General features: G+C 44.4%; 2 protein-coding genes and 1 long non-coding RNA gene across 4 annotated transcripts; 2 read left to right on the top strand and 1 right to left on the bottom strand.

The window, feature by feature from the left end:
• Positions 1-88,146: 88,146 nt before the first annotated feature.
• On the top strand, positions 88,147-133,547 carry LOC116946134 (katanin-interacting protein-like). 2 transcript variants are annotated; one of them, XM_032961023.2, is made up of 19 exons: positions 88,147-88,316; positions 91,996-92,634; positions 102,937-103,150; positions 104,498-104,654; positions 105,024-105,378; positions 106,091-106,296; positions 107,946-108,000; positions 108,664-108,859; positions 114,263-114,428; positions 116,808-116,974; positions 117,818-117,882; positions 118,312-118,422; positions 119,251-119,390; positions 123,262-123,363; positions 124,474-124,652; positions 125,339-125,371; positions 125,662-125,744; positions 126,696-126,744; positions 128,500-133,547. In XM_032961023.2, the coding sequence occupies exons 2-19, from the start codon at positions 92,010-92,012 to the stop codon at positions 128,504-128,506; spliced, it is 2,910 nt and encodes a 969-aa protein (XP_032816914.2). In that variant the 5' UTR covers positions 88,147-88,316; positions 91,996-92,009; the 3' UTR covers positions 128,507-133,547. The 2 variants fall into 2 exon arrangements, 1 of the variants encoding a protein (XP_032816914.2); XR_004403441.2 differs by having other exon boundaries at positions 88,148-88,316; positions 126,696-126,836.
• Positions 101,581-116,813, bottom strand: LOC142929177 (uncharacterized). The gene is made up of 3 exons (XR_012945389.1): positions 116,689-116,813; positions 102,909-103,134; positions 101,581-102,133 (listed from the first exon to the last, which is right to left on the bottom strand). It is a non-coding gene; the product is annotated as an uncharacterized LOC142929177 (long non-coding RNA).
• Positions 133,548-133,664: 117 nt separating the features above from the next.
• On the top strand, positions 133,665-143,658 carry LOC116946133 (WAP, Kazal, immunoglobulin, Kunitz and NTR domain-containing protein 1-like). The gene is made up of 2 exons (XM_032961022.2): positions 133,665-140,912; positions 141,527-143,658. The coding sequence occupies exons 1-2, from the start codon at positions 140,715-140,717 to the stop codon at positions 143,066-143,068; spliced, it is 1,740 nt and encodes a 579-aa protein (XP_032816913.1). The 5' UTR covers positions 133,665-140,714; the 3' UTR covers positions 143,069-143,658.
• Positions 143,659-144,179: the final 521 nt, after the last annotated feature.

Below are 144,179 nucleotides of genomic sequence, written 5' to 3'. Positions count from 1 at the left end.
AATTTTCTCATTTTCTTTTCAGACATTTTAGCACCATCACATTTCGTTATGACTTTGTAATCATAACCAGAGGGTCTTATAATGTAAATTAAATCCTGCTGTCGAATAGGGTGAATGTCATTCCATTTCAAGTTTACTTCTTAGGTTACGTACGCAGGTCAATGTGTGGGTATGTTTACAGTTGAAGCCTTCTGTACACATGTCTATAAAGGATGTGTTTACAGAACTAGACCGTCTTCATTTAAATGGGAAATTTATACTAGTAGAAAGGTCAATGTTACAGTAAATAAAAAATACTCACCGACTCCTCATAATAACAATAATAGGAGTTGTATTCCAGTCCATTTGCACTAGAGTATCTTTTAGTGGAATGGACATGGTTTAAATTATATTTCATATGTTAAATTGTTAATATATAAGCCAATGTATATGATAGTGAGTGTTTTCCATCTCAATTTAATGTATTCAGCACAAATTGTAGTTGGCATAGTTATGGAAATGTAAAAAAAAAACCTTGAATAAACTTTGGGGAATATGAACAAAAATACATTCATTTAAGCTACATTACTCCATTAAAATCACAACATTTTCCTGCAGAACCATTACAGAGGTCCCCAGATGCAGTAAACAGGAGTCATTTAAGTGCGAATTCTGGAGGCCCCCTCCCTGAGGTGCAATGAGCCACCCATGTTGCAGACGTCGCGAAAGTAAATAAAAATAAAATTTTGATTTAACGCTTTCGTGACTGCAGTAATTCATATTCTTAGTTTTTTCGGTAAAGTCACGTTGAAGAGAAACAACAAAATAATAAAATATATATTAATCGTTTTTTATATATATTATTATTTTGTTGTTTCTCTTCAACGTGACTTTACCGAAAAAACTAAGAATATAAATAAAAATAGTTAAAGGTGCAAACTCTGCAAGTGCTTGCTCACGTCACTGCTGGTGGAAGGGCCTTCACTCGAGAGAGCCCTTTGAGAGCCCCTTTACACGGCGTTTGGCCTACTCTTCCTCGCTGACCGGACATCTTGAAAGAGGTGGTCGTGCCCACACTTAACCCCACCACATCGGACCTGCCTCTTGACTTAACTGTGGTCTTCTTTGGTTCTTTCGGTAAAGTCACGTAGAATGAGAATAAAATAATATATTGATAAAATAAAATAACACAATAAAATTCTCACGACGTTTCGGCCACAACACAAGCGGCCTTCTCCAGACAGTCTCGTCCCTTCTCCTGATGAAGGCCGCTTGTGTTGTGACCGAAACGTCGTGAGAATTTTATTGTGTTATTTTATTTTATCAATTTATTATTTAATTCTCATTCTACGTGACTTTACCGAAAGAACCAAAGAAGGTGAATCCTTGCAGTCACGAAGCTTTAAATCGAAATTTAACTGTGGTCTTCAAGTTTAAAGTGTATTTTGTTTAACCCGGGGATAACTCAACAGACAAAGACAGTTGCATTTGTAAGTGGCCCGAGTCACTCTTCCGTATTTCATTATACGACTGAGTGGACAGAGGTGGCAGGGGGAGAGTTAAGAACCCTGCCCATTGTTTCAACTGCTGTACCAGGTGATTGAACCGGTCATTGTGAGTCTAGTGTCATAATGATAATTACAGTTTCTACAGCGCCTTTCATTAAATATCGAGGCACGTTACATCATTGACAATGGTGGGAGTGGTTGGGATTAAGCAGTGGCTGAGTTAAAATAGAGAATTCCTTCTGAAAGAGACATTATATTTGGCAGGACTTGAAGATCCCAACCGAACCGGACCTCTCCTACACTTTGCAATCCTACGGTGTTTTTTTTATTGTTTGTTGTTGTAACGTTCTGATCCTGTGCCCCGACTGTACATCTGTGATTAGAGTTCCACAATCCGGTTGCCGTGGAAGCGAAGTCCTGGAGATCGCTGCCCATGGACCTGAGCGTCGTTCTGGGGATGCAGAGGAGGATCCGAGTCCACCGATCTCAGAGTTACTGGAACGAAGGGCCTCAGCGGCAACTCCCCTCGTGTACGCAGGTGCGAGATCATACAGGGACTTGGATGTGAGGAAGAGGAAAGAGGAGGGGTAGGAGGGTGCTTGAATTCAAAACGGAATTGAATTGGCAACCGGTGAAGTGATGCAAGAACGGCGACGATTTTGTTTTGAATGATGAGTTGGGGTTAGGACCCTCGCAGCTGCATTCTCAACGGACTGGAGCCCACCGAGTACCGGACTGGAGTCAACAAGAATACCGGACTGGAGTCAACAAGAGTACCGGACTGGAGTCGACAAGAATACCGGACTGGAGTCAACAAGAGTACCGGACTGGAGTCCACCGAGTACCGGACTGGAGTCCACCGAGTACCGGACTAGAGTCCACCGAGTACCGGACTGGGGTCAACAAGAGTACCGGACTGGAGTAGACAAGAGTACCGGACTGGAGTCGACAAGAATACCGGACTGGAGTCCACCGAGTACCGGACTGGAGTCCACCGAGTACCGGACTGGAGTCGACAAGAATACCGGACTGGAGTCCACCGAGTACCGGACTGGAGTCGACAAGAATACCGGACTGGAGTCCACCGAGTACCGGACTGGAGTCAACCGAGTACCGGACTGGAGTCCACCGAGTACCGGACTGGAGTCCACCGAGTACCGGACTGGAGGCTAAAGAGCGAAAGGCGGTAGTCGGTGCGTGGGACAATAAAACCGTCCGCCGAGTTTTCCAGCGTCAGCGACTTAGAGGATGGGGGGGGGGGTAAGCTGGGCAATGTTTCACGGTGGAATACATCGTGAGCCTGATGACGCTGTTGTGATTGTGCACCTTCGAAAGTCTTTAATGATGGATCGATGACCAACACCGAAATCTCCGCCCTCCTGTGCAGGGCGAGGATTGTTGTTGTTGTGGTCAGTGCAGGACGTGTATTGTTGTTGTTGTTGTGGTCAGTGCAGGGCGTGTATTGTTGTTGTTGTGACCAGTGTAGGGCGTGTATTGTTGTTGTTGTGGTCAGTGTAGGACGTGTATTGTTGTTGTTGTTGTTGTGACCAGTGTAGGACGTGTATTGTTGTTGTTGTTGTGGTCAGTGCAGGACGTGTGTTGTTGTTGTTGTGGTCAGTGCAGGACGTGTATTGTTGTTGTTGTTGTTGTGGTCAGTGCAGGACGTGTATTGTTGTTGTTGTGATCAGTGCAGGACGTGTATTGTTGTTGTTGTGATCAGTGCAGGACGTGTATTGTTGTTGTTGTTGTGATCAGTGCAGGACGTGTATTGTTGTTGTTGTTGTGGTCAGTGTAGGACGTGTATTGTTGTTGTTGTCATTGCAGGGCGTGTATTGTTGTTGTTGTTGTGATCAGTGCAGGACGTGTATTGTTGTTGTTGTTGTGGTCAGTGTAGGACGTGTATTGTTGTTGTTGTCATTGCAGAGCGTGTATTGTTGTTGTTGTCATTGCAGGGCGTGTATTGTTGTTGTTGTTGTGACCAGTGTAGGACGTGTATTGTTGTTGTTGTTGTGGTCAGTGTAGGACGTGTATTGTTGTTGTCATTGCAGGGCGTGTATTGTTGTTGTTGTTGTCAGTGCAGGACGTGTATTGTTGTTGTTGTTGTGATCAGTGCAGGACGTGTATTGTTGTTGTTGTTGTGACCAGTGCAGGACGTGTATTGTTGTTGTTGTTGTCAGTGCAGGACGTGTATTGTTGTTGTTGTGACCAGTGCAGGACGTGTATTGTTGTTGTTGTGGTCAGTGCAGGACGTGTATTGTTGTTGTTGTTGTGGTCAGTGTAGGACGTGTATTGTTGTTGTTGTCATTGCAGGGCGTGTATTGTTGTTGTTGTCATTGCAGGGCGTGTATTGTTGTTGTTGTTGTGACCAGTGTAGGACGTGTATTGTTGTTGTTGTTGTGGTCAGTGTAGGACGTGTATTGTTGTTGTCATTGCAGGGCGTGTATTGTTGTTGTTGTTGTCAGTGCAGGACGTGTATTGTTGTTGTTGTTGTGATCAGTGCAGGACGTGTATTGTTGTTGTTGTTGTGACCAGTGCAGGACGTGTATTGTTGTTGTTGTTGTTGTCAGTGCAGGACGTGTATTGTTGTTGTTGTGACCAGTGCAGGACGTGTATTGTTGTTGTTGTGGTCAGTGCAGGACGTGTATTGTTGTTGTTGTGGTCAGTGCAGGACGTGTATTGTTGTTGTTGTTGTGGTCAGTGCAGGGCGTGTATTGTTGTTGTTGTGGTCAGTGCAGGACGTGTATTGTTGTTGTTGTTGTGACCAGTGCAGGACGTGTATTGTTGTTGTTGTGGTCAGTGCAGGACGTGTATTGTTGTTGTTGTTGTGACCAGTGCAGGACGTGTATTGTTGTTGTTGTTGTTGTGGTCAGTGCAGGGCGTGTATTGTTGTTCTTGTGGTCAGTGCAGGACGTGTATTGTTGTTGTTGTTGTGACCAGTGCAGGACGTGTATTGTTGTTGTTGTGGTCAGTGCAGGACGTGTATTGTTGTTGTTGTGACCAGTGCAGTGCGTGTATTGTTGTTGTTGTTGTTGTGACCAGTGCAGGACGTGTATTGTTGTTGTTGTTGTGGTCAGTGCAGGACGTGTATTGTTGTTGTTGTGACCAGTGCAGGACGTGTATTGTTGTTGTTGTTGTGACCAGTGCAGGGCGTGTATTGTTGTTGTTGTGGTCAGTGCAGGACGTGTATTGTTGTTGTTGTTGTGACCAGTGCAGGACGTGTATTGTTGTTGTTGTGGTCAGTGCAGGACGTGTATTGTTGTTGTTGTGACCAGTGCAGGACGTGTATTGTTGTTGTTGTGGTCAGTGTAGGACGTGTATTGTTGTTGTTGTTGTGACCATCGATCATCGCGACCCAACGGACCCACGCACTGCCAAGTTGGCAGCGAGACCCCCTGAGTGTGACCTCCGCCCTATCCCCGTTCAGCTGGAGGAAGTTCTTGCCGCATCTCAGCTCTGGTAAGTGAATGTGATGATGAGAGGACAGAGGTTTGCATTTCAGTGCATGGAAGTGTGAGTGCCATCAGCAGAACTATTCACTTTTTAGCTATTTTTACTCTACCAGGTACGGTCCACTGAGCTATATAATGTAGCTATTTTTTTTAGGAGCGACTTGGTTATCACAAATGATAGCTACACGAAGTGGCGTAAAGCGTGAGAATGTATCGCAGCCGAATACTCTAAACGCATGTTGTTGTTTTTTTCTAAATGTGGAGGGGAAAACCGAAAGAAAAAGATACAAATCCCCGTAACCACGATGAGAACATGCATATTTCAAATGTACACACATCACGGTCGGGATAGAGCCCACGACCTCCTGTATACCAGGGCGATGTCTTTAACACCTCGCCCAACAGAGAGGGAATCACCAAGCTTTGAATTCCAGTAAATGAAAGTTTGAGTGCCGTTAGCATTACAGTGAAGATTGAGGCCTAATTGGCAGAGGGTGGTTGCTTAGTGGGGTCACGAAGATACAGAGAGGAGGTGGAGCCAGCATGGAGGTCTGAGATACGCCCAAGTGAAACTGCCGGTTGTGGCCTTAGAGCCACAAAGGCTGAGAAAATATTGTTGTTTGAAACATCATTCACAATAGTTTCATATCTTGCCAAAATTAACTATCATTGACTACACATAATAGTATATATCACCTGTGCCAATTCATTAGCTTATGAATCGATTAATCAATGCATTCTCGCATTCATTTTTCTGAGCTTCTGATCGATATAAAGATCACCTTCAACAGAATGAACACTACTCACATTCGACGTATTAATGACATAATATTAGCGTGCTAATTTTGTATTCTTATCACATTACACAACACGGAATGTATTGTTATTTCCCAATCGACGGACACCACTCAGAAGCCATATTTAGGCATTTTTGGAGAATGTTGAGTGTTGTAAAATACTTCATGTTATCTAACACCACCACTTTCATCGTCATCACAATCAACCCACTGCTGGATGACGGCCTCCACAATCCATCCTCGTCTCTCGCGATCCTGCAATATCTACCTAACACTTGTGCAGGGGCTGATTTCATTGCTCCATCTCCTCGGGGGAAGTATTCTTGAACGCGTTCCATTCGTTGGCTCCCACTCCGTCGTTCGGACATCATCCCTTAGAGTGACAAATTGATTTTTCGTCTCGCGACGTGACACCATTTGCACAGTCGGGATAAAAATGGGGAAAATCCTCACGCACAAGTAATGAAAAATATCATCATTGGCATGTCATTATCTTATTAACAGCAATTAGGAATCATCACTTTGTTCCACTACATCCTTTAGTATTAATGTAATATCTATATCATACGACTATTACAAATAATCTATGTCTCGAGTTTCCTGGCTGGCTGCTGGCTGGGATCCTCTGCACCACCCCAACAGTAACTCTATTGTTGCTGTTAGTGGCTAACGTGGGCCGTGGCCACTGCACCTAGCTGGGTGACTGGCTACATGGGAATTTTCCCACGTCACAACTAAGCGTTGAATGCAAACGGTGGAATGCAGGGCAATAATAATAGTAGATAGTGACACCGAAGAGGTGGGAGTCGTGGATATACTGTAGAATACTGACCACACGGTTTATCAAAATTGTTCAAACCCTTCAATATGTGCTCCTATTAATGGAATTATTTCACCAGATTATTCTTTAAATCCTAGAGAATATGAAAAAACTAAAACCAATCACAATGCTTATTATCGTGGCCTTTTAAAAGGTCAAAAGCAAATGTATTTTAGTGCTGCGAGTAAAGGCTTGTGAGAAATAGTATGAACATGGAAGCTGTCTCTTATATTCCATTCCGTGAGTAAACATAACAAAATATGGCCAAAGGTTCCCACGACGAAAAGAAGTGCGGAAATATGACAATGCCAATTGAGATCAGTTGACAACATTAAAAGTTGTGATCTTTGTCAACTAACACACGAATAAATGTATTAACTGACATTTGGCATTTTGGATTGAAAAGATTGCGTGTCCCGCTTATTTAAAAAATACAAATAACCATTTTAACTCGTGTCATGTATGGTGAATATCAGCTAGATATTGGGTAACCAATAGATCTATTTGTAATTATTCTGAGCATCAAAATAAAATAATTGGAAGGAATGTAATTTAAGTCAGTAGAGGGAAGAGCATTTATTGGCATGTCGTGTTTAAAAAAAAAACATTAGCAGAAATTATGTAGCTAACTTCAAGCTGGCAGTTGTGCAGTCACCATGTCATATTTTAACCACGTAAAAGATTTTTGCAAATAATAGTTCGCATGCATGGGGGGATGTAATAGGCTATTGTAATTGGATAAGCTTTTTCTGCTCCTTCCACCAGCTGGATATCTGGCCATCCATTGGCTCTCTCTCTCTGTCTTGTCCCTTCACATTAAGCCCAGAGTCTCAGTGTCCCCCGCTGGTGGGCCGACCCCATCAGCCCACACGTCCGGAGAGACTCCACACACTGAACACCTTGCGAATCTGAGGACACAACAAAGCCTCCCTCAATTTACAGGAGGAACACACGGTGAGACGTCGTGTGGTAAACGTGCTGGCAAAACACGGCGAAACACCATGCGAAAATGTTGTGGTTAAAGCGTACGGTTATTAAAAGATTCATAATAAAGGTTGTTTTGGGTTAGATCGCATAAATATAAATGCGTCGTTAAACCCGCCACCACTCGACATAGGCAATTAATAAGGTTTGTCGCGTAAACAAAACGTGCCAATTCGTTACTGGTACAGAACTCCGGCGAGTTCGAGAGTAAACGCACAACATTTACAATTCGAGTACCGTGGAGTTTGTGCCGATAATTGCACGCAGCATCATCAGGTGACAGCCACAGTTGTGGAGAAATCCTCCTCTTGTTTCGGTCACTGGTTTGAAAAGGGACTGCACATATTTTGCCACGAAACATGTCGTTTTTTAATCAAACAGCAGAGACTAAAGCACACAAAGTGTAAATTGGTGCACGCTTGTTGTTGACATGCACTAACACACGCATTGAAATGCAACGGGCATATTGTAGCGCAATGTGTGTCCTCCATGCGACATCTCGAACACAGCAGTGGGCTTGATCACGGGCACACCGTTGCTTTATCCTTTGAGACTTAAAGTAGCGGTCCTTTCAGTTTTGCCAGACATAACATGCTCTTCGAATGCAAGCCGTGAATTGTTTTAACGCAGGGAACTTTGAGCTGGCAGAGAAATACATTCGCTCCGGCTTTTTGATTGCGTCTCTATCCATCACTGATGGGGGATGAGCCGTCTGGACAAAGAAGCAATAAATCACTCTCTTCAAAACAGGACTTTGACCCGGAGCCCTTCAGAGTCGCGATGTGAACATAGCTTGCTAGGTAATGGATTGGACAGCGTGCCTTCATTTGTCGAGATATGCAGTAAATAGCTGTGAACTGCATGTCATTGCAATTCTGACGTACAAATCAAGTGCTGTGGTGAACAATGATACCGAAAACGCATGCAACACTCATGTTGCTCTGATCCAGGGTAGAAACTATGGATGCAGATAATTTGGGGGCTTGATCTATACATATCCTACCCACTATATATTATGCACTTTAAAATGCCACCTCGACGTGGCATTTTAAATAATTCGTGTGATTAAATGTTTCTTCCAATCTGGTAGCTGAAGAGTGTAAGTTTACTTTTAATTCAAACAATTATAAATAGAACACTGACTGATTAATCCTAAATAGATAAAAACACAAATATGTATAAGTTATTGTGTTGGGTGAGCATCTGCGACAGAAGAGTTTAGACAAAGAAATAGTAAAATGCAGTTATTTGAGGCTAGTTTATTTAACTTTATTCAAATACTAGTGGACAGTCCTTCCTATAGAACGGGGGACTCCACACTTAGAATCTGAATCTGTATTCAGACTTGGAGGAGGAATCTCATGAAACTATGAAGCTATAAAGGGGCAGGTCAGCAAGTTCGATTTAAAAACACACCGTGCAATAAAAGATACAAGAATAAGGTAGAAAAGAGTTAAGCAAAGTCACGAATAGCTGTAGAGACGAATATTAATAAAGCGTGGAAGTACAAATTGCACCGCTGTAGTGCATAAACTGCAAGTGCAGACCTGGGCAAGGCGGCTCACTGATTGGATAAGCAGCGCCATGGCGAATGATCGTGTCAAAGGTCAACGTTCAGACAGTTTGACCTTGTAGTGCGAATACAGGAACTACAAATAATGTTTTCAACCAACACTTGATTCGTTGAAACCGGTTGAGCAGTCTAAGAAGGGTTCTCCTAGGTGATACATACATTCAGATTCGTCAATTATTGGCGAGATGTTAACTACTTCGCCTGGTGTACAGGAGGTTGTGGGTTTGATCCCGACCCTGATGCCTGCTGTATATATGGAGTTTGCGTGTTTCTCTCCCCGTGGTCACGTGGATTTTTCTTCGGGTCCTCCGGTTTCTCGCTCCACATTTAGAACCACGTGCGTTCACAGTATTTGGTTGCTGCTATTAATGTCCACGTGAAAAGCCACTTCGTTGCGCTATCGTTTGTGATAGCCAGGTCGCTTATGAAAAATATACACATAGCTCAGTGGGCCTCACCTGGTAATATACAAAGTTAAGTTTAGTTTAGGATATAGAACACACTGCATTCACATTGTAATAAGGTTGTTTTTCAGACCTGGTGTCATAATTTGTGCAATGATTTGCATACCCATTAACAGGTAAAGAGGACGGCCCTACAATGTGTTCCTCACGCCATTGCTGATGGAAGCGCCTCGATGGAGACAGCTCCAGACAGCCCCCTCTAAAGTCCCGAAGGTATTTGGTCTACTTGACCACGCTGCTAAGACGCGTACACGGTACGTACATTGCAATTTCTGACATTGTTACAATCCATATTCTTGGGTTTTTCGGTAAAAGTCACGTAGGTAGGTTCAAAGAAAATAACACAAAAATAACAAACAAAAAACCTACGACGTCGTCTTCAGGAAGACGACCGCTTGTGTCGCGATCGAAACGTCGTAGCCTTTTGGATTTTTTTTTGTTATTATCTTTGAACCTATCTACGTGACTTTACCGAAAAATCCAAGCATATGAATTCCTGCAGTCACGAAAGCTTTAAGTCACGATGTTACAATCCAGTTAAAGTATACATGAGGTGAATGCATGTAACAAATTCGCGAAAGAACAAAACTGTGAACAGTGAATCTGCAATAAGACACGGTTCAATATTGGCACTCCATATATTGAATGGCATGAACAACACGCTGTAAAACATTACAAAAATCGTTAAGAAACTGTAACATATTTTTTTCCCAAGACTCTAAAGCCAGGAACGTTGTTTCGTTAAAAAACTAAGATCAATCGATTTACTTGTTCATGCAAATACATACGCACTATTTGGGAATGTCTCGAAGCAAATCTATGAATTAACATGAAACATTGAGATGAAGAGTTTTTTTGCAATGGTAGCATAGAGACGTTGTTGGGGTTTTTTTCTTCATTGTGACGCATCACACGCTTCGGTGGCAGAACGAAATCTCTCGTGTGAGTGCAAGGATGATGACTCGAAGTGGGGAAGCCGAAGGAGCAAACGCGAGCGCCACAAGCAATGTCCATGGAGTCTGGCACTCACATCCGGCAAGGCTTATCATGAGAGAAACGGCAACACCAGTGGGACTCACACATTCAGATACGTCCTCCTGGTACAGAACAAAGCAACAACACAGGAGGCTGGTGTAGTTATAGAGTGGAGTGTCTTATCTCGTGCACCTGGCCATACATCTCTTCCCCGACCCGACACTGCGCTCCTCCGTCAGCTCAACTGTCCGGCCATCAGACCTCTGCCCCGACCACCCTCCACCTATCCTCATCCATGCCCATTTACAACTTCCCCCATACTCCACCGCCTCTCATCCACGCTGCACCCGTCAGACACCCTCGCTCACCATCACACTCCACCTTATTCTGCCTTATCTACCTCTGCAGCATCAGCTCCATTCCCAGCCCATGTCCCTTCATCCATTCCATCGCCTTCCTCACTGAACGCCATCGGATTGCATCTCAAAGCACCCTGGAAAGGGCGCTCGATGAATGCGAAAGAGAATAGCCATGAAAACCGTGAAGTGAAGACAGCACGCTGCTCCCTCCGAGGACATCAAATGTCCATCTAAATCCTGTAGAATAAAAAGTACATTCAGTAACACATGGACATAGTAATGTGATACCCATTAAAAGCACATCCCTCTGGCGTATGTTTGGACGTTGACTTTCTTTTGCACCGTACGTAGCCAACCGTGCTAATCAGAGGTGCGATACGCGAGAGTATTCAATTTATCATCACCGTATTATGATTAATCTTGTGTATCCAGGGAGTCGCAATATTTATTTTCAGGAGGGTCTTGCCAAGTTGTTTGTGATTCCCAGATGAGTAATTTGCAGGTAATTTTTCAGCATTGGGATGTTTGGCTAATATCAGGTAGTAGTAATAATAATAATCATCCTAATGACAATTTCCATAGCCCCGTAACATGGCAAGCCATTGCAAGGTCTTGCTTAGAGTGGATATTGTTGTAGCTATGGGAGGAAACCTGAAAAGCCAGGGGAAATCCATGCACAACAGGGGGAGAACGTACAAATGCCTCACAGAAAGGCACCCAAGTCGGGAATCGAACTCGGGACCTTCTTGCGCGGTGAGGCACAAGTGTTATCACTGCACCACATTGCGGCCCAATGTTGTAATTGAAACATGAAGATGAAAGCACAATTATACATTTAGCAGCACAGCATAGGTTTTCACTTTCGTCCTGTATAACTCTCAGAGGTGTTTTCCGGTTGCGCCGTGTGTGTTGCTCAAATTCACTTCCTGGGACTGAAGTCACAGTTCCACAAGAAGATACAACGTCGCGCGCAATATGCCAAACAATAAGCAGCAAGGGACCAAAAAAACACAAAGGAGTTATGAGTACCGAATGTGCGGTGATTATATGCTCTGTTTCGCATGTTTTAAAAATATGACGTAAAAAATATATAATTTCGGAAAGTTGCGGGCAAAACTAAAAAATAACTATATTCTTGGTTCTTTCGGTAAGAAAGAACCAAGAATATGAATCACTGCAGTCACGAAAGCTTTAAATATTTTTTTTTTAAATAACTGTGTACAACTCTTCAATTTCCAGGAAGGAGAATGGATGCTGCATTCATTTTCAGGCAGTCTGCATGACATTACCCGAGTCTCGATGCTTTTGAAGACAGCTCAACATGATTTTTGAGCTCTCCCTGAAGAGCCTCAAGCGTTCCAGGTGATGTGCCTAAAACATCTTTGAAATGTGCAGCATGTTAATGATACGGCAAAAAACTACAGTAGAAATTGTAATTTTCACTCACGTATTTTTTAAGGCACACTTAGCAAAATTACTGGGAAATATCTTGAGAAAATTCAGTACGAATAGCGGTAAACCACTTACAATATTTTAATCTGACATGCAGTGGACGAGGAGGATATGGTGGTCTGACCCATATTTATATATTTGTTTACGTAGTCAACTTTGCTTGGAAAGCATCAACAAGTTTATTTATTTATTTCCTCCATTATTTTCACCACTGAAGCAATGTTCTCGAGCGAGCTGATGCGAGCCAATGTTCACGCTACAAAAGCACTAATGGATGAGGTCATGCTCCCTTTCTCTATCCCCTTTGTCTCTAAGTGCATAGATTAATGGGAATGGCTTGGAGCTCGGGAAGTACTGCTTGTGTGGCTTCTTTTAAACGTGAATACACACGCAAAGAGGTGTCCTGCATAGCCTTCAACAGACTTGTGGGGCAATGGCTGTTGGCGAGCACTTATTAAGGTCTTCACGGTGCACGAAGAGATGGTGGAGACAGCACCACGTATCCATAATACAGCTTTCTTTTGCGTTAAATCGCGTAGATGTAAATGTGTCGTTAAACCCGCCACCACCCGACACAGCCAACTAGTAAGGGTTGTCACGTAAACAGAACGTGGCCAATTCGTCACTAGTACAGCACACCGGTGTGTTGGAGAGAAAATCCACAACATTTACAATCTGAGTACGACGTTTCGCCAGTGATTACAACTAGCTTCATCAGGCGACAGCCAGATCTGCACGTATGTTCCCCTCCGTTTCTCCCAGTGCTGATGTTTATTCACTACACCGAGTATTGATTTATCACTTGTTATTGATGTTAGCCATGGCTGGGGGTAGAACCGGGGTGCCAGGGTTCGAAGCGCAGTGCACCAACCTCTGCACAACAACAACAGCTGCCGTTCGCCACTAAGTGGCGGTGACGTCACCACGGCGCTTGTGCCAGGCTACGTGCACCTTGTGGCCACCTGAAAGTGTTGAAGGCTCGCTGACAGGAGGTCACGGCACAGACCCAGGTGCCATGTGTTGACTGACTGAGATGACTGACAGATGCACAACCTGTGCTCCCTATTGTGCCAACAACATGTCGCATTTTATCTGCCTGGCGCTCCGCTGGTTGTTGTGAGCGTCGCTCCTCTGCCCCCCACTGGTGCTGGAGGGCGACTGCCTCCAACTGGCCAGAAGCGTCCTTCACGAGCTTCCTCCACAGAGGTCGATCTTGACACCGCTGGTACCGGTCATTGGCGAGTCCACTCAGCTTCACATCATCGTGTACCATAGGAGTCCATCTCTTCTCTAGGCCATGCCATGCCTGTTTAGCCCCCTCTATCTGGCCAAACAGAAGCTGCTTGGGCATGTGCTGGCTGGGCATACGGACTACATAACATACTCAGGCAGGTGCTTAGCTTTGGTGGGGCTGATGGGTATGCATCATCTCTGAGTAGCACGCTCCATATTCAGCAACAGCGTCTCCAACTCCTTTTCAGGGTGAGCAGCATTTGCCAGATCATCAGCATACATAACGTGGTTAAACTTGATTCGGTGCTTTCGTGACTGCAGGAATTACGCTTTGGTTTTTTTCGGTTAAGTCACGTAGAAATAAAAAGAATAATAAAATGACATAATAGAATACCACGTTTCGATTGCAACGCAAGCAATCATCATCAGGCATAGAAGAGCTAAATTTAAGAGAGAGAGAGGAAACACAGAACCGCAGATATATATACAGACACCTAAGCAGAGGGAGTTAACACAGAGACACAAAGAGACACAACGCATGGAGCACAGAGAGAGGTAGGGTCTCTGTGCCGAGGCCTTAGCATGTAGGGGAGACAAAGAGAGATGGAGAAGCACATCAAATCGAACAAGATTTAGTAAAATTTGGAAACAATATAATCCAGCACAGAGGGTCGGTCAAAACACAATTTTTGTGTCTACGTGTATGTGTCTTGTCTCTCTCCACAGCCCCTGTGGGCATGCTAATCTGATTTGTTGTCCCCTCCCCCTCACCACGCTGCAGCAGCATGTGCTCCTGTACCTCTACCTGCTCCCTTTATCTCTGTCTCAGCCCCCCCCCCCATCTCCATCTATTTAAGGCTTCGACACAGAAGCATTGTTTCACTGTGTCCCGTGTGTGTGTCTCTCTCTGTGTGTGTCTCTGTGCTAACTCTCTCTGCTTAGATGTCTATATATGTGTCTGCGATCTGTGCTCTATCACTCTTAACCTATAATTTAGCAATCTTTGAAATAACGTAATCAGCCAGCCCATGCGTTGATTGTGTTTTGACCGACCCTCTGTGCTGGATTATATTGTTTCCAAATTTTACTAAATCTTGTTCGATTTGATGTGCTTCTCCATCTCTCTTTGTCTCCCCTACATGCTAAGGCCTCGGCACGGAGACCCTACCTCTCTCTGTGCTCCATGCGTTGTGTCTCTTTGTGTCTCTGTGTTAACTCCCTCTGCTTAGGTGGCTGTATATATCTCTGCGGTTCTGTGTTTCCTCTCTCTCTTAAATTTAGCTCTTCTATGCCTGATGATGATTGCTTGCGTTGCAATCGAAACGTCGTATTCTAATATGTAATTTTATTATTATTTTTTATTTCTACGTGACTTTACCGAAAAAACCAAAGCATAACGTGGTTAGCCAATAGGGTGCCATCCCCTTGACCGCACCCGGGCATCAATCAGCATCCCATTGTATCTTTACATGGAAAGCTTTTCGAACTACGTGATTGAAAAATATGTTAAATAATGTAAGAGCCAGAGGACAACACACAGACACATTTATATTTACGCTATCTCACTCAAAACCCTCTAAAAAAACAAAAAGCCTCTAATATAGATGTGGAGAATCATTCCAAATGAATCAACTTCTTAGATCAAATCTTGACTTAAAGCTTTCGTGACTGCAGGAATTTATATTATTTGGGTCTTTCGGTAAAGCCACGTAGATAAAAAAAATAATAATAACAATATCACGACGTTTCGATCGCAACACAAGCAATCGTCTTCAGGTGAAAAAAAAGAGAGATCAGTCGAATATTTTGTTTTACATATTGTATTTCTAATATGTATTGATAGTGGATTAAAAAAATAATCCATTGTGCGTTATAATTACTGTATTTGGTTTTATGAGCAAATATTTGGTTACTCGGGTACTGGAAGTTTCTAGACGATATTTGAGGACTTCTGGAGTTTATTGTACTCTTGTTCAACTAGGAACGCCTCACTGAGTCGTAATTATATATATATATTTTACGGAGTATATTGCTAAGTTTTTTTGTAATCAAGGTCAATATTGTGATGTGTAATCCAAAATTGAGTTTTGTGATGGGGATTATTCATGATAGGGATGTTTTCTGGCCACTGCCAGTTCGAGTGCATGGGGTTTGTTTGAAGCTACGAGAGCAAGCCAGGGAACCCGGAGCAATCCAATGAAGAAGTGGGAGAGACCATACAAACTTCACACTTAAAAGTGCCAGAGTCAGGATTCGATCCCACGTCATTCTTGCTGTGAGGTACAAGGGTTGTAACTGCAGATTGACCATGGGTTCGTAGTGCTGAAGTTGAAGTTAAGAAAGCCCTTGCAAATAGTTCACCGGATAACCTAGAGAGTCGAATGTGCCATAGGACAGTCACGTCTGTTTTGATTATGATCGGATGCTCGCAAGCTGTCCATGAGTCCTGGGCCACTCTAATTAAGTTTTTTTATTTAATTATCTGAGTCAGACATCTCAGCCTGCACATCACCTTGATGCAGCATCTATTAATTATCGTTCATAAAACATTTCACTCAACTAAATTGTTTTAGTGAGGATGGGTGTCCCAGTGGCTAAAGTTAGATTCCCGGACACAGAAAGTGACATTTAAATGGATTCTGGGACGACCAATCGCTTTCACCAACTCGTATTCACACCATTGTGGTAATCAGAATCAGAATATATATTTATAACTAAAGGAATCCGATGAGCTGTAAAGAAATGTTCTTCTCATAGATGTCCAGCAAGGGACACGGGGTCATGACATTGCATCAACAAACAGTTCGAAACAAGAATAGGAGTGCAAAGTATAGGAAATGTATACAAATCATTTAAAAGAAAGGCCAATTAACCCCAGTACAGACACAGTGTAGGCGAGACTTCATCCAGCGGTGGATTGAAGAACTGTAAATCTAATTGACAACACAGATATGCAACGCTTTCCACTTCTCCAGTTGCCTTCAAGTGTTTTGTATATCCCCCCCCCCCTCCCCAATGAATACATTATAAGAGTTTATAAAGTTAAAATAGCCCTTGGACATGAAATGTCCAGTTTATTTTTTTGAAGGTTTTAAATAGACAGAAAAATGTATTTAACCTTTCATAAGAGGGGTGACATTGGAATGTTTTGTTGATGAAATTCTCCCATCCTGCCCAATGACAATGAGGCATTACAACAAAAAATGTCCACGTAATAAAAAAAAGGACAATAAAGGCCCTACTAACGTCCCAAAAGTAGGTAACAATGAATTGGTAGAGGCAAAGGTGCAGCCCTGCATTTGCCTGCTCCTGCCACTGCTGGTGGAATGACCTCCACTAGCTACCTGCCAATCAACTAACTGTGGTGTACACGTCGTTTATGCTGCTCGGTGGGCAAAGGTGGTGGGATTTAGAACAAATTTTGACCATTGTTTTCACAGCCAAGCCCGGAGGTCGAATCGAACCAGTGACCTTGGATTTGCAAGTCCAGCGTGGTAACCATCACACCCCTGTATCACCCTTCTACGGTATATAGTGTTTGCATAATTGCCTACATTTGAAAATTTCGGAATAAAGTGTCAAATGTTAATAAAGTGTTCCATACAGGTATCATTCATTATTAAACAGTTTGAATTACGTGTTTGAGAACGTTGACAGTATATTCCTTTTATAGTTGAGGTTTTTTTTTTTACGAAAGAGTTTTAGTGCTCTTCAACAGCGGAAAACCAAAGCATTTGAAACAATGAGATCAGGGACGTTGATGAATACTTGGGAGTCACTCACATCTCCATATGATGTGAAAAAGGCGACCAAATTTCTGAGGATCAACTCCATCTTGCCATCAGCCTCGCCCACTTACTCATAGCCACGCCCACCCCAACTACAAGCCTCACAGCGAGTGGCCTCCTCCTACTGGGCCCGCCCACTACTCATGTAGCCCCGCCCACTGTCCAGGTACCCCCGCCCACATCCCAGGTAGCCCCACCCATTGCATAGGTAGCCCCGCCCACTGATCGGGTAGCCCCCGCCTGTTGAATAGGTAGCCCCGCCCATCACTCAAGTAGCCCCGCCAACTGCATCGGAAGTCCCGCCCACTATTCATGTAGCCCCGCCCATCGCAGAGGTAGCCCCGCCCACTGATCGGGTAGCCCCGCCTGTTGAATAGGTAGCCCCGCCCACCTTTCAGGTCGCCCGATTATATGAAGAAAAATAACAAAGCACACGTTAAAATGGGAGTCTGATAAGACAAAAAATATGCCCCCGCCCCCCCCTCCAAAGTTATTGACAGCGACATTCGAATACATTAAACAAAAATTGGTTTGTAGAAATAATGGCAGGAATATTGACTGTGAAAGAAAACGGAGCGATGAGGGATGGCGATGATATGGGGAAGCATTAAACCAGCAGTAGATTGACCATGGATGATGGTGGTGGTGGTGATGATGTCATTCTATTCTCCTTATTTGCCTCTTCCTTATCGTGCTGAGATAGGGGGACCATCTCTTTGCCACAAGGCAAGAATGTTAACGGTGTACATATGAGAGGAGAAGACTCACCTTTAACACTGCAGACAGCCATGCGGAGTACATATTTTGACCCAATTACTATAATGTTATTCCCAATTTTAAATAGGTTAATTAAATATCCATGCAAACCTGGCCAGCAGTGCTGTTGCTAATAGAGTGGAAAATAGGGGGCTTAGTTGTGGATTTATCTTGTCTCTCTAGATAATGGTTTGCAGTTCCAAATGTAATTGGAATTTATACTTCATTTCTACAGGAGTCGCTACACTTCACGTGTTTTTATGCATTAGGATTAAATGCATTTACGTAATAATCTTCGTGTATTTACAGAAACAAATATTTGACCTGCAGTATATTCCTTTAGCGAATAATGCATGAAGCCATATGTCAAATATACGTTGTTGAGACGGCTCATGGTAAATGTATATGAACAATATACCGTATGTACCAGTTTGCCCACGACTTATCCCCAGCATGCCATTGTTACAACGCGTCCCGTGTGGCCTACTGATTTAGGATTCTTTATATTATTTATTATTCTACACACATGATGATAGCGTAGCAGAAAATGCTTCAATTTAAAATGGGAGTTTTTTTATATATATCAGATTTAAACAATTTTATGACAAAAAAATAATGGCTGAGTGCTATTAGTAACAAATACTTTATGTGCTAATTTTTATTTAATATGTAAAGGTGCAGTGATCCAATGACTGTGCTGTAATTGCTCGCTCCACAGCTGTCAGAAAGGCCTCCACGAGAGGGAGCTCTACATAGCCCCCTCTAGACTGTATTTGGCCTACTCCTCCATGCCGCTCAGACATCTGGTAAAATATGAGAGCGTGCACACTTTACCCCACTGCAACACAACCTGCCAATAGACCGTTGTGGAACCCATTTACACTGCTGGGTGGGCGCGTGGATGTGTGGACGAGATTGAAGAGACTTGCACCGCTGGCCGGAGAGAAGTGGCCCAACACCACATTTGCTAACGCACGGTGACTTCTGCTGCTCCTGAGAGAAACCAAGAGCCACAAACCTGGACACGGCGCTAATGCTTCTTAATCGCTGGTTCTGTATGGCTACAATTATTCCTCCCCCTTCTCCAAAATCTACGTCCTCTCCTCCTTAAATATACTCCAATTCGCGCGCCTCCGATTTGCACGGTTGGCTACGTACGGTGCGACAGAAGTTCAACATACGTGGACACTGCTCATGATCGTTACCCCTAGCGGGGAAGCGCAGCGAGCCCGGATGCCAACGATAGATCCATCGTTTTGAAAGCTACTTTATAATTATTGGTTCTTGAATGACAGCACAATTCGTTATATATCTATTTTTAAAATTGCATCATCGTTTCAACTGACTCGCAGCGAGATCAAACTCGCCACACATGGACTGCAAGTTCCGTGTGCTCAGCGTTACACCCCTGCAGGAACCCGTGCTGTCTTTCACAGTTCGCGTTATTGAATTGTAATTGATACCAATATTAAATGTCACGAGAAATAATAACCCACAAAACACTTGAACTTGCCACATACTGCAAAATCCGAGTTAATGGGGAAATAATAGACTCTGTTTAGACAAAAGAAACAATTTACAATTTAATATTTTGTGATATGGCACGATGGTACTGAACTATAAATGGAGTGTGGATTCACCAATATTTTACAGTATATGTCGATGTATTCCTTAACCAAATAGCAACCATTTAAGTCAATTTACTGCATAAACATGAAATTGTGCTCGGCTGTTTTCTCAGCAAAAAAAATCCAACTCTCTTGAGGAGCATCACGGTACCGGACAAATTATAAATGCTAAGCATCAAACAGTATTCCAAAAAAAATTGATTTAAAGCTTTCGTGACTCCAGTGATTCATATTCTTGGTTCTTTCGATAAAGTCACGTAGAAGGGAAACAATAAAATAATAAAAATATAAAACAATAAAATTCTCACGACGTTTCGACTGCAACTGATGATGATTGCTTGTGTTGCAGTCGAAACGTCGTGAGAATTGCATTGTTTTATATTTTTATTATTTTATTGTTTCCCTTCTACGTGACTTTATCGAAAGAACCAAGAATATGAATCCCTGCAGTCACGAAAGCTTTAAATTAAAACATGGGTGTTCATATGTTCCACTACGCCAAAGAGTACTGAATCTGCAACACTAACAATGGTTTATGCTTTCAGGGGTAAGCTTCATTTAAAATTGTATTACTTATCCATAACTGTGCAGATGGATTAATTAAAGGAGATTCATCTGCATATGTCTCATGAATAATGCAAAGGAGATACGTGGCTTATTTGGAAACAAACATGAGAATAAATAATTGTAATTACGTCCATTTAAGTGTTGTCGGTCAAGGGGAAAGACCTGGTCACGTGCTTGAATAGAATGGGTGGGTGACATGAACACCACATTCTCATATGGGATGTATCTATTATCCTTTAGAACATTATAGGGGTCTTTTCCCCTGAAGTTAAATTACGCTTTATACTGTTCATTAATGCGTTCATCTGTTTGCCATCCTCGTCCGTTTGAGACTGTTTTGCACATTCAACATTTATTATTATTATTATATTCCGTGCTTTTGATAGAAAATAAAGTAAAAAAAAGTAACTTGACATTTGAAATCATCGTTTTAATAATATATATTTTTTTAATCGTATCTCAATTTACTTTTCACAACTCTTTTGCCGATCCACTGCTCGATGAAGGTCTGTGCCCCATGCGATGTCAGCCGTGGAAGGTTGTTAGATGACGCCTCGCGCGGATGGAACTGGGGGCGGCAGGGTTGGCTCCTTCTGACATCATTCATCACTGATATTATCCGTGGATGGGAATGAACTCAGACCACCAGGTTCCAAGCTCAATGTGCTACGCTATCAACAATCCCCCTAATAAGAGCAATAATGAAATTCTGTAGTCTTAAATGTGTTTACATTTGCACACTAAATGTACAAGTACCGTCAGTAAAGAACACAGCAGAGACGATTGAAATACATCATAACTACGTCATATTTATTTATTTATCCATCCAGCAAAGGCACTGTGGTAGTTAATTGAAAGCACTGATGCTAATCAAATTAAGAGCACAATAGCTATCAGATGGTAACCTTAACCTCTGGCTAAAGAAGGCAGTTACACCTCTAACCTATGGAAATTACATCAACGGAGTCAGTGGCCTATGCGTTGCTGTAGCGTGGTTACTACCGCAGTTCCATTAAAACGTCTGCGCTATTTTACATTACCTTCAGTTCAGTTCGGTTCAGTGTCAAAAACTCAGCTGTTGCTCCTTTTTCCTCCTGATGACGATCGCTTGTGTTGCGATCGAAACGTCCTAGTTTTTTAATTATTTTTTAACCTATTTACGTGACTTTACCGAAAGACCCAAAGAATATGTATTGATGCAGTCACGAAAGCTTGAGGTCAAGATTTGGACCACAACAATCGTTTGAAACTGAGGCCATTGTCCTGCCAGGGGACATTATTTATTGCTGTTATTTCAGACGTTTCCCTCCCGCCACTTGTTTGGCCTGCTCTCGCGATGTGTGTGCTTGCGAAGGCACGCCGGCAGGTTTCAAGACAATGCACCACGGCGCCTCGCTACAATGTGTCTCTGATGGCCTTATTATTCATCAACGGAGAGCAGAAAATGCCCCGCGATTAATATAGACTGTCGCTTGGCTACGGGGGGGGGGGGTGCCATTTGTAGATAAAAAAACAAAACCCTTTGCAACTGCGCGGTTCTCAATCACGCGTTGATCGATTTAAAATGTTACCTTCATAATGAACGTGCGCATGTGCAAGTTCTGCCGCCGCGATGTACATTCATGTTTAGAAAACGAAACACGATGATGCGCAAAGCAGCACTTAGCCGTTGTGCTTTTTTGCAACAACAACAACAACAACAAAAAAACATCTGCATATCCTGAAAAAGTGCATTGTGGAGTTTTTCGTCTTCGACAGATATTCTGTGAAAATGTGACGGACTGAAAGGCAGAGCGGGGATACAGAGACAGACAACCGTAGACCGGTTCTCTCCACCTTAGTACTCATCAGCACGGTGCAGTCGACAATGCTCACTACTCTAAAGGCCACCTCTAGGAGTGCCCACTTAGACGCTATGGGGCGCATTAGCTTAGACGATGCCAATGAAAATAACATCTCCAAACGACGACACAAAGCTAATCAACATAATAGGAAGACAGTGCAGACCGCAAAAATCACAAGTTTCCACCAACACGCATCAGAGTGTTGTATAAAAAGCCCTCTGTGCATTGCGCAAAAAAACTCATCAGCAAATCTTTTTTATTCGCTCGTTTCTCAATCCGCTTGTCCTGTGAGGTCGAAATACACAAGCGCAGCAGTGACACAGAGAGACACAACGGTGGCCACGTGCAGCTTTACAGACAAACGGTAAGCTGCGGGTGTCTGCTTCGCAGTAAATGTCTCCTCTGGACGCAACGATAAGTTTCCGCTCAGTCGGTAAAAGGCGACTCTTGCCTGAGACGGGAATTTACACGGAGAAGCAGGAACACCGCTGCATGCAACAGAGTAAATAGGTCTCTTGAAGAAAAGCAATTTGCTGTAAAGAGTGTCTTGGGCCCTCGCAGTGTATTAATGCAATATTAAGTCATAAATCAGCTGCCTGGTTGCGGCATCCATCTATGGTGCTCCATGAGCTGACTTAAAATATGCAGCTTCTTCTTCAACTGCCACCCGGCACTTTCCCTCTCAGCCCACCCGCACCACCAAACGCTCGCAACAGAAAGAAAAAAAAATATCAGTTAAACGGGGCTGCCCAAATTCCCAAGGCCTGCATGTATCTCAGCCCGGCGGGTCCCTCTGCATACTGATGAGGCATCATAAAACCACCCAGCTCGCCTGCCTTTGCGTTGCCAGAGCTCCCGTAAAGAGCGTGCCGGACGTATGCTGTATTTACACTGAGCCTGGAAGGTTCCACAAACTAAAAATACAACAACAAAAACCCCCGTTGCATTATTGTCCCTCTTTCCGAGGGTTATTGTGTGCGTGATATGTTTTCTCCACAAGCGACTATAATTTTGGCTTGGCGCGTGCGCATTGATTGCCCTGATGTGATAGCTCCATCCCATGCTGTGGCGCGTGTGCGTCTTATTATTAAGTTGTTTTTTTTTAAATTGACGGTCACGTGGAAACCTACAGAAGAATAACACCCTGACTCTACTTCATAAACCGATGCAATTAAAATTTAATGCAGAATTTTCAAAGAGATCCCTAAATTGCTTCAAGACCAGTTAGTGCATCACGTCACTCTGTGATTGTGTCTGCGATTGTGAGTTGCATTGCTGCTGCTGTGTATCACGTGGGTGTGATGCTATTACTTTGCACCATGCTGGGCATGGTGACATATATACAGAATTTCAGACAAGGGCTGGTTTAAAGGTGATTATCAAGTCCAGGAAGCTCCCCTCTTTTACACTCGGTGGAGTTGCAAATTAATTGATATGCCACGCAGATCACTTCCTGAAGTTCAGACATTAAGAGGTGCACGGGAAAATCTTGGCAGGCACCTTTGCAAAATAAGATTGATTTCTCATGTGAAAGGGTAAGTCACGGAGCATGGTTAGACATTTTTTTTAAGTGTGAGAAGAATGGTAAAGAGAGGATTCATTTTGAGTGTATGGCTCGATAATCTTCCATCGCTCAAATATTATTATTATGAATACCAGGATGAGTGACTTCAACTTCATGGAGGAGATTGACCGACGGATGTAAGTACTGTACATCTTCTGTTTTGCCCCATGTTGGTTACGATTTACGTGGTAAAATGTGATAAAACATTTACAAATGGACTAAGTGCTTCTAAAAATGTAACAAGTCGGTGGCAATTTGAGGGGCGTTGAGGAAAAAAAACCGTTTCGGTTGTGGTTTCCGAAGGAAAGTGTCAAGAGCAGAACAATTCGAGCTGACGTGGAATATTTTTTTTTATTTCACATGGAAAGATCTGGGCGTTTGGTAATGGTCAATAAATGGAGATGCAATTTTATCCATCGCAAATGCTATAGCGATGACATGTACTGCCGCATATAATGAAGCCACGTCCAAATTGAATTCTGTAAAAAAAATGTGTTTAGAAAAAGTGAGCACTCTACAATTACTTTGTCAAATCTTGTTTAGAGTCTTCAATCAACTCATCATTGCTTCTTTTTAGCACCGAGTTGTGGGACCCAATCATATGGCTATTTTGGACGTCATTATGTCAATTATTGCCAGAATGCCTGCCGTTTCACTGGCCAACAGTGAGAATCAGTGTGAGGTATGATGACCAGACAGTCACCATGGCTGATGTGACTTCGGGAGGCAGTCATCCAGCAGTGGATTAACAAAATAGTGCACATTATTGGTATGAATTGAATTGTAACCGAAGGGGACAAGAAGCCTTAAGACCGTCAGAGATGTGACGAGCGATTTTAGGCATTGCTGTTATTCTGGAATGCTGTCTTGGCCACCTTGAACATTGACTTTGATCCGCCGCTGCCACTGATCAGTGTGTGCAAGTGTGGGGCGTAATGGTGACACACTGTGGTAACACTTTGATAATAAAAAAAACCGTTATGATTCTGCAAGTAAACAAGAGGAAAATACGTTAAGTGCTTATTACTGAATAAATAAATTGCAGATGTGTGTTGAAGCACAGTAGAAGCCGATTGCTGTGAGATGAACGTTGGGTTTCAAATATAAATTAAATGCAAGCGCTGGGTAGACATGCTTTACATTGTTATGTTGTTCGTGTTGTTGGTCTTTTTTATCTGATTAAAATAGAAAATGAAAATGATCATAATGTGGATTCAGAGGTAGACACGGTACCGTGGGTAACATGAAAACACTGATAATGCAGAGTTTAGGACAGATAGTCTGGTAGACATAGTTATTGGCATGATACAATTAAATTGGGAAAAGAATTACAGCAATTGAATGTCAGTGAAGGAGAAGGCAGTTAAGATTTAATTTGTTTTTGAAGTGTGTGACATATATAACGTATACCCACACTGCAGGCTACCAAATTTGTAATCACGAAGAAATTGACATTCCATTCGAAATGGGTGAGTTTTAATTTAAATTAATGAGCAAATCATGCCAATTAAATTACCCATATGTGCCTTTAGAAATAATTAAAGCTTTCCTCCTGCTTGAAATTATGTAATGTGCCCTAAAACAGAGGAATGTCGTGGGTAATGATCTCTTTGTCAAGTGAGACTGACAATCCGCGTGCGAAAACGTCCGTCACAAGTGGCATGGTGCCCTTAGGTCAAAAACTCATGGAAACACTGACAGTACCGCAGTGTTACTGGCTTACATGTGCTGTGTTGCCAAGCCAGGTATGGCCTGGCTTATTAAAGGAGCGTATCAGAAAGTACGGTTGGATAAACATCCCACGCTATTTGCAAGCAAAATAACCTGAACAAATAGTAATGCAGTGTAGTCTAAATAAAGACGTGTGTGACATTCCCAATGCTGTGCTGGGCTTTTGCATCAGATGTCATGTAAGATTTAATACCAGATTTGTAATGCTCTACAAACCCAGCCAGGGAGCCACCTCGATCATGGAGCCTCCAATATTATATCCTGTCCATCCCGTTTTATTCAGCCTATAATTTAACACAGCCACCAGAACAACACAGTAAATAAGACGTTGCATCTGGAAAAAAATGATGTGTGTGGAAGTACGTTGAAATAAAATGTAGAACACGATGCAATATTATACAGTCCGCATACTTTAGTACAGTAACGTTCGCTATGCGGATACGCAACTAATTCGCAATAAATACAGCAATGTCAAAATATGCATGCCTACTTGAGAAAACATTGTGTTTTTATTGCACAACGTATTAAATGGTTTTGTTTGAACACGCATCACGGTGTTATAAATACAGAATGCAATTCGTTTGTATAACAGGTTGGTAATATTTTCAGAATGTCTGTGTGCCCCAGGGACTTCCAAGACACAATCTACTTGCAGAATCAATAGTGTATCTTAATGTATAAACATCAACAACCTATCGCAAAATACAGCCAGGGTGTGATTTTATAGGGGAGTATATATGTATTTCCCACTGCACCATTCCCTACATCTAAAATAATTGCGTTCAGTAAAATAATATCGCGACGTGCAAAAATCTAAATATTTCAAGGAATACATTGTCAAAACTATTATATAAACTTCAAATGGCTTTGCCCTTCTCTCACTAATATTAGCAATTATCATGCCTCCCCCTCAAGCTAGTCCGGCTGTTTTTTTTTATTTGGTGGAATTGCACATTCTAACCAAAGTATTCAAACATGTTTGAGACAAGGTAAAACGTAAATTACCATTTAAAAAAAAACAGTTCCTGCACTGAAAAAACAATGTATCCACGCTACTACTGAGTGATGAATAATAATACGTGTTCAGGAGATGGAGCGAGAATGTACAAACATATTTATTTCGAATAAATGTACATTGGAATGGAAAATAACAGCATTGCTTCTGCTACGTTTAAGCCATTAAAGTGTACATCATCACAATGTTTTCTTAAACAGCTCAAATTTAAATGATAAAACAGCATCTAATGAAATACAACTGCACGATATGGTAAATGTGATAGTTTGTACAATTGCATACTTTTCTTGTTTTTCGTGAGTTAACATGAAAACAGGAAAGTTACAAATTTCCCTTGCATAAAACCGTAAACGAGCAGACAATATTGCACAACACATTATTTGTAAAATGACCCTGGTGATGTAATATGAAACAATTAGATCCATAATTAAGATTTTACAAATTTTTGAGAAAATCCAATTAGATGAGGTCAAAAGGAATGCCAGGGAGGGCACTTTAAGTGCAAGCTGATTTGAAGCTTTCGTGACTGCAGGAATCCAATCTCTCTGGTTCTTTCGGTAAAGTCGCCTCATGACGACCGCTTGTGTTGCGATCGAAACGTCGTGATTTGTTTTATTTTATTTCTAACTGCGTGACTTCACCGAAAGAACCAAAGAGTAAGTGCAAGCTGCTTATTCAGAGGCTGGAGAATCAACTCTGAAAGGTCAACAGTAATGCTTGCTGGCATCTGACTTTGCAGCAGACATTGGTCTTAACTACATAAAAAAAAAGTTACTTATACACGAACATTATTATTGTCTGCGAACTACCCATGAATCTTTTTAGGATGAAAGTTCCATACTACTTTTACGTGACCAGATCTTTTTTTTTTATAGAAACATGTTCACACTGTCAATGTCTGCATTATGACATTGTCATTATGACATTGCTATACCACTGAGTATGACTGTAGGGTGTTCAACTGAGTCTCAGACGTACTCTTGAAGGCAACACATTTAACTCCAACACACGGGGTAACTGTCCCGTAACAGAATAACAACCTATGGTGGTGTCCACCAGGCTAACTACACTAATTACAACGTAACTGGTGTACTGTAGTTAGCCAGGTGGTGACCACCACCAGGCTAACTACACTAATTACAACGAAACTAGCTACTACGGACCGGGACCACAGCTCGGGTCCAGGTCCACGTGTTGGAGACTCTGTAGGACGTAGAGGAAGGTTTCTTCATGGTGAACAACAACGCCGGCCCCTCTGGGGGACCTGGCTTCTATCCTCTGCGGCGTGGCCGGCCCCGCCCTTGGCCACGCCCACCTTCCAGAATCCTCGAGCAGGATCTGGACCCTGACCACGTGACTGTCCCTAGCCCCCACTTGGGGCCCCTTTGTAGACTTAACCAGTCACGTGTCCTCTCGGGTCAACCAGAGTGCCATGGCCTTTAGTAACCCCTTTCCTACGGCCTGCACTCACACACCCTGTCCTGTAGGGCTGGTACTGCACGCCAAGTGTGGTGCCATCCAGTGCTGACCGAGCCCCTCTAGTGCCGGTACTACACCCACATGATAGCTGTGTCTGCGATGTCGTTACACCGCACGCCGTGCCCCTCTTGGGCCGGCACTACACAGTGACATCCCGCGATGTCACTTCATTATTATTATTATGCTTCTTTACCAAGAAAAGCGGCAATGAGTCTGAAGACTCTTTTTTAGGAGGGTCTTGCCACGTTTTCATCGTAGTGGGTGATGTTGCCATTTGTAACTTTTCAGCTTTTGAGATGATTGGCCAATATCAGTTATATTGGTTTTTTTGCTATGACAGGACATCTGAGAGCCTGGAGGAATCCCATGCAGAACAGGGAGAGGGAGATAAAACGTCCAGACTCCAGACAGAAAGGCCGTCAAGTTGGGAACCAAACTTCGGCTCTTTTTGTTGTGAGGCACAATTGCCACTGATGTTGTCACCCTGCGTCCCTAGTGGGCAAAACCTCCAGATGATCTGTAACGCGGGTGCCAGGCTCCTCGGCCACACCTGTACATGAGACCCCTCTACTCCAACACTTGAACCCCTGCCACTGTCTACGAGTGTAATCCTGGACCACTCAAGATCCTCCGTGGAATTACTCCCTGTCTACCTATCTCCTCTCATCTCACTCTCGTCTCACTTCTCCTCCCCCTCCACGCACGGGTTCCGTTCGTAAGTCGAGGAACTGCCTGGATCCTAATTGAGTAGAGCGATTGACGATCACAGCAGGCTCATGTTCCCCTTCATTGGCCATACCAAAAAAACGAATCAAGCAGCATGCACGAGTCTCTCTCTCTGCTCTGTTAAGTTAAAGCGCGATGTTGTAATCGCTTCGCAGCAGGTGGTAGGGGCCTGGCCCTGCAGCAGGAAAAGCTTGCTCAGTAACTCACACGTGTTTATCCGGGACCAATACATGGGCCATGTTTAGCTCCGTCGATGTGCCAAGCCGCCTTTGTGACATTTTGCACTTGTACGAATGTAAAACGTTAAATAATATGCAGTTAAGAATACACTTTTACAATTTGCAAGTATTGCTGTGGTTTTTTTTTCTATCTCCTTTTGCTCTGGTGGGGCATAGAGCTGCAATGGCCACCCAATATCTGGCTGCCACTGTTTGCGAATCAAAATATGCAAAGTGGCTGTCTGCTATTTAACACTGCGCGTTATGCAGCAAGATGTTTACTAAAAAAATCACACACACACAATTAACGAGGATGTGGTAAAAAATATAACGTGCAAAATTTTATATATATTGATACATACTGTATGCACTGCGCAAGTCGACTGACATGCAATTGCTATTTGAGTTTAGTGTTGTTGTCCTTCCCCTGGCACCTCCAATTAGCGCGGTTGGCTACGTAACGTGCAAAATAAGTTCAACACACATACACACAACATATGCTTTGGAAGTAGATGTAAAAAAAATTGACACGTTGGCTTTCGCGACCAATAATATTGATCGTAAAGTTTTTTCGGCGTAAGATCGCGTAAGTATAAATGTGTTGTTAACCCACCACCACAGCCAATTAGTAAGGTGTGATGTGAACCAAACGTGCCAATTAGCCCGAATTGTTTGTCAAAATCGCCCGATGATGCCGGATGAAATTACCAGCGAAACGTCACAGTGCTCAAATTGTAAATGTTGTGAGTTAACTCTCTAACACACCAGTGGGCTGAAGTAGTAACTAAATGGCACGTTTTGCCTCCGTGACAAACCTTACTAATTTGCTGCGTCGGGTGGTGGCGGGTTAACAACACATTTATAGTCACGTGATCTAACCCCCCCCCCAACCCCTTTTTTATGAAGATATAAAAAGTGCCAAGACCGTATCATTCACCAAAGAAAAAAATATCCCAATTTAACACGATTGCCTGCAAACGAATGCCGCGAGGGTTTTGCAGAGCAGAACGAGGGGCAGTTTAAAGAGGATCGCCAGTCCCCGGTGCGGCTGGACGTGGCGCGTGCCAGCAGGTGCGGTCAAGCGGCTGGATCCAAGTCCGTGCACTCCCATCGTGAGTGACAAGAGCGAGATTTCCAAATGTAAACTGCCCTGCGGACGGCAACACAACTCTGCACGGTTGAAGTGGTGATATTGTGCAAGAAAAAAAGGATTCAAGTTCGGAGGAATAAAAGCTGGCGCCAAATGTCAAACCCCGTGTGCGGTTCCAGAAATCCATTCACAGGACTACCGTACTGAACCAGGCTACAGTCTACATTATAGACTGCCAGTACGCTCACCGAGGTTAAGAACCAGGTTACAGTCTACATTCTAGACTGCCAGTACACTCACCAAACTTAATAATCAGGCTACAGACTACATTAGTCTTTTTTTTGTTTTTAATTGTTTAATTTTATTATTTTTATTCACTTTAATTTTTTGTTACGATTTTTTCTATCTACGTGACTTTACCGAAAGCACCAAATAATAGTACTACCGTACCCGATTCTGCCATTGAAACACACTTAGTGTAGAGTGTCAAGTGTTAAATCATAATTATTATTCTCAATTATTTAAGCACATCTGCGAATGTGTCATATTTATGCCCGGTGCAACGGTTGTGCATCGTTGTGACATCGTTTGCCAATTCACACGTCACAGCCGTTACCACACTCCCTCGACAATTGGTCTTTCACACATAATGCGATCCTTAACATCGCCATTAACCCAGAATTTATTGTAAATCAATTGCAAACCCTCCCTCCCCCCCTTCGGACTAAAAACAAAAAAGTAACCCTGATTCTAACGAAACAGACCCAGAAGTGAAAATCTACACAATTAAAGGGGGAAATGTCTCCTTAAAATGCAAGAGGTCGATTGCAATTACAGTCCAATCTTTCCTTTCCCGCAGCCTCATTTGTTTTCATTATAGCGCCACCTGTTGAGGCACCTCTCTGGACAATTCGACACCACGTGTAATAATATTAATGTAATTTCAGTAGTTTTAAAGAGGGCAATGCATGCTAATTGCATCTCGCAACGTCATACAATGACGCTGTGCCTATAATCACATTAACGGCCAAATCCTACTCGTAGAAAAATAGAAAGTAAATTAGACCCTCGGGAAATAAAAACGAGCACACCAAGAAATGGCATAAAAAAACATAAAGGTACAAGCAAACAACAATAACAAAAACGTCATCACAAGAGAGGTATAGAAAATTACGTGTGGAATTAGCTGGGATAAAAACCTCTATCATTGAAAACATCTACGCATAATCATAAAGCTTAAGGTAAAGTAAGTATGAATCCCTGCAGTCACGAAAGCTTTAAATCAAAATGTAAAGTAATAGGTTTTGATTTAAAGCTTTCGTGACTGCAGGGATTCATATTCTTGGTTCTTTAGGTAAAGTCACGTAGAAGGGAAACAAAAAATATAATGAAACATGTTCACTCTTACGGTGACTTTCAGACCGCATTCCATTATCTTCCTCTCCCCCCTCCTCTTTTCCGAACATAGATGGACTCGTCCATCTGAACTGCCAAAATCGCTCTCCGTGGTACTAACGTTAAAAAAACGCCTTTTGATGTTTTATTGCGTTGCAGTCGAAACGTCGTGAGGATTTTATTGTTTTATATATATTTATATATTTTTTTATTGTTTCCCTTCCCCGTGACTTTACCGAAAGAGCCAAGAATATGTAAAGTAATAGGTTGAGTGTGTGTCTTGAGAGTTGACAAGCTCAGTGTCTGAGTTACAGACTGTGCACTTTGATGAAATTGGCAAACTCACGACCATGGCTATGGCCTTAGGTTGACACTTGTTCAGATTTTGCCTCACCAGATTTCGGGGTTTGACCCGGACAGCCTGGAAATTGGCATCCATGTGGCGGGTGGCAAGTTATCGATTTTGTACCGAGATCTGGTGCCAGTATTGTGTTGAACTTTATGCATAGGCCTTTGTGTCTCAAGAGACAATTCTTTTTTGCGCCTTACGAAGTCAGCTGTAGGTTTTGCAGCGCCTCGAATGACTTAGTAGGCCGATCCTTGAGTGACAATCCTTGCCGCAGCAATTGCAAGTGAATGCGGTGGCAGCTCCAGAGGCGTTTGTTCCTTTTTCTTTACGTCGCTCCCTCTTGGTCTGCCAAGCGGTGCGTCTTTTCTCCTCGCCTCTCCTGAGGCCTGTCTTCACAGCCTGCTGCCAGCTGAGTCGGTCACCGGCAGTTTTCTCCCAGTCATTTGGCTTGATGTCGCAGCTCTTCATGTCCCGTTTACAGACATCTTTGAAGCACAGGACCGGGCGACCAGTGGCCCGTGTGCCTGATGCCAGCTCGCCGTACAAGACATCCTTGGGTATTCTGCCATCCTGCATGCGGCGCACGTGTCCAAGCCATCTCAGACGCCTATGACTGAGTAGAGAGTACATGCTGGGAATGTTGGCCAAGTTGAGAACTGAGGTGTTGGGAATGTAATCTTGCCATTTGATATCGAGGATGCGCCTGAGACATCGGAGGTGGAATGTGTTTAGTCGATGTTCTTGATGGGCGTATGTTGTCCAGGACTCAGACCCATAGAGGAGGGTGCTAAGGATGCAGGCCCGGTACACTTGTACTTTGGTGTTGAGCGTTAGGGATTTGTTCTCCCACACTATTTTAGTCAACCTGAACATAGCTGTAGACGCCTTCCCATTGCGCTTGTCAATCTCCGTGACAAGGGACAAATTGTAGGTGATGGTAGAACCCAAGTAGGTGAAGTCCTGAACGACTTCCAGGGTGTAGCTGCCAATGTTTATGGAAGGGGTGTCTCTGACATCCTGGCCCATGACATTGGTCTTTATTAGACTGATTGTCAGGCCAAAGTTGTTGCAGGCATTGGCAAGGTGGTCGATGAGTGTCTGCAAACCTTGTTCTGTGTGAGCTGTCAGCGCAGCATCATCAGCAAAAAGGAGTTCTCTAATGAGGACTTTGCAGACTTTGGTTTTGGATCTGAGACGGCCAAGGTTGAAGAGTTTGCCATCAGATCTTGTATGGAGAAAGACTCCCTCTTCTGCTGTCCCAAAGGCATGTGTGAGCATAAGTGAGAAGAAGATGCCAAACAGTGTTGGGGCAAGCACGCACCCCTGCGTTGCACCGCTGAGTATGGGAAATTCCTCTGAGGTGGTGCCGCTGTGCTGTATTGTTCCTTTCATGTTGTCCTGGACAGAGGAGATGACCGTACAGGATAGTGCACAGTTTTGATAGACCTACACTGACTGATAAATGTGTCTTGGTTTTCTCGACAGTGGGATAGGTGGCAACTCTACTCGAAGGCCAAAACTTTGCTAAGAAATATTAGTCGCCACCTAATAACCATTACCGTATTGATGTTTTTTTGTATCGGTACAGTAATGGAGTATGGTGAAACAAACCCCATAAACTAGCATGGCATGATAAGTCCTCATACAGCAGTGGCTTGGCAATGGGTTGCAATTAAAATTATTTTACAGTATATGTCGATGTATTCCTTAACCAAATAGCAAGAATTTAAGTAAATTTACTGCATAAACATGAAATTGTGCTCGGCTGTTTTCTCAGCAAAAAAAATCCAACTCTCTTGAGAAGCATCACGGTACCGGACAAATTATAAATGCTAAGCATCAAACAGTATTCCAAAAAATTTTGATTTAAAGCTTTCGTGACTCCAGTGATTCATATTCTTGGTTCTTTCGGTAAAGTCACGTTGAAGGGAAACAATAAAATAATAAAATATATATGAAACAATAAAATTCTCACGACGTTTCGACTGTAACACAAACAGTCATCATCAGGTGTGAAAACCAACGGCAAGAAACATTTTAAAGAAGTGGCGGTTTGTCGTCCTTCTAAACAAACTGTCAAATCGCTATCCGTGGTGCTAACGTTTAAAAATAAATAAATACAAACCGCCACTTCTTTCAAATGTTTCTTGCCGTTGGTTTTCACACCTGATGATGACTGTTGGTGTTACAGTCGAAATGTCGTGAGAATTTTATTGTTTAATACATGTTTTATTATTTTATTGTTTCCCTTCAACGTGACTTTACCGAAAGAACCAAGAATATAGTATTCCAAAAGGCAAATCGTAAGGCCGGTTTGATCCAGCTGAGCCCAATGGGGGTGCGAGACTCCAGCCACAATAAAACTTGCACGGGATCAGCAATCAATACCTTTTCAAATTACAAGTGTGGCATAGATACCGATCGTTCTGCAACAGGAAGAGCTGCCATTGCGCATCGCATCCAGAAAAAAACAAAGCAAGGAGCAATTCCAAATTGGGGACAATTCACAACCGGGGCACAAGAATGTGCTTTTGTTAAAATACCCTAAGTGAGTTTGTGTAATTATAGTGATGAACTGCATGGCAGGGGTTGTTTTTTTGTTGCATTATATACAGGTACATATTCCATTTCCGCCTTGCTGGGGACTGATGTATACGTGGATATGTGAGAAGGTTGGATATGTGAACATCCATAGAGATTGCAATTTGTCCATGTGCAGTCCTGCACTTGGTGTGGGTGGCTAACGTGGTGAGGTTGGATACGCGACGTTGAGTGGTACATAATAAAGCACCATTTAGTGACAGATGTACGTAACTGAAATTATTATCCCAAATATGTTCAGCTCTGGCAAATAATATTCATGCAAAGAAGCAAGATGTTGTTAGATCCAAATAATGTTTCAGTTTCTTTAGACGATCTAAATGCAACTATCATAGAATTTCTCTTGTCCACCTTTCTATTACCCATACTGACAAATTAATCTGCAGAAAATCCCATTATCCATGCGAGTAGTTTTCCATTATCTGAAAAAACCCGAGATCAAATACGCCCCCTGAGGGACCCTTCTGTGAGCAGTCGGGTGAGCAGGAAATTTCAGGGCTGATTATAATGTACCTTTGTGTTTTTTTCCACGCTTATTTGTGAGTAAGGAGTTGCCTGGAAACGGTCTCCCTGGGAGTGCCACGCTTATCCCATTATCTGCAACTTTGAGCGGATAGAGGGGAGTGACCCGGAGGTGGTGGGGAAAATTTCGTACTGTTATTTTAATTTGTCCACACTTCTTGACACGGATATAAATAGTGAGATGTATGGATATATGCGAAAAAAATTGGATCTGCCCCAAGTGTTGCCTCCATTAGTTGCAGGATAAGAGGGATTTCCATTGCTGGCATAGAATATGGTTCCTATCAATCTTATCACATTTCACAGGGCTCAGTGGATTGGGGCATTTTGCTCCAAGAATGGTGCCAATGGAGATATATTTCATAACCCTCCATGAAGCATGCTATTAGTGATTTTTACAATACAAATAAAGATTATCATTCTGAGTGAACGAGCCTGCTGAAATGTAGGATATCATTAAGAGCAAGTGGAACATGGGCAAAGAGACGTGAAGGGTTTTTTTTTCTATCCCGAGTCTACTAAAGTTAATTATTTCATGTAAGTTCTGCCGGGATTAAATATAACAATTTGTAAATAATGTGGTAATTTTAATGCTGAGAATACATTAGGAATTCAGAAATACGGTATATATCACCGTTATAAATGATAGCTATGATAATAGGTCACACGAGTTGCCATCAATGGCGCCCACATTAAACGTTTTCCAAAAGCGAGCCACGATTCGATCGTGTGCTTTAGATCTAAACCTTCACGTTGGTGGCAAGCGCCACTCTACCCACCCTCCCTTAACGGATATCGCCGCGTGTAATGAAGGTAAAACTGTATTTGTCGTACGCTTCACAGACGCAGTGTGACCATGATTTTTTCCACGAGGTAGGGGCAGTAAATGATTTTCGTGCACCTGAAAAAAAAAGTGGCTCAAATGTGCGTCTTTACATCTGATCAAGTTAAGTGCCGTGGTTATGATAAGTTGTATCCATAATCATAATTTTAATTCGACAGAAAATGACACTAACTGGACCCCATGAGAATAATTCTGACATTACCTCTCATTCTCTGGTGCACTATGGAAATTAAACCTGGCTGGACTTCCCGCATAGCACAGAACCGCATGGATACGTGTCGCTGGCAGCACAGGTCACGCCTCCAAACCCGAGGATCCAGGGTAGCGGGGCCGTGCTTGTCACACTGCGCTACGAACCCACAAACTTGAGTTCGATTCCAGGCCACGGCTATACCATAAGCGGTGACTCACATCGGGAGAGGTTCAAGGTCACAGACCCCCCCCCCCCTCTTTACAAATCCTCACTGACCATCGTGGTCAGATATGGTCAAACAACCCCCTTGGCTGCTGTGGCATGGGAAAGTCTTCATCCAGCAGCGGATTGATCATGCGCTGCCAATTAAGGACTACAGTGTAGAATGATTACGACATGTTGCCAACACGAGCCTGGATATACAAAGCCTGTGGTGGGAGTTTGATTAATCTGCTTCCACACTGCAAAATGCGTGCAATGGTTAGAGTTGCAGGTTCGTTTTGAATTTGAGCTGACATCGTACAAATGCCATTCTTAATTGCCTACAGCCATATTTTATTTCATACAATGAAGTGGTCATATGGTATCTGATATACATATGGTGCGCTTGAAAGCTGAGGGTTTTTTTTCATCTCATATAAACACAAAGTGTACACTGTAGTGTATGCTATAATATAAGGTAAAGGCGCAGCCCCGCAATTGCTTGCACACTCCACTGTTGGCAGGAGGTGCCTCCACTAGAGGGAGCTCACGAAAGCTCCTCCAGAGATGAATTACCGCAAGTCTCCCACACTGGTCTCGGAAGATGTCGGGAGAGGTGGGACCACCCAATACTTTACCGCACCACACGCACGCTGCCCATCGACTGCCCTGTGGTGCAAACATTCACGTTGCCGGGTGGACAGAGACGTGGGAGCATTCTAAGGAAGGTGCCACGATTGCTTCAAGTGCCGTGCCGGGAGGTCGAAACGGTGACCTATGTGAGGACATTAAACACGGCGCCACCACATGAACCATGATACTGTAGTTAATATCATTTTCCTTCAGGAGAGATTTGTGCATGCTGGCATTGCAGCATTCGGATATTAAATTTGGTATAAGGTAGTTATCGCGAAAATTATCGACCGATTATAAAATTCAAGCAAGAAAAGTGAAGAAATGTAGCGAGGATTTTGCACCTCGGCAGCTTTTATCTTTCCAATAAATATATCGATATGATATGATTTGCATTCATTGTGACATGGAATGCTGCATGCAAGGTGACTTAAGATTCCTTCTTTAAGCGTCAGTCACGCTTGAAAAATCACCCCTGAGAAGTTTGAAAATCCTCAAAATTCTCTCCTCATTGTCTCAATGCAAACTTTAATCCCATGCTTTCCCCTCTAACACCATGACAAACCCAGCTGGGGTATTTGGAATCCACAAATGCCATGCATGGCTCATCACTGCAAGCTCCCTCCTACTGTGGTGTAGCACCAAAAAAAAGAACACTCGCCCGCATCCCACATATCCTGAGGGTATCGGACACAGGTTACCACGGGCAGAGTTCATAAGACTCTGGGGTGGCTTCTCTCCCTTTGTGTATTAATTAAGAAGGAGCCTCGTGTGGGGTTGTGACATCACTTGAATAGCAAATATTCTCATTCCTATTCGTGCACCATACAGATAGGCTTGAGTGTACTGGAAAGTCTTCACGTCAACTTTTACGAACGCTGCTGCTGCTCCGCCTGCTGTTGTGGCTAATTGACACGAGAGTGACAACACGAAATAACATTTATTGCAATTTACAAATGACACTTTAAATACAGCTTAATTATTTGATTGAAAACTAACTATGAACTATGTTTTTGTATTTTACCAGGTTAGGCACAAGGGAGCTATGTAGCTCTTTTTCAGAAGTGACCTGGCCACAAATGATAGCTCAACGAAGTGACTTATGATGTATAAATGTATAGCAGCCAAATACTCTAAACGCGTGATGTTGATTCGAAATATAAAGGGAAAACCCGCAGGACTTGGAGAAACATTCACGCAACCACAGGGAAAACATGCAAACTCCAAATATACAGCAGGCGTCAGGGTCGGGATCGAACCCACGACCTCCTGTATACCAAGCGAGGTCGTCAACGTCTCTGGGAATTATTGGAGGTGACAATATGCTGCTTCCCCAGGGTGTTTTTTCCCTCTCTCTGATGGGTGATGGTGGCATGGCAACAGTTGTGGACGGTCAAGACGGTGACAGCGGGTACAGCCGTCAATGGCTACGCACCGCGGTCATCCACGACACGTGGCGTCTAACGGTCGGGATAAGTCGAGCGGCTGCGTGGGTGTGTGACTCAATAAGCGGGGATCGCAAATGGTAGCCTCTTGGCCCCTTACTGTGCATCAGCCTCAAGGCAGCGGAGGCAGCGAGAGCAGCAGCCTTGGGGGCGGGTGGGGGGGGGGGTACCCCCGTGGTGCTTTTCACTCACAAAGTATTTCTGTCACGGCCGTGGGTCTGTCACACGGTGTGTCAAGATTGGGGAGGGCAGGGGGGGAAAGCGCAGCAGCCTCTGGCTGAGTGGCTGCGATGGGTCACGGCCACCGTTGCCCCCTCCCACAAGAAGCAAAATAGCGCAAACCGGACCTTCTACAAACCGGTCCTTCTACAAGCCGGCCCTTCTACAAGCCGGCCCTTGTACAAGCCGGACCTTCTACAAGCCGGCCCTTCCACAAGCCGGCCCTTCCACAAGCCGGACCTTCTACAAGCCGGCCCTTCCACAAACCGGCCCTTCCACAAGCCGGACCTTCTACAAGCCGGCCCTTCCACAAGCCGGACCTTCTACAAGCCTGCCCTTCTACAAGCCGGACCTTCTACAAGCCGGCCCTTCCACAAGCCGGTCCTTCTACAAGCCGAACCTTCCACAAGCCGGACCTTCTACAAGCCGGACCTTCTACAAGCCAGCCGTTGCACAAGCCGGACCTTCCACAAGCCGGCCCTTCCACAAGCCGGACCTTCCACAAGCCGGCCCTTCTTCAAGCCGGACCTTCTACAAGCCGGCCCTTCCACAAGCCGGACCTTCTACAAACCGAACCTTCCACAAGCCGGACCTTCTACAAGCCGTCCCTTGTACAAGCCGGACCTTCCACAAGCCGGCCCTTCTAGAAGCCGACCTTTCTACAAAAAAAATACAACATTTAATGTGCATCAAATATCCTCGTGAATGAATTCCAGACATCCATAGCTTTGCTCGTGGCGGTCGTACAATAGTTGTGTCCCATGCATGCGGCGTCCTTGTTGTTATTTTATTTGACATATGCAATGAGCCACCTTAATAATAGGCATGTTTTACATGGGAAATCTCAATCGTCTGTGGTGTTATGGTCACCGCGCGTTTGACTTGCAATCGGGAGGGCGCCGTTTTGATCTCCCTGCGCGGCACAGTTATTGACTCTGTCCACCCAGCAGCACACAGTGGGCCTCAACCACATCGAGTCGGCAGGTCGCGTGTGGTGGGGCAAAGTGTAGGCACTCCAACCTCTTCCAAGACGTGCTGAGCAGCGTGGAAGAGTAGGCCAAAAATACCCCGAGAGAGGGGCTCTCTAGGGCTCCCTCTTGTGAAGGCCCTGGTACCAGAAGTGGCACGAGAAAATCATTGCCGGGAGGCACCTATACCTGAATAAACATCCGACACTGCTGTATAATACACGCACTTTAAAAAGGAATTAAATTCTGTATAGTTGTAATGTATTCGTGCTAGGATAAGCGGTTACAAAGCTTCCTGATGCAATGATCATCATCATGATGGCGGTGGCTCCCTCGGAGGGAATATTCAGAAGTGAAACTATAATACTGATTTTATATAATGGTGACATTGATCTTCTGAAAAGTGGAATTTGGATGAGTGCTCTGATTCTATGGGGCCGTCCATAAATGACGTCACGCGATTTTGGACAATTTTTGACCCCCCCCTTCCTCCCCCCGTCGTCACACGGCGTCACAAAGAGTCAGACCCCCCCTTAAATATGACGTCACAAAGCTCTGCCCCCCCCCCCCAAACCATATTTCCATTTTTTTTATAAAACATGCTTCAAATCTTCTTTGGTTCTTTCGGTAAAGTCACGTATAATGAGAATAAAATAATAAATTGATAAAATAACAAAATAATATTCTCACGACGTTTCGGCCACAACACAACGGCCTTCATCAGGTGAAGGGGACGAGACTGTCTGGAGGACAGCGCTGGAGTGAGAAAGCCACGCTGAGATCACGACCTTTAAGCTGTGATGGATTCTGGCTTAGTAACCATTGGAAATATGTTTTAAACCATTTCCGTTCTTAATTAATTGTATTTTACGATGACCTTCAGACCACAGCTCTTTCGCTGGCATTGACTCTTAATACCTCTCACACCACGGTTAATGGTATGGTTTACAACATGGAGTATAACAGCGCCTCGCAGCTGTCTCTCTCCCCCTCCTCTGTTCCGACCATGGATGAACTCGTCCGTCTGAACGGGACCCGTAGCTATCCGTGTTGCTAAAGTTGAGGGTAAGAATCCACCCATTTTTCGCCATATAGCATTGTGATATATAACGACTTATTGTTGGTAGCTTAGCTGATTGGAGAATATAGAGTTTATTGATAACATTGAGGTAATTTATATTTTAGTATTTGTATTGGTTCACTATATAGTATTCATTATATATTGTATTGTATACCCAGTTACTGTGAATAGCTCAGATGTGTAGGTCATAATTTCAACATAGCCATTTCTGTGAACAGTCACAAGCTAATCACTCAGTTATTTCAATGCTAAATTCGCCTAGTTATTTCAATGGTAAATTATCCTGTTTGATTTGTACTAGTTGCCTCGGTGAATGTATATGCTCTGACTTTAACATAGCTATTTCTGTGACCAGTTACAAGCTAATCACTCAGCTATTTCAATGCTAAATTCTATGCTAATTCCTTTGTCAAGGGGTGCCTCTGCGGATGTGTATACTTTAACTTAGCTATTTTAATGCTAAATTCTATGCTAATTCCTTTGTCAAGGGGTGCCTTTGCGGATGTGTATGCTTTAACTTTAACATAGCCTTTTCTGTGACCAGTCACAAGCTAATCACTCAGCCATTTCAATGCTAAATTATATGCTAATTCCTTTGTCAAGGCGCTTTGTTTCTTCTCACACAGCTTAAAGGTTGCGATCTGAGCGTGGCTTTTTCACTCCAGCGCTGTCCTCCAGACAGTCTTGTCCCCTTCACCTGATGAAGGCCGCTTGTGTTGTGGCCGAAACGTCGTGAGAATATTATTGTGTTATTTTATTTGATCAATTTATTATTTTATTCTCATTCTACGTGACTTTACCGAAAGAACCAAAGAAGATGAATCCTTGCAGTCACGAAAGCTTTAAATCGATGCTTCAAATCGCTTTAAACTATTGTCACTGTAGTGTGTATTTAATGTGGCGCTGCACTCTGATGTTGTAGATGAAAATATTTATTAAAGAGTCTATTTAATTAAGTAGAACGAGTTGTCTATGTTTATTTAAAGTTGCGCATTTTGATGTGACGTCACATTTCTCACCCCCCCTCCCTCCATCGTCACACATCGTCACAAATGTCTGACCCCCCCCCCCTCCCAGGTGCGTGACGTCATTTATGGACGGCCCCTATTCGAAAATTCTAACGCCTGTAGCCAACCTGGGTCTTCACTTATTTTACTTCCCAAAGCGTAAAATAGACACCGTGAATCAGCAACAAATACAATGCACGCACGCACGCACACGTGACCATATTCCTAAAGACAGCGTCCACAAAACTGGTTGCATGCGATATCAATGGTGCTGTTGTAAAGGCACGAGCGGAATAATTCATGATGCGCTCGTATCGCCGAACGATAAACCGTTTCGAGCTGCGCGTTATTCCGTTTTACATATATATCACAGTGCATTCCCATATATTTAGCAGTTAGAGTTGTGGGCACGCTGAGGTCACAGTTCATAAATGTGCTGAAGCATTCACGCGTGTGTGTGTATGTGTGTGTGTGCAACACAATGACACAGATTCCCCATATAGCCCACAGGACTGTTGGGGGAAGTGCTATTATGGAGCAACTACCTAAGGCTAGAAAGACACGTGGCGAGGGCGATGTGGCCAACAGCATGTCCGACCACCTTTGTCTCCGAAGGGGCGATGTTTAAACATCGCACCGGGGACTCACTCGAGGCGCTGGCACGGGCTCTCTTATCAATAGCGACTGGTGTCATTGCCGGGGCTGAGATTCGAACCCAGCACCCCAAGATCATTGCACACTCTGCTCGTTGTGCCACTGCCCTTCTTTACGATGCCATGCGCATTGCGTAAAGTCCCGTGTGTTGATACAACAGGCCGCTGTAGGAAATTATAATCAGTGTATGGGCACTTATATATGACTAGCCTTTTGCCCGTCCAAGGACGGGTGTATTGCAGTAAATCTGAAATTTGCAAGCGAAAATCAGACCGCGACGTGATATTCATGGCATTAACGCGTGTGCAGTTTGTAAGGGCGCAGTGACACAGACTTATTTTATTTAAAGGTTATAATCCCTTGTTCAGCATGACGTCCTTTTAACTTCTGTCTCAACAGCGTTACGGAGATCACGTGACGAGAGGGTTCTGCCTTTGTAGTGAGGGTTGTGAGTTGACGCCGAGGAGGGGGGAGGAGGCGCCTCGCCCCCCCATGTGGAGTGACGTCAGCCGCTAATTATTATGAATGGAGGGGGGGTGTCCATTTGGAAGACGTCACTTGCTCATGATTATTAATGAGGGGGGAGGGTGCTCCATGTGGAGTGACGTCACCTGCTCATGATTATTAATGAGGGGGCTGTTCGATTTTGGAGTGACGTCACCTGCTCATGATTATTAATGAGAGGGGGGGGGTCCATGTGGAGTACGTAACGTGTTCATGATTATTAATGAGGGAGGCTGGTCGACGTAGAGTCACGTCACTTGCGCATGATTATTATTAGTGAGGGGGGGGGGGAAGTACTCCATATTGAGTGACATCACTCACTCATGATTATTAATGAGGAGGGGTGGGGGGGGTCGATTTGGAGGACGTCGCTTGCTCATGAAGAATAATGAGGGGGCTGGTCGATGTGGAGTGACGTCACGAGCGTTAAGGACAGACATTCCTGGGTGATTATAGTAGGTATTAGGGTATCTAATTTGTAAACATTTGCCACGGCTACACCATCTAATTTAAAATGACAGTATTTAAAAAATATTGCAATCACTTTCACTACCGCATAGAATGCAATGCACTAACTACAACGCCAAGACAAAGTTATAACGTATGATTAGGACAAGTACTGTTAGCGAGCACCTATGAAGACCACCACAGCACACGAGGGGGTGGGTGGCCAACACCACGCCCGGCCGCCTTCGTCTCCCCAGTGGTGATGTTTCCACATTGCACCAGGTACTCATTTGCGACTGAGTCAACCTAGGAGAGGCCCAAGACCGGTTCAGATAATCGTCATTGATGTTGGCCGTGAGCGTGAATCGAACACTACCGCCTCCCACTAACTGCTATGCCACACACACACTCACATGCGAGTACACTCAATGAGCACGGAGCGCCTGATTTGGCGCTCACTTGGGACACTGGTAAGTATGCCGCTGTTGGCTTTCTTCCCAACACACGCACTGCACTCGAGACAAACCATGGCCTAATTTGTTGACAAGTCATATAAAGCAGCCAACAGACGAGATGCCATGCCAATGGTGCACCCGTCATTTATATTGTCCAATCGTCCACCTCGTAATTTCGGCGACCCAGGCCATTCTTGCAAACGAGACTGTCCTAGCCTCTTGAATTGTCACGTGGTTTAACAAAATTAATTGAAAATTAATCAGAGCACTGGATCTACTGACCCCTGCTCATCATCATGCATGGACTATCATCAGTCATCGTCGGTCCACTGCTGCATGCGAGTCCTCCCCATGCCACCACAATATGTCACGGTCGTGCGATGTAAAAATCCACCGTACTGACTTCATCGCTCCATCTGCTGGGCAGGCATTCTCTTGAATGCGTTCCATCTCTTGGCTGCCACTCGACCTTCGGGCCATCATCCCATCGAGCGATGTCTCCTGCCCAACCCCACTGGCTTTCCTTCATAATGCCATTAAGCTTGGCCTCTCTATATGCTGTGAGGAAGGGCCTTTGCCAGAAATTTGGCCTATTATGAAAATTTTCTATTTAAAGCAATGTTATTGACAAATGTGTTGAGTTTTTCTTTTGTTATTTATACTTTGTTACCGCCACTGCCAACGCAATATCACCAAAAGCGATATTGGCTGCTGTAAGTTCTCGAATCCAAGCGTTCCCCTTGTTGTCTCTCAACATAATTGCAAGAATGCATCTCTCCATGCTTATTTGTGTACTTTTCAGTGTTTAATGGCTATGTTCCTGACCCACGTGTCATAGCAGGTAGTCCGCAGTGATTAAACAAACTCTATGGTTAACTGCAATTTGACCGAACTCGTGAAATTACCGATAAGTGTTTCACTTTTGTAATTGAATAGTTATTGAATTACAATATTACGTAGCTGTTGTAGTGGTGAAAGATAAATATAGTGAACAGTAAATGACAGTAACTATTCTACAGTCGATTTCTAAATGTACGTATAATGATAAGTATGTTGAAAATATAGAGGGAGTCTACTTGCAGAGATGATGTGATTGCAATCAGACCGCGTGTGAGCTCGACAGATTACTCCATTGCAAGCCCTCGGATGCCTTTAATTCACCGGCGAACAGATCACGGCTGATGATGACAGCATCGTCAGTTTGTTGTTGTTATCCTTTGTAAATGCACTGCGGAATAAAAGGCCATCCCTGCCATGCCTGTCGTGGAGATTGTTTGACCATCGTTCACCAGACTCGTCAGTGTGGGTTGGTGATGATGGGGGAGGGAGGGGGGGGGCAGGGCCAGGTTCAGATATCGCTTGCAGTGGTGGCCACGGAATATGTTGGTGGGGACATGGGAAGCCTGTCGAGACGGGGAGAGAAGAAGAGAAGGCAGTGGGAGAAAGATGGCGAGGTGAGTATACGCGGATTATAATCTTGACTTTTCTCATCTCATCAAGGAGCATACACAATCACGCGAACACTCCGGTGGTCATCCTCTCAGCAGTGGCTTTTGGCTCGCCCTCGAACAAGGACGGTCACCGCATCGCGCACTTTCAGATGCGCTTCTGCGGCCGTCTGGAACGCTCTTCCTTCCGATATTAGAAAACCACTGGGAGCCATGCACTTTTAAATAATCTAGATTGAAAACTCATTACTTTAATAACAGGTTTTTGTGTTTAGTTTGTTGTCCTTCCCCTGCACCTCCCATGAGCACAGCTGGCTACGTACGGTGCGAAAGAAGTTCAATGTACACATATATAGCGCGCAGGTATGTATTGTTCATGTTTGTTTTTGCCTATTTTTATTTTCATGAAGGGGGCCCAGCCCACTGGTCCTGACTGATGTCACCACTGATCACTTGTCACTGGTGTTTTCCCTGGGTAGGAATCAAACCCATATCTCCCGTATTCATCGTGCAGTGTGCGTGAACCACTGGTCCAATGATCTCCCTCTGTATGGTGCTGTTCCAACAAACTTCAGGGATGGCTTTTCCATTGCTGGCAATGGCTCCTTGGGGCCTAGAATGACACAAATAATATTCAACATTTTTGTAATTCCAGCCATATCAGAATAAAGACTGCTCCACCGCATGCTTCAGTTATTTTCTGCATCACAAAACACAGAGGACATTAATGGCAAGAGCCAGTTGGGAACCTCAACAAACCTATTTTCAGTACTGACATAATGATTCAACTTGAAATTATGCAGTAGTTTGTTGTATGGTCTTACAACAAGAAATGTGTCATAAAGTTAAACTTTGTAAAAAAATATATGCAGGAAGCTCCACAAATGGTTTATTTTGGAAAGGGGGAAAAAACGTGGTCATGAATTTTAAGTGCCAGATTTTGCATTCCTCCGTACCCCCCACCCCCCCCTTGCAGGCTCCGCTATTGACCTAAATGAAGCTAAACTGGCATTTAAATTGATAACAAAAATACTACCTTTGACATGCCGAATTTTATCCGGACGAAACGGCGGTGACGAGGAAATTGGATGAGAAAAGTTTTGCAATCTCCATTGCCACGGTGCGCCATTATTCCCCGCACGGAGCTCTCGGGTTCTGCCTCTCAGGACGAGGCCACGGCCACTGCAATTTACGGGGTGGCGCTCTGAGCTGCCACGCCACCTCCGAGGAACTTTCCATCGCCGGGATGAAATCTAAATGAAAATATTTGAGCACTAAGCTCGGAGCCATTTCAAAGTTTCAAGCCATTTATAAAATCACGCGAACTTAGCCATAGCGCCGCTGCTCTCAAATGCAACGTTCAATTTACTTTAGCCAAGGTTATATAGCCGATAAATATGGCTTCTCTTTTTTGTGAAATAAGAAAGGTGTTAACTGATTCAATATTAAAATACCAGAAACCGTGTTGGACGAAAGGGCTTCAAGAATGAATATTTATATTGGCAGAACAGCTATCGAAACTAGCTATTTCAGTGTTTTAATGACATATGTTAAGTTTAAAATAAAACAACATAGTTTACAAAAAGTGAAAAACTAATTAGCATAGAAAGCACACCTATCATGAGCACTAATTGTATTAAATATTGTAATTAATTTGTTGTGACTGACTTTCAATATATTATACTACACGCTCAATCAAATCCATAAACCAGCATAAACTAAAACTATTAATCATTTATATTTTACTAGGCATGGCCTACTGAGCTATGTAGCTCTTTTTCAGAAGCAACCTGGCCACAAATGATAGCTCAACAAAGTGGCTCATTCATATGGAAATTTATATCAGCCAAATGTTCTAAACGCATGTTAATTCTAAATGCGGAGGGAAAATCCGGAGGACCCGGAGAAAAATCAACACGACCACGGGAGAAGATGCAAACTTGCAAACATAGAGCAGGTGTCAGGGTCGGGATTGAACCCACGACCTCCTGTATGCTAAGCGAGAGAGATAACATCTCACCACCGTGGCGAGATGGTGAGAAACCCCACAGACAGAAAAGAGTGCAGGCCAGAAAGCCATATGTTTCATACAGCACACGTAAACGTGTACACAAAGCACTCCGCTTTGTGCAGTGTGAAAAAACCATCAACAGTTCCTCAAGAACTGCATTGTGGTGCTTGTGGCTTAGGTCACCATCAAATAAGTTTGAGGAAAAGTGACTGACAGACAGCGGTGGGACAGAAATAATAATGTAGACAGGTTTTATCCATATTATGGCTCATCAGGGTCACCAATGCTCATTGATGCAAAGTCTACAGCCGCCTTGGTTATAACTGTGAGTGTGATGCTCTAGATCAGTGGTTCTTAACCTGGGTTCGATCGAACCCCAGGGGTTCGGTGAGTCGATCTCAGGGGTTCGGCAGAGCCCCCGCCACGGAGGTCCGGACACACTTGAATTATTGTGTAAATTTGTGATGACACACACGGCCCGCTTGGCCATCACTGGCTGCAGATGATCATGCTACACTGCTTGGCCAATCAGCGCTGCGGGGAATTTAGTGCGTACTCAGTAGTCAACGTGTGACTGTTGTTGTACGTCGTGTGATTTCTTTAATATTTTATCCATACTAACTATGTCGGGCAAAAGAAGAAAGTGGTCGGACGAATATGTACAACATGGATTCTCATGTATCACGGAACGTGATGGGAGTGAGCGTCCTATCTGCATGATTTGCAACGCCAAGTTGAGCAACTCTAGTCTTGCACCGGCAAAACTAAAGGAACACTTCTTGAAGCTGCATGGAGACGGGGAATACAAGAACACAACACTTGCTGAATTCAGGGTGAAGAGAGCCAGATTCGATGAAAGGGCCACTCTGCCTGCTCTTGGATTTGTACCTGTTAACAAACCGATCCTGACAGCATCGTACGAAGTTGCTTACCTGATCGCAAAGCAGGGCAAGCCACACACCATTGGTGAAACACTTGTGAAACCAGCTGCATTAAAGATGGCGAATCTGATACTCGGAACAGTGGCCGAAGGTAAATTATCCCAAATTCCCCTTTCAAATGACACCGTCAGTGACAGAATAGAAGACATGAGTAAAGACATCTTGGCTCAAGTAGTCGCGGATCTGATTTCAAGCCCGGCAAAATTCAGCCTTCAACTCGACGAAACCACAGACGTTTCTGATCTAAGCCAGCTTGCTGTTTTTGTACGCTATGTGAAAGACGACATGATAAAAGAAGAGTTTTTTATTTTGTAAGCCTCTTACAACAACAACGAAGGCAGCCGATGTGAAGAAGCTTGTGGATGACTTCTTCAGAGACAACAATCTTTCATGGGATATGGTTTCTGCAGTTTGTACGGACGGAGCTCCAGTCATGCTGGGAAGAAAGTCTGGTTTTGGTGCGCTAGTAAAGGCCGATGCACCACACATCATTGTGACGCATTGTATTCTGCACAGGCATGCGTTGGCAACAAAAACCTTACCTCCAAAAATGGCAGAAGTATTAAAAACTGTGGTGGAATGTGTGAACTATGTGCGAAAAAGTGCTCTGAGGCACCGCATCTTCAGTGAGCTGTGTAAAGAAATGGGCTCTGAATTTGAGGTACTTCTGCTCCATTCTAATATTCGGTGGTTATCCCGGGGACAGGTGCTGAATCGTGTTTTTGCCATGCGTGTGGAATTAGCCCTGTTTTTGCAAAAGCACCAACACTGCCATGCAGATTGCTTCAAAAATCCTGAGTTCATTCTCATTTTAGCGTACATGGCTGATATATTCGCAGCTCTCAATCATCTCAATCAGCAGATGCAGGGTGGTGGAGTCAATATCATGGAAGCGGAAGAACACCTGAAGGCTTTTCAAAAAAAGCTACCATTATGGAAACGACGAACAGAGAACAATAACTTCGCAAACTTCCCGCTTCTGGACGACTGTGCAAGTAAGATCGAAGATGTGTCTGGAATCGGAGATATTTCTGTATCCACGGAACTGAAGCAAACAATTGCCACGCACTTAGATGAGCTTGCAAAGTCTCTCGACGGATATTTCCCTACAAGAGAGTCATATCCAGCATGGGTGAGACAGCCGTTCACGTTTGCTGTTGAAGCAGCAGATGTCAATGATGAATTCCTCGACGAAATCATTGAAATTCAGCAGAGCCAGGTTCAACAGCAACTCTTCAGAACAACAACGCTCTCAACGTTTTGGTGTCGACAAATGAACAAGTATCCAGTTATTGCTAAGAAAGCCCTGGATTTTTTTATACCATTTGTTACAACATATCTTTGTGAGCAATCCTTTTCGAGGATGCTGGACATAAAAACGAAGAAAAGGAACAGACTTTGCTGTGAAAATGACATGAGAGTGGCACTTGCCAAGGTGAAGCCACGCATATCTGAACTGATCTCTCAAAGGCAACAGCAGAAGTCACATTGATTTCCAGGTATGTAATTTGTTGTGAGTTTATGAATTGTGTTGGTTTTATTCTTTGAACAAGTTAATGTTCATGCACAGCTCATTTTGTGTACCAGTAAAAAACATATCTATGTCTTGAATTTGAAAAAAATCACATTTTATTTTTCACTAAAGAGGGGTTCGGTGAATGCGCATATGAAACTGGTGGGGTTCGGTACCTCCAACAAGGTTAAGAACCACTGCTCTAGATATTATTTCGCGTCATCTGCTTCACAGTGGAAGCAATAGATCTACTGATATAATTTGCAAGAAGAGGCCGTTGTGTGTCGGTATCTGGTTCCAAATTCGCCACGTTCGAAAATTATCTGATATTACTCAAATTCGGACTACACACACACAGAGCAGCAATCATCGGCCCTACAAATGCGGCGTTCCTGATGTCTAGAGTTCTCACCTGGCTAACCAAACTAAACCTGAAACATATTTGATGGTAACCTAGAAACACAATTATAATCAGCAAAAGCTAAGCGTTATTTTTTTCTGCCCATGTCTGTACGTTGTTTGATTCAAACTTAACGTCTCAAATTGTGGTTTCAATAGCCTGAGAGTGAATTTTGAATGGAGGACAATCTATTTTTTTTAAGGATTATTGTACAAAAAATGTATGTTGAGCGAGTGATAGACACGAGCCAAACGTTCTTGTTGTAAAATTATGGTGAAAGGTGAAAGTGCAGCCCTGCAACTGTGTGGCCATCTGGAGAAAAAAAAACGACATTCTGGAACTGACCAAAACTAGGCTCACACGACACTTGCAATAATGCATAACGATCACTTCAAATATCATCGGAGCAGTTCCGCTAATTGTAATGCCGTATTAACATTTGCTTGGAATGTACACTGGAAAGTAGAAAAATCTACAGAACCAACCATTGGCAGGGAATGTATGAAGGACATTTATTCTGAGCAATAGGGAATACGAATAATGATAATCATGTTTCCTTCTACAATCATGCCTGCTTATTGTTTTGTACAAAATTACCATTTGTCACCCAGCTGAATGGCGAATGCTTCAGGTAATGGCTTCTGTAAATACATTGCTTGAAGGGCTATTATAGTGAGGGAAAAAAAGTATTTGATCGCCTGCTGATTTTGTACGTTTGCCCACTGACAAAGAAATGATCAGTCTATAATTTTAATGGTGGGTTTATTTAAACAGTGAGAGACAGAATAACAACAAAAATCCAGAAAAACACATGTCAAAAATGTCATAAATTGATTTGCATTTTAATGAGGGAAATAAGTATTTGACCCCTCTGCAAAACATGACTTAGTACATGGTGGCAAAACACTTGTTCTTCTTTGGTTCTTTCGGTAAAGTCACGTAGAATGAGAATAAAATAATTAAATAAAACGATAAAATTCTCACAACGTTTCGGCCACAACACAAGTGGCCTTCCTCAGGTGAAAGGAACAAACCTGTCGGGACGACAGAGCTACAATGAACGCCGCTAAGATTCATAGCGTCTTTTAAGCTGGGTGAGAGAAGTGAGGCACGTTGACAAAGGGGTTTACATATCAAACAGGAGAATTTAGCATTGAAACAGTTGAGGGATTAGCTTGTGACTTGTCACAGAAATAGCTATGTTAAAGTCAAAGCCTATACATCCACAGAGGCACCTCGTACATGAACGCCAAAGGGGCTGCAACAACTCAACTATCATACAGTAAACCGATGTGAAAAACCTAAGTCTAAACTACATCAATATAATAAATGTACTCAATATATCCTTCAATAAGCAGAGTTATTAACAGCAACTGGGTATACACTACACTATATAATGAATACCATATAGTAAATAGATTAAAAAAAAACTAAAATATAAACTACCTCAATGTTAAATTTTGATTTAAAGCTTTCGTAACTGCAGTAATTCATATTCTTAGTTCTTTCGGTAATTAATGCTGTTGAATCAGAGATTATTTTGTTCGTTTTGGTAACCAGGCTGTTGGTGGGATCTCTTTTTTTAATTGATGAGACCAAACAGTTCTCGTTGAAACCCTCTGCTGCCAGACCACCAAGATTATATGGCCTTCCAAAGATACACAAAGCAGATACACCCCTTCGTCCCATCGTCTCTACTATCAACTCCCCCACCTATAAACTGGCACGTTTTCTTGCTGATATACTGCGACCTTTCACTGGAAAAACCACCTCTGCGGTACTAAATTCTACTCACCTGGTATCGACAATCAAAGGCATTTCTCTGTCCCCAGACGACCTGCTTGTCAGTTTTGATGTGGTGTCCTTGTTCACCAAAGTCCCGGTACCTGACACCATCGCTATCATTGAAGACCTGGTTCATCAAGGACTGCACACTGATGTACCCCCCCCTGGTGAGACATTGCTTAACCAACACATACTTCACCTGGAATGGAACTTTCTACAAACAAACTGAGGGCACCCCAATGGGCTCCCCCCTATCTCCGGTTGTAGCCAACGTATTCATGGCAAAATTTGAAACTGACGCCATCCAGACTGCCACTCTACGCCCGACCTTATGGAAGAGGTACGTGGATGACACCTTTGTCATCTGGCCACATGGCCAGCCTGCTCTAGACCAATTCCGCGACCACATCAATTCCATACACCCAGCCATCATATTTACCATAAAGGTCGAAAAAGATGGCAAACTACCCTTTTTGGATGTCTTAATTAAAAGGAGACATGATGGTTCAATGAGCCACTCTGTCTACAGGAAAGCTACCCATACAGATGCTTACTTGAAACCGGATTCCCACCACCATCCATCCCAGAAGAACTCCCTCATCAAGACTCTATACCATAGAGCCCAATGCATTTCCGACCAGGAACACATTACCAGTGAACTCAAGCACGTACACCAGGCTCTCAGGGCTCATGGTTACTCCGACTACACAATCCGCAAAGCCATCACTCCAGTCATGAAGAAGGATCCTCTTGTGGAGCCACTCAAAACCATCACCTTACCCTACATTGCAGGGGTCACTAAAAAGATCTCCAAAATCCTGAATAAACACAAGATCCAGGTCCGATTCAACACAGTACATAAAATCCGTGATCTAGTTCCATCTGTAAAAGATGCTGTTCCAGACATACAGTACCCGGGCGTTTACAAACTAAGTTGCCTCCGTGGTAGTAGCTACATTGGAGAAGCCAAACGACATATCTCGGACCGCATCCGCGAACATAAAGCAGACTTGAAACACGGTAGAACGAACTCCTCTGCCGTGGCAGATCACTGTTATAATTCAGTGGGCTCACATGACATTGACTTCTCCAAGACGGAGGTTCTTTGCAAACCAACCGGCTACCATGAGAGATTCGTTCATGAGGCCATTCACATATACAAGCACAGAGACAATTTCAACCGAGAAGATGGATTCTGGCTTAGTAACCATTGGAAAGATGTTTAAAACCATTTCCGTTCAAAATTAATTGTATTTTACGATGACCTTCAGACCGCAGCTCTTTCGCTGGCATTGACTCTTAATACCTCTTACACCATGGTTAATGGTATGGTTTACAACATGGCGTATAACAGCGCCTCGCAGCTGTCTCTCTCCCCCTCCTCTGTTCCGACCATGGATGAACTCGTCCGTCTGAACGGGACCCGTAGCTATCCGTGTTGCTAAAGTTTAGGGTAAGAATCCACCCATTTTTCGCCATATAGCATTGTGATATATAACGACTTATTGTTGGTAGCTTAGCTGATTGGAGAATATAGAGTTTATTGATAACATTGAGGTAATTTATATTTTATTTTTTTATTGGTTAACTATATAGTATTCATTATATATTGTATTGTATACCCAGTTACTGTGAATAGCTCAGATGTGTAGGCCATAATTTCAACATAGCCATTTCTGTGAACAGTCACAAGCTAATCACTCAGTTATTTCAATGCTAAATTCGCCTAGTTATTTCAATGCTAAATTCTCCTGTTTGATTTGTACTAGGTGCCTCGGTGAATGTATATGCTCTGACTTTAACATAGCTATTTCTGTGACCAGTTACAAGCTAATCACTCAGCTATTTCAATGCTAAATTCTATGCTAATTCCTTTGTCAAGGGGTGCCTCTGCGGATGTGTATACTTTAACTTAGCTATTTCAATGCTAAATTCTATGCTAATTCCTTTGTCAAGGGGTGCCTTTGCAGATGTGTATGCTTTAACTTTAACATAGCCTTTTCTGTGACCAGTCACAAGCTAATAACTCAGCTATTTCAATGCTAAATTATATGCTAATTCCTTTGTCAAGGAGTGCCTCTGCGGATGTGTATACTTTAACTTAGCTATTTCAATGCTAAATTCTATGCTAATTCCTTTGTCAAGGGGTGCCTTTGCGGATGTGTATGCTTTAACTTTAACATAGCCTTTTCTGTGACCAGTCACAAGCTAATCACTCAGCCATTTCAATGCTAAATTATATGCTAATTCCTTTGTCAAGGCGCTTTGTTTCTTCTCACACAGCTTAAAGGTCGTGATCTCAGCGTGGCTTTCTCACTCCAGTGCTGTCCTCCAGACAGTCTCGTCCCCTTCACCTGATGAAGGCCGCTTGTGTTGTGGCCGAAACGTCGTGAGAATATTATTGTGTTATTTTATTTTATCAATTTATTATTTTATTCTCATTCTACGTGACTTTACCGAAAGAACCAAAGAAGATGAATCCTTGCAGTCACGAAAGCTTTAAATCGAAATTTACCTCAATGTTATCAATAAACTCTATATATTCTCCAATCAGCTGAGCTACCAACAATAAGTCGTTATATATCACGATGCTATATGGGGAAAAAATGGGTGGATTCTTACCCGCCACATCAGCACCACGGACCGCTACGAGCCCCGTTCAGACGGACGAGTCCATCTTGGCCGGAACAGAGGAGAGAAACAGCTGCGAGGCGCTGTTATAATCATGTTATAAACCATACCATTAACCGTGGTGTGAGAAGTATGAAGAGTCAATCCCAGCGAAAGAGCTGCGGTCTGAAGGTCACCATAAAATAAAACACGTAAAATAAAACACTTGTTGGCAATCACAGAGGTCAGACGTTTCTTGTAGTTGGCCACCAGGTTTGCACACATCTCAGGAGGGATTTTGACGCACTCCTCTTTGCAGATCGTCTCCAAGTCATTAATGTTTCGAGGCTGACGTTTGGCAACTCGAACCTTCAGCTCCCTCCACAGATTTTCTATGGGATTAAGGTCTGGAGACTGGCTAGGCCACTCCAGGACCTTAATGTGCTTCTTCTTGAGCCATTCCTTTGTTGCCTTGGCCGTGTGTTTTGGGTCATTGTGATGCTGGAATACCCATCCACGACCCATTTTCAATGCCCTGGCTGAGAGAAGGAGGTTCTCAACCAAGATTTGATGGTACATGGCCCCGTCCATCGTCCCTTTGATGCGGTGAAGTTGTCCTGACCCCTTAGCAGAAAAACACCCCCAAAGCATAATGTTTCCACCTCCATGTTTAACGGTGGGGATGGTATTCTTGGGGTCATAGGCAGCATTCCTCCTCCAAATACGGCGAGTTGAGTTGATGCCAAAGAGCTCCATTTTGATCTCATCTGACCACAAAACTTTCACCCAGTTGTCCTCTGAATCATTCAGATGTTCATTGGCAAACTTCAGACGGGCATGTATATGTGCTTTCTTGAGCAGGGGGACCTTGCGGGTGCTGCAGGATTTCAGTCCTTCACGGCATAGTGTTACCAATTGTTTTCTTGGTGACTATGTTCCCAGCTGCCTTGAGATCATTGACAAGATCCTCCCGTGTAGTTCTGGGCTGATTCCTCACTGTTCTCATGATCATTACAACTTCACGAAGCGAGATTTTGCATGGAGCCCCAGGCCGAGGGAGATTGACAGTTCTTTTGTATTTCTTCCATTTGCGAATAATCGCACCAACTGTTGTCACCTTCTCACCAAGCTGCTTGGCAATGGTCTTGTAGCCCATTCCAGCCTTGTGTAGGTCTACAATCTTGTCCCTGACATCCTTGGAGAGCTCTTTGGTCTTGACCATGGTGGAGAGTTTGGAATCTGATTGATTGATTACTTCTGTGGACAGGTGTCTTTTATACAGGTAACAAGCTGAGATTAGGAGCACTCCCTTTAAGAGTGTGCTCCTAATCTCAGCTCGTTACCTGTAGAAAAGACACCTGGGAGCCACAAATCTTTCTGATTGAGAGGGGGTCAAACACTTATTGCCCTCATTTAAATGCAAATCAATTTGCAACATTTTTGACATGTCTTTTTCTGGATTTTGTGTTGTTATTCTGTCTCTCACTGTTCAAATAAACCTACCATTAAAATTATAGACTGATCATTTCTTTGTCAGTGGGCAAACGTACAAAATCAGCAGGGGATCAAATACTTTTTTTCCCTCACTGTACTCCTTATAAGTTGGGCACAATAGTGCACGCACGTAATCCCAAGATTTGAAGGCGACGGTCGGTGGATCATTTTCATTTGTGATACTGACAAAACCGTTTAGCTGCAATGTGACAGTACACGATGTGGGTTCGTAAACCCATCTGTGCAGACCTGCAAGCATTATTTGTTTTAACAGGTACTCCGGGCTCCTCTGACGTGCAAAGCGGTACTCGTAAATTGTAAATCAACAAACACCTTAAGGCAGAACTCTTTTGAAAAGAAAAACATTATTGAGATTCAGTGCTGGTTTTCTGGGCAGTTACCAATAAATATTACAAATGACTATCCCCAGATTTTCATTGTGGGGCGTGTTTTTTGGCAAACGCAAGTCAGTCACATACAAAACGTGGGATGTGTAACAATACGCAAACTATATAAACGTTAAATTTTGATTTAAAGCTTTCGTGACTGCAGTAATTCATATTCTTAGTTTTTTCGGTAAAGTCACGTTGAAGAGAAACAACAAAATAACAAAATATATATAAAACAATAAAAAATTCTCACGACGTTTCGACCATAACTCAAACGGTCATCATCAGGTGTGTCGGTTTGCATAAATTTATTTTGAAAAACGGCATATTTATTTATATATATAAAAATAACGTTTGCGTCACGCGCAACGATGGCAGTTTGCCAGGACTAGTCCATCTATTTTTTGAAAAGAGGAGGGGGGAGACGAAATTTGTTTTTATGTATGCTGTCTGAAAGGCACTGTAAGCGTGAACAATCAATCAAGAACTGAAATGATTTATCAAATCTTTCCAATGATTGCTAAGATAGAATCCATCTTCTCGGTTGAAATTGTCTCTGTGTTTGTATATGTGGATAGCCTCATGAACGAATCTCTCATGGAAGCCAGATGGCTTACAAAGAACCTCCGTCTTGGAAAAGTCAATGGCATGTGAGCCTACTGAATTAGAACAATGATCTGCTACGGCCGAGGTGTTGGTCCTACCGTGTTTAAGGTCTGCTTTATGTTCACGAATGCGGTCCGAGATATGGCGTTTGGTTTCTCCAATGTAACTACTACCACAGAGGCAACTTAGTTTGTAGACACCAGGGTATTGTATGTCCGGAATCACATCTTTTACAGACGGAACCAGATCACGGATTTTATGTAATGTGTTGAAACGGACCTGGATCTTGTGTTTATTCAAGATTTTGGAGATCTTTTTTGTGATCCCAGCAATGTAGGGTAAAGTGATGGTTTTGAAAGGCTCCTCAAGAGGGTTCTTCTTCATGGTTTGAGTGATAGCTTTGCGGATTGTATAGTCGGAGTAACCATTAGCCCTAAGAGCTTGGTGTACGTGCTTGAGTTCACTGCTTATGTGTTCCTGGTCGGATATGCATTGGGCTCTATGATACAGAGTCTTGATGAGAGAATTCTTCTGTGATGGATGGTGGTGGGAATCCGGTTTCAGATAAGCATCCGTATGGGTAGCTTTCCTGTAGACAGAGTGGCTCATTGAACCATCAGGTCTCTTTTTAATTAGGACATCCAAAAAAGGTATCTTGCCATCTATTTCGACTTCCATGGTAAATCTGATGGCTGGGTGTATGGAATTGATGTGGTCGAAGAATTTGTCTAGAGCAGGCCGGCCATGTGGCCAGATGACAAAAGTGTCATCCACGTACCTCTTCCATAAGGTTGGGCGCAGAGTGGCAGTCTGGATGGCGTCAGTCTCAAATTTCTCCATGAAAATGTTAGCTATAACTGGAGAAAGGGGGGAGCCCATTGGGGTGCCCTCAGTTTGTTTGTAGAAAGTTCCATTCCAAGTGAAGTATGTATTGGTTAAACAGTGTCTCACCAGGGGGGGTACCTCAGTGTTTAGTCCTTGATGAACCAAGTCTTCAATGATTGCAATGGTGTCAGGTACAGGAACCTTGGTGAATAAGGAAACTACATCAAAACTGACAAGCAGGTCGTCTGGGGACAGGGAAATACCCTTGATTGTTGATACCAGGTGAGTAGAATTTTGTACCGCAGAGGTGGTCTTTCCAGTGAAAGGACGCAGGATTTCAGACAAAAAACGAGCTAGTTTGTAGGTGGGGGAGCTGATAGTAGAGACTATGGGACGAAGAGGTGTATCAACTTTATGTATTTTTGGTAAGCCGTATAATCTTGGTGGCCTGGCAGCAGAAGGTTTCAACGAAAACTGTTTAGATTGATCAATTAATGCGGTTGAATCAGAAATTATTTTGTTGGTTTGTGTGACGAGGCTGTTGGTGGGATCTCTTTTTATTTTTGTATAACTACCATCGTCGAGTAATTCTTTAATTTTGTTGTTGTATTCTATTTTATCCATGATAACAGTAGCATTGCCTTTGTCAGCTGAGAGAACTACAATATCATTCCTCTTTTTTAATTTATATAATTCAAAACGCTCATCTTTGCTGAGGTTGCTAGCTGGCATCTTAGCGTTTTTGAGGGTTGCAGCGATTTCAGATCTTGCTACGTCTGCAGCGATGTGACCCAGGCCCCTGAGAGCAACGTCTACTTGGGCAATTATATCATTAACTGGTATGTGTTTAGGTGTGACTGCAAAGTTTAGACCTTTAGCTAAAACGGATTTCAGACCATCGGAAATAGAACTGTTACTGCGATTAATTACGACTTTATTAACGTCTAACTTTTTGGTGTGTGGGTCCGGTCTTTTGTTTAAGAGGAGGTTAAATTTGGAAATCAGGTTTTCCTTACATTTGGTCGACATAGTAGCAGCTGAAGAGGCAGTCATATTGTCTACATGTTCCCAATCCGATGTGGACATTATTGCCGTCAATGATAAGTGTGATTTGTAGAGTGTCTTGTCTAACTGATCTAGTTCTGTGCGTATAAGTCTGATTTTTTCTGAGATAAGAGCTAAGCTAGTTTTGAAAAGAATTCGTTTCGCATTTGAAGAAGTTACAGTAGCAGACACACCTGATGATGACCGTTTGAGTTATGGTCGAAACGTCGTGAGAATTTTTTATTGTTTTATATATATTTTGTTATTTTGTTGTTTCTCTTCAACGTGACTTTACCGAAAAAACTAAGAATATGAATTACTGCAGTCACGAAAGCTTTAAATCAAAATTTAATCGCCTCTACGGGGAGGGTTTTCACATAACTTTAAGATCTTTCAACAAACTCCGGGATAAGAAAGCTCAGCTGATCGAGTCTCTCACCTTCCTGAAGAGATGCCGCGACTCTGGGGTAATACCAATCGCATTTACACTCACCTCTGCTACTGTAACTTCTTCAAATGCGAAACGAATTCTTTTCAAAACTAGCTTAGCTCTTATCTCAGAAAAAATCAGACTTATACGCACAGAACTAGATCAGTTAGACAAGACACTCTACAAATCACACTTATCATTGACGGCAATAATGTCCACATCGGATTGGGAACATGTAGACAATATGACTGCCTCTTCAGCTGCTACTATGTCGACCAAATGTAAGGAAAACCTGATTTCCAAATTTAACCTCCTCTTAAACAAAAGACCGGACCCACACACCAAAAAGTTAGACGTTAATAAAGTCGTAATTAATCGCAGTAACAGTTCTATTTCCGATGGTCTGAAATCCGTTTTAGCTAAAGGTCTAAACTTTGCAGTCACACCTAAACACATACCAGTTAATGATATAATTGCCCAAGTAGACGTTGCTCTCAGGGGCCTGGGTCACATCGCTGCAGACGTAGCAAGATCTGAAATCGCTGCAACCCTCAAAAACGCTAAGATGCCAGCTAGCAACCTCAGCAAAGATGAGCGTTTTGAATTATATAAATTAAAAAAGAGGAATGATATTGTAGTTCTCTCAGCTGACAAAGGCAATGCTACTGTTATCATGGATAAAATAGAATACAACAACAAAATTAAAGAATTACTCGACGATGGTAGTTATACAAAAATAAAAAGAGATCCCACCAACAGCCTCGTCACACAAACCAACAAAATAATTTCTGATTCAACCGCATTAATTGATCAATCTAAACAGTTTTCGTTGAAACCTTCTGCTGCCAGGCCACCAAGATTATACGGCTTACCAAAAATACATAAAGTTGATACACCTCTTCGTCCCATAGTCTCTACTATCAGCTCCCCCACCTACAAACTAGCTCGTTTTTTGTCTGAAATCCTGCGTCCTTTCACTGGAAAGACCACCTCTGCGGTACAAAATTCTACTCACCTGGTATCAACAATCAAGGGTATTTCCCTGTCCCCAGACGACCTGCTTGTCAGTTTTGATGTAGTTTCCTTATTCACCAAGGTTCCTGTACCTGACACCATTGCAATCATTGAAGACTTGGTTCATCAAGGACTAAACACTGAGGTACCCCCCCTGGTGAGACACTGTTTAACCAATACATACTTCACTTGGAATGGAACTTTCTACAAACAAACTGAGGGCACCCCAATGGGCTCCCCCCTTTCTCCAGTTATAGCTAACATTTTCATGGAGAAATTTGAGACTGACGCCATCCAGACTGCCACTCTGCGCCCAACCTTATGGAAGAGGTACGTGGATGACACTTTTGTCATCTGGCCACATGGCCGGCCTGCTCTAGACAAATTCTTCGACCACATCAATTCCATACACCCAGCCATCAGATTTACCATGGAAGTCGAAATAGATGGCAAGATACCTTTTTTGGATGTCCTAATTAAAAAGAGACCTGATGGTTCAATGAGCCACTCTGTCTACAGGAAAGCTACCCATACGGATGCTTATCTGAAACCGGATTCCCACCACCATCCATCACAGAAGAATTCTCTCATCAAGACTCTGTATCATAGAGCCCAATGCATATCCGACCAGGAACACATAAGCAGTGAACTCAAGCACGTACACCAAGCTCTTAGGGCTAATGGTTACTCCGACTATACAATCCGCAAAGCTATCACTCAAACCATGAAGAAGAACCCTCTTGAGGAGCCTTTCAAAACCATCACTTTACCCTACATTGCTGGGATCACAAAAAAGATCTCCAAAATCTTGAATAAACACAAGATCCAGGTCCGTTTCAACACATTACATAAAATCCGTGATCTGGTTCCGTCTGTAAAAGATGTGATTCCGGACATACAATACCCTGGTGTCTACAAACTAAGTTGCCTCTGTGGTAGTAGTTACATTGGAGAAACCAAACGCCATATCTCGGACCGCATTCGTGAACATAAAGCAGACCTTAAACACGGTAGGACCAACACCTCGGCCGTAGCAGATCATTGTTCTAATTCAGTAGGCTCACATGCCATTGACTTTTCCAAGACGGAGGTTCTTTGTAAGCCATCTGGCTTCCATGAGAGATTCGTTCATGAGGCTATCCACATATACAAACACAGAGACAATTTCAACCGAGAAGATGGATTCTATCTTAGCAATCATTGGAAAGATTTGATAAATCATTTCAGTTCTTGATTGATTGTTCACGCTTACAGTGCCTTTCAGACAGCATACATAAAAACAAATTTCGTCTCCCCCCTCCTCTTTTCAAAAAATAGATGGACTAGTCCTGGCAAACTGCCATCGTTGCGCGTGACGCAAACGTTATTTTTATATATATAAATAAATATGCCGTTTTTCAAAATAAATTTATGCAAACCGACACACCTGATGATGACCGTTTGAGTTATGGTCGAAACGTCGTGAGAATTTTTTATTGTTTTATATATATTTTGTTATTTTGTTGTTTCTCTTCAACGTGACTTTACCGAAAAAACTAAGAATATATAAACGTTCCTTATCACTATACTTATGCACTTCTTCAGTCATTTAAAAAAATACATCTTATGAATGTGTGATAAATGGCATTTGACCAACATGGTTTCAATAATGATTATTATCTTCATGAGTTGTTTCAAATATAATTGTTTTTGCTAAACTAAACTTATTTTTTTTACCAGGTAAGGCCCACCTAGCCATACAGCTCTTTTTCAGAAGCGACGTGGCCACAAACGATAGCTCAACGAAGTGGCTTATCGTGTGGAAATGTATAGCATTCTATCAGCTAAATACTCTAAACACAATTTGATTGTCAATATGGAGAGAACAACCGGAGGACCCGGAGAAAAATCCACGCGACCACGGGAAGGGAGAACACGCAAACTGCAAATACACAGCAGGCGTCAGGGTTGGGATCGAACCCATGACATCCTGCACCCTTGGTAGATTTCAAACTCATACAAGAGCAAGCGGGTTTCAGACCCGGCCGATCCTGTACAGGCCAACGACAAAACCTCACACAGCACATCGAAGATGACTGCCAACGGAAGATGATCACCGGTGCAGCGTCTGTTGATCTATCTGCTGCATATGACACCGTTCAACACAGCATCTTGATCCACAAACCGTACCTCATGACTGACGACCTAGACCTTAGCCAGACCATTCGTAGCCTCCTAGAGAACAGACGCTTCTATGTGGAACTAAACGGGCAGAAAAGTAGGTGGCGTTCCCAAACGAACAGCTTACCAGAAGGCAGTGTGGCTCGCCCCACTTTTATTCAATATCTACAACAACAATGAGCCACTTCCTGCTGAATGTCAGCGGTTCATCTCTGCTGACTTCTGTTTCACCACGCAGCATATTAATTTCGAGAACACAGAAAAGATCTTGGAGAGGGCACTGGACGATATGACAATATACTACCGAAATAATCATCTGAAACCCAATCCGAGTAAAACCCAAATCTATGCCTTGCACCTGAGAAACCGTAATGCAGAGCGACACCTGAACGTCACCTGAGGAAACCAGGGCCTTGGACACCGAAGTCACCCGGTGTACCTCGGGGTAACACTGGATTCTATACTCAGCTACAACAAGCACAACTTTAAATACCAAAGCCAAGGTCAACACACGAAACAACAGTCTGCGGAAGCTCGCAAATTCAAAGTGGGGAGCGCCATCCTTTCACTCTACGCACCACCGCCTTGGCACTTTGTTTCTCCGTGGCTGAATATGCATGCTCCACCTGGGGACGCTCAACCCACAGTGAACGTGTCGACACCGCCCTAAATGACGCGTGCAGAATCGTAACAGGGTGCCTGAGAGCCACCCCTGTTCCCTGCCTATCTGGCACTCTCTGGCATAGCGCCCCCTAACATCAGCAGGAGGGTAGCAGGAGACCACGACCGGCAAGTCCGAGAGTGCCACGTCCGTCACGTGGCCATCAGCCAGCACCACCGTCGTCTCTCATCGAGAAACAAATTCTTGTGCTCCACTGTACCACTGACTACATCGCCGGAATCTGTTAGACCATCCCTCTGGCAACAAAAAATTGCGAAAAATCAAGTAACGACACTGCTGAATGGAGCCGGCGATGAATCATCCCCATTGAGGAGCTCACGTGGTGGAGCCTCAACAGACTGAGAGTGGGTTTCATTAAATCATGGAGCTTCTGCTAAACTGAACAATGTGCTTGTCAGGAGAAGCAAACCATGGATAATCACCTGAGATGCCTGCAGCACGTCAATGCACTCCCCAAGATTTGGCAATGCCAACTCCAGAAGCGGTGGTGCATACCAAGTGAGGGAGATAACACAAGTTTGTCACAGTTCGTCAAAAAGGATACTCCACAATTCTCAAAGTTATATGCAACCTGTCAGGGAGCCACCAACGTAAGCTGTAAGAGCGTTTGAATGAAATCACAGGATACGTCTGATACTGTTTAGCCATTCCCTTTAAAACTTTCAACACATTATTTGGTGATGCTGTTGCGTTGGCAATGGTGCAAAATCACAAATAATCATATTTGTTTTTTTGTTAAATAGCGTCGTTCATTCACAATTGGCTCTCATATATTGCCCTTTGCAAAACACCTGGCACACCCACACCAAGGCCAACGCCACTAAAGGCCGTAGTAAAACAGTGCGCTCCATGGAGTGGGGAAGGTGCCCACACCCGCTGTCTAACATTACAGTGTGGGCCGAAAGAGCAGCTCCATAGTGGACCAAGTGTCCAGTATGGGGAGTGAGGTTCGCAGTGAGGGCGGATAGATAGGCCGGAGGCAAGTTTGTTAAAAATGTTGTACACCATCAGTGCAACAAAACTTTCGTCAATAACACTGTGGCCTTAAAAATGAAGAAAAAAACCCGCATAATAGGCAATGCTGATGGCAATGGCCGTTCCTCATAGAACAATTTCCCCGAAACGCTTTGACTGACTGTAGCGCGAATCCAGCTCATACATGCTTCGGGCTATTAAAGAAAGCGTAATAAATATTGAAAGAGTTTTGTTTATTTCATCGACGTTATAAATGTGGCCAGCCACGCATCGATAAAACATACGCGTGCGGATTTTGATTTCAGTAGCTTCCAGCTCAGGATGGAAGCTTTGTAAACGTCTTCAATGTGCTGCGCAGTGGGCTATATGCTGAAGACAAGCGACACATGCAACCGGCGGTAGCAGTGTTTCACCTTGATGCATCTACCCTCTGTATTTACACAAAAGAGCTCTCTAATTTAATCTCACTTCTTTGCTGGCCTCCCTAATTAAATTGTGGAAATGTATGACGACGCCACCAGAGGTTACCTTATTCATCACTTTGGCATTTCATACAAATGTGAAAAATAATGCACTTTGGTTTTGTATGTTACTTGGTGGCCAATGAACATACGTGAAAGTCATAGATCATTCCAAAGCTGCTAACCACAAATGTCCAATTGAATTTTCATTCATTCAATGCATTTGTTGAGTAAAAACTCGCCCCTCACTAAAAAGGGCATTGCTATACTTTACAGAATAAATGAAACGAAGGTAATCCTACCTATAAAATCAAGACAGATATACAAATATCAAAATAACGGGAATTACGCAAGGAACATCTAAAGAGTAAAAAATGAGTCTTGCAGAGTTTTCCTGAACTGTGTGGTGCTCGGAGCCAATCTGAGGGCCGCTGGAAGAGAGTTCCACATCGTCGGCGCCACACTCGAGGAGGCGCTTACCTACTACCGCCTCGTGTAGAATGACGCATTCTAGGTTGAGCTCGCAGGGCCTGGCGTCGCAAGGCGTTTATCTACCAGACGTTTGGGGCGGGGGATGCGACGGGACTGTAGGTACTGTAGGTACTGCGGACCAAGGCCGTTGTGAGCCTTGTAAATGTTGTCTGCATATGTCTTAGATCGTAACTGGGGCAGCAGGGTGGCTTGGTAGAAAAAGTACTTATGCCTCACGGCAAGAAGGAGACGCTGGTTGAGATGCCAGACTTGGGTGCTTTTCAGTGTGGGGTTTGAATGCTATCTCGAAGTTCTGCACGGATTCTATCGGTCTTCTCCTGGTGTATCCCCCTTCCTCTGCCAACCCACCAACCCAACCCCACAGGTGAAATCGACATACAATGTCAATCTCGAATTAGCACAATAAAAATAAAAAATCTCCTACAAATTACTTCCATAGCAATGAGCGCCCTCTACTGGCAGACGAATGCGTACGGGCAACTGCCAACTGCCACTGGGGAGACGCTCTGGGCTCGACCTCGCTGCAAGCATCGCCCCCTACTGGCTGATGGACGTCCATCACCGATCCAGGTGTTGGGTCACCTTTTGCCACACAGGGACAGCTTTCAAGAGGGGAAATGCTCTCTGAGACGTTCCTTTACGTAACAGGGTGCAATATAAATGCACGTGCATTCATTCTAAAGCTAAATATTGTTGTATTTATTAACAAAAAAGAATAGCTGTTTTGTCGAAATGTGTCTTATGTTGTACTACACAATATACATGACAATATGAATGTTCAGCCCTATGGCAAATCTACTGCTGGATGAAGGCCTCACCACACCATATTGTTCACAAAGGTTTTTTTTTTACCATACTTCACCACGCTGGTCATTGCGGGTTGCTGATGCGGGAACCCAGGACCAGTTCAGATATGGCTTGCCACCACTGGCAGCCATGGCTCGGAATCTAACTTCGGTCGCCAGGTTTATAGCGCAGGATGCCGCATTACTTCTGTTTACACGTGAAGTGTAATATATGAACACAGCAGGGTGCCGTGGGGAGGATGTCATAAAGATTCAAATCTTTAATGGGCACGTGCTGGAATATGTTTGATAAGGGTCTAATTTGTAAGCATTTGGCATAAAGGCTACAGGAGCCCACTTGAAATCATCACAATTCACCGGGGATAATATAGAATGTCGATTATAATGTCAATTAAAATTTATATAAAAATGCTATACGTACAGTGTATATTTGGATTGCGAATGGTTATAAGGTCACATATTTAGTTTTTTTTTTTATCCCATTCTTTCAAATATTAAACAGTCATAGCATTTAAAAGAACAAAATAATCACGAAGAAAATATTTAAGGGGAAAATAAACGTTGTTGCATTTATCGCAAGTGAAAATTCCCTAGAAAATCAATAAAACAGAAACATAACTTTTATGCATGCAGTACGCTATATGGCAAACGGTGAAACGTGGAATCATAGTTACAGACAACATTATCATTTGAGACCATTGCATTGCATGGCGTGTTCATGCTAGGTATAACATTTTTGACATGCGTTTTTCTGGATGTTTTTGTTGTTATTCTGTCTCTCACTGTTCAAATAAACCTACCATTAAAATTATAGACTGATAATTTCTTTGTCAGTGGGCAAACGTACAAAATCAGCAGGGGATCAAATACTTTTTTCCCTCACTGAATGTTGCAAAACTATTTAAAATATCTCGATTTAAAGCTTTCGTGACTGCAAGGATTCACCTTCTTTGGTTCTTTCGGTGAAGTCACGTAGAATGAGAATAAAATAATAAAATAAAGCAATGTGGCCGAAACGTCGTGAGAATTGTATTGTTTTATTTTATTAAAATATCTCTTTAAGGCAGTAGTGTTTTCCATCCTCATTATCTCTGTTGTATAAAATGTAATATAGTACTAAGGCAGGGCAGAAGATTTGCATACTGCTTGGCCGTGATGTCTCATTGCCAGTTCATTAGCTTGCAATGGTAAATAACTCAAGTCACTGAAAATCCAATTGTTGTGGCTTGGACGCTCTCAAGCGACATTACGTATGGATTACTTCTAACAGACCGTAGTGTATATTGCAGCACACAACTCAAAATCAAAGAATGTGCATTCGCATATTACAATGTTGCTATTCACTGAGATCGTTTAATTTCAATAATGGATTTAAAATTCCTCAAATATGTTCCATAAAATATCAGTGTTACGTGAATATGATTGCCGGCCAGGAGGGGTCAAATGTGTGGTGCCTTGATTGGCAGTCACAGTTCCCCAGAGGACAATTCCCTGCCAGGCAATGGTTGGAGAGCGATCGGCGCCCACTGGGCTCAAAGGTAAAAGCTAAACAGAAGCTCACCCACTTCAAAGGAGTGTATGCCCCCACATCCCATCACTGATGCACATGCTGTTTCATTCAAAAGATGACTGCTGTGCATGCATTCAATTACCGCGGGGCAATCGACATTTGTCAGGGGATTAGATTATCACTAGTCCCCACTAAAAGCCAGCAGAAGAGGCTTAGTTGGACTAAGCATACCATTCAGAGATCGCTAAGGAAAGTATGGTGAGTAAAACCTCACCAATTAATGGTGCAGCATCCCCAATACATGATGGATGGACCTTTTTAAAATATAAAATGTTATTTTTTTAAGCAAATGTATTTTGATTCCGCTGTTGGTGTCATGCGATAAGATGGAGTAGCTCTGCAGAAATCTCAGAGAGCATTGCGACGTAGTAGGTAGCAACGCTCTCCCACCTACGCTGCATATGAGAGAGCGGTTTGTAACATCACAGTCCGACCCATGTGTATGTATGGATGTTGAACTTCTTTCCCACCGTACATAGCCAACCGTGCTAATCAGAGTTGCGGGGGAAAGACAACAAACTAAACAAAATAAACTATTTAATTCTCAGTGGTGGACTTTAGCCTAATTAAATACAGAAACACATTTTATGCGATTGGTATTTTGCACAATCATTGGTGACTGGACTGAAGCCATCAACTTCCTACACTTGACAGCCCAGTTATTGACAGGCGGCTGCCTGGATTAGAACCCAGCTCTCAGCAGTCCCAGGTCAGTGTTGTTAACCTCTGACCTTACCGGCCACCTCCCGTCAAATTTACCTTTTTAATAAATTGTGGGCTGGATTAAACGTAAACTTAAACGAGCCATAACGTCCCAAGACATTTAAACCCTTGGAGAACGTCGAACGAGGCCCCCCTTGTTCAAAGGCATGACATGTTACATGTTGGCAAGCCAGTCTCTTTCGGGACTCCCTTCAGCAAGTTTGTTAATTACATGTATTCGGTTACTAAAAATGTGCCCCATATACACATAATCGTTCCATACCGCCAACAATAACAAGTACACGATGAGACGTCTCCCTTAGGGGCCGTCCATAAATGACGTCACGCACCTAGGGTGGGGGTGGGGGGTCAGACATTTGTGACGATGTGTGACGAGGGAGGTGGGAGGGTTTGAGAAATGTGACGTCACATCAAAATGCGCAACTTTAAATAAATATAGACAACACGTTCTACTTAATCAAATAGACTTTTTAATAAATGTTTTCTCCTACAACATCAGAGTGCAGCGGCACATTAAATACGCACTACAATGACAATAGTTTAAAGAGATTTGAAGCATGTTTTACATATTTTTTTGGGGGGGGGGAACTTTGTGAAGTCATATTTGAGAGGGGGGGGGTCTGACTTTTTGTGACGCCGTGTGACGAAGGGGGGGGGGGTCAAAAATCGTCAAAAATCGCGTGACGTCATTTATGGACGGCCCCTTAGTCACTACCGACAAAGGGGAAGAAAGTTGTCATGACCAATGAATCTGTTCCTGCACGTACCGTAGTTGCGTGTGTTTCATAAACTGTCATGATCTACTAGAACGTGATTCGAATTCATTTTGCTTATTTACTGGAAGTGTAACAATGTAGCGCAAAATGTCGATTCCAAATCCGTGAGCTCACGTGTAGTCTACGATAGCAGAGTAAATGTGGTATTTTTGACAGCAGTATAGAAGTAAAAATGGGTAAACACCTCATTTAGTAGGTCGCCAGCTCTCGTATGGTGGGGTAAAGTGTGGGTACTCCAACCTTTTCCAACACGTCTTGCCAGCATGGAGTAGCAGGCCAAGTTACCCTCGATGAGGAGCTCTCCAGTACTCCCTCGAGTGGAAACCCTTCTGCGAAGCGGTGGCATGAGCAAGCAATTGCAGTGCTGCACCTTTACCTCAAATTGTATGTAACTGGTTCACGTGAACTCTTCAGCCACTCGTGGGTGTTATATTGCTCACAGTGTAAGAATAATACTCATATCATGGATTATTGAATTGGATCACGACCCTGCATCACAATTCATATGATCTGTGTCATTCATATGACACAGATAGGCGTACAACAATGCCTCCACGTTGTGTATTATGACACGTGTGCAAACACAGAACAATGCAATGACATTCTCCCTTTTGTATAAAGGATTTATTTTTTAACTTATTTTATTGGCATAATTTACAAAAGGAAATGACACAGAAAATGAAATGGACTGCATCAACAATGCGTGAAGAATTGGAAGCATCCTCAAAAGGTATTCAAATGAGCCAGGGTCGTTCATTGTCTGAAAAAAAAACCCCTGATATCTAAAAAGCGAAAATCAATATTAATAGCCGATGCACCTATCAATAAAATCCTGGGGAAAAAAACACGTTTAGCATGGTGTTTCAATGACTTGTTGAGCATCAGAAGATTGAGTCAAATTAAAATTAACAATAATTTATTTTGTGGGTAGGGCCAGAATTTAAAAGATGTGCGCTTTTTATTTTCGCTGATCGAAGAATTTGAGACAAGGGGGGGGGGGGTCCAATGAGCCAGGGGCTGCTGCGCGTATTTATGAACAAAAATCAATGATGTTTTACAAGATCGAGCAGGAGATTGTATCTGAAGCGAATTAAACACTTACACGACATGATTGCATGATCACTCAGTGGTGGAACGAGCAACTTGCAATCATAAGCTTGCAAGTTCAACTCTTAGTTGGGGATTAACTCAGCCTATCATCTCTCCGGGGTTTGTAAAATGAGTACAATTTTGTGGGGAAGTCAACAATGGTTGTATGTATGATTAACTTCTTTCGCACCGTACGTAGCCAACCGTGCTGATCAGAGGTGCGGGGGAAGGACAAGCAACTGAACGTAAAAAGCCCTTATAAAGAAATGAGGTTTGAATCTAGATGACTGAAAAGTGCATAGCTCCAGTGGCTTCCTAATATCGGAAGGAAGAGCGTTCCAGACGGCCGCAGAACGCATCTTAAAGTGCGCGATGCAATGAGCGTCTTTGTTCGATGGCCTGCAGCCAAAAGCCGCTGCCGCTGCAAGGCTGACCGGAGTTTGCGTCATCGTTTATGCTCCGAGACGTAGGTTGTCCTCTGGATCGACTCGCCTCCGCCATAAGAATGTGGAATTTCATCCACTGGCTCAGGACTATAAACTGAAGATGAGCACTGCCTCAATGCTCATTTAACCAAGAGCACTGTAACCTCTATATACCTCAATAAAAACTAAACATTGTTTTAGAACTTCCAAGAACAAAGGTCATGCAAGGTGAGCTCCATGGCTTAGCAAACGATCTTTTAACAAGCCAGAAGTATGCTTCTAATGTTCTCATTAAGAAATATGAAGTGAAGAGACGTCTAATTGGTTATGGAATATGACACGCATACCTCTTTTGCTTGAGCAGCTGTTAAAGGATTCCTACCAATTTGCCTAAGAAAAAAATTTGATCCCATGTACAACTTGCCAATTTGTGTCAAGGTGGCATTGCTTAATGCAATTCACCTATATAATGATATGCGTATTTAAAAATGAGTCGAGACATTATTTCATCACACCCTCAAGTATCTTTTTTTAGAAGTGAATAACCGTTCACATGTTCCGATCACACCTTCGTTTAATGAATTAAAAGCAGCGCAAAAGAAAGCATGTTCCACGCAAAAAATATATGTATTTCCATAATGGTGGAGCGGTGGCACACCAGAGTAGCTTCCCGAGTTACGAACCCAGCAATCTGAGTTTTGAGCTCACAGACAGGGTGAACATGAGTCACAAGATATACAGTGAGGGAAAAAAGTATTTGATCCCCTGCTGATTTTGTACGTTTGCCCACTAACAAAGAATGACCAGTCTATCATTTTAATGGTAGGTTTATTTGAACAGTGAGATACAGAATAACAACGAACAAATCCAGAAAAACGCATGTCAAAAAAATTATAAATTGATTTGCATTTTTATGAGGGAAATAAGTTTTTGACCCCTCTGCAAAACATTACTTAGTACTTGGTGGAAAACCCCTTGTTGGCAATCACAGAGGTCAGACGTTTCTTGTAGTTGGCCACCAGGTTTGAACACATCTCAGGAGGGATTTTGTCCCACTCCTCTTTGCAGATCTTCTCCAAGTTATTAAGGTTTCGAGGCTGACGTTTGGCAACTCGAACCTTCAGCTCCCTTCACATATTTTCTATGGGATTAAGGTCTGGAGACGGGCTAGGCCACTCCAGGACCTTAATGTGCTTCTTCTTGAGCCACTCCTTTGTTGCCTTGGCCGTGTGTTTTGGGTTATTGTCATGGTGGAATACCCATCCACGACCCATTTTCAATGCCCTGGCTGAGGGAAGGAGGTTCTCACCCAAGATTTGACGGTACATGGCCCCGTCCATCGCCCCTTTGATGCGGTGAAGTTGTCCTGACCCCTTAGCAGAAAAACACCCCCAAAGCATAATGTTTCCACCTCCATGTTTGACGGTGGGGATGGTATTCTTGGGGTCATAGGCAGCATTCCTCCTCCAAATGCGGCGAGTTGAGTTCATGCCATAGAGCTCCATTTTGGTCTCATCTCACCACAACACTTTCACCCAGTTGTCCTCTGAATCATTCAGATGTTCATTGGCAAACTTCAGACGGGCATGTATATGTGCTTTCTTGAGCACGGGGACCTTGCGGGCGCTGCAGGATTTCAGTCCTTCACGGCGTAGTGTGTTACCAATTGTTTTCTTGGTGACTATGGTCCCAGCTGCCTTGAGATCATTGACAAGATCCTCCCGTGTAGTTCTGGGCTGATTCCTCACCGTTCTTATAATCATTGCAACTCCACGAGGTGAGATCTTGCATGGAACCCCAGGCCGAGGGAGATTGACAGTTCTTTTGTGTTTCTTCCATTTGCGAATAATCGCACCAACTGTTGTCACCTTCTCACCAAGCTGCTTGGCAATGGTCTTGTAGCCCATTCCAGCCTTGTGTAGGTCTTAAATCTTGTCCCTGACATCCTTGGAGAGCTCTTTGGTCTTGGCCATGGTGGAGAGTTTGGAATCTGATTGATTGATTGCTTCTGTGGACAGGTGGCTTTTATACAGGTAACAAGCTGAGATTAGGAGCACTCCCTTTAAGAGTGTGCTCCTAATCTCAGCTCGTTACCTGTATAAAAGACACCTGGGAGCCAGAAATCTTTCTGAATGAGAGGGGGTCAAATACTTATTTCCCTCATTAAAATGCAAGTCAATTTATAACATTTTTGACATGTGTTTTTCTGGATTTTTTGTTGTTATTCTGTCTCTCACTGTCCAAATAAACCTACCATTAAAATTATAGACTGATCATTTCTTTGTCAGTGGGCAAACGTACAAAATCAGCAGGGGATCAAATACTTTTTTTCCCTCACTGTACTCCTTATAAGTTGGGCACAATAGTGCACGCAAGTAATCCTAAGATTTGAAGGCGACGGTCGGTGGATCATTTTCATTTGTGATACTGACAAAACCGTTTAGCTGCAATGTGACAGTACACGATGTGGGTTCGTAAACCCATCTGTGCAGACCTGCAAGCATTATTTGTTTTAACAGGTACTCCGGGCTCCTCTGACGTGGAAAGCGGTACTCGTAAATTGTAAATCAACAAACACCTTAAGGCAGAACTCTTTTGAAAAGAAAAACATTATTGAGATTCAGTGCTGGTTTTCTGGGCAGTTTACAATAAATATTACAAATAACCATCCCCAGATTTTCATTGTGGGGCGTGTTTTTTGGCAAACGCAAGTCAGTCACATACAAAACGTGGGATGTGTAACAATACGCAAACTATATAAACGTTCCGTATCACTATACTTATGCACTTCTTCATTCATTTAAAAAAAATACATCTCATGAATTGTGATAAATGGCATTTGACCAACATGATTTCAATAATGATTATTATCTTCATGAGTTGTTTCAAATATAATTGTTTTTGCTAAGCTAAACTTATTTTTTTTACCAGGTACGGCCCACTAAGCCATACAGCTCTCTTTCAGAAGCGACGTGGCCACAAACGATAGCTCAACGAAGTGGCTTATCGTGTGGAAATGTATAGCATTCTATCAGCTAAATACTTTTATAGACTGATAATTTCTTTGGCAGTGGGCAAACGTACAAAATCAGCAGGGGATCAAATACTTTTTTCCCTCACTGTATCTGAACCTGCGCTTCACAGTGTGGTGAGGTGGAGTCAAATAACCCCGACGATCAACACGGCCTGGTGAGGTCTTTCATTTGGCAATGGTTTGATAAAATGTCGGTTATATATTTGTATTATTATTGACAAAGCAGATAAATAAATACTGAATACCAAAATACCAAAAGACATTCTCCATCATACTCGACCGTGAATCTTCAGTAGGTAGACATTCAATGTGGCTACGACTCACTTGTCCTGAACCAACGGTTTAATAAGCACCACAATCCATCACTACATCTCGGCTGCTTGTTTCTGGGCCAGGATAACGCCACTTCCGCAGACCGTGAATAGTGAGCCTGCGTGAATAGTGAATATGCATGAATAGTGAACGTGCATGAATAGTGAACGTGCATGAATAGTGAGCCTGCGTGAATAGTGAGCTTGCGTGAATAGTGAGCCTGCAGAATAGTGAGCTTGCAGAATAGTGAGCCTGCAGAATAGTGAGCCTGCAGAATAGTGAACATGCATGACTAGTGAGCTTGCAGATTAGTGAGCCTGCGTGAATAGTGAGCCTGCAGAAAAGTAAGCTCTGTGTGAATAGTGAGCCTGCAGAATAGTGAGCATGCAAAATAGTGAACATGCGTGAATAGTGAGCCTGCAGAATAGTGAGCCTGCAGAATAGTGAGCTTGCAGATTAGTGAGCCTGCTGAATAGTGAGCCTGCAGAATAGTAAGCTCTGTGTGAATAGTGAGCCTGCAGAATAGTGAGCCTGCAGAATAGTGAGCTTTGTGTGAATAGTGAGCCTGCAGAATAGTGAGCCTGCAGAATAGTGAGCCTGCAGAATAGTGAGCCTGCAGAATAGTGAGCCTGCAGAATAGTGAGCTTGCAGAATAGTGAGCCTGTGTGAATAGTGAACATGCGTGAATAGTGAGCCTGCAGAATAGTGAGCCTGCAGAATAGTGAACATGCAGAATAGTGAACATGCGTGAATAGTGAGCCTGCAGAATAGTGAGCCTGCAGAATAGTGAGCCTGCGTGAACAGTGAACATGCATGAATAGTGAGCCTGCGTGAATAGTGAGCCTGCAGAATAGTGAGCCTGCAGAACACCCGGTGGGTCGCTTCAGCGAGGCACAGCCAGAGGCTCTACGGAGGGGGGGGGGGAGGCGATATCCCAACAGCTAAAGCTTTCCGATAAATCGTGGCTTACAATTATAATAAAACAGTTTCAATGTATTTTTCCTACAACATCAATAAAGTGATATCATCCATATCCCCCCCCCACTCCTCTCTCTTCTCCCCACCCCATCGTGGATCCATCACTGGAGAAAGTCACTGGTGGCATGATGTTTCCAAGAAGAATACGCAAAGCTTAGGGCCCCAAATAGCTCAGGTGTCCTCTATTCTAGGCAAACAATTGGGCTGCACAAAATAACATCGAAGATTCACGTCTTCTTTCACTCCATATCCCATGTTCTCCGTCTCTCATCTCACTATATCTCTGTGCTGTCTGCATCACTCATCGAGCATCTGCTCATCTCTGTCTGTCGTCTGCATCTCGTGCATCCCACGACATCTCGATCCTTTCAGCACCTATCATCTTTAGATCTCTAATTCACATCTCATTTCAACTACGTCTCTGTGGTCTACATCTCTCCCGTAATATCCCTAAATTTAGGTTTAAAACTCATTTCTGTAGAACTGTTTGGTGTGATCAGTGTTGTTGTCCTTCCCCCGCACCCCCCATTAGCACGGTTGGCTACGTATGGTACACATACATACATATTGCCCATAGACTCACACTACCCATAGGCTCAACACTGCACCTCCGATTAGCACGGTTGGCTACGTACGGCACGAAAGAAGTTCAACATAAATACATATTGGCCACGCACTTTTTGTTTTTGGTCATCTCACCGGGAGTTTCCAAACTGAAAAAGGGCTAAGGGCCCACAAATTATTATTTCTGTTTCGGGTCCTCCAGTGGCTCAGCACCGCCACTGGGCACACGATGGGGTTTGTGTAACGTGGGACGCTGACTCCAATGGCTGAGTCCAGGGTCAATGCAGCGGTGTCCTCCGTCTCTCCGTGAGTTGCGTGTCCACTCCACCGCTGGCATTGTGGCAAACATCCACCCGTAAATTGACGCTCCGGGTTGCCCTCTTCACCTCGGCGTCGAGGATAAACGCAGCTTTTGTGTGATTGTATGCCTGTGTGCAATGTGCGCGTATTTGTCGTTTGTATCCAACGCAAGTTTTCGAAAAAGGGCAGGCGTAGGTCCTCTGTTTACCCGGTGCAGGGACGTGGACACGCGAATGACGAAAACTTGCTCGCAAGGACAGAGGTGCAAATAGGAATATCTCAGGCGAAGGAGGTAGAATTAAGACGCTAGAACCGGTGAAGGGCAGAAGGAGTGAAGGGAGACCGAGGGTGAGATGGAAGGATGCAGTGGAATGAGAAAGGAGGACAGTGGATGTGAAAAAAAACATCTGAAGAGGGCATGTCAATGATGTGGTGCGCACACACACTTTGTTAATTATGCATGCTGGCATACTTTAATAGAGTTCATAATTTCCCTCCTGATACTATGTCTTATTTAAATAGCACAAACTCACGCGTGGTTCATCTAGGAAGTTGAATTGAAAAATGTCAAGGTAGCTTCATGTCTGCATAATTTGTTAAGAAAATTCTCTCTCGTGTAAATTGAAGGATGCCTTATTTTCACCTGCTGTCTAACTTAGAATTTAGAGTTGAGACTCCCAAGTATCAGGGCCCAGGACTGAAGACCCCTCGGTTGGGCAGGGCAGCGGGAAGCAAGGATCTCTTACAGGCAGCAGGGTCGCGCCTCATGTCGTCGTCTAGAGGTCAGGAGTCCGACCTTGAGTTCAAAGGCGGCAGCAGCAAGCACAGAACGTGCATCACAACATAAACTTTTTGTTCTTTTTCACAATTCGGTTTGGAACGTCTTGAACCCAACATGTTTCGAAGGTGGTGGAACTTTGCCACGCTGTTCTAGATTTGAAGCTTTAGTGACTGCAAGGATCCATACTCTTTGGTTCTATTCGGTAAAGTCACGTAGGTAAAAAATAAAACAACATCGTCGTGATTTTTGTTGTTTTATTTTTTACCTACGTGACTTTGCCACGATGGTTTGCCGGGTCGTGCGTGTGGTCACCCCTTCACACGAACTGCGATCACCCCGTCTCACCATCTCGCCTCCTACGACCGTTCAGATCGGAATCAGAATATTACACTGGAGGAATCCTATGGGCTATAAGGCTCGTTTGACACTTCCTGGGACACCCTCCCACGCCACTAGAGCTACAACACTTCACCTGCGACATCCCATACATTACATCGGTGACAGTTCACCAAACCACGCCGATCAACACTCCTTAGTGAAACTTTCTTCCGACATGCACATCTGACAAGGGCCCACAATTATTTCAGAATATTTAACCGTTGCAATGAAATAATAGGTTAATTTACCATAAGAGGTTTGTGGGTTACATCCCGACAAAGCAATTTAGTAAGGGTTGTCGCGTAAACAAAACGTGTCAATTAGTTCCTAGTTCAGGACACCAGCGTGTTGGAGAGTAAACTCACAACATTTAAAATTTAAGGACACATTTATATTTATGCGATCGAAACCAAAAACCTCTATTATGGGTAATATTGGTCGCGATAGCCTACGTGTTAGATTGGTTAATTTACAATACCATTTTTTTAATACAAAGTACCCAGAAGGAAAAAGGAAGAGAGCTTAAAAAATATTGAAATATTCCTTTCCTGCTCTTGGCAGTAAAAAAAAACCCTTATAAATTGTAATTAACCTGATACTTTGTGTACAGGTTCACTGAAGCAGCAACTAGATTACAAAAACCTACCCAATACCGCGTGTTGTCCGGCAAGACGAATGACATTTCAATCGTGAAGATGGTCCCGGCACGTGGAGCTAAACGTCGGACATCATGCCGAAGAATGCGCAGTGCTCTACAATGACGACGAAACAACAACACCAACACTCTCACCACTCTCACCACTCTCACCACTCTCACCACTCTCACCGCACTCACCACTCTCACGACTGTCACCACCCTCACCGCTCTCACCACTCTCACCACTCTCACCGCACTCACCACTCTCACGACTCTCACCACTCTCACGACTCTCACCACTCTCACGACTCTCACCGCTCTCACCGCTCTCACGACTCTCACGACTCTCACCGCTCTCACCGCTCTCACCGCTCTCACCGCTCTCACGACTCTCACGACTCTCACCGCTCTCACCACTCTCACGACCCTCACCGCTCTCACCGCTCTCACGACTCTCACGACTCTCACCGCTCTCACCACTCTCACGACTCTCACCGCTCTCCCCGCTCTCACGACTCTCACGACTCTCACCGCTCTCACCGCTCTCACCGCTCTCACCGCTCTCACCGCTCTCACGACTCTCACGACTCTCACCGCTCTCACCGCTCTCACCGCTCTCACCGCTCTCACCGCTCTCACGACTCTCACCGCTCTCACCACTCTCACGACCCTCACCGCTCTCACCGCTCTCACGACTCTCACGACTCTCACCACTCTCACGACTCTCACGACCCTCACCGCTCTCACCGCTCTCACGACTCTCACGACTCTCACCGCTCTCACCACTCTCACGACTCTCACCGCTCTCACCGCTCTCACCGCTCTCACCGCTCTCACCGCTCTCACCACTCTCACGACTCTCACCGCTCTCACCACTCTCACGACTCTCACCGCTCTCACCGCTCTCACCGCTCTCACCGCTCTCACCGCTCTCACCGCTCTCACGACTCTCACCGCTCTCACCACTCTCACGACCCTCACCGCTCTCACCACTCTCACGACTCTCACCACTCTCACGACTCTCACCACTCTCACCACTCTCACGACCCTCACCGCTCTCACCGCTCTCACGACCCTCACCGCTCTCACCGCTCTCACCGCTCTCACCACTCTCACGACCCTCACCGCTCTCACCACTCTCACGACTCTCACCGCTCTCACCGCTCTCACGACTCTCACGACTCTCACCGCTCTCACCGCTCTCACCGCTCTCACCGCTCTCACCGCTCTCACCGCTCTCACGACTCTCACGACTCTCACCGCTCTCACCGCTCTCACCGCTCTCACCGCTCTCACCGCTCTCACCGCTCTCACGACTCTCACGACTCTCACCGCTCTCACCGCTCTCACGACTCTCACGACTCTCACCGCTCTCACCGCTCTCACGACTCTCACCGCTCTCACGACTCTCACGACTCTCACGACTCTCACGACTCTCACGACTCTCACCGCTCTCACCGCTCTCACCGCTCTCACGACTCTCACCACTCTCACCACTCTCACCGCTCTCACCACTCTCACCACTCTCACCACTCGCTTGGTCGTATCACACAAAAAGATCCCCCGTATAGCCTTAACTGACTGTAGGGGCAAGTGCTGTTAGCGAGCACCTATGAAGGCCGGAACGGTACACGAGGGGGTGGGTGGCAAGCACCACGCCCGACCGCCTTTGTCTCCCTAGTGGCAATGTTTACACACCGCACCAGGTACTCATTTAATGCTGAGTCGACCTAGGGGAGGCCCGGGACCGGTTCCAGATCATCGTCACTGGGTGTTGGCCTTGAGCGGGAATCGAACCCGGGTCGCCAGGTTCATAGCGCAGCGCGCTAACCGCTACACTATCGCTACACACACAACAGCTCTGTCCAGGTGCTGTAACCTCGTTCTTGCGGTGATGGGTATTGTTGGTGGTTGTCTTTGGCAAGAGAACGCGCAAGCTCCCTTCAAGTTTTGCGCGATGTCTCTGGGCATATTTTGTGGCAGAACTTTCACCAGAACAGAGAGCCCAGGGGATTGGTGTCGGTTTTTAGTGTTATGATGAGCATCGCTATTTGATTTCCCCTTCTCATGGTGAATCCAACCTGTCATGCTTTCATTGTTACCTTAAACTAAACGAAAATTAAAAATTAAGCCTTTTTTATTTTACCAGATAAGGCCCCACTAAGCTATGTAGCTCTTTTTCAGAAGCGACCTGGCCACAAATGATAGCCCAATTAAGTGGCTCATCATGTGGAAATGTATAGCAGCCAGAATACTCTAAACGCGTGACGTTGCTTATAAATGTGGAGACAAAGACCGGAGGACCCAAATAAAAATCCACACGACCACGGGGAGAGAGAGAGAGAGACACGCAAACTCCAAATACACAGCAGGTGTCAGGATCGGGATCGAGCCCACGACCTCCTGTATACCTGGCGAGGTAGTCAACATCTCTCCACCGCCGTCAACGCAACTAATACCGTCGTGCTGGCGAAATGGACGCCGTTAACTCGAATCCAGATACGATGAGTGGAGCGAAATTCCAAAAAAAGGACCCTTTCAAGGGCCAAAAGCCAATCGGATGAGGTGTTCGAGTGGACCAGCCAAAAATCAAAGCACTCGCAAGGCCTAAATGTGAGAGGCATTTAGCCCCTGGAACATCTTGCCATTCGAAATAACGTCAACGCTTAATGCTTCTCCGATCGGTGAATCCTCTGCAACGACGCTCTCATGTTTCTATGGACATTGTCTGTGAGAGTGTCCGTTTTATTTGCAATTTAACTGCAATCATAATTATCAATGTCGGTGTTGTCCTTCAAAGTAAACGCTGAGCCCGTGAAATTGGACTGCAGCATATTTGCATATGCACAAGATGTGTGTGTAATGGTGTTTCTGTTTGAAATAGTGAAGCTATAAGTACGTAGAAAGTGACCTCAATTTTTTAAGGTTTCCTTAAACATAGCACTTGCCATTTGACGAATGTAAATTCATAATTCAATCGAAAGTTTTGGCGTGATGGAAAGTGGCACTTCGTGAAAGCAATGTTTGAGCAATTAGGTTAATAATTAGAAAGACATGTTTGACATATGAATCATGAGAAAATACTGCATTAAGCCCAAACTGACTGTAAATACCAACACACTGGGTCGTCTGTCGCCGTGGGAAATATGATGGAATAGTGAGCATGCTTGTTAATAACATCTATTTTATCATTCTTGTAACATGTAAAAGAGAGTAAAATAGAGAGACGGTCATTTAGAGCGTGTGAGAGTTTAAAGAGAAGGGCCAGGGAGGGAGAGGGTTAGTTTTGAAGGAGGAAATCAAACATTGAAAATATAACGAGCAGTAATAATATTACCCGTAAAATATTCTATTATGTAGTCAAATTTATTTTTTTTGCTACTTTTTTCATTTAATTAAAGAATACAATTTACACTGCTTGGAAACTATATATTATAATAGCAATATTTACTCATGATTCCTATGATTATTATTTCACTCAGTAGACTGCGTTCAGTTCCAGCATCAGATCACTGAGCCAGTTGTAGGTGTGCCACTCATTCTTTTAAGCACCTCCGGATGGGCACGGTTAGCTACGTACGGTGCGAAAGAAGTTCAACATACTTACGCGCGTAAGCGTTGTATTGACAATGATGTTTCGAGGCAATAATTCTCACAACTGTGTCCACTCAACTGCATATTGTTCGATGATTACAAATTCCCACTTGTTCTTAGCACTTGGAGTCACTGTCGTGAAATTAGTAAAGCACACAGAGGCATACTCTTTGGTTCTATTCGGTAAAGTCACGTAGGTAAAAAAATAAAATAACAACAAAAATTATCACGACGTTTCGGCCACAACACAAGTGGCCTTCATCAGGTGAAGGGACCGGACTGTCCAGAGGACAGCGTTGGAGTGAAGACAGCCAAGCCCAGGTCGCGTCCTTTAAGCTGTGTGGGAAGAAAACAAAAACGCCTTGACAAAGGAATTAGCATAACAATGATGTACTGGACCGGCACGGTGGGGGGAAGGGGGGTAGTTACATAATGTTGGTGTGAAGGGAAATAAGCTACCTACGTGACTTTACCGAATAGAACCAAAGAGTATGGATCCTTGCAGTCACGAAAGCTTCAAATCTAGAATCGCACAGTGGCAGCCAGCCCGTTACGACCACAAACACGTGAGGCGCATCGAGTTGTTCAACGTAAGGGGAAAACGTGACCCTCTCTTAAATGTTTGTTTTTTTGTTGGCAAGTTGTAATTATTAAAGGCTCAGCAAATCGTGTTTACCTATACAGTGCAAATGGCCGTAATGACATGGGCCACCACACCCTCTCAGCACTCGCTGGCACGATGGCTACGCCCTCGCCGCCACCCACTTAAGGCAAGTCTGCGATCGTGGCATTATTAGCGGTCGAATGAGCATGTTGTGGTCTGAAACAAGCCGGACGTAAATTGCAACAACAAAAAAAATGCGAAAATTAATCTTGATTGGTTTTTTTTTGTAAACAAAAACGAGCCCCCCCATCATTATGCCAAATCATGGAGGAACGAGAGCCAACATAGCTACATGAATGGGGCCTTTCATCTGATGGAACAACGCCAACAGCACAATTGTAACGCAACATTGGAACAAGGCACGGTAGTAAAGTAAATGAATGCATTCGTAGATGAGAAGTAACCACGCAAATGCGGCTTCGGTAACTGATCTTTCAGAAGACTGATGTAACACAGACCGCCCGCAAACCATATTCCACTGCAGTTGATAAGAGACACGGGGACATACCTACATGAAAGCGAGAGACACACTGCCACTCCACACACAATACAAAACGGCGAACAGTACGGCAATTATTCATTTTACCGCCATGAAATTATTGATCTCATCAGCTTGAATTCACTCATCCTTCCATAACTGTATTGTTGTATTGTCTGGAGGCCTCTTTTCTTCGGTCCCTCGTGTGCCCTTTGAAAAATGTGAATTACTTTATTGGATATTAAAAGCATTCCCTTGCCACTGCCGCCCGATACCTAATTTAAATAAACATATAGCTTAGCTCAAATTGCTCACATTAGCCGCAGAATATATTGAGAGGTTGGGTTCGCCAGGGAAACACTCGGGCACAGAATTGTAAAGCAGTACAGAGGGAATTCATTACAGGAGGCTTATTAAATTTAATTTCATATTGCTTATGCTTTACACGGAAAATGTAGTCTCTAAGTACGTTCCCTTTTGTATAACCCAAATTACTTCGCGTAGATACGGATAGGAAATAATAACAATGACATGAGCGCGTCATCATTAGCCACGATTTATCCACTGCTGGATGAATGCCTCCCAAAGTCGTTGCCACCTCTTTCGCGGTCTTGCAATGTAAAACAATCCATCTTAGCCTGCTTACGCACGAGCCGACTTCGCCGCTCCGTCTCTGCGGTGAACGTGCCCCTCGGGGACATTCCGACCTTTGACCCGCGCCTCCTGACCACAGTGCGGTTAATGCACGCCAGGGATTTGCCCATATGCGCGAGGGTTCGATCACCGCGGCATCGTGAAGATTCACACGTCAAAGCCTTAACGATGTACGTGAGGTGACTGTTCCACTTCAGAGGCGTGGAATAATAGGCGACGCTGTTCAGGTGACATTTTCTGTCGCCAGGTGACATTCGTACACAGGGATGCTCTGACACCCAGCGGATTGGGCAATACAAATATTATCACGTTACTCTGACCCTCACTCTACCCCCCCCTCACCCTGACATCACCCTTGTCCTCGTGCATGACGGAAGCCACGTAAATATACAGACGTCTTTGCGGTGTTAAAAAATATATATCGCGTAGTCGCATGCGGTGTCTCTGTGCTTAGGTTGTTCGGGAGACTGCAGTGGCAGCGGTGCGTCAGCACAAGTCACGCAAACACTGCACACCTTTGTCAATAAAACTGCGGTAAAAACGAAAAAAAATATGTACACTGGGTAGGCAACATTTTGGACAATGGACTTTTGTCACAGCGCACGATGAAATAGGGCCACTGTCTGTAACGTCGCCTGTTATATATTTTGTTCCTTTTAGGGCGGTATTATTGACAAACGTGTTGAGATTTGTATACATTATATTTCGGTCATTAATTCTGCATGCAGATGCTTTAAATAATAAGTGGATATCCCAGTGGGCTTTGCCTGTTGTATCTGTGTACGTGTCCGGGTTATTTCTTTACCTTTCTTATACTTTGCACTCCTATCGTGTTGTTTGTGTACTCTTTGTTCTGGTAACGCCCTTACCCGCCCCGACTGGACATCTGTGACAAAATAGCTTTATAGCTCATCGGATTCCTCCTGCAGTATAAATATTCTGATTAAATTGTAATGTTTCGTAATCACGACAGTGAGCGATGACATTTGAATAACACCGTCGTTTGCGGTTTGACATTGGCAGTTCGAACCATTTTAAAGCAGAATGTTATTGCTCTTGGTACTGTCCATTCTCTCCATGTTCAACTTTACATTTGATTGAGGAATAGTGTTGTTATTTGTGTTACATAGGTCCCAAATTTGTCACAATGATCCTCATTTTATGTACCATTTATTCAACCAACATTTAATGTAACAAAGATTGAATGTGATCAGAAGGGGAATTGCAAACATATCACATTTCTATCATATATATTTTAAAAGCATAACAAAATTATCTTTTCAGATTTACAATATTGCTAAATGCATGCAATGTATTTCACGGTTGCATCTCTTGACCCTTTTAAAGTACGCAAACGGATGATACACCGAGTGTAATCAACAATATTCTATTGAGAGTGGTGATAAAGGGTCTCCTTGCATTCTGATGAGTGGAGATGCGCCTTCGAAGGAAATGAGGCTTTTGAAAGACCCCCAAAGCGAATTGTGCCATCTGTAGATGTTTTATTGCAATTGCTCTTTTAGTTACACACCACGGAAAGCAATTTTTGAAAACACGTTCAACGCAACCAATGCAAAGTAACGTCTGTTACAATGTATGCATTAATACTAAAATAAATGCATTCGTTAAAATCACTCATGCAAAATGTAAAACTACGTTATCTGTGCATTAGCTGCCTCTTGAAATTACCCCCTTGGCAAAGATGAAAAGAGGCATTTCTTCATTTTCCAGTCTCCCTTTCCCTTGTGCTGCTGTGCATGTCGCCGTGCGTGCAACTGTGTCCGGTTGTGTCCCATGCATCTGTCTTTGTCTCTGTATGTCAAACTTGACAGCAATTTTTTTAGTTATGATCCAAGACCACAATCTCTCGGCTGAGATTACTTTTTCAGGTGAAAGGTTAGGAGGTCACGGTCACAATGTTTCCAAAAGCATTCACAGTCGCAGAGTTTATAAGGTTGAGAGAGCAGCATTCACAAAATATGCCTCGAGCGACACAAACTGCCCAAGTTTTTTTGTGTGACAAGGGCCATGTGAAAGCTTAGAGATTCCATTTGGAATGTTTGTAAATGCAGCAACTCAGAAATACGTTTGTAGCTTTCAGGTAAAAAAAACTGCAGTTGTATATTTTACGGGTCACTAGCTTAGATATATGTGTCAAACACAGCTCTGCTCTTGCTTTGTCATTGCGCGTATGTCACGTAACTGTGCAATGTGCGATTACGTTTCTAAAACGTATCACAGTACCCAATACAATTTGTACGCAATGAAAGCACCAAAAATATCTCAAATTATATTTTTTAACGTGAGCGCACACGTTTAAATGTGACAAGTACTGAAAGTACTGAGCAAGCATGACCTAAACGTAGAGTCCAATGTCTTATCCGCCACCTGAAGCCAAACTTCGTTATTAGCATGTCCGAAGATGAACTCGATTTTTCGCTTAATTTAATTTTAAAAATAACAAATTCACGGTATGTGGCGTCTTAACGCTGAAGGGATAATGTTGCAGTGTAATGGTTTACCGCACTGCAATCCGGAGGTCGCCACTTCCATCTCCCGGCATTGAAAGTTGAAACAATGGGGCAAGTCCCTTCAATGCCCCCACTTGCGTCCACCCAATCGTACAAATGGGCACGCCCCAGTAAGGCGATGAGTAGCTTACGTGTGGTGGGGTAAAGAGTGGGGACTGCCGGAGATGTTGTTCGACGTTTTGGTAACCCCCCCTCCCGGCACCCCCTTGGTCTCCGTTGTTGTGGCACCGGCATCGCACTTCCAAGGCATCTGACCAACTTGGAAGAGTAGGCCAAAATACCCTGCGGAGGAACCTTTTCGCTGGCAGTGCAGGCAATCGCAGGGGCTGCATTTTATTTTTACCCTGACCTAAATGCGACCAGGATATGCGACATACCTATTTATACACAAGCAGGACAGATTGAGCAGCGGTTGAACGAGCCATCTCAAGCGACGCAGCACCACGCAGATAGTGACCGCTACGTTTGGGGTGATAGCCTTGATTTGACGACATGTCGAATGTGTGCGAGCAGAGGAAACACAGGAGGGTGACCATTGGGATTGTGGTGGAAGGGCAAAGAAGCGGGAAGGTTTTCATCGGGAAAGTAACTTCACGAACAGCAGAGGAGACAAAGAACGGATCTCGCGGTTAGACAATGGAGAATTATAAACAGGTACAGAGAGAAATAGAGGGCAGACATCTCCTGGCCGCCCAGGACCAGCCTAAGATAGCACACACAGCAAATACCTGGCCTGTCATTTAGATATTATTTGTAAAAAAAAAAATGCATACATTTAAGGAGTTACAAAGGAGAATAATGGCATGTGACATTTTTTTCTGCACTTTTTATAATGTTTGGTTATGGTAAATGTTACAGAATAATCAGTGTTCCATTAAAATAATGAAGAGCAACCATGCATCCGCAACTACACTTGGCTCCTGCAACGTATTCCGAATTGTTCACGTGAAGTAAATCTTTACAAGCGTCGTGCTGCCCCCCACCCACCTCCGTTAAAGACGGACGAGTTCATGCTAACGCAGATGAATAGACACTTTGCAAATTTAGTGCGCTACTATATGCAACTAAGGTTGAAAAGTGTTAAAAAGTAGAGCACTATGTTTCTCGTTTTACTACAAATAGAAACTCGACGTATATCAAAAAGTGTTGCCAGAGTAATTGGGCCCTCTTCTTTGGTTCTTTCGGTAAAGTCACGTAGAATGAGAATAAAATAATAAATGCATATTCGCACATTCTCTCCCCAAATAATAAAGCCAAAAATGCATCGTGTCTTTGCTCGAATGACAAAATGTCTCGCGTTAAACAAGTCGGGCTACAGTCCACAGATGACTTGTAAGATATTTACGAGTGCTTTAACAATATTCTCAAGTATAGTTTTTTTCTCCGACGTGAAAATTACTTCAGTATTTATGATTATGTATAAACATCCGTTGCGATGTAGAGCATTCTCGAGCCACCTATTCAGAACTTAAAAAATGATGCAAAAGCGATCTTGAAAACAGCTGTTTGTATTTTGTTTCAATGATGTAAACGTTCACGTCACTGTAAGCCACAAAAATAAGAATCAACAAGGTCTTTGACGGAACATCTGCGTGGACCAGTGTGAGGAATTCAGCGATGGGGTCTGACGAAATGTGGCGAGCAGAGAGGGCTCCCAGCACATTAAAATCCACCAGCAGAATAAAATCACCACCGTGCGATGCTCATTCAAAAGAGGCTACAGTGGATAAGCCGGATAAGCCGCTGCCTCCCAGCAGCTGTCACGAAGGCCCAACACGCTCCACACGTAGAAGCGCTGAGCTTGACAGATTTCAGGGAAAAGCGCATTAATAACGTTAACTATACATTGACGGCACGCGGTAACTATGTCACGTTAATGTCGTGACAAAAGATGAAACATTTTTACGCGACGATAATCTTTTTTGGATTGTACCCCCTATTATGAGTCAAATTCTTGCATGAAGACGTATATCGGCAATGGCTTATATCTTCGTATTCTAATCGACGTTAAGTATTTCATTCGGTAATAATGTAAGTGTCGCGTTAGCTAAGGAACACACTGTATGCATTTTACGGTTGTATATGTCATAGCTGCGAGCTTACGGCTTTCAATCATAATAAAAGCACTTCGAGAAATTGCTTCCATTGTTCCCGCAATAATTTATGGCCAATTTTGCCCTCCCCCCCCTTTCTCATTACACTTTGGTTGAAAAGGAACCGAAATAATTAATCTCGGCACCTGTCACGCAGATACACTGGCTTCTCAGCGAACGTGTCTCAACAAAGCAGTGCTTGATGTACCACTATTGACATAAGTCATTGCGTACGTGCACATAACGTATATACGTGGCTTGGAAAATTTAATATATTTCAGATGTTTCTTCATACAGTACAGCACAGGTATGTTTGTATATATCGAAAATAACAAAACCCACTTGAAAGAAAAAACAACTCAAGAATAATATTTAAACTAAACTATTTTTTAATTTATTTTACCAGGTAAGGCTCACTGAGCTATACGGTATTTTTTCAGAAGCGACCTGGCCACAAATTGATAGCCCAATGAAGTGGCTTATCACGTAGAAATGTATAGCAGCCAAATGCCCGTAATAACATTACGACATACTTGTTATTATACGCTTGTCTTAGAATCACAGAGCGTTGGTCACCGTTGCTCAAAGTATCAACTAAACTATAAAACTGCCGACTATGTATCTTTCTTTAACCGGGTAAAGACCTCGGTGAGCGCCGCAGCTCATTCTTATCAGAAGTGCCCTGGCTACCACGATTGACAGCTCCACGTGGCGACGATACATAGCGGCAGCCTAGCACCTCACACGCGCGTTCACTAAACGTGGAGGACGGGGAACACCACCTCCACAGCTCTCCCCATCCGACCTTGCGGGCACCTGTACGTGCCCCCTTTTCGTGCCTATATATTACAAAAAAAAATAACCTTAACGTGTGGCAAGTGGCCAAGAGCGCCCGCCCGCCGTGCGAAAGTTGCGCCCGTCGGCGTGGGCGTGTTCCCAGCGAGTCCGCCAGTCGTCATAGTCGTCGTCATAGTCCTCCTCCGCCCCTCGCTCCTCGTCACTCGGGTGGCTCACCGTGTCCCCTGCAGCTGGGGCAGGACTCTCTCTCTCATCTCTCAGTGTGACGGGAGGGTGCGTGGGTGCGGGATTGCGACAGGCAGCCGCAGGAAAGTTGTTTCTTAAAACTTCGCAGGTAAGGTTGTTTGTTGTTTGTTTTGAAAATATATTAAAAACGCCGGCAGATTTGTTAAAAAATATATTTTGTCAAGTGTCGTCAAATACAACTTTTTTTGTGTGAGTTATCGGACAGCGCGTCATACGCGATGTTGTGATTGTGAGTGCGACGCGAATGGGGTGGTGGGCGAGTGTCACATTGCACGACTCACGATGAATGTGGTGAGCTCATCAGAGCGATATCTGTGGCGTGTCACTTGTACAGTGGGTTTGTGTGTGTGTATATTCTGTACATCGGGCGACATTGGCATGAAAAAGTAAATTCTGATTTAACGACCGCTTCAACATAGTGAAACAAATCATCAATGGTAAGTTGTTTATGTAACCGTGCTATTTTATGGGCAGGGTTGGAGAGAAAACCATTCTAATGGTGCGGCCATCAACTTTGCGCCACTGCAGTTGCTTAGAGTGGGGGGACAAAATGCTTTCGTTATTTCCTGTCCAATCGTGTAAAGCAGTTGTGCATGACTTTCTGTTTGCGGGCTGCTCATCCTGCTGTACCGCCCCTGGCGTTGTTGAGCCCCGCCAGTGAAACTTACCAGCGGCATAAAGAGCTTGACACAGCAGGAGTGCGCTGGCACAGACAAGTATCGTGGTGACATTCGACGGCTTAAAGGTGTCGTGCCTGGACCGATCGATGCCAATGTATCTCACGGCGCTGAGCGATTTTAATTATCGTACGTCGAGATGCAACGCCGGTCTTGAAATGGTGGTGGTTTCGCGTCCGCGCTGCTACGAATGAAGTCTTTCGACTTGCCCAGGGGGTGTAAACAGGGATTTTTTTTTTTACGAAAACTACTCTTTATAAAAAGCACCAAGGGACGGTGTTGTCTCGCGTTTCACAGCCACTCCTCCTCCTGCGCTTGAGCAATGGTTGTGATGAACGCGATCGGCATTGTGTCAGAGGTAAACGATGCGTTTTGCCAATGTACAGCTGTGTGACACACTAAAACATTGGACTCTTTAAACGCCATCGTGACCTGAGGGCTGTGAGAACAGACATTCCTTTTTCAATTCTGGTTTTTCAGGTTAATTTTCGAGCTTGCTAAATGTCAACAATGTGGCTATAGAGAGTCTGCCTCTTCTGCCATTTGAGATCTTTTCTGAACAGAAATGTGTCAATTCAATTCTAAGTCGCGTTTAAACAATATACATCAGCAACTAAAATGTTTTAGCATTCGCTTTGTAACAACACTGTCATCATCATCATCATCACTATGTAATCATCATCAGGTATGGTTAATCGACTTCTGGATCATCATCGCTAGGTAATCATCAAGCATGGTCAGTCAACCTCTGGATCGAGGTCTTCCCAAGCCACCCACTCACCTCCCTTTGGGATGCTCTCCATCACTTGGTTCCCCCGCTCCATCGTTATCACGGACCCCCATCGACTATCATCATCATCATTATCGCTTCCAGCTGGCCAAGCCAACTTTCTCTTCAACAGTTTAACACGTAGGCTTTCGCGACCAATATTCATAATAAAGGTTTTTGGGTTAGATCGCGTTATTTATGAATGTGTCGTAACCCTCCACCAGCCGACACGGCCAATCAGCAAAAAAGTGTCACGTTGACAAATGATAAATAGTTCACTAATTTAGCCCACCGGTGTGTTGAAGAGTGAATCCACAACATTTACAGTTTGAGTACGACGTTTCGCTGGTAATTACATCCAGCATCATCAGGCAATTCGCCAGAATGGTAAACCCCTCACTTGCTCCCGGTTTTAAATAGAGCAGCAGGGTGACGTCATTATTTAGCTTATTCAGGTGCAGTGATTTTAGGCGGAGGGGGGGGGGTGTTTTAATTATATAATCGATTGGTAATCAGTCAATGGTTGTGATTAGTAATGAGTTGTAGATTAGTAATTAGTTGTAATGTGTGTTATTGTGATTGTATGCTACGTTAGTAATCCGTTAATTAGTGTTGTTTCCACTATAAGGAATTGTAATATGTATTATTTAATAATAGACTAAAAGAACACCAAAGAAATATTAAATTATCTCAAACACAACTGTCGGCAGTGGCAGAACATGCTTGTCAACAGGGACACTCAATTGATTTTGACAACGTTGAAGTGTTGTGTAAAACTAATTATTACTGGCAAAGACTGGAGAATCCATTGAAATTGAGAGAAATAACTTTAATCGCTCTGACAGCTACAGGCTTAGTGCTCCTTGGAAGCGTATTATTAAATAATACATATTACAATTCTTATAGGGGAAACACATACTAATTAACGTATTACTAACGTAGAATATTATCACAATAACACACATTACAACTAATTACTAATCTACAACTCATTACTAATCACAACCATTGACTGATTACCAATCGATTATATAATTACAATACCCCCTGCCTCTAATCACTGCACCTGATGAGTTAAATGATGACGTCACCCTGCTGCTCTATTTAAGACCGGGAGCAAGCGAGGGCTTTACCATTCTGGCGAATTGCCCGATGATGCTGGATGTAATTACCAGCGAAACGTCGTACTCAAACTGTAAATGTTGTGGATTCACTCTTCAACACACCGGCGGGCTAAAGTAGTGAACTATTTGTTTTTTGTCAACGTGACACTTTTTTGCTGATTGGCCGTGTCGGGTGGTGGAGGGTTACGACACATATTAATAAATAATGCGATTTCTCTTCAACAGTTTGAATTGTGTGTCTTAGCATGTGTATGTCCTCCAACCCATTTTACTCTGATTTCAGTATCTCGATGCAATTCCAAGCGTGCATCTATCCACACTTCTCCGCGTTTCTTTTCAGTCTTTATCTCACTGCGTTGTTGTTAAAGACTGCGGTGTGTCTGAATCGTGTCATAGAAGGCACTACATACGGATTACAATAATTCGTCTTTAGACATTGCTCCAGTTCTTTCCATAACCATGTATAGTTTTCCAATACCTCTCCACCTCGGTCTCTTAATTCTTTCATTTTGATATCCGGTTTACCTTCAATTGCTCTCCCAGGTGCCAATATTCTGCTGTGTTTTCCAGTTCACTCCCTCAAACAGACCTCAAGAATTATAGAGCGAGTGTTTGCTGTCCATTAGGAATGAACTGCAAATGTTAAATAACTCAAATACAGAAGCTGAAGATTATGGTTCAGAAAAAATAGGAGCAAAATAAATGTGACTTTGTCTTTAAATATGCTGAATAATGGCTACTTAGAATGATTAACTACATACAAAAAAGGTGTTATAACAGGACAATCTATAGCATTGTCAGCTGCATTACTTTCTCAGTCATGCTGAGCATGATATGTAGTTAAAGTTTTTGCGTGTATGGCAGTACTGTTCTGTAGTTAAATTGTTGCCAATTTATGTTCCAGCAAATTAGTTTTTGTTTTACTTATATGAACACGCAGGAATACCAAAATGTACAAAAACACGAATGTTGTTCAATTTATAATTTTAATAAAAAAAATATTTTCACTTACAGAAAATAAAAAAATGAAATTTGGCCAAATAGAAAAATAGATTGCATAGGGAGTTTACAGCAACAAACAGCATAATGACGCACGCTTACACCAACATGAATGTAACTTCATTGTTGTTTGACTTAATGATACAGACATAGTATTCCTATTTATTGCGACTTTTTTTTCCTTCTCGGTTCACTCAGGCTGTCTGCGTGAAATGGATGACGTGCATTCTGGGCAATTAGCTTCCAAGAAGCGATGGCAGCACGTATCCGAACTCCCTCCCTCACCGGGGAGATGTCCACTCCGAGGCCCCGTTGAAGGAGAATCTCCGGACGGTGGCTCCCCAACCGACAGGCGACCCAGCTGGCAGCTCAGAGGGGGCGGCTGCGATGCGAGCGCCCAGCGCCACAAGGACGAGCCAAGACGCAATTCCGCAGCGTTACCAGTTCCGAGGCGGACCACGGCTGACTTGACGCACGCGAGAGGACTGATGGGGCCAGCACCCAGGCTGCACCATTTGGCGGCCAGCAGTAGAAGGTTGGAGAACGAGAGCGACCGTCTGCCGTCGTTAGGAAGTCCCGGCAAACGCTTTGAAATACCCGACCGGCGTTATTTTAGCCTCGACAGAACTAAGAACCGCTTGAAAGGGCACGACCTCCTCCCGTCGAAAACCCCGGTGGAGCGGGACACGACGAGCCTGCTGGCTCTCAGGAAGCTCTCAATTCACGACGACGAGGGCCAGAGATCTCTCAGCCACGAACGCCGCTCGGCCAACGACAGAGTGGAGCGAGCCGACGCAAGGGGACGCGGCAGAGAATCTCCAAATGGTTATTTACCCGGTATGAGAGAGAGAAAAAACGCGCAACATTTGGTTCATACTTGTAGTGGTACTTGTATTTTAAACAATGTATGCATACGTTATGATGATGGTTGCTTCAAAACGTTAAAATCAGTTGAGTGTTGGGACATTTTTTTGCAGACCATCTCATAGGTGATCGTTATGGAAGTAGATATCTTGTGGTGGTTTCAATGAAAATGTTCAATGAAAGATTGGATGGACAGATCTATATCGGATGAAAGCACCAGTCATTGGGAGAGCATGGTGCTTGCATTTGTATTATTTTAGCAATGTGGAGATTGTCCCTTTTATTTGATCTGCATCATCAATACAAAAATATATTTACAAGTTACAATCTTCTTCTTTCGTATGGATTCATAGCAGCAGATTAAAGATGTAATTTTAGATGTTGTTATCCACTCAATTGTCTGTTCAGACGTGGAGTGGATCATGCCCATTCCTCCTTTAAAGGAGTGAAGACAACAGCCGTTTACACAAACCGCCGTTTACACAAACAGCCGTTTACACAAACCGCCGTTTACACAAACAGCTGTTTACACAATCAGCCGTTTACACAAACAGCCGTTTACACAATCAGCCGTTTACACAATCCGCCGTTTACACAAACAGCCGTTTACACAAACAGCCGTTTACACAATCAGCCGTTTACACAAACCGCCGTTTACACAATCAGCCGTTTACACAATCAGCCGTTTACACAATCAGCCGTTTACACAAACAGCCGTTTACACAATCAGCCGTTTACACAATCAGCCGTTTACACAAACAGCCGTTTACACAAACCGCCGTTTACACAATCAGCCGTTTACACAATCAGCCGTTTACACAATCAGCCGTTTACGATGTGGCGGTGGATTCTTTGGGATTGGTGGCCACACTGCTCGCAGGCCGCCGAATCTTCGATGCGCCATTTGTGCATCAGGTGGCCGCATCGGCCATGCCTGGTTACAATGATTAGCCATTATTGTAACTCGTAGGCCATCATCAATCCACTGCTAGATAGATGAAATCCTTCCCACACCGTGTCCATGGTGGTTGTTTGACCATACTTCACCACACCGGTCAGTGTGGGTTAGTGAAGCGGGGGGGGGTCCAGGACTAGTTCAGACATCACTCGCCGCTCTGATGATATCCATGGCCAGGAACCGAGCTCAAGTCGCCAGGCATCAAGGGTGCAGTGCAGTGCGGTAACCACTGTGCTCTACCCAGAGTATAAGAACAACGTCATTTACATCACGGTATAAAGAGTATTAAGGCTTTTCAAGAATCCCTTTAGGCTAAGTAGTGTTTCTAGATTTAAAGCTTTCGTGACTGCTAGGATCCATACTCTTTGGTTCTATTGGGTAAAGTCACGTAGGTGAAAATAAAATAACAAAAAATCTCCAGCGCTGTCCTCCAGACAGTCTCGTCCCTTCACCTGATGAAGGCCGCTTGTGTTGTGGCCGAAACGTCGTGATTTTTTGTTATTTTATTTTCACCTACGTGACTTTACCCAATAGAACCAAAGAGTAAGTAGTGTTTCTTATGTATTGTTCTCCACATTTATATAAAAAATAAGAGGTTTTATCTCTTCTGGCCATACAACAGGTGTAAAATGTTAAAACACTAAATGTGTTACCACAAGCACCACGCATGGTTCATGCAGTCACTTTATTCCTTGCAAAATGTTTTTATTTGGTGCTTGAACATCTTAACACCTGTTTTAGTGCCAAAAATGGTAAAAAAAAACATTCTTATTTTTCATATACAGTGTTTATATTGATACACGTTATTACATTTATAGGAATTACATTTTAATAAGTTCCAATTACCATCCTCAGCCATTGTATTTTTCGATGTTTTTATATTACCCAAATTCGCCTTATGCACTGTGTGATTTCACACACACAGAGCGCAGTGTGCATGATACGCATCGGGATACATTGAGGTCAAGAGGTCATCACGGCCGAGGTCATTCGTGTGACTGAATCTTGCCACTTCTTCCTTCGGCTCGATCTCATCGTTCTTCAAAGTTCCACATCTGCATTTAGATCTCCCCTTGGGTCTCCAGCCCCTGGGTACCACTCCAATGCCTCTCTGTGTCACCTGCCCTCCTCCACCCTGCTGTGCGCAAGTCTCATTCATCACAAACCACTTTTTCCAGAGTGCATCAACTACACCTTACCACATTCAATTCTCAACTCGCAAAGTTGCTCACTTTGTTTTGCCATGAAACTCGTCATCCCCCGTGTGTGCACACCTGTACTTAAAGGCCAGTTCGTTTATTTTCTCGCTCATCTGTTAAAAGAGTCACAACGGACATGCCTACTCTTCCAAAGTGGTTTATGCGGTCTGCAAAAACAAACACCTACCCTGCTAACGTAGCGTTACAGCCGCTTCATAACGACTTGTTGTGGTAATTAACAGATGGTAGTGGTGGGAGGGGAGCACATTCACAGCTGACGAATGACGTACGAAGAAAAAAACATAGCAACTGTTATTTGGCAGTCATGTAAAATGGCAAACGCAACGTTTTGACTTAAATGTCTTACTTGCATGTCTGACTCACGTGCCCACACCATTTTAAATACTGTAAAATACGAATGTCAAAACATCGTGAGAATGCTTATGTGTGAAAATTGTTACATCGCAGAGCCGTGATATATTGGGGGTTGGTTTCAGAAGACCTTCATCCAGCAGTGTGTTGACTAAGAGCTGAAATTCCATGATTATTTAGTATTCATAACCGTACTGAAGTCTCCCTTCGTGTTGGCTTGCCAAGGGATGACCACACCCGTCAATTGTAAACCTTGTATATGGGTTGGGTTTATAGGCAAACATGTACAGTACAACACGAATGAAATGCTCAAGGAATAACGTGCAAACATCTAAGCGGCAGTCAATTAAATGTTGAGCACGTTTATAATTAAGCAATGTTGTTTTTCTTGGCAAGGACACCGAAAGTAAATATGAAATTTGTCTTAATTGTTCAAAACAGAACAAATGAAGAAGGATACACAGAATTCTTATGTTTAATTATCTCTGCAACATCATGCATTTTGGAACTGCTGTGTAAACAAACACATGACACATTAACCTTACTCACACAATTAAGATTAATTATAAGTTACAATTGTAGGAGAAATATGGCCAGCCATAGTCTAAACATATATTGACATACCCCATTAAAAAAAATCACTTATTAAGGGTGGTTAATCGGTGTTTGCAAATCAGTTAATGTCCTAAAACACGTGGTGGGCGATCCGTGAACCATTATCATGGCAAACAAACGAATAACCATTCCCGTCGACTGCTGTCGTAACCCAACCCGTTGACATCTCTCCAGCCGGTTCATTTTGCCAGAGTGTGCTTGTCCCAGCCCTCCGCTCCTGCCTGGCACTCACGTGATGTCAGAAGAGCTGGCAAAATCTGAGTGCACATTCATTATGAATTTGTTCGAGGACTGGGTTGAGAGCCTTCCACCCATCCATCCCTATCAGCCCACGAGCTCCCCGCCCCCCCCACTGAACGAGTCCTAAGCCTGTGCACATGCATGAGGAGCCAACGACGGACGCACGTGAGCTGTACGGTAATCCGATTGTCATCTCATCCTGCACGGTCGCATCGACCAATCAAATGCAGGCCCGGACTCTGCCATCAATGGCTTGCACGAAGCTGAGGCATTGACATTATTAATCGGAAACCCTTCAGCGCATTACATTTTTTTATTCGGGTAAAATGGATCATTGTATTCGACTGCATGGACCAATGAAACGCAGGCGACTCTTTGAGGAATGTTAGCGAAATAACCAAGAATATGAATCCCTGCAGTCACGAAAACTTTAAATCGAAATGTTACGGAGTTTAGCATGAGCTGAGAGATTGAAAGAGTTGTCAACATTCGACATTGTCAGAGTTTTTTTCGTGTCATCAAGTTAAGTAAATGATTGATTTGCAAAGATAAAATGCTACTAATACTTAATTTAATTAATCCCTTTTGACTTTTCGTTTATTACATAATTCAACATCATCACCATTAGACATGGTCAAGCCACCACTGGATAAGTCTTCCCCAAGCCTCCACCATCTATCGCAAGACTGCAGTGTAAACAATGCACCCAGTGCGCGCACCAGCTGATTGGATCGCGTGTTGCCATCATCGGACACGAATGACGAATTGGCTCCTAAATGACTGGTTACGTAAACTATATATTTTTGATTTAAAGCTTTCGTGACTGCAGGGATTAATATTCTTGGTTCTTTCGGTAAAGTCACGTAGAAGGGAAACAATATAAAAATATAAAAAATAACATTCTCACTGCGTTTCGACTGCAACACAAGCAATCATCATCAGGTGTGAAACCCACAGCAATAAAATTTGAAAAAAGTGGCGATTTCTTTATTATTTTATTGTTTCCCTTCTACGTGACTTTACCGAAAGAACCAATAATATATATTTTTGCTCAAATTAAATATGTTCGCTGGCCTTTCATTAAAATAAAAACACAAAACGAGGGGACATTTGAGACTTTTATAGAGTCTTGAGATCTTACCTTGTTAAACGAAATAAACTTGAAACTATTTCCTTTCAATTGATAGTGACTGCTTTAACTTGGCATTAGAATGATAGCCTGGTATGTGCAATGCCTTAGCAAATAGAAACAAATACACAGCGCTTAAACATAATTAGATTCATGGCAAATCACTCCATTCCGCTTTTTCATTTCGCATCCTAATCAAATGACATGCTAAAGTGGAGTATCTTCCCAATGAAGAGGCTGACACACGCCTGCTCCAAGTCCCCTGTACCCTGCCTGGCTGCCTGCCCCGTCTCGCAAACAATTACTCAGCACTTTTGGAAAAGACAATGCAATTATTGCGTTTTGATATCCATCGATGACATTCATCGTCATCATCACCATCAGTCATGATCAATCTCCTGCCAGATGAAGCAATGGCAGAGCCAGGATTTTCAGGTAGTGGGGGGCAACCCCTCCAGCAATGAAAAATGATAGAGGAGTTGTTAGTAAGTAAGGATTCGTTCCTTGCTTTTTATTGGACGCGCGTGCGGCGATGGCGCGGCCATCGATCGAGGGTCGAATTGGATCCGCGTTGTGTGATCGGCATCGCGCTCGCTGAAGGTGAATGCCTTCAGGGAAGTCGTGTACTGTATACGCAACTGCGCACAATTCTGAGTCACTTATAACTGCTTTGCCGTTACATATTGCCAATTATGGACTCAGACTATTGTCCTATCATCTCATAGAGTCCCTGGCACGTCATAATATGCTACACAGTGGGAGTGGGGGTCGCAAAATGTCGATTTATTATTAATAAACCCCAATGATCCAATCGAAATTATGGATTTCGATCAGATCATTGGGGGGCACGTGCCACCCCCCTCCTCCCCCACAGAGCCAGTGGGATGAAGGGTTCCCTACACCGTCACCATCTCTTGTGCCCTCGTGATGCAGCAATCCATGGAGCTCCTGCACACGAGCCAATTTCATCACTCCATCTCCTCGAAGGCCACACTGGAGGATGCGTGCCGTTATTATTCTTGAGTATCACCCCTTCGAATGGCATCCCCTCTGATGGCCTCGTTTGCCCATGCCCACTTTTCTTAATAGTTTGGATGGTACAATTTCATATATATTTTAACACAAAAAATATGGCTTATATTTTAACACGAAAAATAAAGCTTAGATGTTCAACGAGATGCTGCTGTGGTGTATTGGCAAGCACACTGGACTGAATCCAGAGCTCATCGGTTCGAGCCCCCGGCACGACAGTTGCAACAACGGGGCACGTTTCTGAAATCTCGGTGCCTGTCCACGCACCACTATGAATGGGAAACACCGCAGAAATCTCGGTGCCTGTCCACGCACCACTATGAATGGGAGACACCGCAGTTCGTTGATCGGCAGCTCGTGTGTGCAATGGGATGAAGTGTGGGTACACCCACTTCTTCCAAGATATCTGCCAAGCTTGAGAGAATAGGTGGGAATACCCTCTAGATGGGCTCTAGAGATCCCACTAGTGGGGGCCCTTGTCGCAACATTGGCATGAGCAAGCACGTGCAGGGCCGCGTCTTTACCTGTTACATGTACATTTCAAATAGGCAAACTGCAGACGCAGCTGAGCAGTGGGTCTCTCTTCCACAGTTTTCAGTGGAAGTGAAATTCTTTATTTTCTTTCCTTGATAAGAAGTTAACGGGGGGGGGGGGGGGGGGGTGGTTTTCATCATAAGCTATGTTGGGGAATAAAATACAAAACATTTGTCTTGCTATCTTGACACACTTCCTGTGCGGTAGCAGCACAATTATCTACAAGGACACTCACTGAGGCTGTGAAGCCGACTTTGACAATGCAATACTTAGACATCGGCTCTTATATAATGATATAGTCGAAAGGACATACACACAGATATACGGTTTATAGTGTTTCTGCAGGCACACTCGAAGGCATGCAAATGACGCCGTGTGACTTCAGTGATATCGTGCTACTGACAACTGCTAAGCGTAACGACGAATCAATAATTAAAACAAAACTCAACACATTAATCAATAACACTGTTGCCTTAAAAATTAAAATATTGTAATAGGTGACGTTTGGGAAAGTAGGCCCTCATTCAAGGGCCACTTCGCCAAAACGAACAATTAAGCTCATTACACGGTGTAATTTTGACACTCCCCTCCTTAAGTTCGGTCGTGAGACTAATAATAGGTAATCTTTGGCTCACAGTAAATAACTACAGATTGGCCCAGTGATTCACATCAATCACAGCGACGCTTTAAACGGTGCCACCCCATCTTATGACAGCAATTGGCGCCGCAATGCCGAAATCCTGCATCTGGCCAAGCAGTAAATAGGCAATGAATAATGCATGGGACGCGCCAGTGACGCAGGTTAAAGAGCGATGCGTTTGCCCGTGATTAATGAGCGGGCGTGTGGAGCATACACTCATTTCACTTAAGGGTGCCCGAGGGCCACACGCTGCGACGCTTTGAATACAAAACATTTTGCTCATCCACCGCAGGTGTGCCGAGCAGCCTGCATTGCTTTTAGACGTTAAAAAGGCCGAGGGTTATAGGTCAAGCAGCCCTGCGGTGGCTTCTCCCGTGCCACCGCTGCCACCTGAAGGTGCCTTGATAGCCACTCCAGAGGGAGATGGTAAAACAGGACGATCTGCAGGGTGAGTTGGCCTACTCGTTCATGCTGGACCGTCTTGGAAGAGGTCGGCTAACTCATTTACACGGTCGGGTGGACAGAGGTGAAGGTATTTCGGAAATGTGCCCCACAATTTAAACTTGCTGCTTGGGAGGAGATCGAACCGAGATGACCCGCTGGGTTAAAAGTCCATTGCACAGACCATGGTTGCTGTCACAGCACCATCCCCGAAAACACGAAAACCAGTTTCACCTTAATTAACACGGTAAAGCGCCACTTAGAGTGGGCACGTTGCTCCTCGTGATGACTGTTTTACCCACGTGCAGACGTCACTGCCAGGCCAGCGTCCCATTTATTTGACCCACAGATCATTGAAAAACCCACCAAGTCAGATTATTCTATTAGGGCTGTAACATGTCAAGGAAAACCACATTATATAACATTTTCTGGGTGAGGCCCGATTCGATTTTACTCATGGTACAAGTACAGTACAACGCTTCTTATTCATGACCCTATTATCCCCGACTAGAATGATCTGCTGGAGCTGTAATGTCAGCAAAACTCCAGCTATCCACGGCCTGATTCTTCCTATTAGCTGGGGTTTACCTGCCCTGCACTGCGGCTTGCCTATTGTATACAAGTTGGCGAGATGATGATATCTGCCTCACCTGGTATGCAGGAGTGCGTGGGTTCAATCCCGACCCTGACGCATGTATATTTGGAGTTTGCATGTTCTCCCCGTGGTCGCGTGGATTTGTCTCCTGATCATCCGGTTTTCCCCTCCACATATAGAATCAATGTGTGTTTAGAGTATCTGGCTACTATATATTTCCACGTGATAAGCCACTTCGTTGAGCTATCATCAGTGGCCAGGTTGCTTCTGAAAAAAAGTTAATACCTCAGTGGACTTTGCCTGGTAGGATGGTTTAGTTTTAGTTTCTATGTGTTGGGGTTATTTGTTTACCTGTCCTGTATTTTGCACTCCTATCGTGTTTTTGTAACTGGTGTAACGTTCTTTCCCGCACCCCTACTGGACATCTGAGAAAAAGAGCTTTAGAGCTCAGGGGATTCCCCCTGCAGTATAAAGAAATATTCTGATTCTGACATTTTTTAGAAGTATACTATACGGAGAGCTACTGTACCAAAATGTTTACCATGCAGAGGCTACTGTCCCAAAATAAGATTAAATAACAATAAGACACCTTAATTGATCTTCACATGTTACATCTCAGGATCGCGAGAGACGGTGACGGCTTGGGAAAGATTTTCATCCAGCTGTGGATTGACCGTGGCTAATTGCGATGAAATCTTCGCAAGGGTCATCTTTTGATGCCCTCCAATTAGGAGTGTGCCGAGACTCCACCAACTGTGCACTGCATTCTCACCAAATGAGGCCGATCGAATGTCTCCCCTCCAGTGACTATTTGAGTCGTTTAAGGCAGGGGTTTGTACAAACACACAGAGCACCTCCCTAACGCAGCACCGGCATGCGGAATATCAGACTGGCTTTAGGCTCGCACGAGCTGGGAAGAGAACATTGTTGGTTTGAATGCGGCACCTAACTAACCCCATTGTGCGCTCTGCCGACAAAATTGCACCCTGCCAGTGCTTCACAGCGATCTGCACGAGGAACTGTGCAAGGCACTCGACCGTCTACGGAGTGAAACTCCCGAATGCCGTTGCCTAGGTGGGCAGCCCTGAGTGAGGGCTCAAGATCTAGGGGGAAGTGTGCACACGGTATACATACCGGACGGTGAAAATATTTTCGGAGAAAACATGTATTATGCACACGTACGTATGCTCCTTTATTTTATGGGTAATCCTCAACCACATCTGCACCAAACATGTCAGCGGGTGCGGATACTTGATGCACAAATGGAAATTAAATAACAAATCAACTCCCCGGTGTGCGGTGACTGTGGTCACTCAGAACAGAACCCTGGAACATATCACGACTCATCGCCCGAATTCACAAAATACGTAGGAGGCATCGTCGCAGCTACCGACTCGACTGCTATACTGACGAAAGTATCTGGCTCAATCACCTCATTGTAACATAATAGTTGTGTCTCTATGTCAGCATTAGCAATAAGAAGAAGCAGGCGATGTTTTTTTTTTATCGTACACCCACCATCTGTGGATATCTCAAGTGATTATATGGCAAGCGTTCAAGTAAGTTTGACATCGAGCAGCTGGGACTTCTGCAGCAGCAGGCCGATGTATCTTACTCTGAAGACTGTTCGGCTTCCACTTGACTATATGTAGTATCGTCAGCCGTGGTCGACTTTCTTCTGGATGAAGGCCTCCCTGTGTAGTCCTCTCTCACGTTCCTGCAATGCCACAGTCCATCGCACGCCTGCGTATGAGCTCTCGCTCTCTTCGGTCCTTTGGCTGGCACTCTGTAACCGGGCCCACCCATAGCGATGTGTCCTGCCTCAACCCCAATTACTGTTATTAACAGTGAATAACAATGGCATCTCTGATAAATGAATAAAAGCAACATGTAGCGTCTTTAAAAACTCCAATTACCCATGCCACTATTCTTCCTATTTGCATTTTCCACACCCTGCATTGCTGAACAACTTCCAGTTATTTGCAATTTGTTTGCAGATAGGTGGAGTAAACGCAGAGATAACTGCAGATAATGGGAATCTGTGATGTTTGTCCCCCCAAATTGCAGCGGATTAGAGGATTCCTGCAGGACAACCACACTCACGGGTCCTAAAGGTTGACACCTCTGTGTGGCGGTGCATCATCTCCTGTGGTTCTACATTTCCCTGGGACAATGGCCTATTACACGTGGTGTAATAATAATAATACTTTCATCTTATAAATATATAGCGTCATTCATGCTAATAGCAGCCCATATCGCTGTACGTTAATTATATGCAAGGACTAAATTCCATAGAAATCTGCTACCAAGCAAATCAAAACCCTACTACAAAGCAAAATCGTCCCATAATTCTGTATATTAATTATGTAGATGAGGACCAAATCCCATATACAGCCACTATCAAGCAAATTGAAACCCTACTACCGAGTTCAAATCTAAAATTATGAAGCAAATGAAGAAGTGGTGTGTGCAGACCGTTGGTGCCGAATCACCGTGTGCGCGTGATGCGGATGTGTCAAGCCGACAGGAACACGGCGTCTCCTGTCCAGTGGAGAAAGAATCATCACAGCGGCAGCCCCGTGTTGGAATCCTGGAGCTCCGCGCCGCGGGTCGGAAAGGGCGATAGGGGCCACCCCTCGGCCCTGCTTGCGGGGGGGAACAGCGATGACAGGCAGCCCATGGGCAGCCCCATTAGCAGCGGGCTGCACGTGGACAAGTCTGCGTGGGGAAGAGAGTGAGCGGTTTGCAATCACCTGCACAGCCCATCTTGAACAATGCTCATAACCGCATTGCTAATGCGTGCTTGACATCGTGGGGTTTTCCCCAATAATGTAATTTAATTTGCAATTATGTTGTGGTACAATGATATGTAATTATGTTACTTAACTTTAAAAGAGGGCAGCTCTAAAGATTAGGCATTGGTTGTTAGGTGAAGATGTTATCTCCCTCGCCTGGTATACAGGAGGTCGGGGGGTTCAATCCCGACCCTGATGCCTGTATATTTTGAGTTTACGTGTTCTCTCTGTGGTCACGTGGATTATCCACTCTTAACTGTCTTCTACAGCACAATGCAGACCGTTTAAATTTGCTCTTAAGAGGAGACTGGATGGCTTATCGGTCAGAGCGCTAAGCTGGCGCTGCTGAGATCCAAAATTTGTCAATAACGCCGTGGCCTTAAGAAAGAAAAACAATCGAAAATAGTCGACATCTTTTGGGCTATGGCCCTTACTTCACAGCACATAGAGAGGCCAGAGACTACAGTCTTTTCTTCTTTACGGCAGTATTTGTGCCTGTGCACCACCGCCAATACAGCGTCACCTAATAATGTGATTAAACCAGGCTCTCAAGTGTAGCCACTTTGATTGTCTCAATCCGGTCACCAATGACAACACACAAGAAAAACATTAAATTCCGTTTCGCACTTGATTTGGCAAATTTCCAGCTCCGCGGGTAAAAAAAAAAACCCATCAGTTTGACATTAGATGGACGGATGGGAGAGGGTTGCCCCCTAGTGTGCTAAGAGATCACTTGAAGGAATCTCAAAGGTAGTTCTGTAATATCTGCTTCGTGGCTATAATTGGGTGATGCAATGTACTGTTTCATGAGCGACCCAAATAGATCATTCGTCTCGCGACACCGATAGCACAATCGGGATGAACTTGGGGGGGAGGGCGGGGGGGCGAAGGGGAAATAAAAAACGATAAATAACTACCACTGACACCCGAGAGAGGATCATGATCGAGACAGACTCAGTTTTCACTTTGCTGTCCGCACAACAGAACATGTCCTCGACTGAGCAATGCGTGAAGCCACAATGCTAAATGACGAGACTCGCACAAAGGAACATTATGTTTTTGACAAAGTATAGATGGGCATTACAGTATTTATAAGAAGTTATATTAATACAAAAATAGCGAGTAATGACTTTGCATGTGTTTAGATGTTGCTCATGTGTGCAAGCATTATCTTCGCGGGTTGGCGAAAGCTCCGCATTTCCTCGTGTTATTTACAGATTGTGTTTCACCTTGCAGTAACGTACTGTGCAGCGCAATCTAATTGAGTGGGCGCCCCGTCTGTGCAGGAGCCTGGACGTCCACCAGCACAGCGGCTGGGAAGCAGAAGTGGAACGCCTTTGGGAAGGATTTGATATCCCAGTGCTGCCACGTGGCCAACACCTTCTCATCAACATTTGCAGCACCTGGGGAGACCGCCACTACGTCGGCCTAAATGGCATCGAGGTAGGGCCCACCGAACGCATCGGCAAAAGGTTTCGCCGGAACGGCACGTGACGCCGGGGTCTTGCGTGTGGTCATGGCCGACGGCCAAGAACTGCCACAGCCGCGCGTCGGTTATCCGCTGTCGCCCCCCCTCGGTGTGGAACTCTCTGTATCCCAGTTTAAAACGTAGGCGACAGCCACAAATCTGGCTGTCGCCTGATTATGCCGCTTTGTAAATACTGGAGAAACGTCGTACTCAGATTGTAAACGTTGTGCATTTGCTATCCAACACACCGGTGTGCTGAAGTAGTAACTAATTGGCGCGTTGTTCACGTGAATGATATTGGTCGCGAAAGCCTACGTGTGAAACATCGCTGTGACGTTTGGCAGGTCTTCGCGGACACGGGCGAGCCGGTGCCGATCGCCGAGGTGCTGGCCAACCCGGCCGACATCAACGTCCTGCCCGAGTACGGGCGGGACCCGCGTGTCGCCGCCAACCTGGTGGACGGCGTCTACCGCACGCAGGACGACGGCCACCTGTGGCTGGCGCCGTTCACGCCGGGCGCCGCCCACCTGGTACACCTCGCCTTTGCAGAGCCGTGCCGCGTCGCCATGATCCGCGTGTGGAACTACAACAAGTCGCGCATCCACGCGTGTCGCGGGGCACGACACCTCGACATCTCCCTGGACGGTGTCCTCGTCTTCAGCGGGGAGATCGCCAAGGCTTCCGGCACGCTCCGCGGGGGTAAGCCGGGGTCAGGGTACGTATGCTTGCCACGGCGGTGACCGGTTATGCCCTTGGGTGAGGGCGGCTAGGCGTGGCGATTCGTAAATGAAAGGTTTTTCTTTTCATGGAAAGTGAGATCGCGTGCGTGTAAATGCGTTGTTAACCCGCCACCGCCCGATGCGGCCAATCGATGAGGTTTGTCGCGTGAACAAAACAATTAGTTACTGCTTCGGCACACCGGTGTGTTGGAGAGTGAACCCGCAGCATTTACATAGCAACATCACCACATACTTACAGACTGATGTGAAGTGATATTATCATCACCCCATCTCAATCATTACCCATATAGATTGTGCTTCTATGTACAGAATTTAAGATGTGGTCACATTTAAATATTTAATGAATATGTAAGTTATTGTGTGCTTAATGCCATTGTTGCATCTTTAATGTATAATACAATATTTCACCCATCCTTTGTGTATATAGCACACTGCGACGCACAGCGTTTTTTGCAAAGTAGAATTCAAAATAATCGTCACGGTTCGACTCGTCGTGCATCGGGTGAAGATGATCATTAGAATATGACTGATATAACCAGTATAACTCACAGGTATCTTGGGACTCATCCCAAACGGCGCTAGCGGAGTCCACTCCGCGTGCAAAATACTTAAGCAATTAAAAGTGTTCTTCTGGCGACGCCGTGCTGGACGTGCGGCCCACTCTCTCTCAGGCGTGGAGCAGTTCGGAGACACAATTCTCTTCACCACCGACGACTCAATCCTCGAGGCCATGGCTCGGCACGACCAGACGTTTCAGGAGGAGTGGAAGGAGGAAGAGAGCAGAGAGGACCTCCCAAACCGGCCGCGAACGAGCGACAGGGACGCTGACGAGAGGCCAATCACCTGCGCCGCCTTGCCCAGCTGTGAGCAGCAGAAGGTACCGCGGTGGGCACAACTGGCCCGATACATTGGGTCCGCACCAGCGGTTGCCAACCTGTGGTACGCGCACCCCTAGGATATACACCGTGTCTCTCGGGAGAACGTGAGGTGGAACCTGTGGTGGTCACGTGGGGTCACCCAAGCAGTGCTGCTTGACGTGTATGCACTCGCAATTCTAAAGCCATATGCCTGTGTGTTATATGTTAAAAGTATGCTATATGTTAGATGTGTGTTCCACAAAAAAGGTTTATTTTGGGTTGGATCGCGTTAATATAAATGTGTCGTTAAAACCGCCACCACCCAACACAGCCAATGAGTAAAGTTTGTCACGTAAACAAACACATGCCGATTCGTTACACCGTTGTGTTGGAGTGAAAATCCACAACATTTACAATCTGAGTACGATATTTCGCCAGTAATTACAACCGGCATCATCAGGCGGCAGCCAGATTTGTGATGTGTGTTAGATGTATGTTAGATGTATGTTAGATGTATGTTAGATGTATGTTAGATGTATATGAATTGGGTGAACATGCGCAATGGAATGCCTCAGTCATTGCACGTGATCTGCTTGTGCCCTCTCTCATGTATAACGTTTAGTGAACTTTTATTTTCCAAATACGAAAAATAAGTTATTCATATTCATCATAAATCGTTTTTCACTTCCTGTAAACCTCAGCACTCCTCCCCTCGGCTTCATGAGGACGGCGATCCAAATTAAACTGTACAGCGGTGATTTTTTAAGTGTTATTAAAATGTAAATGCCTAATCAATTGTTATGAATTCATTCAGTGTTAACGCAAATGACTTACGCGTGACTGTAATTAAACAGTTATTTAATCATTGACCTCGTGTATGATGATGATGATAATGATAGGCGGACAGTTGCTGGGTCTGATAAGGAGGCGTAAATGATGAGAAAATTGGTCGGAAGCCACTGCACTGACACTGAGGTCCCAGTCCTGGTTCTTCCCGTCTGGTGTGGATGATGTCCAGTTCGCGTTGGCAAGATGTTAACTCCCTCGCCTCGTACGCAGGAAGGTCATAGGTTCAATCCCGACACTGACACCTGTATATTTGGAGTCGGCGTGTCTCTCTCCCCGTGATCGCGTGGATTTTTCTCCTGGGTCTTCCGGTTTTTCCCTCCACATTGAGAATCAACATCACACATTCAGAGTATTTGGCTGCTATGAATTATGCGCGTGATAAGCCACTTTAGTTGAGCTATCATTTGTGGCCAGGTCGCTTCTGAAAAAAGAGCTTACATAGCTCAGTGGGTCTTACTTGAAAAAATAAAAATTGTCGATAGTATAGTTTTCACTTCAAATAATTCACTGATAATTTGAGATGCATGTCGCGTCTCTTGGAGGCAGTCTGGGAAACCTACGGTTGACCTTTTTGTAACTAAACAGCACGACAGAGTGCATTGGCTTAAGTGGAAGGTTATTGCATGGAGCAATGCATATTGCATATTTAAGGCAGCAGCCAAAATGTTTCAAAAAGGGTTTAAGAAAAAAAACTCCCAGCACAAACACCTTTAATTTGAGATTCTATAAGGTGATAACACGAATGTATTTGTTCTGTAATCGAGTTATATATATAGTTCCGATGTGCGGTGCATGCTGTGACTCTTAACACTTTTTTCAGAGTTTGGATTTTGCTGAAGAAACGGAGGGAGAAGTTGGAAAGTATACGGGGACACGTGAGTAGGAAGCATTCACTCAGCAGTTACATTTTCAAAAGTAGAATCATAAAAAAACCTTGGTGATATTAAAATTGCTGTCTAAACAGATAAGTTTGGTAATATTTGCTGACAGGATTTATTGATTTTTTTTGCAAAATTCTTCCCATGCAGTTAAATCAATGAGAAATAATTATACAAAGATACGTGCAATGATGCACACATGACCAAAACAAGTACAAAATGGACCGATTGAATGCAGTCTCGCATTTTGTTTTGTCTGATGGAAAGGATAAATAACAAAAAAAACACTTCGTGGGAAATAAATTCTATTCAATTTCGTTTTTCTGTAATTAGAGCAAAAACCATTATAATTCATCAGCGCACAATAATGTGTGACTCCGAAGTGATTTAGGTTTTTTGAAAATGTTAACAATGTGCCACCAACCATTAGGCGGGGGGAGGGTTTGGGGGGAGTGGGGGACAGGGGGTAGGGGGGAGAGGGAGGGTTGGGGGGGACGGGGTGAGTGGGACGATGGGGTGGAGGGGTGGGGGGGGGAGGGTGGGGGGGGAGTCGGAGGGTGAAGTGGGGGTAAGGGAACCCGGGAGGGGTGGGGGGGGTGCACTCGACAGCGGTGACATGGGGTGCTTCTCCGGCCCGGCGATCTCTGTGCGGTGAGCTAGGCCTGCAGCTGAACGTGACCCACACGTGGGGAGATGAGCTGCAGTTTGGGCTCACGGGGCTGGAGGTGGTGGGCTCCAGCGGCGACGTGCTGCCCGTCTCGGCGGGAATGCTCAGCGCGCCCTCGGCCTCCGCGCCTGGCAGCCCGGCTACCGCCGCGGAGGCCCGGCACGAATCGCCCTCCTCCGGCCTCGACAGGTACGTACGTACGTAAGATGTACGTATGTTGACCTTCTTTAGCACCGTACGTAGGCAACCTCGCTAATCGGAGGTGCGGGGGAAGGACAACAAACTAAATACAAAATATAAATTCTAAAGAAATTAGTTTGTCAATCTAGGTGATTTATAAGCACGTAGCTCCAGTCGCTTCCTGATATCGGCAGAGCATTCCAGACGACCGCAGAAGGACATCTGAGAGCGCGATGCGGTGACCGTCTTTGTTCGATGGCCAGACAAAAATCCGTCGCCGCGAGGATGACCGGAGTCCGCCCCGGTGGTTTGTGCTCCTTGACGATGCCTCCTACTCCATGGGCAGGCGACACAAGCCGCCACCCCACAGCCCCGATACGTTGAGGCGCTCTGGAGCCGCGCGATCCGTCTCCCGTCCCCCTTTCGTGAGGCCGTCCCCGTTAACGTCGCACGCCGCCGAGGGCGTCCCCTCCTCTAGGAAGTCGATGGGAAAGTGGCTGCCGAGACGAGGCTCCCTTTGACGAGTTCGCCCAGGCGGCACGTCACGTCGCCGCCAAAGCAGAGTGTGCACCTAGCTTCATGCTGAACACATTGCGTGTGTGTTATATATATGTCAAAAGTACAGGGTGCTTCACAAATAATGTTAACACTTATATGGGACTATTGTTTTTTTTATGGAAAAGGAATGGATAATACACTGTGACGTCAAAGAGTCTCTACTTGTTCGTCATCGTTGTCAACACGTGCCTGGAATCTTCTCCAGGTGGTCTCCAGAGCCCGGAGGCAGCGCATTTCTTGTGATGTTGTTGCAAATTCTCCGAAGTGTTAACGTTTTTTTGAAGCACCCTGCAGTCTGATGACAATACCAGCGAGCTGCTTGATGCCATATTGTTGGTCTATAATGGCAGCACTTTCTTTCCAATTGCCCGTATTTATCCACAATAGCTTTTTGCGTAAGGCCACGTAATGGTCTGGACAAATTTGTATCATTAACAACCTTCCACCACCCCACGCAACCAACCAAATTACATTGTTACGTTTACACGCGTGTAACGCGTATAATGCATGTATAATTATTGTTTAGGCTCAGCGGTAAATCGGAGAACAATTCTCATAACATAAGGGAGCATCATCAGGACAAGATCCAGAGAGTCAGAATAAAAATCTATTAAGTCTGAATAACTGGGTCATCTTACCCCAGCAGTTGGAGTATTTATCTGCACTCAATTTCCACGTGATAAGCCACTTCGTGGAGCTATCATTTGTGGCCAGATCGCTTCTAACAAAAGAGCTACATAGATCAGTGGGCTTTACATGGTTTAAATAAAAAAAATGTTTCATTTTAGTTTATCTTAAATAGGTGCCTAGACCTCATTACATGGCCTGACCAAAAATGAATGATGAATTCATATATTCTCTGCGAAAAACCTACATTAAGTTTGCATGTATTTCAACACCATTTCTTCAGAAGAGCAAACCACCGCCAACCTATTATTCACCAGTATTTGACCTACTAACGACGGGATGGAATGGATGATGACACGCGGTATATTTCGGATAATAGGAGGAGCACAGCACGCAATGACAGCTGCTGTGAACGGTGTCTCTACAAATTTACTTTACATACATGACGATTAAGCCATATTTCTCCACGTCGCACTTGCAACCTGCAGAAGGAAAATATTAAAGTAAAATTACATCGGTAAGTGAACCCTAGGGGGAACGCTTTGCCTCTGCAATGGTGCCTTTCTGATACCTCTCTCCAATAGTGGAGAGGCAGAATGTTCACGATTTTAAAGTGACAACCAGCACAACATGGGGGGCGGGGGGGAAATCATATTGATTTTAAAATAAAAAAAATATAGCGTAACTTTGTTGTGAAAGACTCGTTCATTCAAGCAACAATCTAAAAATGCGTCTTTAAATAGTGCATGCATCCATGTAATCTGTATTGGGCTGAGGTTGGGAGTGGTTAAAATGTGACGTTCGTAGTTTAGCACGAAGGCTTACACGACCAATATAATCCATAAAAGGTTTTTGGGTTCGATGGTGTAAATATAAACGTGTCGTTAAACCCGCCACCACTCGACACAGCCATTTCCTAAGGTTTTTGAATACCCGAGTGTAAATTTTAATTTACATTCAAACAAATATATCTCCAAATGAGATATATCTCCAAATGTGAAATGTTTGTTTAAACGTTTGCGTGACAAAACACATCACATGTACAGTGAGGGAATTCAGTATTTGATCCCCTGCTGATTTTGTACGCTTGCCCAGTGACAAAGAAATGATCAGTCTATAATTTTAATGGTAGGTTTATTTGAACAGTGTGAGACAGAATAACAACAAAAATCCAGAAAAACGCATGTCAAAAATGTTATAAATTTATTTGCATTTTAATGAGGGATATAAGTGTTTGACCACCTCTCAATCAGAAAGATTTCTGGCTCCCAGGTGTCTTTTATACAGGTAACGAGCTGAGATTAGGAGCACACTCTTAAAGGGAGTGCTCCTAATCTCAGCTTGTTACCTGTATAAAAGACACCTGTCCACAGAAGCAATCAATCAGATTCCAAACTCTCCACCATGGCCAAGACCAAAGAGCTCTCCAAGGATGTCAGGGACAAGATTGTAGACCTACACAAGGCTGGAATGGGCTACAAGACCATTGCCAAGCAGCTTGGTGAGAAGGTGACAACAGTTGGTGCGATTATTCGCAAATGGAACACAAAATAACTGTCAATCTCCCTCGGCCTAGGGCTCCATGCAAGATCTCACCTCGTGGAGTTGCAATGATCATGAGAACGGTGAGGAATCAGCCCAGAACTACACGGGAGGATCTTGTCAATAATCTCAAGGCAGCTGGGACCATAGTCACCAAGAAAACAATTGGTAACACACTACGCCGTGAAGGACTGAAATCCTGCAGCGCCCGCAAGGTCCCCTTGCTCAAGAAAGCACATATACATGCCCGTCTGAAGTTTGCCAATGAACATCTGAATGATTCAGAGGACAACTGGGTGAAAGTGTTGTGGTCAGATGAGACCAAAATGGAGCTCTTTGGCATCAACTCAACTCGCCGTGTTTGGAGGAGGAGGAATGCTGCCTATGACCCCAAGAACACCATCCCCACCGTCAAACATGGAGGTGGAAACATTATGCTTTGGGGGTGTTTTTCTGCTAAGGGGACAGGACAACTTCACCGCATAAAAGGGACGATGGACGGGGCCAGGTACCGTCAAATCTTGGGTGAGAACCTCCTTCCCTCAGCCAGGGCATTGAAAATGGGTCATGGATGGGTATTCCAGCATGACAATGACCCAAAACACACGGCTGAGGCAACAAAGGAGTGGCTCAAGAAGAAGCACATTAAGGTCCTGGAGTGGCCTAGCCAGTCTCCAGACCTTAATCCCATAGAAAATCTGTGGAGGGAGCTGAAGGTTCGAGTTGCCAAACGTCAGCCTCGAAGCCTTAATGACTTGGAGAAGATCTGCAAAGAGGAGTGGGACAAAATCCCTCCTGAGATGTGTGCAAACCTGGTGGCCAACTACAAGAAACGTCTGACCTCTGTGATTGCCAACAAGGGTTTTGCCACCAAGTACTAAGTCATGTTTTGCAGAGGGGTCAAATACTTATTTTCCTCATTAAAATGCAAATCAATTTATAAAATTTTTGACATGCGCTTTTCTGGATTTTTTTTGTTATTCTGTCTCTCACTGTTCAAATAAAGCTACAATTAAAATTATAGACTGATCATTTATTTGTCAGTGGGCAAACGTACAAAATAAGCAGGGGATCAAATACTTTTTTCCCTCACTGTACAAGCACGTCTCATTTTGCATTGAGTATTTTGTAAAAGTAGGTTAGAGGGAGTAGGAGGAATTTTACATATTAATAACACACACGAGAGGGGGAGAGATTTTTTTTAAAGGCCCGGGGCCGGCCCAGGACACACTGGCAGGGCAATGTCACTCGGCTGGCCTGGGAACGCCTGTATAGTGTAGCGTATAGTAGTGTAGTGTATAGTGGTGTAGTGTATAGTAGTGTATAGTAGTGTGTAATGTATAGTAGTGTATAGTGTAGTGTATAGTCGTGTGTAGTGTATAGTAGTGTGTAGTGTATAGTTGTGTGTAGTGTATAGTCGTGTGTAGTCTATAGTAGTGTAGTGTATAGTGTAGTGTACAGTACAGTGTAGTGTATAGTGTAGTGTATAGTAGTGTATGGTGTAGTGTACAGTGTAGTGTATAGTAGTGTATAGTGTATAGTAGTGTACAGTGTAGTGTATAGTGTAGTGTATAGTAGTGTAGTGTATAGTAGTGTAGTGTATAGTAGTGTATAGTAGTGTAGTGTACAGTGTAGTGTATAGTAGTGTATAGTAGTGTATATTAGTGTAGTGTACAGTGTAGTGTATAGTAGTGTATATTAGTGTAGTGTACAGTGTAGTGTATAGTAGTGTATAGTAGTGTAGTGTATAGTGTAGTGTATAGTAGTGTAGTGTACAGTGTAGTGTATAGTAGTGTAGTGTATAGTGTAGTGTATAGTGTTATAGGGAAAGCGAGGTGTGGACCACCCTAGTCAACACGCTGCTGCTGCCGTGACCCTCACCAGCGCAAGCGGACTGAGAAAGTGCCGCAATATTTTGTCCATGATATTCGAATAATTTTACACATTAGCAGATATTTCTCCATGGAGGCAATGTTCGCCCAGTGAATCCTCATCTGCACATTGCCGAGTACACTGCGTCGACATCATTCATGCAAACGAAAATCATTCTGCCTCGTAAATGTCTTCTTGCCGCCTTTTTACATTTAGATTTAATTATTTCAGCAGGAAGGGCTCAATGAGCTGCTAGGGTCTATTTCACGGGCGTCCTGCTACGGTACAGATGTTGTACAATACAGACTGTGGTTACAACCATGGTCACATAGGTTAGGATACAAACGGCGCGTATATCGGTACCTGTGCTTCACACATTACGGAAATAGGAAACCGGTGGAAATATTTAAGTGCGAACCGCCCAGACTCGGGCTTACGCCTCCGTGCCGACTGTTTGTTACGGGTACATCTCCTTAGCTCTTTCGGTAAAGTCACGTTGAAGGGAAACAACAAAATAATAAAATATATAAAACAATAAAAATTATCACGACGTTTCGACCATAACACCTGAAGACGACCGTTCGTGTTATGGTCGAAACGTCGTGAGAATTTTTATTGTTTTATATATACTTTATTATTTTGTTGTTTCCCTTCAACGTGACTTTACCGAAAGAGCTAAGAATATGAATTGCTGCAGTCACGAAAGCTTTAAATCAAAATTCTACAGGTACATCGATGAAGGACTTGAGTTTCAGGAACGAACTGGGGTTTCTCACGGCCGGTTTCCCGCCCCTCCCTGCGCTTTCCGCTCAGGCTCTTGGACGGCGAGAATGTGACCACGTGCGCAGAGCACATGTGGTGCCTGCCTTTCACGCCGGGAAGGAGTCACCTGCTGGTCATCACCCTCGCACGGGCGCACACCATCACCGGGCTCAGGTTCTGGAATTACAACCGCTCGCCCGAGGATACGAGCAAAGGGGTGGGTTATTCGCGACATGTTCAGCGGCCCGGTTTTTTTGTTGTTGTTGTTGCATGTTTTTTTGGGACGTCACAAAAAGTTTTTTTTCCCTGTCTCGGCGTTCTTGCCGACCCGTACAAATTTCTTCACGGTGATTTTTTTTTGTACTTTGCTCGCGTTTCAAATATTTCACCCCTATCGCGCGCGCGCCAATGTTTATGGATGTTTATCGTTTTCAGAGTGTGATTTATGGAGCACGACAAGCACTTCTGATATTAATATTTTAAAAAAACGTAATAAAAATGGCTCTAGAATTTTCGTGAATGTTATAAAAGCGTTGTATTACAAATTGGATTCTTTTTTGTAAACACAATCAAAAGGGATGTCCCGTGTTATCAAGCAATGCATATTATATATTGCCTTTTATAAAAAAAAATGTTGTGCATGTTTATATTCTACAATATACCTTGTGAACAGCGCTGTTGTGCGTTTGCTAAATAAAAGTAAGCCTTGGGAATGCTACCCAAGGCTTGTGTATTGTGTAAACTCTAAAAATGCAAGAGAGAAATTAACAAAGTATTATCAGCTGCTACATCCATGACTTAGAAGAATGTCGTTAAAAGTAATGCTGTAGTGTAGAGATAGTTACAGTCTTGCCATTAAGTGTACCGTGCCAATAGTTACTCCTTGTTACTGTTATTCGTACTACTACTACTATGCTATTAGAACGTTATGTAATGCTTTTATGATGTTACTGTTTCTATTATATCGCACTGGCTTTATAAATGTTGCCCCCGTCATGGGAAGGTGGAATTTCCACCACTGGCTCTCAGGACTGTAAACAAGAGATGAGCATCACCTCAGTGCTCATTTGAGCAGAAAATCACTGTTTTTTTTACATTTATATAAGAAGTTAAAACGCAAAGATACCAACCTACTAAGACTTTTAACCTTGGATTGTAACTCCATCTGCAGAGTAGACTAGTTGGCTCAAGATCACAAAAACATCATGTCCATAGTCATGAAGGGTTGCGATTATTTGCCCAATACTGATTTGTTTCTTAACTGTGGAGCATTCTAGAAGGCCATGCTATACAAATACACGAGGGTTAATTAATCACGATTACAAAACTGTTTTCAATTCAGGCCGCATCGTGTTCATGAGGTGATATGCTCAGCACATTGAGACTTCATCCTGATGGTTCTGGCTCTGTGTTCTCCATTCCCGTATTTCATTCAGCTCACCTCCTGTATGAATCTCGCTCCCACGTCGATATATCAAATAGAGATGATGCTGGTGCTGCGGCAACATAAATCGCAGTGTGTGTCAATCACCACACTCAGCTATTTCCATGACCAGAGCGTCATCGTTAACAATAAAAAAAAACGAACCAGGTTACTAGTTGTGTGCCGGGTCAACCGAGGAAAGGCCAAGAGCACGTTCAATTGATACCTGCCACTTGTATTGTACAGGGTGCTTCAGAACAATGTGAACACTTCTGAGAATTTGCAACAATACCACGAGAAATGTGCTGCCTCCGGGCTCCGGAGACCACCTGGACAAAATTCCAGGCACGTGGTGACAATGATGGCGAACAAGTGGAGACTCTTTGACTTTTTGAAGCTATTAACATACAATTGTTATCATGTTACAGTGTATTATTTGGGTCTTTCGGTAAAGTCACGTAGATAGGTTCAAAGAAAATAACAAATAACCTATCTCCGTGACTTTACCGAAAGACCCAAAGAATATGAATTCCTGCAGTCACGAAAGCTTTAAGTCAAGATCTTACATTAAAAACGATAGTCCCATGTAAGTGTTAACATTTTCTGAAGCACCCGGTTCATGGCCAGAAATGTAATCCAGATCTATGGGATCCTGCCGCAGCTTTGCTAACTTCCACAGCAGCACCCATCCTGTGAAGGGCTACACGTAGCCACTGCAGAAATGCACGGCGATATTCACAGGCATCAAATTGCACACGTTTGCTGCCACGCATCCCCACTGCACTGGAAGCCGGAACACAGCACTCGACCTTGGAGAAAACTGCCGCGTAGGCCTTTCTCTCGAGGTAGTGCCGTAACGTGTGTTCGGGTTCAGCTCTTCAGGAACTGCCACTGCAGGACTGATTAGGTCCTGAAGAAGTTCCCAGCGGATGGAGTGAAACGTCAGACATCCTGAACGAACAACCATGCGATGACAATGCGAAAATCGCGCCAGAGGCCTTTTGACGAGTACGGACGACTTTGTGCGACCATTACAAAAAAATCCACTTCATACCTTCATAACCCGGACAGCGCCTTGAAATTTAAGCAGACGTATCCCACCGTGAGTTGAAGTCAAGTTGAATTTTCTGACACCCGTTCTTGCTACGTCCATCCATCCATCCCACCCCCCAGGTCCGCACAGTCCACGTGGCGCTGGACGGGCGCGTGGTGTCTCCACCAGAGGGCATTCTCCTGAGAAAGGGGCCAGGAAATTGCCACTTTGACTTTGCTCAGGAGATTATATTCCGAGAGTTTGCTCCAGGGAGCGCACAGGCCAGAGCGCAGCAGACTTCCTGCAGGTACCTTTGACCTTATAAAACTAAAAGGATTAAACTTTTGCCTCGTGAAATGTCATTGCTATGTGCGTTTGTCTTTGCCTGGTTGTGTTGTGCATTTGAATCTCATAGAGTTGCCTAACAGCGTTTTAAAGCCAATTATATCAGTCTCTCTTATAAAACGGCATATTGTCTTAAGGTCAGAAACATTATCGACATTATAGTAAAGGCCTTGGGAAGTGTTGAAAAAGAAAATCCCGATGTTGAGCTTTCAGATGTATTTTAAATGTTACATTCAGTGAAATGCTTTCAACCAATTTCACTAAATTTCAGTCATACCATGTACCGTATATTTATACTGCATGGAAGCTGTTTGCATGTCAATTGCATAAACGATTTAAGATACACTCTGTACATACACACATCATACATGTGCAATTGACATAATTGGCTGTGTCGGGTGGTGGAGGGTTACGACACATTTATACTTATGCGATCTAACCCAAAAACCTTTATTATGAATAATATCGGTCGCGAAAGCCTACGTGTTAAACGAGCAAAACAATGCCTGATACCGATGCATTGACGCGCGTGTCCAGTGTCCACGCCGCGTACCAGAGCTGTCTCTAACGCGCAGCGTGGTGATTATGCATGCGAGCTGCTCATCGATGATGACCTTTCGATGACCGTCGACGATGACCTTTTTCTCCTTCAAGAACTGAACGACCTGGAAACGACAGCGGCGTGCGGCGCAGACGCGGAAGACCCTTGCGCGGCGGCTGACAAACGCCTCCGACCGATTAACTTGCGTTCAGTCAGCCGGTCGCGTTATCGCAGCTTTTTATTTTTTTTTATATTTCATTCCAGGCAAATTCACAAGACAATCGAGCAGCCGAGCATGGCCTACGAGGCGCCCGCGATGCCTTGCGGATGTATCCTCGTGTTAAGTCGACAAAAATGACGCGTGCTCTACACCAGTGTTCATCGCTCATTTTCAGAGGTAGGGTGGGGCACTTTCGTCGAGAAGACATCATCAGTGTGAGGGCCGCCACAACATTTGAAACCATCGTGGGTGGGGGGAGGGGGTTTCCAGCAGCACGATGACGACGATGATGGGGGGTGTTGTCACCACTCTGTGTGGACTGTCGGGGGGCCGCACTAAAGGCCACCAGGGGCCGCCAGTGGCCCACGCGACCTTGAAAATGAAGACCGCCGCTCTATGCGCACAATTACACTTGAACGTGCGTGATGCTTCCTTGGGATTTTTGTTACGACTGCAATTGTATTACCTTGCTGTTGTTAGTGAAAGTAAAAACAAAAAATGTGTAATTTCCTTGACCGTTGACGCACGTCTGCACTAGTTATCTTCCAGCTTCAGCTGTTGACGAGCTGGGGCGACCCGTACTACATCGGGCTCAACGGCCTGGAGATTTACGACGCCGAGGGAGAGCTCATTCCCCTCACGGAGAACCGTATCCTCGCCGCCTCTGCGACAGCTACAGTACAATCTTAAAGCGTTCATATTGGGAGAAAAAACGCAACAACAAAAAGCACAACTCGTGACTTTAAAATACAGGGGGAAGGGAGGGGGGGAGCACATCGTACAATCCGTAAAAAAATGCGGGATTTGTTTTCTAGTTTTTCAAGTCGGAGGGGAGGGTTCAAGTCTCACAATTTCCTTAATGCGCTGCGGTATTCACAAGAGATAAACACACTGGGCACTCCATTCACGTTAGAGTTTTGAGTGTTTGTGCCCTCGTACGTCTGGGCTTCCTCCCACATGCAACACTCATTAATGGAATTGACCAATTATACAAAAGCTTTAGCCTCTTGTTGTTATGATTTGATCACGTTGCAGATAAATGTAGACAGGGCGGAGCCTGCTATCTATGCTTTAAAATGAGCAAGTTCCTCGGTTCATCGGACGCGACTCCTCAATCGATGGAATGTGCGTACGTACGTTGAACTTCTTCCGCACCGTACGTAGCCAACCGTGCTCATCTGAGGTGCGGGGGAAGGGCAACAAACTAAACACAACACGCAGTCCTAAAGAATACGAGTTTTCAATTCAGATGATGTAAAAGTGCATAGCCCCCAGTGGACTTCCTGACATCGGAAAGGCAGAGGGGTTCCACAGACGGCCGCAGAAGCGCGTCTGAGAGCGCCGCGCGATGATGCGGTGACCACCACCTTCGTTCGATGGCCGAGCATGAGCCACAATTGAGCCTCCACGTTTGTTTAACCCTTCCCCCGCTCCCCTCACGCTGGACGGGGGCCTTGACGCCTCCCCCCTCGATCAGACATGACGGCTTTCCCAGACAGCGTCAACGTGCTGGAGGGTGTGTGCGGCGACGTGCGCACTCCGGACAAGCTGATCGATGGCGTCAACGATACCCACAACGGTCGACACATGTGGCTGGCTCCCATCCTGCCCGGAGTGGTAAATATGAAAAATCCGATAAAGAATATATTTTTTTTATACACCAAAGGTAGACAAGCAGCCAGGCTTGCCAAATCGATTCAGCATTGGCACCAAAAGCCTGCCTGTCTCCGCCTGTCTGTATGCTGTGAAAGTTCTGAAATGATAAATATATATTTTTAAACGGATATCATGAAACGTAACTAATCGCATTTCAAAACAACTTCAACATTATCCTAATTATAATATTATTATTTGCAGTGCTTTTTCTGTCCACTGCTGGATCAAGGTTCCCTCCCCATGCCACGTCAGACAAGGCAGTTGTTTGACCATACCTCACCCTGCTGGTCAATGTCAGTCGGTGAAGTGAGGTTCAGAGCCCATTCAAATGTCAGTCTCCATTGATGTTATTCATGTCCGAGAATTGAACTCGGGTAGCTGGGTTCTTAGTGCAGTGCGCTAACCACTGTGCAACTGCTCAAACCTGGGAATGATTTGAAATTGTTGTTAAAACTGGATATGATGGTTGTTATATCTCGCGGATGCAGCACTCATTTTACACGTAATCATTAACGCCATGTAATACACTGCTAGCACGATGAGCGTCTGTGACAGTAATAGATTAAAAAAAAACTAAATTATATGAATGTGGTGTTCAGCCACGATACGGACATGCTGGCGAGATGTTAACTACCTCGCCTGGTAAATAGGTCGTGGGTTCGATCCCGACTCTGATGCCTGGAGTTTGCATGTCTCTCTCCCCGTGGTCACATGGATTTTTCTCTGGGTCATCCAGTTTTTCCCTCTACATTCAGAATTAACATGCCTTTAGATTTGGCTGCTGCTATTCATTTCCACATGAGCCACTTCGTTGAGCTACCATTTGTGGCCGGGATGCATCTGAAAAAGAGCTATATGACTCAGTGGGGCCTTACCTGGACTAATAAAAATAGTATATAGTTTCAATATTCTAGTTTATACTTCAAGGAACGGTGACCAAAGCCCTGTAAATCTAAGGCTATCAACACGACCTTCGACCTGAACCTCAACCAGACCCAACAGCGCCTTGAAGGGAGAGGAGGCAGCCGCATCTCCGCTCGTGAAGATGCTCCCAAGTCAAAGGTGACAGGCGTCATCGCCTGCCGCCCTCGTTTGGTGTTTCTCAAAGGAAACACATTCGGCCCGAGTGTCCCCCATCTGGTGCTTTTTCAGGAATATTTTTATGTTTTTTTTTTCCTGGATTTTCTGTCTGCACAGTCACATAGTCACTTTAAGATGTTTTTCTTGTTCATGTTTTTTGTTTGTTGCGGTTGCACCCAATTCAAGAGCCGAATGGCTCACAGGGCTATACCAAATAAATGGAACTGAACTGAACTGAAATGCGCTGGGCACATCATCGGGATGGGGGGGAGGGGTGGCAGACGTCAACACCACAGACTGCAGCACTTTGCATGTCTGCTGTTGCCCCCAGCTGAACACAAGTGTGGAGCCGTAGTCCACACCGCTTGCTGAATACTGGGCAATCAACTGAATGCTGTTAGGCATTTTATGAGTAGGGTTGCCACCTGGGACAACGAGGGGTTGGCTGCTGCCCCAGGGGGGTGGGGGGGGTTTCCATGATCGTCCTCCTGTTCAGGCCGCTGTCCTGGGAAGCCTGCAAATGTTCCCGGGACATTGGAAGTCTCTGGTTTGTTTTGTGTCAGTTGTCTAATCATCTCCTGTTGTGAGATATTCTTCCCGGTGATATGTTCTGGTTCTTTGTGCCTCAGGGGTGGCAACCTTTATTATCAGTGACACCCGAAAGCTACTCCCAGCTTAAAAGCAGTCCGCAGTTATGCAATATCCCTCTGCGCACAGCTTAAGCGTGACAAATTTGTCCTCAATATAGCCTGGCAGGCCCCGTGGTAGGCCAGAACGCCCGGGCTGGATCTCTGCCGTGTGAGGTCCCCACCAGCGGCGCTCTGATTCCCAGCTGTGTCGACCCAGCAGTTAGCGAGGACACGTCCGTTGTGCACCGCGGTGCGCCTGCCAACGAGGCTTAGCCACAGCAGCCCCCTCGCCGCGTCGACTCGTGTCTCGGAGTGGAGTGATGGTCTCAACTACTCTGTGTGTGGATGCTAAACTTCTCTCGCGCCGTGCATAGCAAACCGTGCTCATCAGCGGGGAAAGTAAAGCAAGATAAAGAAATTAGTTTTTCAACTACCTGACTTAAAGGTGTACAGCTCCAGTGAATTCCTAATATCAGAAGAGCGTTCCAGACAGCCGCAGGAGCGCATCTGAAAGCGCCGCGCAATGCGGTGACCGTCCTTGTTCGATGGCCAGCCAAAAGGCGCTGTTGCTGCAGGGATGACCGGGTGTCGCGTGGTGATGCTTTATGCTCCTTGATGAGATCAGCGAGGTATTGTGGTTCATTTGTGACGAGCAGTTGGTGTATGATGAGCGCCACCTTATAATGCATTCATTCAGCAACCACGACTACTGTCGCCGATTGGCATAAGAGCAAGTGCAATCAGCTCGCCATCCAAAGGTGGTGGCAAAGCCTGGGACTCACAACAGACCACCTGACATTTTTTAAAAATTTTACCAGGTAAGCTATGTAGTTCTTTTTCAGAAGCGACCTGGCTATCACAAATGCTAGCTTAACAAAGTGGAATATCGCGCGGAAATTTATCGCAGCCAAATACTGTGGAGGGAAAAACCAGAGGACACAAGAGAAAAATCCACGTGACCACGGGGAGACACGCAAACTCCAAATATACAGCAGCAGCAGGCGTCAGGGTCGGGATCGAACCCACGAACTCCTGCATACCAGGCGAGGTAGTCAGCATCTCGCCACCGTGGTGCCCAAATCAAATCGGTGACGCTTGTACGTATGCTCCAGCTCACCAGATGGCCTCAGTCCAGGCCCAATGGCCGTGGTGCGTGACCCGGCTGCGGGCGACCCTGGCGCGCCGAGTCGGCGACTCCGCGTTGGTGCACGCGCCAGCCCTGGCATGGCCACGGAGCTTCCACACAAACACTTCCAACCCCCCCCCCAAGATGGGTGAGGGCCGCTCTCCCCTTATGGCCGCAGCTAGACAGCGGAAAGAAAGAGGGCGATTGAACTCGACGGTGTGGAACAGTGCTCTTCACTCATTCTCAGGGGAGGTGGTCACTTTTGACAATGAGACATCAGCGGTGTGAGTGGGTGCCACCACACATTTGAAACCATTGGGGGTTTGACAGCAGCACGATGGTGATGGGTGGGGGGGGTGTTGTCACTCTGCGTGTATTGCCGGGAGGATGAACTTGAGGGGCCGCACTAAAGGCCACCAGGGGCCGCCAGTGGCCCGCCGGGCCTTGCAATGAAGAACGCTGGCGGTGTGATTTACACAGGGTGGGTGACAGGGGTGACATTCTGCTGTATAAGTGCACGACACTCGGTCTGGCGGACTCCGTGCAACTGCATTGTCAGAGCGTGTCCGCCAACCGATGGCGTCTAGTTCAACAGCCTGACTCTCTAAATCATTCTTGATATTAACATTTGTTGAATGTCACCCAGGCCTGAAATCCTGGCTCCGCCCCTGGATTTACATATCGTCCTTTGGAGGCGAACACAGGAAGGCGCACTGTGCATTGTTATTAATATTATACAGGAGAATCTGTACGATAAGTTTGGGGAGATACTAAGACGATGCTCATATCTTCTTGGTTCTTTCCGGTAAAGTCACGTAGAAGGGAAACAATAAAATAATTAAAAAATACAAAACAATAAAATGATGCTCGTTATGTTTACCGCTCTTTTGCATTTCGCGAAGCTTGCTCGCGAATAAACGAACCGTTTAGCTGGACAATACGGCAGCAGCAGCAACATCGCTCGCTTTCATGTCGTCTTTGTTGTATGTTCCGTGAGGTGAATCGGGTCTACATCATTTTCGACCACCCGACATCCGTGTCCATGCTAAAACTGTGGAACTACAGCAAGACGCCGACGAGGGGTGTCAAGGAGTTTGGGGTACGTTTCTATACATTTTGTTACGAGCGAGTGTATCCGTAGGCCTAGCTTGTGTCTGGTTAGCAGGCCACGGTGTGCCAAGTTGTAACTAGACGTTGGATATACAATACGTGGTTTTTCCCCCTTCATAATTGTGCTGTTAACGTTCACTCGCATCAGAAGTACACATTTTTTTGTTACCTCGTTTTATTCTTCGAATTGTCGTCAGTGTGATTTCATAAACGTTATATATGATGATGTTATTTTACATATGCAGTGCAATGTTGCATATTCGACCGTAATATATCAGCCCTGACCAATTAACCACTCACGCCTAGTCCAGAATGTGTGCAAAAATCCGACCTTTTCATGCTCGGCAATGTTATTAATATCACGTACCATCCTCTTACTTCTCAAGCACAGCAAAAGTATTTCCCCTTCGTTTAAAGTAGTTCGCGCTTGACTTTTGTCCAGCGGCCTGCTCGTGCGTGGCACGTACCTAACTTTTATTCAGAAGTTCACCTTATGTTTCGTTGTTTGGGTGTAATTTTCCGCGGTCCCTGGACTCGTTCATGTTGATTTAAAGCTTGCGTGACTGCAGGGATTCATATTCTTGGTTCTTTCGGTAAAGTCACCACCACGTAGAAGGGAAACAATAAAATAATAAAAATATAAAACAATAAAATTATCACGACGTTTCGACTGCAACACAAGCAATCATCATCAGGTGTGAAACCCACAACAAGAAAATGTGAAAAAAGTGGCGGGTTATTTTTAACGTTAGCACCACGGAGAGCGATTTGACAGTTATTCAGATGGACGAGTCCATCTATGTTCGGAAAAGAGGAGGGGGGAGACGAAAATAATGGATGCGCTCTGAAAGCCACCGTAAGCGTGAACAATCACTCGTTCATGTTGAAGCTTCTCTGCCTTTGGTCTGATTAAGGAGCCCGGGGTTGCTCTGGAGTGCCAAGACACAACAGTTCACGTATCCGACCTTTCCGCGCATCAACCTCGGTCCCAGGAGACGAGTCAGATGTGCCACGCCATGCCGCTGCCTCGGAGCGAGGTTCAAACCCTCGTTCTGAGGGCTGACACCGGTTTCCCCGACCGTGCCGCCACCTTCGCCAGGTCCTCGTCGACGACCTGCTGGTGTACAACGGGACTTTGGAGCAAGCCTCCGGGGCGTCACGGAGGGGGTCGCCTTACAGGGGGTCACCTCGTCCGTCGCGCTCGCCCGTGCCATGTCACACCGTCCTCTTCACCGACGAGCCGAGCCCGGTGACGAGGGAGCGCCGCGCGGTGCCCGAGTGAGCACCACCCCCACCTGGCCCCGTCACCAGCGGACCTCACGCTCCACCGCGCCCTTCACCTCACCAAGACCGATGGGAGAGCCGCTCGAATTCATGCAAACCTAACCCCCACGACCTTTCATGCCTTCGAAATCAATCGTGACAGAGACCATGTAAACAATGATGATGATTATTATTATATAATGCCCCTTGTTTATCAGTGAAATCCTCACTGAGTCTGAATACTCTTTTTTTTTCAGGAAGGTGCTGGATTGGGATGTTTGACCAATTCCATTCATGTGTGTTTGGCGTTTTGCAGATTTTTTTCTCTCTCTCAGTGGCATTTCTCAGCTTTTTGTGTTTTGTGTTGTTGTCCTTCCCCCGCACCTCCGATTTAGCACGGTTGGTTACGTACGATCCGGATAAAAAGTTCAACACACATTATAAGTTACACTGCACCATTCATCAGATCGTCGCCGTTCTAACTGTATAATCATTTAGTGTTTGAGCTAACGGTCATGCAATTGCGCTTAGTGTTCACAGTGAATTTCAAACCGAAACACTTGGCCCGCACCATATCTTGAATGTCTCCACAACATCCGAACAACTGCAAACACATTCCACACGTGTCTCTATAACTGCTCTTATCTGCCTGGGTGTTCTTGAAAGGAGTCGATTACCGATTCGTGTTTTCTCTTCAACAGGCCACAGGCTTCAAATAAGATGAACATGATATAGTGAGTAACCCATATAGACTCGTACCATATTCTCCAGAAAGCTAAATCCCAGCCCATGCTTGTACCTGGGTGTGAATAAGGTTTTATAAATCTGGTTCCACACACACATACATTGGATTTATCGACTCACACCCAACTTTTTCTTTAAAATAAAAATTTTAAAAGTGCCTTATCTGGATAATGTGGTATTTTATTGTATAAAGTTGTAAAGTGTAAAAAAAAATACAAATGGAATAGATTACACACGTTTGTTTAAACACAAATCCTAACTTTGCTTCACATCCTTGCAGTGCAGAAGAAGAAGATGATGATGACATTCAGCTGTTCGACAGTGGCCGAGAATTGCGACAGAGAGTAAAGCCTGTTGACCAAGGTAATGCTTATTTTCTCACCCCATTATTATTTCGCACCTTCTTAAGATTAAGTTTTAATGAAGAAACTGGGTGGCTTTGGAGACCAGAGGTGCACATGAGTATACTAAGCCAGCACCTTTGAACCTTAGCTCACCCACCCCCCGGGGTTATTTTCTCAGTACAAGAAGTGTGTTCATTGGGGTCTCGGGGGGCCGAGTCGGTGACCATTGCACGCTGAATCTGCTGCTAAAGGGGTGCATTAGTTGTCAGCGGCTGTGAGGCTCTCAACAAATCACATCGTGGATTTAACAACAAACCCACATGCACTGACCTCCATGCTCGCCGAGAAAGTGCCATCTCGTTAATGTCAAAAAAAGCCTGGAAGCTATTTTTAAAGGGAGTCTTCCATTTTTTTCTTCTGGTCTTACAATATTGTACCATTTGCTTTGATGGCATATAAATGCAGCTGCATGTCAAAATGTGTTTAATATTTTTTTTTTTAAGAACACAGTGTACCATAGCAGAATTGTACCATGCCACTGCTACGAGTAATGGTGTTAATTTATTTGTCGAATTTTTTTTTTCGTAATAACTGCTGGCAGAAGATCTTCCAGTCGAGGGAGCTCTGGAGAGTGCCTGGAGAGTTTTTTCACTCCCCTCAAGATGATACTTGGGCCTACTCTCCCATGCTGGCCAAAAATCCACCGTTTTGTAATTGCTTAACCGTTGCAATTATTTTTCTCTGTTTCGGCTTTTCCCCATTCGGTGACCCGGGTGACCTTTGTCAATGAGACGTCAATCCTTGTCCCTTAACTGCTCAGCTGGTTAAACAAAAAGACAGTTATTTCATCTGCCACGTTGGGATGGTTTTTTTTTTATACGACTTGCAATCCAGAACCTAAAAGTAAGTTCGTTACAAAAACAACAACAACCACTCTTTCTAACAATGTATTTCTGACTTTCTTTTGCAGCTCTTCGCCCCATGACCTGCATAGCAGTTCGAGGTCAAAGTGGAAAAAAGTAAAAGTCGCACTTAAAAGCCTGAGCGATGGCTCATGGAAAAGGAAAATTGTTCCCGTTTCTTGCCGAGCACGTCACCGTTGATCCAGCACGTCAGTGTTTCCCGTTTCAGTATAGTATCCGATTAAATATGCATATAATGTTGCAGAAACTGACAACAATAAAAAAAACGGTGTGATATATATAATTTTCACTGCAACATCTTGACGTCGTACAAAGTGTCTGCAACAAACACACACTACACACAAGTGTCCTTAAATAGTAAAGGATTTTTTTTGTTACATTTTAAATACAAATGTGAGCCTGCACTGCATGCGTTACAGGTTGAAACGGTTACGTCTAAGTGACGCCTTGTGTGAGCGCCGACGTTGGGACTTTATCATCACCACACCACGGCCGAATTTTGTACATCATCTTTCTTACCGATTCATGCACCGTTTTCGGCAGTTCGTTGGCAAAGTAGAGCTCGCCAAATGAGTCTGTACCATGCGTTTACAGTGTGTTAAGCAGCACGTTGTCGTGACGTTCCGCTGCACGCGCCTACATTTTATTCCTGGAGAAGCTCCGGGCGCGTGCAGCAAAACGTCGGACATCGTGCAGAAGGACACGCGGTATGACCCGAAAATAAATTGTAGAGTTACACGGCACAACCGTGAAAACCTACGCAGGGGCGCTGTTAAAATTATTAATCAGAATTGCTGCAGTCGTGGTTAAATTACTAGTCGTTAACGCTTACATTTTAGTGTTATAACAACGGTTCATTATTACAGGAATAGTTATAGTAACTATAATTCATCCTAATTGTAAAATATAAATTAAACATGTACATGGCCGCCCTTCTTGTCGGGCCACTGCTGCCGAAGCACTTCGCGACACTGAGCGAGCAGTTGCACCATAGCTCACCACGCTGGTCGTCGTGGATTGGTCGAGGTGAGAAGCATAGATGTGGGAGCATAGAATCACAGTACGATAGATGTTGCTGCACCGCTCTCCGATGGCCACAACTTAGTACAACCCTGCCACCGCCTTTGACAATCTGGTGCGCATGGTGGTCGCCCATCCAAGCACTATCCAGGCTCAAAACCGGCTAAGCGTCGGATATCTGATGAAATCGGGCACATTCTGGGTGACATGGGCATATGAAATCTAAAATAACTGCAGGTGTTTAAATATAGAGCATCAAATTCAGTGATAGAATTGAAAACAGTTTTGTAATCTTGATTAATTCACCCTCATGTATTTGTATAGCATGGCCTTCTAGAACGTTTCACAGTTACAGGACAATCAGTATTTGAAAAATAATAGCAACCTTTCATGACTATGGCTATGATGTTTGTGTGATCTTTATCCTTTTAGTCTACTCTGGCAGCTGTAGTTACAATCCAATGTGAAAAATCTTAGTTGGTTGGTATCGCTGCGTTTTAACGTCTGTATATAAATGTCAAAAACCAGAGTGATTTATTTGATCAAATGAGCACTGAGGTGATGCTCATCTCCTGTTTACAGCCCTGAGAGCCAGTGGTGGAAATTCCACATTCCTAAGGCGGGGGTGACAACTCTATAAATCCAGTCAATATAATTACGATATAGTAGAAACAGTAGCATCATGAAAGCATAACATATCTTTCTAATAGCATAATAAGTCGTACGAATAACAGTTACAAGGAGTAACAAATAGCTGAAACTAAATGTTACATTCGATGCTGTATATCGCTAATGCAGTTGTATTGGCCGTGTGCTTTGCTGACTCCCAAGTGGCTGAGGGTCACCCGAGTGGGAGCAGTGAGCACCCAGAGTGCAGTGGGTATCGTCACCAACCCGCACTGACCACGCCGGCGAGGTATGGTCGCGTACCTCTCCCCCACTCGTGCAGCAACAACAACAACAAACACACGGAGATTAATTCGCACGCAACTGGGATTTTATCAAGCAATCGTGGCTAGGTGTACGTTTAACTTCTTTCACATCGTACGTGGCCAACCGTGCTAATCGGAGGTGCGTGGGAAGGACAACAAACTAAACACACACAAAAAGCAGAGATAGCTGTAAGATTAAGTGATGTCAAGGATCGCTGGGTAAGGGGAGGAGGGTTGCCTCCTCCGCTTGACGATTGGCACGCGCGATGCGTGGTGGACCACCTCGCGTTGTGATCGTCGAACTGGGGGACAATAACTGGGAGAAGTAAATTGCGTGTCCGTGTGGAATCGGTGAGGGGAGGAGGAAAAGGCGGAGAACGCCAAACTTCTGCATAGTGGCACCTGGGGGGGGGGGGGTTCATCAATGGGTCTTTCCCCCTTTTCAAAGAAGCTCTCCAGCAACGTTTGTTTTTTTTTACTAATTTTTGCTACTAGGGGTTAGAGCTTGTGGGCTTACCAACACCACGTGACTGAGACAAGTGCGCAGTGCGGGAAAGAGGCGCGGACGGAAGTGGTAAATAATAAAATAATGGAGGTGGGCCACGCGCGGAATCACCGCTCTCACCTCCTGCTGCTGTGTGGCCCGGTTCCTAACAGGCCACGGACCGGTACCGTTCCACGGCCCGGGGGTTGGGGACCCCTGTCTTAGGGGATAGAAAGGTGGCATTATAGCACGTGGCAAGAGATAACGCGTTGACAGAAATTATTAGGATTTTTTGGAGATCTTTAATGCAAAAAAATATAATCGTTTCTCAGGAATTATAAGATAATTCAGATGAAAAGGAAGACGTTCCATCAAATGTCGCACTTGAATGATTGAAACGCTACTCTTCACAGTATGAAAAAAGGGAAAACTTCTGTGACCAGTGTGGTATAATTGGACATCATCAAAGCACCGAGACCAGTTAACACTAAAGCAACAGACCTATTTATCTAAATGTCTCCAGAGAAAATAAATAAATACCTCAATCATGCAATGATGCATCTGTTATTTATCAAAAAATGATAACTGATCCAATAGCCTCTTATCACATATACAAATTGTTCATGATGATCATTGGGAACAGAATACAGTGAAAACCCCAATTAAACTTGGCTACAAATGCAGATTTACGATGGGACAAGTCCCGTACCCCCGAAAACAACAACGTTAACCTCACGTGAAGTTCACATCGCTTGGTTTTACATCGTTGAGGAGGGGGGGGTCAGTCCCGAGGTATTACGTTTTACCTTGACCCTGCGAAGGTATCCGCCCTGGTATGTGGGAGCAGGTAGACAATGGTGGAGTGACTTAGGGCGAGGGGCCTCCCCCAACCTTCTATGCGACGCCTCTCTCGTTGGTGCCGCGCTCCAATGACAACAAATCGACTGCTTCGACGAAGCTTGAATGTTTTAAAATGTACTGCTGTGCGTTTTCAAAGGACTGCGCCTCTTGACGAATACGCTTCTCTTGCGCCATTTTTTTTTACAACTCTGTTTGTTGCGAGTTGGTTACGCGGTGGCGCTGTTGGCACTTGAAGCGGAGCTACACCGTAAAGACGTTTTGTGCAGCTCAGCGACCTTGCACAGTGCACATCTTCGCCTTCACGACGTGGGTAGTAAGCCGTGCGCGTTGTTCACGGGGCTCTTACGGTATTAGAAAAACGCAGGCCCACCATCCGCAGGCTGCGCTGGAATTGGGGAAAGGTTTTTCTACCGTTGGCCACATGCACGCACACTCTCAATCAGATTCTTGAACAGACGAATGGATATAAAAGAGCAACGGTGCCTACATTTTGTAGACTATGAAGAGGCATCTGGGTGGAAATTAATGCAGTCATCCAAGGTTTTAAACCACAACCTAATTACAAATATTTAGAAGTACAGTGTAACAGAATGAAAACGAGGTAGAACTACACTAACATTGTACGCATAGTCAGGCGACGTAGCGCTCTTTCGCCAAAATTATTCACAGTGACATTGGAAGATGTTTTGTGAAAGCTGGTTTAGAGAAACAATGGCATGGATTTAAATCGATAAGGTATTTTCAGATAGGCTGACAAAATAACTTTTTTTCTGCCCAGTATCAAGATGATGAAAAAAGGAACAGGCTTTATCCTTTCTGGCAAAAATACAGAAGATTAAGGTGTTCAAACACCAAATAGACACCTGTAACAAGGCATCAAGTCTGCATTCACCACAACCTGCTTGTGGTAAAGCATGCAAACAAACGTGCTTTGATTATAAGGTACGCATTGAAACAGATTCGCCTACTCCAGACAGCCTCCTTTATGGGCTTGTCTCACCACTGGCGTTAGACCAGAGAACGTCAAAAAGCGAACAGCACGAAGGACAATGCAAATATCAAAGCATTAATAGCTCGGGGTTGAGCTATGGGTCCCATATTTTTTGCCCAGTATCAAGATGATGAAAAAATAATAAGCTTTTACCCTTTACAGAAATAATAGATGTAGCAGCTGCTCAAGCCGAGCAATTAATGCTTTGATATTTGCATTGTATTTTGGGAGCCCTTCATTGAGCAGTGGATCGTGGCTACTGGTGATTGTGGCCTTGTCACCGCGACTGCTTCTAATGAGGGGCGTTCTCCTGGCCTCACTTGTCGTTTCAGCCATACTGTGAAAGGTGCCTTGTTAAGTGCACATTATTAATTGTACTTTGTCACTTACTGCATGCAATATCAGTGTAGCTTTTCCATAAACAGTAAAACCTTGGATTGCGAGCATAATTCGTTCCGGAAACGTGTTTGTAATCCAAAGCACTCGTATATCAAATCACTCGTCGTATATCAGTTGTGATCACGTGACGCTCGGCAGACAAAGCGTCTACGTACACTACACGTATTGCAAGACCCTCGCTCGTTTATCAAGTTAATATTTATTTAATTTTTTGCTCGTCTTGCAAAACACTCGCAGACCAAGTTACTCGCAATCCAAGGTTTTACTGTACAATAGAATTTGATCATTTTTATGTTCTTTTTTTTTACTAAGGCCTTTGCGAGACCCTGGATACATGCATCAGTCTTCACTAACTCAAAAGCCTTCTCATAGTCTCGGCATAGCGGTTTTTTATATTTGTCTTTTCAAGAGTCTGATCGTGTGTCTGGTCAGCTGTAGAAACGCGTTTCTACATCGAAATTGGTGAGCATCTCAATATATTGTCCATTAATCCACTGCATACGATCTTCTTGAAAAATTATGAACATGTCATATATATATGGATCTGTATATATTTTTTTAATCTGTTTTGCTTCCCTTTTTGTAGAGAAGAATGACTAACACATCATTCCATCCATAATGCAGATTTTTTTGGGGTTAGATCGCGTAAATATTAATGGGTGGTTTAACCCGCCACCACTCGACACAGCCAAATCTGGATGTTCCCTGATGTTAGTTGTAATTACTGGCGAAACGTCGTACTCAGATTGTAAATGTGTGTGGGTTTACTCTCCAACACACTGGTGGTGCTGTACTAGTAACGAATTGGCACGTTCTGTTTACGTGACAAATCTTACTAATTGGCTGTCGGGTGGTGGCGGGTTTAATGACACATTCATATTTACTTGATCAAAACAAAAAAAAACCTGTATGGATTATATTGGTCGCGAAAGTCTACGTGTTAAACATCATTCCATGATTGAAGCATTTGATTTCTGTGTTAACATTTTAGAAACAGGTCTGCTAATTTTGCTCAAATGCCTACCTTATAGTCTAGACTTTAATGGAAATGCATGTCCTGAATTTTTTATGATGTTTGCCTGCATGCTCCGTGTATTATATTTCCTTACAACAAAATCACCCCAAATGCACCCAAGCTAAGCTGGGTTTAGCCTCGTTAGTACTTGGATGAGTGACCATCGGGGCTTACCAGGTGTCTTCGGCAAGAGGCTACGTGGTGTCGAGGAGACGCAAGTGCTGAATGCCACCTCCCTTATCGGTCTGAACAGTTGTCTCTGGGTTCAACTGATTTCTTCCTGCATGCCAAACACTCATGGATGATACCGGTCAAACATCCGAATGCAAGGAATATCCTGCAAAATGTATTGTGGCTCGGTGGGCCTTGCTTGGGTAAATGCACGGAATTATTTTATTGTCATATATTTAGTAATTATTCTACAGCTCTTAATTATCATTGTAAAAAAAGCCATAAAGGGATTTCCTGTTCAAAAGAGAAGAGGTAGGACTCATCTGTTTACAGCTCTGAGCCAGTGGCGGGAATTCCTCATTCCTATGCCAGGGTCGATTCTAACCAAAGGACGACTAGCATGGGATTTCTGTATACTTTTTTTTCATTTTAATACAGATTGGTTCATCTCTCTGCAAGCATGTCCTGTATATTAATTGTAAGATACAAATGACAAGGGGCCTGATTTTAAAATAAATAAAATCACCGAGACGGCAGTTTGTGGGATCCAGCGGGAGAAGTGTGAACGATTGGGGGGGGGTAAAAGGTTTCTTCTCGGGACTATTCACAGGAGCTGTCGAGATTCTTATCAGCAGCAGATGAAGGCACAAAAGAAGCAGGTTCTGCATTGTGACTCCTCATTTGTGCTTCAGGATGGGTCGGCAAATCAATACAACAGCAGCAGCAGCAAAGACCTCCTGCTATTATGAATTACATTTTCAATGGACATCATGTTATTTCTACTCTACTCTTTCTCTGTCTGAACGGAAATAAATCCACGTGTGTTCTCTTACTAGTAATTAAATTTAAAAACATTGTAATGTCTTAAGTGGAAAATTTAATTTGCAATACAGTATTCGCCAAGAAATAAGGTCATGAATGTCATGTTTGAAAATGAATGTTACGTGTATTCAAATAGTATTCAAAATGTTCAACGACTAGATGCTGACAATTCAAACACTTGAATAAAGGAATACTCAAAGTTCAGTGTTTATACTGAGTAACTACGTGGTAAATGCTATGTTGGTTATTATTGCAGTGCAGTACAACATCGCATACACAACTCGCCGGGGACTGAGGTATTGGCGGGTCATGCGAAGAGATCAGATGTGTGAATTTCTGAAGGAAATTGCATTTGAATCGTGCACAGTCACGTTATTGGCCCAAACTAAAGTGCAAACTTTAGTTTAAACGTGGGGAGGTGCTTCCACTGTGCCCCTCCACCCAGAAGGCAGTGCTCGCGAGATTGAGGATCGGCCACCGTGTGTGAAAAGGTCGGATATGTGAACATCGCAAATGGTTACACTTGCACAAACATCACACTGGGTGTGGTCGGTTAACTGGGTCAAGGCCTATACGTCCTGGTCAGATAAGTGACGTTATGGTGCATGCCAATCATCTCACGTGGTTTAGGCTTCACAGCTACGTGTGTACAACAACAATCATCCATTGACCACTAAGTGGTGGTGACGTCACCACGGCGCTTGTGCCAGGCTAGGTGCACGTCAAGGCCAAGTGAAGTGTCGAACGGCCGCTGTCAGGAGGTCACGGGACAGACCCAGCAGGTGCCATGGGTTGACTGAGATGCCTGGCCGATGCACCACCTGTGCCCTCTAAGTGTGTACACACACACACACACGACGCACGAAAAAATATACATATATGACGATAAGTAAAAGTAATAAAAGGGGTTTTAACTCTGGACCGGCTTCACGAAGTAAATTGTTTTCCTAAACGCCTATCGGCTGAAATGTCAAGCTCTCTCTAATCTGTAATTAATTTAAAGTGTAATTCATTGCATGAGTTAACTAAAACAGCAGTGTTACACAGATATACACGTTGTACCAACCGTGTTTCCAAATCAAAAGAAAATAGCAATTTTATAAAACAATATTGCATGAGAAAAAAATTCGGTTCTTTTTTTTATGGACACGTTTACACATTCATGCAACAGTTTAGACTGTTGCATGAAACTCATTTAACAAACTACCGCGCGTAGCTGGCGCTGAGAGTGACAGCGAGCCAAGAGAGGGATTTTACACAAGAAATGGGTAATGCGGCTTGCAGACATTGCACTTTAAAGTTTTTGGTGACAATAAATGATAATAGGCTTAACTCAAGCAACTGCTCCCGGTACCAAAAACCCTGCATATTTGTAAATCTCCGGCCAGACAGGATTAGTTTTATTACGTCTAGCCAGGCCGCTTAAAACGTCTGGATTTGGAAATGGTCAAACGCATGGACCCCAATAATATCTTGGACCATTTATGCCTTCAGAAAGTCATTATCCTGAGGGGGATTGCTGTCAATTCCTTTAGCCCGTGCTCTTGTGAAAATCCTTTTTATCCAAAACTTCACGATTAATTTCAGGATCCCCCCCTCCACCCTAACCACCCCCCTCTTTAATTAAATATCGCTGTTAGTTAAAGTTTTGACTATATAGAGTCTTTTATTCGCACGACACTTTATGGTGTATGTAATTTCCAATCGGTAAACTGTGTAAACATACACATGAAGACAAACCTGTAAGCGATTTTGTTTCCTTAAATTCCTCTAAGGCTCATAAAATAATATTTTCCGTAAATGAATAGGTTTAAAGATCACGAGTATTGAACATTGGATGCCAGTAGAGGCCATTTATATTACTATGGTCAAGAGAAACATCAATAAAGATAGGTTTTTCCCGATTTGCATAAACATTAATAATTCTAGTCTGAACCACAGCAGTGTAAAATGCTAAATAATAATCGTGTCATTTAAATATACCTTGCGTAAAATTGCAATCATTCATCGTTCATATAATTTGATTAACTTTAGCATTTTTCAGAGTACGAACATTTTATATTAAATGCTTCCATGTAATACAAAGTACACAGTGAGGAGAATAATAATCATAATGAATAATTTAAGCGCGTGTTTTAGCATTCAAGTGACGAGCATTGTTATGCGTAAAGTACGAGGGGTCACGGAGTGCGTTTAAATCTCTGGATGTGTGCTTCTGCTCCGCTTGTACCGGTCGCAGCGGCACATGAGCAGCATTACCACAGACCTGGCTTTCCAATGGATGCCACATGACAATTATTTTCAGCAAATCCCAGACTAATGTGGCTCTCATGAACCTGGAGTGAAAGGGGCAATTGGTACTAAATGGTACAAACGTTCTCATGCCAGGAATGTTTTAATTCAACTAAGGCACCTAATTGCCAAATTGATGAAAATGTAACAACGAAAAGCCCTCCAATTAGCTGCTGTGCGAGACATTTGGAAATTGAATGGATTTTGTTAAGTGAGGGTTTTTTTTAATTAGCTCATTTAAAAATGATACTTGGAGCATGTTGCATTATTACCCATTACATTACAACCAGCACTAATTTGTATCAATAACACCAACAAGCCTAAATACATGCCAAGAAAACCCAAAAAAAACCTCTATTATGGATGATATTGGTCGCGAAAGCCGACGTGTTATAATGAGTATAAGGAGGTACTCTGTGATGTGTGGAGATGAAGCCAGACAATGCATTTCTTCTTGACCCAAAATTAATTAAGGTTAATTACCACTCCTAGTTCACATGTCTGCAGCAGAAAAGTGAGATATTTGTAATACAAGGATTTAGATTTACCAATGAGGTTTATCGCAATTTGTATAAAAATCAGATTAGGGATAATCAAGATTTAATCTGCACGTCAGCAATATTGGTGGTCAGAATTAGTTCATATTACTTCGAATAACTGCTCAGTTCTGTTTGGAATCTCCTGAAGGTTCCACACTTAATTAGGAAGTATTAACATTGCATACGATGATTATATATTTCCTACATCGTATGTTCTCTCGCATCATTACAGAGTAATATGTACTGTCTCCTGCAACGGTATCAAACATTTAAACAGGCATTAAGCAGGAATGCACATACGTATGGAGATACAATATTAATTTCATAACAGGGTTATAATTTGTACCACTGAGTTATTCAACGTAACGCCAGCAGAAAGTGCAAGGGAACTACAATATAGCATCAGCAAGTAAACAAGTTATGATTATCGGGGCTAGACTCGGTCAGCCGGGTGGTTCAGTAGTAACGTTTGTGCGTTACAGCAAGAAGGGCTTGGATCCTATTCCCGACTTGGACGCCTTCTACGTGGAGTTTGTAAAAATTCTCCCCCTCTTCTGCACGAGTATCCTCTCTGTTCTCTGGTTTCATACCATATCTGAAAACAATCAAGCAAAGATACATTGTACGTGGTATTGGCCAAACCTCCCAATGTTGAAAAGTTACCAGAAAAGTACTCAATTGGGATTACACACATAGCATAATCATCGCACCCCATTGTGAAGTCTTGTCAGGACTCGTTGGGTAAACAAGCGTAATAACAATAAGTAGTTGTTATTAGAGTATTTGGCTGCTTATTCTTGGTTCTTTCGGTAAAGTCACGTAGAAGGGAAACAATAACATAATAAAAATATAAAACAATAAAATTCTCACGACGTTTCTTGCTGTGGTTTTCACGCCTGATGATGATTGCTTGTGTTGCAGTCGAAACGTCGTGAGAATTTTATTGTTTTATATTTGTATTATGTTATTGTTTCCCTTCTACGTGACTTTACCGAAAGAACCAAGAATATGAATCCCTGCAGTCACGAAAGCTTTAAATCAAAATTTATTTGGCTGCTATACATGTCCACGTGATAAGAGGCCACTTTGCTGAACTATCGTTTGTGATGGCCAGGTCGCTTCTGATAAAGAGCTATACAGCTCAGTGGGCCTTACCTGATAAAATAAAAAAAAATATTTCATAGTTATTTTCTTTTATAATAGACTGGTATCTTGTGAGTTGCTTGAAAATAACCATGATATCACTGATAATTATAAGACACCTCCAACACTCCTAAAACATTCAGCAGTTATTGTGCATTTAAAAGTTGAGAAAAACTCACCATGCTGTGTTTATTACGTCCAGCTACGTCCAAATTGCACATTCGGAATAAAACACAATGCGCGTGCCGGGTCAACGCTCTGCAGCCGAGCCATTGGCAAGGAGGGTCGGTGTGGGCTTCATTTCACCACAGCCGCCACATCATCGCAGTCGTGCGCACGGGGGGCATGAGCGGCCCACAGACGCCCTCTGCTCTCTACTGCTCTCTGCTGCTGCCCTCGTGAAACAACCAGCGACGTCAACAATGGCAAAAGATAAACCGTTACGCGTCGGTTGTCCTCGTCCAAATGACGATCGCAGACCATATGAATTGCGGCAAATAAAAACATTTGCCACATGACTACAGTTTCCCATGTCGCATTCAAAACAAAACTAGATATAGAACAAAAAAATGCACAGCATTGGGCATCTATCTGGTGACTTAAAAATGATCAATAAACCCAATAAAGCTGACACGAACTCGACATTAACATTGCCCTATTTTGCTCCGCATCACACAAAACCAACCTGCGTGTTTATCTTCGCAAACCTTAACGCTCTCGTCTAGTTTTAACAAGTATTTCATAACAAAGCTTATTAGAGTCGTACAATCTGCATTATACAGAACCTCAGAGTTTAGCGCTGACCCCCACTTTAATTATCACCAGACTGGGACTAACCAATAACACATCTCAGTTGGCTTTTCACCAAGTCATCCGTTATTAAAGCATTGCAATTATATGGCGGAATTTCGCCAGGTGAATGAAACAAGGCAAAGACCGCGCGAGAGCTTGTTCGGGTACGAGCTCCATCAACCTCACCGTGCACGTGTCCACCGGGGAACTAGCACCACACACAGAGTGTCACGTTTAGCCCAAACTATCCACACATTACTCGGTTGGAATTGTACACAGCAGCAGCAGCAGCGGCAGCAAACATCGCCCATAGCGGCAGACTCATGCCCCAGGTCACTTCATCACCCCGGTCTCTTTTGTTCTCACCGGGTTAAGCAGCTGTTCACCACTATCTCGACTGCGATTGTTTGAACATTTTTGTTGTTGTTCCATATTGTTTAATATCTCTCAAGTAGTTGCTTTTATTTTCCCAAACACGATATTCACGTAAGTAACATTCTATATCCATAATATTTTTTTGGGTTAGATCGCGTAAATATATAAATGTGTCGTTCAAACCCGCCACCACCCGAAACAGCCAACTAGTAAGGGTTGTCACGTAAACAGAACGTGCCAATTCATGACGAGTAAATCACTAACCGGTGTGTTGTAGAGCCAAACCACAACATTTACAATCTGAGTACGATGATATTGGTCGCGAAAGCCAACGTGTTAAACTGCCATCTCTATGTTTTATTTAAATGATTGATCATGATAGCTTTTTGAACACCCTGTATATTATCTGATGTTCAAACTGGTTTGACTGCTACGGGCACTGTTTTCAGTCTGTGTGCAAGGTGGCCCAGGCACTAGCCCATCAGTGCGTGGACACGTGGTGGGGGGGGGGGAGTGCCTGAAATCCTTCGGAAGCCTCTTCCTGAAATGTTGGTAAATAATTGACTACGTGCGTGCTCCCCGTCTCGGTAGGTAGAGACACTGTAAACAACTGCGACAATTAAGGGTGCTATAAAACAACTGGCAAAGAAACAAGTCTGGAATGCCGTTTTTTGTTTTTCTGCCCCCCCCCGTCCCCCCCTCCTGCTTTGATGCCCTGCGTTATAAACGGGGAATTGGCATTCGGAAAATCTCTCCCCAGCTCCCAGCCGTGTTGTATTTGTAGCAATAATATCAGAGCCAATAACAAACACGTGCGACACTGCCGGTACAAAGCGAATGCCAAATTCTTCAGGACTTAAAAGGTCACGACCCCCGCGCCCCCCCTCCGCCTCCTCCCGTTCTTCACCGGACATGATGGATTCTCCTTTAACTCGCCATGTAACTATTTGTCTCTGACGAATGTGTCTGGTTCCCAGCTGCGAGCAGACATGTAAATCACTCCGGTCTGACAGGACTTCGTGGGCGATAGCATCTTCTGGATCCGGGCCGGGATGCTCCTCAGACGGAATTCTCTCACAGCACAAAAGGAATTGCCCCAGTAAAGTGATTTTTGGGTTTTGCGCCCGCGAGCCCCAGAGAGCATTTCCAATTGCAGCAATTGAGGAGCACAGCATCGGCGGGCAACTGCCACTAAGTATCACCGCATTTGACCCTGTGCGAGATGCTTCAATGCATTTGACGAATGGATAATCGGGAGCATTAGCACTCTCTTTCCTTCGCGGTCTAGTTATCAGAGGGGGAAAAGAGAGTCAGACCAGCGAGATTAAAGAAACTTGACTGCCCTTAAGTTAAGGTAGCATCTGCACCGTAGTAATGTTCAGACTGTAAAAGTTTGAATGTTGTAAATGCTGGCTCGGGTTTTCAAAAGACAAATCCCAATGTAATTTACCGAGTATCATATTGTGCATATGCCTTCTTGAAATGCTATTGCACTAAAATTACGTCTTTAAATGCTATTATGCTCACAACTATATCACAGCAGTTTACTTCATAATTCACATTATACGTCGTCTTTTGCCAATCAGTTGTCAGTAAAGCATTGGCAATGTGATGAGACAAGCATCAAAATCCCAACTTTAAATACAACCATCACTGTTTAAACAACAGCAAAAAACATTCGACTGACCAACAGCGTGGCCAATGCAACAACTCCTAATTGCCCAATCCACCGGCCCGTCAATTTAGAATTCAGTGCTTGCACTCTGAATTTAATAGTTTTTGCTACTTTAAATAACTTCTCGAAAAATGATCCAGCACTGACAGGGGGTGACGCTGTGGATTTGCTCCTCGTCGGAGCTCTACCCACAGCATTGTCTGAGCGATGCCTAATCCTCCATTGTCGGCCACTTGGAAGCGACTGCCGAGGAATTAACCTCTCCTTCGGCCCCGTTGAGACAGATATCTGAGAAACAAAATCTGGAGGCGCGCACGCGCTCAGAATCTACGTTCAAGACACCAGTGGAGCAGAGGTCAAGATAGCAGGGGGGTGGCAAAGAGGCATTTTCTCCCCCCCAAGGATATAAAGTCGTGGGCGCGGAGTGGCAAGCTGCTCACTTTCACAAAGCTGGTGGGCGAGGGAGCAGCAGCAGCAGCAGCAGCCACTGTGTTACGCAGGGCGGGTGGGCGGGGGGCCCTCTGGTGAATTGTCTGCGTGGTGTCTGGCACCGCGATGGCGACGCAAGCCGGAGGAGCGAGCAGGACCTCCCTTCTGCTCTTGGCCCTGGCTTTCGTGCCACGTCAAGGTTTCGGGGCCACCCTGCCGACCGATAAGCCACGCTACCACGTCGGGGTGTGCCCCAACGACCTCAACCCTAACCTGTGGGTGGACGCCCAGAGCACCTGCGAAAAGGAGTGTGGCGGTGACCAGGTATTTGCAGACGTCTCACCGTGCTTCCCGGCAATTACGTTGAAGGTGTGCTTGACACCACGCAGCAAAATGTTTGCATTGCCATTTATTTAAACGAATAATGACTTGTGTGCATCTACATTAAAGGGTTTTTTTTCTTTCCCCGAGCTAACAGGTCAAAAAATAATCTATGTGATTCGTATATTTTTTTGTACCATAATTGGAAAATTTACTTACACGAGTGTTTGAATAAAGTTAAATTGGGATGCTTTTACCATGTCATACGGATGTGCAACCCAGCCGCACAATAACCTACATCTTTCACCATATAAATCAATGGTGCTTCACCTGGGGTGCACGCACCCTCTGGGGGTGCGAGACATGGCCAGATTATTTTAGAAGGTAAATCACCGAAACACAAATTAAGCATGGAGCAAGTAAGCACAACTACTTCGTTTCACCAAATCTCTGTATTTATTAACAGTATGAATGTTTTAGCGACTGAGAACCAAAGGGGTGCAAGACCGCTAGTAAAAGGCCAAGAACGACTGTTCCAAACACCACCGCAGCATACACCATCGTTTCCAATGTCCCTCGTGCGTTTCATCCCTGTCACATGTTGCTTCCGTTTGGAGGACTGCACCGCCTTCGAGAAGTGCTGCCTCAATGTGTGCGGCTCCAAGAGCTGCGTGGCCGCCCGCTTCGCCGAAAGCAAGAAGCGCCCGGCCGGCTCGCCGGGCGGCCGCGACGCCGCCGCCGGGGCCAAGGCCGCGGCGAGCTGCGCCGGCTTCGCGTGCCAGCAGCAGGGCGCCGAGTGCGAGCTGTGGGACGGCAAACCGGCCTGCCGCTGCCGCGACCGCTGCGAGAAGGAGCCCGACTTCACCTGTGCCTCCGACGGCCTCATCTACTACAACCGCTGCTACATGGACGCCGAGGCGTGCGTCAAGGGCGTCGCCCTGGGGGTGGTCACCTGCAAGTACCACGTGGCGCCGCCGCCGCGTCCCAGCGAGCCGCCGTCCGAGACCGCCGCGCCGCCCACCGTTCGGCACCCGCCGCTCACGCCGCCCGGCGACGCCGTGCCGCCGGCCCTGCTGTCGAACCCCTACCCGCAGGAGGTCGCCCTGGGCGGCACCGTCAGCTTCCGGTGCGACGTCGGCGGGCGGCCACAGCCCGACGTCACCTGGGAGAAGCGGAGCGACGGGCGCGACAACCTCATCATGCGCCCCGACCAGATGTACGGGAACGTGGTGGTGACCAACATCGGGCAGCTGGTCATTTACAGCGCCGAGGAGCACGACGCCGGCATCTACACGTGCACGGCGAGCAACGCGGCGGGCCTCCTGCGCGCCAACTTCCCCTTGTCGGTCGTGACGCACGACCGGCCCAGGCAGCCGCCCCCCGACGGAGCCATCGCGGAGTTCCCGGCGAGCGAGTGCCACGAGCCGCCCGACGTGACGCACTGCGGGTCGGCCCGCACCAAGTGGTACTACGACAGCGGCCTGAACGCGTGCGACACCTTCGTGTACGGCGGCTGCGACAGCAACAGGAACCGTTTCGACACCTACGAAGGCTGCAAACGGTGGTGCCAGAACCAGACCGTCAACATCTGCCACTTGCCGCCCGTGCAGGGCCCGTGCCGGGACTGGGAGCGCCACTGGGCCTACAACCCCCTCATCAAGCAGTGCCAGTTGCTCGTCTACGGCGGCTGCGAGGGAAACGAAAACAACTTTGAGAGCCGGGAGGCCTGCGAAGACAACTGCCCCTTCCCGACCAAGGCGGCGCTGTGCAAGAGCTGCAAGCCGAGGCAGAAGATCGTGCCCAGCTTCTGCAAGAGCGACTTCGCCATCGTCGGCAGAATGACCGAGCTGGTCGAGGAGCCGGACTCGGGCTACGCCCGATTCACCGTGGACGAGGTGCTCAAGGACGACAAAATGGGCCTGAAGCTCTTCAACACCAAGCACATGGAGGTGACCCTGGCCAACGTGGACTGGAGCTGCCCGTGCCCCAACATGACGGCGTCCGACGGCGCCCTGCTCGTCATGGGCGAGGTGCAAGACGGCATGGCCGTGCTGCACCCCCACAGCTTCGTGAGGACGGCGAGTGAGAGGCGCGTCCGCAAGGTGTTCGAGACCATCGAAAAGAAGACGTGCGACCTGATGAGGCGGTTCCATGACTAAGAGACGCACGCGCGTCATATCTCGCCTGCCTTTTATGCGCAACGCCTGATAAATCGCTTCCGCAATGGCTTTAGGTGTACGAGCGGAGATGCTCTTAGCGATGCATATAAAGTATACGTAAACTAAATAGACGAACGATTTTTGTCGCGTTGCTTTGCCTGGTGAAATTTACAAATTCATGTGGCATGACAGCCGTTTGATTGAATTGCCACAACAGTCCACCGTGGCATTTCTTTTTCATTAACAACTGCCAGCAAACACGTAATTTATTGATAGTGTTTGCAACGTAAAATGTGCAACGCTTGCACCGGAGGTTTTTTTTTTCGTGCGTGTCGCTGCGTAACCGATGTGCACGCATTGTGCTGTTGTCGCTTTGTTCCGTAGGTGTGCGCACGTTCGTCCGTGCAGTGCACGACATGCCGATCGCAGCCCTGGTACAGGAAAACAACCTTTTATATGGAGATGATTAAAGACGCCACATCTGGTATTGATTTACAATAAGTGCATTGAAAAAAAATGGCAAAATATTAGCAAGTGCAGCTAGCCCGTATTTGTATATTGGTATAGCAAATAAAAGCTTTGATGTTCAACGCACTGCATTCGCTTTATTGCTGTAGTATTGCAGGAACGTGTGTGTTTATGTACGTTAAACTTCTTTCACACCGTACGTAACCAACCGTGCTAATTGGAGGTGCGGAACAACTCGTCGGGATGCACTCAACTTTCAAAAGTGACTTTCAAAAGGACACATCTGGTCCACCAAAAAAAGGTAGCTGTTAGTTTACTAGAAAAAAAAAATTGCTACATCTTCCCAAACTGAGAATATAACTGCGTTCAAATACAATAAAAGGCCTGGACAATTGCTCTAAAAAAATGTTTATCCGTACTATATTTTATCAATTGTTAAAAAATTATCATAACAGTGTTTTTTTTGTTATGGCTACGGCTGCACATGAGATTGCAGGTGCCTTGACATCCACATTACACCACGGGCTGGACTTCGTAATTCGCCGTAAAGGTGACGCCTCGTTACAGTAATTGAGTTGTCGTCGACGCCTTTGCAAAAGTGATCCAAGGTGTGCTCACCACCAAGGTGTGCTCACCACCACCA

This window comes from Petromyzon marinus, chromosome 26, assembly GCF_048934315.1.
Source record: "Petromyzon marinus isolate PM22_M1 ecotype Great Lakes invasive population chromosome 26, UKy_Petmar_22M1.pri1.0, whole genome shotgun sequence".
Classification (NCBI taxonomy): domain Eukaryota; kingdom Metazoa; phylum Chordata; class Hyperoartia; order Petromyzontiformes; family Petromyzontidae; genus Petromyzon; species Petromyzon marinus.
The sequence above is the reverse complement of the archived record's forward strand: the minus strand, read 5'-3'. Positions and strand labels throughout refer to the sequence as shown.

Excerpts from the sequence above, each read along its gene's own strand:
- LOC116946134 (XM_032961023.2), top strand. The coding sequence starts at position 92,010 with ATGGATGACGTGCATTCTGGGCAATTAGCTTCCAAGAAGCGATGGCAG. Across the intron at positions 105,379-106,090 it reads TTCCGGCACGCTCCGCGGGG|GCGTGGAGCAGTTCGGAGAC; the intron begins GTAAGCCGGGGT and ends ACTCTCTCTCAG. Across the intron at positions 125,372-125,661 it reads AATAAGATGAACATGATATA|TGCAGAAGAAGAAGATGATG; the intron begins GTGAGTAACCCA and ends ACATCCTTGCAG.
- LOC116946133 (XM_032961022.2), top strand. The coding sequence starts at position 140,715 with ATGGCGACGCAAGCCGGAGGAGCGAGCAGGACCTCCCTTCTGCTCTTG. Across the intron at positions 140,913-141,526 it reads AGGAGTGTGGCGGTGACCAG|GACTGCACCGCCTTCGAGAA; the intron begins GTATTTGCAGAC and ends TTCCGTTTGGAG.